Raw genomic sequence first — 144,179 nt, forward strand, 5'->3', positions numbered from 1 at the left:
TATCCTCCAGTGTATGCTTGATAAACTTCTCTTGGTTATAGGACAGGAAACACTATTCTTATCATTTTTTATGTTTTTTGTGATTCTCCTAGGGAATACAATAAGGACTACGTTTGATATCTGTATTCCTCGTGCGGAGTGCTTGGAATCTGTATTATGTGTGTGGTCAACGCTTACGGAAAGATCAGAATGCCCGCAGATGGCACGTGACTTTAGCGTGCGAAAGCATTGCAGAAGACATGCGCATTGCTCTATGGTTTTGATATCAGACGGGCACCGTACTCCAAGAATTGCACGTGCGCATCTCAGGCAACAAAATTTCAACAGGAATCATGTAAATGACGCTTAAAACATACTCGCCAAACCAGGAATGCACACCACTTCAAGATTCCAACAATTAAGGCAAATACTGCCAGGGAATGTGATGCGTGAAAGGCTGAATTAGTTTTTTTGTCGCATTATATCCAACATGCGTGGCTAGTGCCAAAGAACAACTGACAGTAGCTTTTTATTCGTGCCTGCTAAATATTTTGGTGCCCATTGAGGCAAAATATACACATTTTTGCATAGCGCAGTCTGTGCGTAAGATCCGAGTATTCAAAGCAGCTAACTTTGAGCGTAGTAATACTCAGTGTATTGGTTTGCCTTGTAGTGACTACAAGATGGCGAATGAAAGGAATAGCTGCTTTATCAATTCCCAAGTATAAGATGTTGTGCATCAAAAGAAGAAAGATATATATGAACCTGCGTGATCATGGCGAGAGTGATGAGCTATTTGCCTGTCATACTGAATAACAGGCTGGATCATATTTATTCCACATACCCTGCCAGCCATCTTCTTAAGGGATTATAGAATATCTATATTGCATAAAATTAGGGTTGTCATATGTAGAACGTGCGGTGAGGCTGGTCACTCAATCTTGAAGCAATAACGCAGGGAACGACCCGGAAGAGAGCAACGCGAATTAGGGGACCAGATTTTGAAAGCAGTCCAGGACATGATATAATTAGCACGTGGTGAAGGGTGTCAGCTCGCTTGCGAATTTGGAACTAATTGGTGTGCTTTAAAATAAATCTCCCGGATTCATGTAGTTTAAGAGAGATATATGCCCGCTATGGTAGGTGCTACTCGATCAATACTGAATGTGAAAGTCATGTAAATATCTCCCAATTCAATAACATGATCTAAATTCATGTGATCATGATCATTAACAGGAGTTATGCTCAGCCTTAAGTGAAATGTAGATTACATTGCAGAAGCACTGTGACTGCATTGTCTCTTCAAAGAAAAGCCAGGATTCATATGGTGTTGCTACTCGGCTGTAGTTCTGTTACCAGCAACCATAGCTAGCTGGAATAAGAAGATTGGAAAACTAACATATTACTTGAAACGATGTTATTCTTTTGCATACATTACTTTTCATACAACTTTTCCAAAGGAATCGCTTGCTTTAAAACAACCTATTGCGCCTCCTCATCCTTAGCGAAAACCGTTATAATCAAAAACGAACGTTGACTTCACTTACAGTAGCTCAACCACGCAAGCCTAAGCGGCTTGGACAGGCCATTCTTAATTCAGGCCCTCCGCGCGCCACTTGCCTACGCTGTCCGAAGAGTGCAGTTCAAGCGCACTAAGCCGAACACTCGGTAACAGCCGTTTCCCGCACTAGGCGATTCATGCCGAGGCCAGAATGTCGAGAGAGACTTAGTGGATTTACTCTAAAGGGCTCTCCTGCTACGCACGTGTTGTTTATGTCAAAGTTCGTCTGCGCAACTCATAATGAACACAGCAAACGTAGAAACTGACATTTCAGAACACATGAGAAGCTTTTACGGCAGCTAAAACGACGCTTTATAGCACAAGTGCTCCTTGATATATTAGCACATTTTATGGAGTTTTGTCGCTGGTGCTTTCACGACAAGACAGCATAAAGATGCATAAACAGTTGTTCGTTTTGAACAAAAACTCTCTTTCTCTTGCCTCTTGCGTCAGGGCGCGCAAGCGAATAAAGCGGGCTGACGTCCGATATTTCTGCTTTACGTCTGCGTGTATCTTCAATAAAATATAAAGGAATGTAAGTAGTTCCACTCAACATCGACTTTCGCCTAATTTCCTACGGCTGGAGCGCAGTGTTTTGATGCAGATGAAGCAGGTCGTGCTTCTTCTTTTTCCTGTACTTCATTTCCTATGCTTTCTTTTCTTATTAATCTTGGCATTAAACTGAAAATATGTCGCTGTTCTCTATATGGTTAAGCGCCGTGTCAAAGCAACACACTTGCCGTAATGTACTGGTTACGCTGAACTCAAATTGCTTTAGCATCTTGGCAGAAAAACGAACAATTGCTACGCAGCGTATCTCAGGGAGCACAAAGGTGAATCGCGAACTTCTGCACGACAGGCTGTGACTTTGCCGAAGCCTTTTCGCCTTTTGCTTTTTCTTATCGCTACCTTTTCTCCCGCACCTTTAGATCTCCTCATCCTTTTCGCCCAGTGCAGGGTAGCAAACTGGTTTCATCTACCGGTTAACCTCCCCGCCTTTCCTCGCACTCCTCCTCCTCCTCCTCTACGTTATTTGGTTTACAGCGCACAGACAGACGGAACCAGCGGAAAGACGACGCAGGACAAGAAAAAAAAAGCAAACACACCGCCACGAAATTTACAATTGGTGCATGACCTTGTGCATGTGAACATGCCATAGATGGCTCAAACAAAAGGAACAAAGAAAAGGCTTCCAAGAAACAAAAAGCGGATGCATGAAGTTGTCGTAGAAGTGCCTATGAAAAAATTAGAGGGCACACTTAAGCTCTGCCTTAAGGGTATGCCGCGATAGCGTAATGGGTTAATCCCATATATGCAGGTCATTGTCTACTTTACTTTCACAGATCCCTGGGAGTCGTGACAACACACACACACACACACACACACACACACACACACACACACACACACACACACACACACACACACACACACACACACACACACACACACACACACACACACACACACACACACACACACACACACACACACACACACACACACACACACACACACACACACACACACACACACACACACACACACACACACACACACACACACACACACACACACACACACACACACACACACACACACACACACACACACACACACACACACACACACACACACACACACACACACACACACACACACACACACACACGCACGCACGCACGCGCACCAAAAGAAAACATTGCAAAGACAGGCGCGACACCGCAGCCGCGACACGTCTTGCTGTTGCACAACACAGTTGTCGCAGCGGTGTACAATGGTGGAAGTCAAATACACCTCCAAAGCACTCGTCATGAAGAACAGGACAGCACGTCCTCAGCGTGTCGCTGCAGTCGCTCAGCTGTTACGCTGCTCGGCTGCAGACCCTAAAAGACGCGGGTGTGATCCCGACCGCAAGAGAACCATATAGTGAGTGCTCAATAAAGAACCCCAGGTGGTCGAAATAACTCGGAGCACTCCACTACGGCATACCTCATAGCCTAAGTCGGTTCGGGACTTCCACTCAGTATAAAAAAGTAAGTACTCAATGTCCAATAACAAAGCCGCATTAGCACTGGCAAAACCGCTGCTGAGGATGTCTACGAGGCTCATTGAGCTCCGCATAGCTAAAGGAACTGCTAGCACAAGGTCCTTCAAGGAGTTTTTCAAAAGGTCTGACATCACCTTCTGCCAAGGACGATCTTAGTAACTCCAGTCCTAAAAGGACATCTGGTCTCGTGCCTCTTCGCGGTTAAGGACACACGCAAGACGTCCTGTTGCCACCAGCAGACTTCGTTCTTTACTTCCTGCAAATTCAGTTGAGTCTGGAGCCCGAGGGCGAACGCGCAAGCCTTGGGTAGGTTTAAAACCGACTGCGCAAAGTTCTTTTTGATTGCTTCGGTCGCCGTTTTCGCGAACGCGGAAGAGGGAAGATCACGAACCGACCTTCCTTGTCAGCCTGGAGAAGGCTGAGGTTCTCCCGCTGGTAGTGAGTGATGGACCAAAGCGCGAAGGCCTTTCTTCTTCTTTCTATGGCTATCTCTTGTCTTCATTAGGTAGTCAACGCCTTCAGAGACGCAGAACTCCAGGTCGCGGAGTGAAATACGTGATAGGAAATACTTTTCATCTTCGTTTGTATTCCAGTCCTTTTTTGCCGCAGTGTGATGAGTGGCGGAAAAAAGCAAACCCTGAAGGCTTGGCGTGGTATACCGGGTGACAACTTGAGACCTATTGACTTTGCTCCAAACATTTCACGTGAGACCACTAGTCAGAGCAGATGAAAGGCAAGCCGCATTTTTTACTCGTGCCGATGGTTGGATGGATATCACGCAAACATTTTTTTATCTCTGTGATTATCTGTAAAACTGTTCGTGTGCATCTTTCGTATTGGTGACAATAGCATACTTCCTGGGTTTTCGGTTTATAGTTTGGTTTATAGGGGTTTAACGTCCCAAAGGAACTCAAACTATGAGAGACGCCGTAGTGAAGGGCTCCGGAAATTTCGACCACCTGGGGTTCTTTAACGTGCACTAACATCGCACAGCACACGGGCCCCTAGAAATTTGTCTCCGTCGAAATTCGACTGCCGCGGCCGGGTTCGAACCCGCGTTTTTCGGGCCGGCAGCCGAGCGCTATAACCACTCAGCCACCGCGGCGGCACTTCCTGGGTTTTCATACTTGCTAATGAAATACACCGAAAAAAATTACTGAGGCTGCCTACAATCAACATTAAAACCATTCACAATACCCAGTTTGTCGCTGCGCAGACGCAAGAAATACGGCGCGGCGCACTCATTGTTTAATACTTGTGTCAGATACAACAATTCAGGACTACGGCATTTTTGAAAGGGAAAGGGTTTATGAACTCAGTTTTTTCATATTTTATAAGATTTTACTTTAACAATCAATTTACCCGAAGGGTTCACTTCGGCAGGCTTGCATTTTTTAGCTTCTACCATTTGTGCATTTGCCAAAAGCATTCTTCATTGGTTTTCTATATATGGAAATCTTAACTGTTCTATAGGAGCGATGGAAAAGCTTTAAAAGAAAGATTTTGCTACACATCCAAAGAACGGATTGGTTTGGTTTAATATGGTTCAACATCTCAAAGCGAGTCAGGCCATGAGGGACGCCGTAGTGGAGGGCTCCAGAAATTTCGACCACCTGGAGATCTTTAACATGCACTGACATCGCACTGTACACGGGCCTCTAGAATTTCTCCTCCATCGAAATTCGGCCGCCGTGGCCGGGATCGAATCCGCGTCTTTCGTGTCAGCAGCCGAACGCAATAACCACTGAGCCACCACGGCGACACATCCAGAAAATGAATCATTACCTTCCACACTTCTGGTAAAATAAATTCAATTTGAATTGAATATTCCCTCAAGACTACCTTAAAATTTTTCAATATTTTCATTTTTTGTCTAAGAATGTTTGACATTGTTCCCAAGAAATATATTTCTCTGCAATTATCCTAAAAGCCGATCTGTTAAAAGCAGGTGCACAAAAACAAGGACCTTAGACGGACATGGTCAAAAGCGACAAAAAAATGAGTGAACAGAAAACCGAGTTCCAACTTCAGTTTCAAGGAATTAAACTGAAACCTGCGACGCGCAATTCAACAAACAAAGGGCGTGAAACGACCACGCAACGCTCGCTGCGATCACCTTCGCCCCATGCCAGAGGCAGCAAGGCTAGCATTGTTCAAAAGCACCATTACCGGGAGAACGAAGCAACGCTCAGTTGACTTTGCTCCAACCGCTAGGAGAGAACCGGCGCTGACGTCTTAATTGGTTGAAAAATGGTACATATACGAAGAATCCTATCCCAGCCTTAACCGCAAGTATTCTTGTTGCTGTTCGCTATTTGCAGGAATTTCCGCACTCGGGATGAATTAACTACGATAAACAGATAAATACCTGCTAAACATCCGGTCCCACGATTCCTATTAATAGCTGCCCCTCGAAAATCTGGCAGCTCAATAGGTTTGTACACTGTTCAGGGGAATCCCCCAAGGTGGAGCAGATTTGTAATAAAGTACTTATTATTGATTAGCATCCACCCAAGCTCAGCTGTGCAGCTAAAAAGAAATCTGTATAGCTTTTGAAGAAATTTTATAGTTTCAAAACTCTTCCCGGACTGGGGTTCGAATCCAGGGACCACTGCCTTACTGGGGCAGTCGGTCTACAAACAGCGCTAACCGGGACGGCTAGTACACATCTTAGAGCGAGAGTTTATTGATCAACAACTCAAAGTAGGAGCTGCGGTAACCCCTAAACATTCTTTTTCCTTTCTTCTTGGAGCACTGCTTTCGCTAAACATTCGCACAGAGCCCGTGGCACGTTTTTCGAATTCAGCAAACCCCAGACATTCGGTTTCTCCAACCAAACTCCTCTTTCGGAAATATGCTTTCTGCGTGGCACTTCTGCCGCAGATTATTCCAAGCAAACGCGCTCACAGAGTCTGGGACTTGTTGACGCACAGGTAGCATAAATTAATTTTTTTGTGAAGCGCGTTTATGCATTAACAAGCGCAGAAAGGCGCTCCTATCGTCTTCAAAGAGTCAATCGCGCATCCCACAACACAACACAACAAAACACCAGCCACCACAATCACTTAATGACTGAACGCACAAGCTACCAAAACTACAGCCTAACGAATGAAACATATTCGCTGCCGGGCCGCTGTCCCTTTGCTTAGTGCCAAGCTGCGCCAAACGTGACGTCATGTTGCTCTCCATGGGCTGGGAGTGAAAGTCACCTGTTTGACATCGCGAATTGAAGGTAGGGAGGCTATCACTGGGATTCTTTTGCGCGAAGTTAAATTGCTATCAGGTGCAGCATTTGTTGTACACAATCCTGACTTCGAGAACAACTTACAGTACGAATTTCATGAACAGCTCTTAACATAAAAAAAAATCATCGGAGTTTTCAATTAAAAGAACCTCTAAGTGCAGTTTTTGTGCCCAATAAAACCATTTCGTACCCTGCGCCTATCCTCGTTGTAAACTGTCTCTCCATGGCTATGTTGTTGGTGCCCCAGTTTATTTCTATTTGAGCTCGGAAAAAATCTAGAAATTGTTAAAAAATATCACATACTTCCGCTGCCTCGAAGCCCACTAAACGCTTTTTGAGGAATATGCGGGCACTCACAAAGTAAAAGAAAGTGAGAATAGGCGCTTAGCATGGCTTGCGTAGACTTGTAATTTGTTTTGCAGGTAAATACTTTCTGCCATACCTGAGCAGTTAATAGGAGGCAAAATATTTGAGAACACAAAAGCCTCGAACCAAAAATGCGCACTTTTTGTCAAAAGAAATGAGCTGCTGCCACTACACTTTCCTCGAATGACTCCATCAATTTTTCATCCGAAGAGAACGAGCTAATACAGGCAGGCGGAATCAGTTTTCCGGCTCAAATCTAAGCCACCGCCCAGCATTTATTTGTACCCTGTTTACGTGGTGTCAGAAGTGTTGCGAGATGCAGGCGTCCCCTGGAAGGCCATAGTTGATGACTTCTGCTCACACACACTGCCACAATGTCTAATGCAGAAACTCATTCGATTTTTGTTGGCGGAAGGCGCAACAGAAAAGGAGAAGATCTTGCGACACTAATGGGCTCGGCGATGCGCGCCAAGGTAAGCGGTAGCTTGGACGGGACTGTGATGCACGCTGAGAGGTACGCGCCCTGCACTTACCGACAAACTGCGTTATTTTAATAGCGTAAATAAGAAGGCGTCGCCGGGTAGAAATGGCAAGGCGTGTAAGATTACGCAGAAGAGAGGGGAACAACATTTCTTGTTCATAGGTGTCATGGCAAGCTCAGTCCCAGAAGCTGTTGTTTGAGGGAGGTGCACAAACACCGAGAGGTAGATGCGATAAGCGTTTACAGGTAGGAATGAAACACACCATCCTGGAACTACACCTTAAGCATCGTTGTTAGTTACTGACTGTAAAAGCACTTTGCTCTCAGCTTCCGCACATATATATATATATATATATATATATATATATATATATATATATATATATATATATATATATATATATATATATATATATATATATATATATATATATATATATATATATATATATATATATAATATCACCAAAAATTGAAAAATTTAGCAGGATTTAATTTACGACGTCTCGGCTGATATATATATATATATATATATATATATATATATATATATATATATATATATATATATATATATATATATATATGAACTGAGGGGTTCGTTTGACAAACATATGAAGGAAGGACTGTGGGCTTCCTTCGTATATATATATAGGTAGAATGAATTAGGCGCTTCTCAAAGATACATTAATGTCGACGTTTCGACCGGGTGCAGGTCTTCCTCAAGACTGCAGTTACATCGCTTGAGATTGACGTTTTAAAGGTGTGGGAGCTGCATGCAGAGGATGGGGCGAAAGGAAAACAAACACGAAAACAGCAGCAACAGCCGGAAAAAGAAAAAAGGGGGGAGGTGAGCGGACAGGGACAAGATGAGGTAGGGAAAAAACCACAGGAGAAAGGTTTAGGAAAGTGGGGCGGAGGACCGGAGTAGGGCGACCACTCCAAAAGTAGAAAAGAGTGAGAAAGAAAGAAACAAACAAAATGTAAACATATGCCACATCGTCACTGCGGGGCTAGAGAGGCGCAACTTGTTTTTTTTTTCTACTTTGCCGTTACCGCCCTGCTAAGAGGCGCCTCCTTGGCCCCCCAGCAAAGGTGGTAGATATGTTTCGATTTTGTTCGGTTGTTTGTGTCTACAAAATATTTCATCTTCAGAAAATACCCGTCGTAATGGCACATTTCCTTGGCGTCCGGTTGGCGATTTCAATGTGGCTGGCTCAAACTAGGCCGAGCTTGCATATTTGTATATTTGGATCGAGGAGAAATAAAACAGCACTCGTATGCTTTGAAATCTGAGCGCACGATAATAAAACAGGCAGTCGAAGTGAATCCGGAGCCCTCCACTGTGGCGCCCCTCGAAGCATATGCATCGCTTCTGGATATTAAACTTAAAAGATCGCATAGAATTCAGGTTCTCCGAAAACTGTTTTCGTCGAAAAAAATGTCACCCTTTGCTGCAAATGCAACTGAATAATAATAATAATTGGTTTTCGGGGAAAGGAAATGGCGCAGTATCTGTCTCATATATCGTTGGACACCTGAACCGCGCCGTTAGGGAAGGAATAAGGGAGGGAGTGAAAGAAAAAAGGAAGAAGGAGATGCCTTAGTGGAGGGCTCCGGAATAATTTCGACCACCTGGGGATCTTTAACGTGCACTGACATCGCACAGCATACGCGCCTTAGCGTTTTTCCTCCATAAAAACGCAGCCGCCGCGGTCGGGTTCGCATCGTGAAATATATTATATTGATCAGTTACTCGGGAAGCACATCGTATCTATCCTTCGCTCTATATACGAAGATGCGGAGGGATATGAGATGAGATTGGGAGCCGCTGTGTGGGGCTTCAGGGGGCAGCTGTAGGGCAGGTGGTGGGAAAATGGTGCCTGCGCTCCTAGATGGCGAAATTGAAGCGGGGATGTGGGTTGCCTTATGGTGGGCGTAGGCTTCACGTAACTACGCTTCAAACCAACAACGCTGACATTTTCGCCAAGTGCCGCTGGTACTGCTGCCACCGTAAAAACTTCCAAATTCTGAGCCATTAAGCAGCCCATGTTTCCGTACCTCCACCCCACAACAGGTGAAGGCGATGAGGTCTCACTGCGAGCATGCTTTCAGTGCGCGCCACAGACTCCATCGTGAACCATATCACAGAAAATAGCTCCGGGCCTCCTCCTGAGCAATCAGCAAACCAATACTGAACAGTTTTAATTACCGTATACACTCGACTAAGGGCCGCTCCCTCCATCTTGGAAGCAAATAAATTGCAAAATAGATACGCGTAAAGGAAGTGTCCTTCATATGTGTATGGAAATGACTACAGCTGCCTGTTGTTATCATTGTTATCATCTTCCAGCATGCACGGCCGTGAAGATGCGTCCCATTTAAAGAATTCAGACGCCTGTACTTTCAGTAGAAGGAAACCGTGGATGGGAGCGGCGCAGCTGGTGTCACGTCAGGACGTCATGCGGGGGGCAAGTGTAGGGTACGATGGGGATGTGAATCGAGGATGGGGATGAGTGGGTGGGCTGCTCCTAGTTAGGGGGTGCAGTAGGGAGCTGTCTATTGGTTTTCCTTCCATAGGGTGAAGGAATCACTCACATAGGTTTCACACAGACGACGCCGGGTATATTCCCAAAGTGCCGTTTTCACGCTATCGTCTTGAACACGACTGACCAATGGGGCTTTCGCGCAAGGGTCTCAAAATTACGAAAAAAAAGTGTGGCCTTTAGTGAAGCGTATAGGGTAGAAGCTTTAGATAGCTGAGTTTAGCGTGTATTTCGAGTTAAATTTGAAGGAACACCCCATGCACGAGATCGTTCGAAAATTCCTGCTCTCAATGTACAGCACTAGCCCAAACTCCGCGACACCGCGCAAGCAATTTTCAAGAACTGGAATTCACTAAAAGGTAGAGGTTTCCGAATAGTAATTTTTCGAAAGTGAATCTAATACGACTAATGGTAGCTTTGGTACCGAATCGAATACGAAATATGTAGATAAAAACAGAATCTAATAATGCAGGGACCTAATCGAATACGAATCCCATGCTTGGGAATATTCGCACAAAACAAATATTCGCGCGAAAAAAATGTCAGTGGCAGCACTATAAATCACGAAGGTAAATCTGAAGCTTTCGAAAGACGCAACAGGTGATCATCACTAGAAGACAGGCAGCATGAAGGCATAAGTTTGCCTATACGATCGTCATGTCATATGCATATGAAAATTTCCTTTCGCTACTGATGAGAGTGGATAAATTAGCGTCAAATCTCAAAAGATGAGGAGGATGAGAGATTGAACCATAACATTCGATATACCTGGCTGAACCCTCTTATGCTGCCCACTGTTGAAGGCCAAATGCTTGAGCATTACGAATTACAACACACGAATAGGCCGCGTCACGGTGCTGAACCCTCCTACTCGCAGACACTGAGACACCTATCGCGGCAGCGTACAATGCGGCGTCGTAGTGGACCTTGTTTTTGAAACAGTTGTCGAAAGAAACTATGGCACATCCTATCAAATGTTTGTGCACATTATTCGAAAGCTATTTTCAAACTTAAGAGCGAATTCGATTCGTCTCTGATAGCTTTGAATATGCACAATTTCAGTTCGTCCATCGAATCGTATAGAAGGTTATTCGATTCGATGTTTGAAAAATTTTGAATATTCGAACAACTAAAACAACAAAGTGTATTCACGTTGAAAACATTATATCTAAACGCTCGAAAAATTAGAATTTTGATGTTCTATTTTTAGTCCGTTTTCAGTGCTTTATATGGTAAAGAGCGGTACAGTATGTCTTGGTACAGTATCGTATGGTATGTATGGTACGCTACGGTGCAGTGTGGTACGGTATGGTAATGTATGGTAGGTATGGTAAGTACGGTATATTACGGTATGGTAAGATATGGTATGGTAAGGCATGGGAAGGTATGCTAGGTATGCTAGGTACGCTAGGTATGCTAGGTAGGGTAGATATGGTAGGTATGGTAGGTACGGTACGGTACGGTGAGGCGTGGTATGGTATGGCATCATACGGTACGGTACGGTACGGCATGGCGTCACCACTTTACCGCCGCGAAGAGGTATACGTAGGTGTTGTGAACAAGGAGCTCCACAACGAGCACTCATATTACCATGATCAGGCTCCATCTCCTTGGGCCGGGTAGCTGAATTCCATACGCACTGATCCATCGCAGCGGGTGCATTCCATATTTCTTTTTTTGAGTGCAATTTATACTTCATTGTCTCTCTGTTCTCTATACTCTTAATTGTTAGTGGCACGTTTGTAAACATGCAAATTAACAAGTTTTAGGTCATTGCTGTAAACAATGTTGTCAGTCGATGCACTGCAGAAAATGGTTGTAAATACTAATGCTGTTCTTGAGGTCCTTTCATGCGACTTTTGCTCTGATTAGTTGAAGCCTGTTTTTGGACGTGAATTTATTTAGTTAGATGTCTCTAGTGTCGAGAATTTCGGGAGGAAAAGTGCTGGTCTAAAGACGGCTTTTTCTGCTCTCATTCTTCACCGTGTACTGCGCTCCTGGTGCAAATAAACCATTTGCGTGGCATTCTGGAAAGTCCGGTTATTATGCAGTAAAAAATATTAATGCAGTGTTAAGCAACATTGGTTTCGGCTTTCGTCGCCTCGATTTCAAAGTACTCCAGCATAACTTCTCGTAACTGTAGGGATGCCGTTATCTGCCGTTAACTACTGCATATAAGCGAGGCAGTCTAACGTAGTGATTCATGAGCGGGGTTGGTTCTCCTTCTACTTCATCAAGATTTTTGAAAAAGTAGGCATGCTAAGCACGGAATACAGCTGAACGCTCAAAGGCGGATGCACATAGATCGACCAAAGGAATTATTTCCAGGCAGGTGGTTGGGGGCCAGCAATTCTTTCATTTTTAGTTCTTGTATGAAAAGAAAAAGCAAGATACGTGAACCTACGCCGAGAGAAAGCTAAACTATCTTTAACAATATTTCATGCATAGTGCAGCAATATGCTGTTGAAAGGTTCTGATAATATCACACAAATAAAACTTGACGTCCTCATTTGCACGGCAGCATCACGAGTGAAGGTTTAAGCCTTCGAATGGCGTTGGCATTAGTCGCGAGAAAGGCGGAAAACAGTTGGTTCCTAATGTAATTGAGGCCTTCTAATTTCTTTTTTTTTTGCCGAGATGTACGCGTGAAGTGCCCGCTTACAATATGTTTAAACGATGCCGGATATCTGACACATTTTTCAACGCTTTTTAGAGGCGACGTTTAAAAGGAAGTGACAACTTTTTCCAAGCAATTTTTCAGAACCCTCGTTGTCTTGTTCTCGCAGCATGCTTCATGCTACAGAAGAACGCTGTCAAGATTGTCCGCAAGTCTTGGATAGATTTTCACCGCCACTTTACAGCCGGGGCATTTACCTATACGTCTTTGCACGTCGTCGTACAAATTCAGGCTTGGTTATTCAGTCGCTGCGTGAAAGAACAATATAAAGCGAAGATGTTAAAACAAAAGCCTGAAGAGAAGGCAGGGTTCAAAAGTTTTTTACATAGTTTCGTCTTTTGTTTATCACTTGTGGGCAGGAATTGCGACGAAGTAAGAAATTTCTACCTAGTTTGCAGCCCTTAAACACAGGCCGCACCCTATGAAAAATTTCAGAGCAAGACAAGGAGGGAAGTGTTGTTTCCTCTCAGTAAAAACAAAGCTTCTTACCGCTGTTCGAGCTTTCATTTGGTAAACTGCCGTGGCGTGCCTAGCGGATGTCCGCCGTGCCATCTGAGCACGTGCTTTCGCACTGAGTACCACAGAAGACAAGGGGCTGTGGCGTAACTGCCATAACAAGAACAAAAGAGAATGACGACCATAATCATCTGCAGGCGACGAGCGCAGAAAAAGATACCTGTAGTTTAAGCGGTAGCTCCCACTTCTGCCCCTTCCGAAAGAGGAGACGGTAAACCGACTAAATGGAGGTTTGGAGGAGCAAAAATACGTTCTGTAGTTGAGATAAGTGGGAACGCAATAATGGGGAATTGCCTCGAGGACATGGTAAATTGCTAGGCGCGTCCGGAAAGTAAGCGTACACCACGCGCCATTCGGACAGTTACAAAGCTAGTCGACAGGTGGGAGCACTGTCACATACTCCGAACACCAGCGAATTGCCCAGTGGCGCACTTTACGAACATTTACGCTGATCCAGACTCCCGCCGAATTCGGGGTGCAATCCTTGATGACATTCCTCCATGCGCGCAAGACATGAACTGCCACCGGCCAATTACAGTCGGAATTGTGCTGTTTCCGATGACGTCAAGACCTGCGCTGTTTCCGATGACGTCAAGAATTGACAGAATGTGGAGAACTGGTGCAGTGAATTCTCGGAAGGCAGAGCCGCTGTTCATGATGAACAAGGAGCGGGAGCCAGTCTGTTGTCACTGATGACTTTCTTTGCGAAATCTAAGACAGAATTCGTTCGAACAGACGTGATTTACGTCAGAGGTGTACGCATCAAGCAACTGTTGGTGAAAGGTGACTTTATTAATGGCATACAATTTATTTTTAGAAATGACTCTTCCTATAATTACTAAAGTCAATTCTTAGCACAAAAGTTGATCACACGCATAATATTAGGTACAAAACAAAGAGGCTTCCAAAAATAGTGCTCATTATCACAATCAAGTTATCGAGATTTTTAATAAACATGAAAATTTACAAAGTTCAGTCAACTCATCTGGTAAGCTTAAAACATTTTTAGAGCTTTCATTCTATTAACAGCATGTTATCTTAAGGAATAGAATATAACTGTTCGTTAATGTTCGCCCTGTGAATAAGTATGAAGTTATTTGTTCACCATTTATGCTTCCCGGTGCTGAATTTTACGTGAACTGTGCGTTGCCACACAGCTGCTTATTTCAGTTCTGAGTTACATTTAGAATTTAGCCGCCGCAGTTGCCCAGTGTTTATGGTGCTCGGCTGCTGACTAGAAAGACGCCGTTTCGACCCCAGCAGCGGCTGTCACATTTCGATGATGGCTAAATGCTACATACCCGTGTACTGTGCGATGTCAGTGAGCGTTAAAGAATCACAGGTGGTAGAAATTATCCTGAGCTTTTCACTTCGGCGTCCCTCATAACCTGAGACCCTTTGGCACGGTTAACCCCAAACAACTTGACTAAATTCCGAAATTTAGAATTTCTGACTAGGTTTTGCAGTGCCATGTCATCCACATATGAATGAGATGTTAATTTGTGCATTGCTCCCTATGTTGTTGTTTTTTTGGCTGATGTATCCTAAGGGTCCTTTCTTTCGGCTGTGTGCTAAGAGATGGATCTCAGTTTGCATGCAAACTGGTTTATGGTATATGGGGGTTTAACGTCCCAAAGCAACTCAGGCTATGAGGGACGCCGTAGTGAAGGGCTCCGGAAATTTCGACCACCTGGGGTTTTTTAACGTGCACTGACATCGCACAGTACACGGGCCTCTAGAATTTGGCCTCCATCGAAATTCGACCGCCGCGGCCGGGATCGAACTCGCGTCTTTCGGGCCAGCAGCCGAGCGCCATAACCACTCAACCACCACGGCGGCGTTATTTTGCATGCATGCAAAGTGAATCGTATGATATTCATCTACTTTTTTTCGTGTACTGCAGCCTCGCCTGAGTCTATGGCAGACAGAGATAAGGAAGCAACACACAAACTCAATCCCAATGAGACGAATAAAATACACTGCGATAGAACAAAGAGAGAAGTGGAAAAAAGCTTAAATCATAAACATGGGAGTCTAATATTCTTTAAAACGTATAGACGGACTGTGGCTAGGAAGGCCGTTCCAGATGCCTCTAGTGCGCGCAGGAAAACTGTGAGAAAGTAATTACGAGGATTGAAATATTAAATGCCTATCTCGCGATAGCTCCGTTATGATAATGGTTTGGATAGTTTTAACCAGCTGCCACTTCAGTCAAATCGCGGGGCGTTAATTAACACATTCAGCAACTTTAAACACAACGTACGATGACACAAGGAAAGTGGAGTGAGCCCCAGATCAGGCAGAGGAGGAAAAAAGCAAAAAGTTGGTCGTAACGGGGAAATTTGAAATATGCAGGCCATTTTCTGAACACATCTTGATTCATTTATTATTCACAAGCTTTCTGAGGTTCCTTAAGACGCAGCCGTATTGTAGCATTCGTATCACTGTTTTGTGCGCAAGGAACTTGGTGCCTCGTGGAACAATACGCTGAGTGCAGAGTAAGGATCAGATTCTTTCAATAGACTACTTAAAAATCGGATCGGTGTTTTTTACCGCGACATAACTAAGGCCGAGGTATCTGGTAAATATCTTTAAACGATCGTAGGAACAAGGAATCATAAGCGGGCCTGGAAAACATCAAAAAATTTTCGAAAAAATACATGTTGATTTCCTATGTAGCAAGCCGCTTATAAAAGTTTCAGAAGGACTTGTAAATAAGTTAATGCTCGGCGGGTGTTATAAGTATTGTTATGTAGCTTGTAATGCAAGGAAATGTATTCATTCTTAACTAAGGGTAAATTGTCGAGTGAAGAGGTGCAGAAGCCTCCTATGGGTTTCTACATCAGCATCCGTCTGTTAAGGATAATAATAATAATAATAATAATAATAATAATAATAATAATAATAATAATAATAATAATAATAATAATTTATTTCCAAGCAAATGTAGATAATATAAAAAGGTTTCATTAGTTTATTCGATGAGAATAATATGTGATTGCCTATGAGGCGGCGATTACATTTTACTCTAAAAATACTTAACTTCCGAGCCTCGGTTAAAAGAGAAAAAGACCCATGTTTAAGCCCATCAGCCACATGCTAAGCTGCAGTAGCGCCACAGCGCGATGCAGCCATTTTGTGGTAAGTAGTTTAGAAGTAAACATTAAGACATTATTGCGCTACCTCAATGCTGACCTGGACAATAGGTAAAATTTATCCGTGTTCTTACATCACGCATATACAACAAATGACTTGGTTGCAAAATGCGCTTAATGCCTACAATAAATAAACCTAGGCCGCTGTCTTTCAGTTCGCGAACTACCGCCTGTGTGCCGGCTGGTTTTTCCGCATATTATATAGAGATTGAGAGCGCAGTGATTATGGCTTCATGGTGCCTGTAGACTCGGTGGTCTACGTTGCTAAACAAATAAACTGCGTGGCAGGAAAAGGGAATGCCCAAGGTCATGTATCAAGAAAATACTTTAGAGCGTGACAGAGATAGGCGGAAGAATAGCGGCAAGGTCTCGTTTGCACCATTCGCTGTGGCTGTCCTCGACGTGCACGGGAGTGATGCGACGAAGCGCCTCTCTCAACTGACTTCCCGTCGGTGGCAAGACGCTTTAGGCGGACCACTGCAGAGCGTTTGCGACTCGCGCCCAGGACGTCATCCTGCGTCTTCATCGCTTGTGTTTCGGTGTTCATTCGCTCTCGGTGCGAATGCGCATGTCAAAGTACAGCGGCAGTGAATTTCCTTACTCCTAGCAGAAACTCTTTAATCTCAGCGTCGTTTCTAGCGACTTGGAAGCACGCGAGTGACGGATAGTTTTCTTCCTCTCGTCGCCTGGTCTTGTATTTTTTTCTTGTCTAAACTTTTCGCCTTCAATGCGTCCACTGCTATCTACGAGATGTTGCCACACTTCATCTTTAGCCGTAAAAACTGCGCTGGTGGCAATGTGCCTGATGATGCTCCCAGTCGCCTTCACTCAGTGGTCGACAGCGGAGAATACATCAGTGGTCGGTTTCAGAGACGAGGCGGCCGCCCCACTAGTAGCGACGGAAATGACAGCGGTACCGGCTAAGCAAAGGGACAGCGTGGAGTACGCTCAAGCACTGCGGGATGTCGTGGCCTGCGGCATGTCCAGCATACCGGCGTCGATACGGAAGAAGCTACTCGCCGCGGAGATCGGCCCCGAGTGCAGTATCGCCCTACTCCGGACCATGCGTGCTTTCCAGAATCTCGAGCCTTGGGCGCTGAGGTGTGAGTGCTGAATTCATCTTTATTTTTCCCTTTTCCTTCCTTTCTGAAAGCGCAGACGCCTTTCAGCGGGGTATGAGCAGGGGGACACAATTAGTCTAGATAGCACAAGCAAAGTAGTATGAGTGGAAGACGTGACATTGCCCTGATTTCTTCAAAATGCACTTTACCAAGAAAGGAAGCCGGCATCGGTCTTAATTATAACACTGTCCATTGGCGGCAACTACAACTACAGTCTTCAATACGAAAAAGTCACGTGTTGTACCATATTATGCTACAATTATAATTTTTTTTTCAGAAAGTATCTACCTCCCGAGATACAAATGAGGCTTTCTGTAAGTGTAGTGCCGCATTTTCCGTCGTTTTTATGCGCGTTAGTTTCTTTGCAGTGAGGTAGACGTGAAAATTACCAATTCGCTCATAATAGCGCGCGTGGCATTCGCGTATAACGTCAAATAGCTAGTGTTATCCTGGCAGTCTGATCTTGGTCATGAGAAAACGCTACGCCCATTTCTTTTTATGCATCATGTTTTATTATGGATACCCTTGAGACGAGAACCATTAAAACTTCAAGCAGCTGCTTCTACTCATGTACCATAAATTCCGGTGAAAGTCAAAATTTCGGAACCCGCGCGCTATATATGGCGCGCACAGTACAGCACTTTTTTTTAATATCTCCAATATGTGAAATGCCGGACTCCATTATATGAACTGTTAGCGGACTGTGTGCCAGGTGGAGCAATGTAGCGGGTGTCGCTTATGTATTGGGTGCGGCCGGTGTACAGGGTGCGGTATGCACCAGGTGCAGCTATGTACCGGGTGCGACATATGTACCAGGAGCTGAGTGCAGGTATGTACCAGAGGAGGAGGAAAAGCTTTTATTAAGTACAGTGTGCTTGCCTTCCTGAGTGGCGTCCTAAGTCCAGGGTTCCATGCGCCACCGCAATCCTGCAGGCCCGCTAGAGCAGCTGTCGCTGATCTTGCGGGTCCGTGCTTGTCAAAGCGGACAGTCTAGTAAAAAAGGCGACAAACCTAATAACTCAACCACCCCCTGCCCTCGCACGATTGTCAGCCGGTGGCCTGAAAATCAGAGTTAGAGCTGATAAGTGACAGAAGCGAAAATAAGATTCAGGGAGGAACGGCAGGAATTACTCAAAGCACAGTAGCTTGGCGTTTAAGGTTGTTTAACGTCTTGGCTTATCCTTGACCAGCTGGATCACCAGGTGGCAAAAGAATCAGTCGCAAGAAAAGGCCACCTGCGAGAGGGCCAAAATGAGCACGAAAACGGCCTGGATGTCGGACTGGATGGTGGCCTGATGTACCACAGTCCTTAGTTTGTTTTACACCACGAAACTATGTGCCGGAGCGCACTCAGCGGATCCGGACAGTGGTGCCACCTATGTTGTGTTTCCAGGTTCTCGGGAGAGAGTGAGGCTGTTCCTGCAGCAACACATTGCCCAGCGATGAAAAACACTTTGCACATCACGCGCATAGCAGCTGGCAGTGGCCTTTAGTGCCCATTGTATTTCCGCGCCTATACAGAGTCGAAGAATCGCTATTCAACTTTCCTCGAATTTCATTTCTTCGCACACCAAACCTTCTTCAGCGTCCTTTTGAGGCTAGCGGTATCTAAATATATAAATAATGAGTTAATAATTAAGCAAAATTCTAACAATGAGACGGAATCCAAAGCGTGCTTATTCCTCATAGAACATTTGAGATACAGCTGCAGTAGTAGACGCTAAACAGACAATCGCGAATATTGCCTTTCAAGTGCCACACTGCATAAGTACGTTGATGTGATTCGCCGTCGTTTTTTCTTACATTTTCTTTTTTCTACATCGTAAATGAAGCAGTGTTGCTGTAATATAGAGTAAGTTGATTCATCTCTATTTTTAAAGCATTTTTTTCTTGACTACACTTATGAAACCGAAGCGGTTAATTTATTCACTTATTGCTTTTAGTTTTTCTTTATCCTATACTCAGGTTTCTTAGGCGCTTATCCGCCAGGCTCAGATTAACACTGCAAAGCCACGAGTGGCGCTGCTCCTGTAGTGGAGGATGTCTTACATTCACCGTGACCGCAATTTCCTTTCGGCACATGTGCAAAGCATCGGCACTGTATCACAATGTCAGGTCCCAAAACCTCGCCAGAGAGTGATGTGATAAATTAAGCAATGATGAACTTGATAAGGCGACATATGGCGAAGACTGGTAAAGGATCAAATAATTTCAGCTCACAGAGTTTACCGATGCGAACGATACATGAGCATCATAAATGTTGTACATTCCCGGTAAGTATTGTTTGAGAATCTTCTTTTTACGTACAATGCATTACCAATTTATCTGTTATTTTCAATTATAAAAAAAACACTCTTTCACGCTTTCTGGCTTTTTCGAGAACAAATCCTACCTGCTTTCGTAGGTTGCACGCATGAGAACATTTACGAGTGTGTGTTGAATGTAAATTTCACATCTTTCTCTCCACTTTCCGTGGTTTTGAACGTTGGAGCCTTTGTGCTCTGGTACTCACTAGGGCGGACGCCAACTCACAAATAGACGCACACATTGCACTCAGTCCGATGTGTGCTCGGGTCTGATAGGAAATGGATGAATGTCAATGGTACGCATATTTGCTTCGCGCTCTAAGCATACTAGATTCTCGTCTGTCTCGTTAAATAGTAATCAGTGTTTTATTTCAGCTTGCTCAAATTTGAGTTTGAGAGGGACTAAGGGCACGTGAAACAAATACCTGGTGTGATACATCGGGCTGCCACGACGCTTTTAACACATATACATACGTTTTTATCGTCTCTGTTTTAAATGCCTTATGGACTTTTTGTCCATTCGACACTCTGCACTGTTCGGTTACCGCCTCTCCTAGGCGATCATTAATGGCCTTTGCGAAGCCACAAACCGGAGACGTGGCGACAGCGACTCGTGACAAACTTCATCATTCACAGAGGTCCGCGGAATGCCAAGATGTCTCCTAAGGCTCTTTCGTGGCGAAATTTGTAGACTATATGACTGTGACACGGATGGCGAATTTAGACAATGTTCGCGCCATAAATTAAACGTGCACTGAAGACCACACACAGTGTGGGTTTTATTTATGCTGCGAATCTTTTTTGCACTATGGATAGCAACCATTTAGTCCAAACCACCGTGGTAGTAAATTTAGTGGTACGCTGTAAGTTATTTGGCTCACAATCCCCGCTTCATGGAGTACGACCATTAAGGAAGAATTATTCCCCAATTGTTCGCTTTGCGATTCAGAGGATCGCAATGAGGTCAGTAATATGCAGTATATGAGTGAGTTTTCAGACCGTCTTCATCGGAGGCAGGGGCCGAGAAGTATGCCAGGAAAACACTTATTACTAATTTGGCGAATCGACGAACTACGGCAGCGAAGTAATTAGGCAGGCTTAACGCCTCCTTTTACTTAGGAATGAAACGATGCCGTGATTGTCCGCCGATACAGTGAAGCCTACACTTAGAAGGTAATATTCTACGTTTATTAACGCCCTCTCAACCTGCGAATTCTTGTGCCAGCAGCCGTTAAACCAAACGGAAATGTAGTCTGCCCCCACTGAGATGCGGACTATCCAACCGGTTTGTTTCAAGGCCATTGCAAGACAAGCCATTGCAACGTTAATTGCTGTGGTGAATCTAAAACTTCTCTGAGGGACACTTAGCAATACACCTCGTTCCAAAATTAAAGGGCGGCCTCACCGTTCCATTACCGGCCGATGAAAGACAAACAGCATATTACTCGCATAAACGGGCCATTTACACCCATGCCTTGCAGACTACTCACAAGGTTAGCATGAGCAGAGTATCCGGAGGTCAGCAGATCAGATAAGTGCGCACTTTATCGCCCTTGAGAGTTTCTAAATATGAGAGTGCAGTTGTAGCCTGACTGGACCGATTAATCTGCGAATCAGTGCGTGCTAGTCTATCGCCGTGCCGCCAGTTTTATTATCTGCCAGGCGCCTAAAACCGAGAACAAATGAGAGCTTAGCGCATCCAACTACGCCACCGAGGAAACGTCACTCGGCACGGCATATGTCACGCGACTTTTTACCACCTCCAGCTGTTGCTCGCACTTGCAGGCATAAGAAATTGGACTGCTCTATTACATGCATACGCCAACTTTCCTCTGCTGTTCGTCTTAAGGGGCCTTCCACAACAGCCAATATATTCCTTCATTGCTATCTTCTTCGATATGATTTTCTTTTCTGTAACTTATATAGTCAAGCGCACCTAGGTAAAATTGATAAGTTCATTCGCAGCTTACGCTTCATATAGCAGCTGCTGCGCTGAGAGAGTCACCCGACCCTCCTCTCCTCGTTTTAGCGCGCTCCGCCGACCCCTGCATAAGCTGCGCAGCCGCGTCACGTGACCCTCTTCGTCTCAGCCAATTAGCGCGCGCGCTCTCCTCTCCTCCTCGCTCCGCACTTGTTTTTTTTTTTTTTATCATGCTTCAATTCAGAAACGGACGCCTTTTTCGCTAGGGAACGTTTAGTGCTATTGCACCAAGAGCAACAATACGTTGCCAGCGGAATCCGAACCCACGACCATCGACATTCGCGCACGGTGCTCTGCCAATTGAGCTACGGTGGTGGCTGCCCAATATCCTACTTTAGGGGGAATATATGTGTAGTGTAACCCAACCTTGAGAGTGTTCACCCGAGCCACCCTCGTCCGATGCGGTGGACGCAGTAGTCCCTGTATTACCCTCGACTGTTACGCGGACCGTGACGCTCGGTGTATTATAGTTAGCTGGCTTTTACTCATTATATTTGGTACAGGTGTTGTGTGCGCTTCCTTAGTTTCTACAAAATGTCATTAATTTTCTCGGGACTGCAAAATAGACATCGCTGTTACAACTTCTTGAAAACAAACCGCCCACGCACGGCTTTTCTAATCGCATAGTAATTAAAATCGCTGCTTCTAAACTTTATATGCTTAAACTCCAAGAGCAAGTCACTAATCAGAAGCAAAGAGACATGTCAGTGCGATAACGAGCGAAGAAGGATGCAGATAATCTTCGTGAATATTTTGTGCTGTAATCTTTGCAAATTACCTCTAGTACGCACAATAGAGCTGCATTCGTCACGAAAGTACCTCCAACAATAGATTCCGAGATTCTATTACCATAATCCGTTGTCAGTTATTTTAAGCTGGGCCCTGAATTTTTTTCAACTACTTTTTGTTTCGGGCTCCTTCCAACCGTTTAATCTGCCTCATTATGGGGCATAAAAATAGTTTCCACGCAGTCGCCAGCAGTGCCATGCTAAAACACACGGGTGTCACGTCCGCATTAGGTTCCACGCTCCCTCCTCTATGAGCAATAATAATTATTTTTTGAGGAAAGGAAATCACGCAGAAACTGACTCACATATCTCGGTGGACACCCGAACCCTGCCGTAAGGGAAGGGATAAAGGAGGGAGTGAAAAGAAGAAAGCAAGAAGAGGTGCCGTAGTGGAGGGCTCCGGAATAATTTCGACCACCTGGGGATCTTCAACGTGCACTGACATCGCACAGCACACGGGCGCCTTAGCGTATTGCTTTCATAAAAACGCAGCCGGTGCGGTCGGGTCCTTTTTGAGAAGTGAATAACAACTGGAGACCTGCTCATCTTTGCCATTAACGCGGAGTCAAGTCGGCCTGGGTTTGGAGGCATATTAAAACTGGCGCATGTCTCTTTCTTTTTAACGTGTACCTATTTTTATTGCTATTTCATAAATTTTATTGTATATATTTTGTGACTAAAAGAAAGATGGTCGATCGGTTTATGGGGTTTAAAGTCCCAAATCGGCTGAGGCTATCAGGGTGCCGTAGTGGAGGGCTCTGCATAATTTCAGCCAGCTAGAGTTCTTCAACATGCACTGACATCGCACTGTACACGGTCCTCTAGTATTTCGTCACCAACGACTGGGATCAAAAGCGCGTGTTTCGCGTCAGCAGCCGAGCACCACACCGATTGAGTGCCAGGGGAGGCTTGGAAAAGAAAGGAAAATGCACCTCTATCAATAATATTTATTTTATAAGACTATATGCCTCAGCTTTTATCCCCGTTCACCGGAGAGCGCCACGCGCCTCGCTGCCAGCAACCAAATCCAAGGCAAAGTACTTGCGTCAGAGTAGACAGAGCAGACGAGAGTACGTGACTCGTCGCAGTGCGCAAACGACTGGGACAAACCAGCTATGCAGCAACGGATGTATGTAAGGAGTGGTTACCTCTTGTGAAACCGAGGCCACTCAATGTCATTGCAATCAGCTTGCGACAGTCACGTTCGCGCGGCGTAGTGTCACAACAGATATTTCTTGCCAGGAAAGTCGTTACCTTTGACGGCTCGAAAAACGGGTCTCGAGTATGCATTTGTGCCAACCATTGCTTTGGTGTTTGCGAGAGCCGCGGGCGTCCGCTTGCCGCAAATAATAATTCAATAGAGCGCGTAAGCTTTTACTCGGAATTGCAAGTCTTAGTATCATGAACCCACTCTGACAACGAGATCTTCTATGTGCGCACAGCAGGAAGAGACGCCTCTCTATTTTTTTATTTACTGTGAGAGTTGGTTGTTAGATATTTAGCCACTGGAACAAGAGCTCTTACTTCTTACTAGTTGCGAAACTTTCCATAACAAAAATCGGTAATATGATTGGGCCAAACTTGAAGTGCATGAACTTTTCAGACGCTCTTCGCCAATAACCCAATTATTGTTGTCATTATTTCATCATTTACCGTCCCGTAAAGACCCCTGCGAGGCGCAATACATAAAGGGGGGGGGGGGGGCAGAAAATCGATAGGCTACAATCAGTATCACAGTCGCAGTCAGGCGGGATACAAACACTTGGACAGCGCGATTGTTGATAAACGCGAGACAGCATTACAACAAAAGATGTGAAACAGAAACAGTAACAAATATTCGTAGATATAACAGTCGCAGAGATAAAGGAAGAGGTAAAGCAAGCAAAAAAAATGTCTTGAGAAGATTTAGGCGACAATGGTCGGAAGCAAGCGGAACGAAAGGTAATTCTCAAGTCCCCGCAAGGCGGCCACTGGGACTAGTCACTTTTTTTTTTTTGACGCGGAATTTATGTAAACTGTCCGGAGACGAGGGCAGACACAGAAGAAGCGTTCATGGGAATAGTGGATGAATGAAATTACACATGTATCTCGAAATAACGGGGCTAGAAAAACGGTTTGCTGATCGCGTTTTTCTAGCATGCATTGCCAGCACTTATCTGTACTTCTCAACGCATGCAGTTCATTTTGTTTCTGTTTTACCCTTGATTATCGTATTCTTCGGCACTTTGAACTTAAGTTCTGGCCCGACATTTACTTTTTGTATTTTTTGGACATGAAGTGCGTCAAGCAAGTTTCCTTCGTTTGTTTGTTTTTTTCTTTTTGACGGCGCTTTCGCAGGACCTGAAGAAATGTCCTGTGATGACCTTTCGGCTCTCGAGAAACTCTCAGGTGCTGTTCTAAAGCTAATTGCCATGTCATATAGCTTTGTTAGGTAAAAGTTCACGTAATTCCTTTAAAGGAATTAGAAATGCGTGTATGCCTCATTAGGCTGGTTGTACAGGCTATTGCAGGTAACGTGTGTGAACCATTTGAAGACTAGAACGCGCTACACGAAGACTCAGCTCGTGCAGGGTTGCAGGGAGAAAATTTTTAGAACCGGTGTGATTTTTTACTGCCGAAAAAAATATCACCACACTTGCATAGCGTTAGCGCGAAAGTTTGAATTTAAAAGTTCTAGAACCCGTTAACAAATGAGCATTTTAGTTCTTCGAAACGTAACATTTAGCGCGGTTACTTTTCTTTTAGAGGTGGAATAAACCCCGCGAAGTTTAAAGCTCAAGGCAAAAAAATCTCGTGATACTAACAAGCAGTGGATGAACAGGCCACTGGTACCAAAGTTGGCTCCCGGCACAGCACGGGCAAGTGGTTTTGTTAGAAATCTGATGCTGCAGAGGGGGGCGACAGTGCCGTGTCTATATATGTTACGGGCGTGCAATGCAAAAAGCTGTCGGCTATTTCTCACAGGACAGTAGAAAATTTCGAGCCGTAGGTTGCAACAGTAAAAAACTCTAACGCTGTAACACCAGGACTCCTGAAATGAGCATTCGATGGATCAGGGGTTCATATCCTTTTAATTTAAAAAATACTCATGGGAATATACCCGGAGAAAGAAAATATTACTGGCACCAAAAAGTTTCCACTCGAGTATGCTAAAAACTAACTCTTTTGGATAATACTATTTTCTGCGTTCACTTTTCTACATAAATATCATTCCAGAGACGATATTAAAAATGCTTAATTCGTCTCAAACGCACAATGAACAGTAAACGGCAGCACAATTTCTTAAAAACCTTCGAACTTGGAATGCAGACGACCTTATAAAATTCGCGCCTGCATGGTTTGCGAATTATGCTAACGTTCTTTAGTTTCATTGCTCACAACTGCGTGCTAGTTTAATCTTCGCAGAGTGCGCTGTCATATGTTAAAACTTGATAATACTTAGGTGAATGAGCGACGTTTGTGAAGGGTAAAATAAGCTGGTAGTCAACGCCTGTATTCCTCGCATCGTATCTCGCGTTGTCTATGTTGTTAGCATGGCGGTTAGTCACTTTCAATCTCGAACAAGACCAAGATATTTTGAAAATAATACTTTTTTTTAACCCCGTAGCAAACAAACCGCCTTTAAAAAAACTTCAGACCCCTTACAAAGTAGCAGGGCTTACGAAACAGCACAAAACCACGGTATTATGTGCAATTCTCTTTTTTTTTTCCCTCGCAAATATTTCCTTGCCGTGTCGCAGGAATTCACGACAGGTAAAACCTTTGAGATATAAGCGGTTATAAAGCGAAAATTCCAAGTTTTCCGATGTGGTCACGGAGCCTTTCTCCACAGTGGTTTCTATAAACGACTTCGTATGTGTCTGCGTCAAAGATAACAAGTCAATATTGTTCACCGCAGTCTGCCTTTTGGAACGAATCCAAGGGTCTGCCAGTTTCTTTGTATCCTTCTTCGGAGTTCGCAGGGGTTTTCAGATGCAACGATACTCTCAGGGGGAGACAGCTGATGGCTTGTCTATGTACGTGCTGCTGTATCATAAAACGAAGAAACGGTTTGGATTGCCGACGCAAAACAGCCCGTAATGGTGGATGGTCTCGCGGCCGTAATGACTGTTGCGGCGTACGCCAAGGCAAATGGCTGCTCGCACGCGTATCCAATATACTATGATCAGCGTGCCCCCGCCGTTACCGACAAACTCGTGTAGGACTGTCCTGCACTCCGTTATTTTAACAGCGTAAAGGGTAGGGCGGAGCTGTCTGGAAATGATTAGTTATGGAGGAACGTTTAGAATGCAGGCGCGCATGTCATCTTTGTCACGATGAATGTAGAGTGTAGGGTTGGGGGATGTTTCTTATTATGCGGCGATAGGTGCTATCGGTCTTTGCACATCTTAACAAGATATATCACATCTTAATAAACGTTTTAACAAGCTCTGACCGAGTAAGGACATCCAGAAAGTAAAAAGCACTGCCATATGTTTCGGACATGTAATTAAACAGTATTGTTGGTCGTGAAGTTTAGTGAAAAAGAATATCTTAAGTTGGTTCTCACTCATATCATCTGTGAAAAATATTTATCGACTGCAGGTTGGCTGTGTTAAGCAAAAAGCTTCTATAGTAGTGTTATATAGCACTGATGGAAACAAACGACTTTAGATTCTAGGTTTTACAGAACGGAGTGTCTCCTGCACTCTACACAAAGTGCTCACTGTACTAAACATGTGTCGTACGACAGCGTAGTTGAAAACATCTTGCGCATTGCAGCGGTGCTAAGCGCGTGTTGAAATCTTATTCCCTTTCAGAAGGCGAGCCCAACATCTCTCCAGGGTGCTATTGCCATCAATGTGTTCAAACGACCGCAATATTTTTTGACATTGTTATGTTGTTTGTTCACTTCAGTTTGAGAAAATATATGACACACTGTAGTCGATTTTAAGAGAATTCTCAAATCTTCCGTGTGTGCCACACGACATGTGACAATGGCTAAAAAACACAAGTTCTTTTTTTCTTTATTTCCGTGCATTTACGGCCATTGGAGATCTTTTGCAACGAGTTACCGAGAAAATTTCATGTGATTTTTTTTTCTTCTAACCAAATCAAAATGCATGTAATTTAGGAATTGGTAGCAAATAAATCGTGATCTATCTGGTGTTGTTTCTGACTCAAATCAAGTAAAATCAATGTTTATTCATCTTTGTTTAGCACATGAGTTTTCCTGTCCGACCTAAGCACAGAGTGCTTGTTGGTTGTTAAGGTAGTACGGTGAATCACCGAATGTGTACAAAACAATTACACATAAAGCAATGACATTAGGCACACCAGCATATGCATATTAGGCAAAAAAGATAAGGAATATGTATACATATAGAGCAAATAGGAATACAACTAAAAAAAGGCAACCAAAAATGAAAAGAGTACCTCATAACAGCTCGAAATGTGCCATATCTAAACAAATCTAAAATGTGAAGAAAAACAGGGAAAGTGGAATACAGCATGCAAGAGGCCGTCAGTGATTTATCTGCAAGAATGAGCACCATTTTCTTATAGATTTAGTCAATTTACGTTTAGTTATGAAATGAAAAAACTCTTCGCCATGTTCATTGAAATATGTAAAAACAAACGATGTCAAACTACACTTCGGCTTCGCCGCAAAGTCATAATATTAAAGCAAAATAAAAGTAAGCTGTAGCATTCGGATGCCTTCTCAGTATAGAATCGCAGAGGACGCAGCAAGTTTAATCTCATAAAAGTTTGTTTACACGTATAAATAACTTCTGGAGCCTGGAAGGTAATTGCAATGCTGTATAGCGCTGAGTACATTCACTGCACTTCATCGCAGGCAAGATGAATGCTGGCTTCCTTACATGCGAGCACGCGGATCGCGCAATACACGGATATAAAGTTCTCTCTCTCGTTCAGAGCAAATAGCCGAGAAATCCTGGGGAGTTTAAGTACTTGCTTTTAGCAAAGAGATTATGACGTACATACTTGCAATGTAGATTTTCGCTGTCATTGGATTGCTTACAAGTATTAATTTATGTCAGCGTACCGTAAACATAAAAACAAACGATGTCAATGCGCTGTACTTCGTTTTCAAGATATTTCTTAGGCTGTATACGGGGAACGCCTTGGACGCACTCTGTGTAATTTAGGCACAATAAAATCAGCTAGGAGCTAAAAGGCTTTTCTGAAATGTATGTAGATCCTTACCATATTTCCTTTTTGCTAGTAGCTTCTAATGTGACTTCTTTTAGCCTTAGTAACAGCGTACTCTGTTCATCGGTGCCTTCTGACACCATGTTAAAATTCGAGAAATAAGGTGGTGGCATAAATAATCAGGTAACTCGAATGGGTATTATTTTTCGATCCCTTTCGAAGAAATCAGGAAAATGAAAATATGACGATACCTCCCGTACGTACGCCCTTTGTAAAAAGTTTGGAGCCCAGGGGGTTTGCTACTGGGCAACACCGTGTGGTTCATAATGCATCCCCAGCGTTCCACACTTCTTCAAGGTAAGAACATTTCTGGTCCGGCCTCCTCTAATGTGTAGGACTTCACAGAATGCTATAGAAGTCTGACTACCGGGCTTTGAAGTAAACCCCCTGAGATCTAAACCTTTGACAAAGACTGTACTTTAGTGCCCGTGTTTAAATATAGCTATCAGACGAATAACCTGCATTTGTAGGGGGCTAGTTGGTCGTACATAGACTGGGGAGCGCTACAATCAAGACAAGGAGACAACACCACATAAGAATACCACGAGACACGAGCGCTCGTGTCTCTTGTTGTGTTGTTATGTGGTGTTGTCCCCTTGTCTTTATTGTAGCGCTCCCCAGTCTCAACCTGCATTTCTTTAGGGAATGTGCCTGTAGGCAGAATATGGTTAAATACGTGAACTATGGCTGGACAGATTAGATCAAGAACTGCTTTACCGGGATCACCTGCATGTCATTTGCATCCCTAGCTTTATGTTTTTTTTTTACAGCGTTCATGGAATAAAAAAAAAAAACTCTTACCTATTCGGGGAAGTAACAAAAAGTAACTGACGGAACTGACTCTTGCGCTATTCGTAAAGATATCTTTAACAATTGCCCACATCACTAATAGTGAGATCTGTATAATATTTTCTCTTAAATGAAAGGGAAATTAGAGGTGTTCGCTAGGGCACTAGTAAGCATCTGCAATGCCTCATGTCGGAAAGTTTTAGAAGATATTTCTGGAACTTCAACAGAGGGCAATGATTTCAGTTTTCTCCAGACAATGGACTTGTCGCATTGTAGTGCCGTTCCAGAAAATATTAGGCAAGTATGAATTCTTGTTACAGTTGTGGTAGATTTATTACTATTTCTATATTTCTTAAGGACAGAAAAAACATTGGGTCCTTTAGTTCTTACGAATGCAGCATATAAAGCATTCGTTTACCATATCGCGCGTAACCGTTCAAATGTAAACCAAGACATGAGAATTGGGTGGTATTTTCAGACGGCAGAGTGGAAAGTGTGCATTGCGAACAAATTTGAAAACGCTCACGAAATAATAGTATGTAACATGGCTAGTGTTCGATTCATAAAAGACATTCATGTTTTTTTGATTACACGCATGACGGAAGCATTCAAGGCGATGATCGGAGTCGTGCCCTGAATAAATTTTTTCGCTTTCGTTATTTTTGTTAAGAATTGTTGAGTGTTTTGCGGTAACACAACTTTTCCTAAATGGTCACTGTTAGCGGTATAGACTGTGTTTGCGATTGCTCTCTCAGCATTTATTTTCTTAATCAACGCAACTTCTAGAAAAGTGCTCTTTAAGGCTGTCCGAGTGTTTAGATTTAACACTTCTCAAACACTGCGACTAGATTAAAAGCTGAAGTTCTTTCTTGAAATGTATAAGCGGGAGAACGTTGTTATTAAGATCTCCGTCCAAACAGCTCTCCCGACTGTCAGCTGAGCTGGGCTTAAGAAGTTTATTAAAGGCCAACTGCAGCGAATTTCCCGTGCTGACAGATCTCAATTAAATTTATATTGCAAGCTCCTCTCGAAGTATACATTGTACGTGCCAAACAATGCGCCTGAGAAGAATTTAGTTTTTCCGCAAAATAATTTAAGCATGGCCTCCCATCCTCCTGATTCGCGCTGTCAAAGGGGAGATTTTTGCGTCCAGACGTGTGCGTGATGACGTTACGCTTGTTACGTCACGCCTGCTACAGAGCAGATGGACGGCGGCCCTTCTAGCCGCGCACAGAATAGGCTTCGTGGGTTCGTCTTTAGTCTCCGCTCGCAGTTCTTGCACCCTTAAAGGGTCACAGAAAAGGGTGTTTGAGCCTGGCTTTAAAATGCTTGCACTATGTAGAGTACAGCCCACCGAGCGTCCATGCCGCGTACGAGACCTCAGAACCGCGCGGGAAATTTACAATACATTTTTAAAAATTCCCTTTTTCGCACCTCGCGGCGACGCGCGGTGGCAGGCTTTCGCGCGAAAACCTGGCAGACAACGTCACGTCTTGCTAATGACGCCAGCAACCGGGCGTAATCATTGGTTCACAGCGCCAAACTCTTTCAGACGTCACGCGCTACCGCGGCCGTGGCCACTCCGCGAGCGCCGCAGCCGGCGGAGGGGGGAGAGGGGCCGGTTGAGTGGGGCTGCCGGAGGAGCGCCGCCATTTTGGCGTGCGAGAGGAGAGAGAAAGGCGCGAAGACGCGGAAGTTCAAATTTTGTCTGCATATAACTCAGCTTCCACAAAACGGTTTAAATAATTCTTGCTGGGGGATAATTACGAACAGTCGTCTTCTAACATCCCAGACATATCGCACCTTTATTGAGACCCCCTTTCTGGGTCGCTTCATGCGATTGCGGTTACGGGTGTTGCGGGCCGCACGATTCACTCGGAGAAGACCATGGGAGCGTCTTACTAAGTATTTCCGGGGCGCTTTGCGAATGCGTGTATGCTGCCTCCGAGAGTCCGTTTGCTCGGAAGATGTCACACTAGAGTGTCAAGAAGAAAACTCATTTCTGAGGGAGTAGTTCGGCTTCGCGAAACTCAACATACGTTACCAACAATATTAAATCACTATTCGAATGCTTCACAAATAGACATTGAAAAACTATCCCTTAAACGTATTACCGAGCTGTTCATTAAAATTTTGTATACTGCTACCACTACATATTGCACTAATGTAATATGCCTTGTTTGTTGTTTGCTTTTTGCTGTTTTTGTTTTGTTTTTCAGTTCCAGTATTTTCTGATGTATGCTTCTCTTTATTTCTCTCTCTCTTTCTGCTGTGTATTTTTTCACATAAGAGCATTGTTCGTCGCTGCTAATGGGTGATGGGTGACTGGAGCTTAGTCAAGCCGCAACAATGCGGCTTTTTCTTCAGTCACCTTTTTTTGGCTGTATTTTTCCATGCGAAAAATATATTGATTGATTGTTTGATTGATTGATTGATTAAATAGCTGTAATAGAAGACACTGGTCAGGCTTTCCATTTCTCGAGGGGCCGCTATGAAGATGAAGAGGGAGGGTTGTGAAGAAGCGCGGCGATAGGTTTTATGTAGTTGTTCCTCAGGAGGTAAAAAACTGCAAGTAGCGAACAACAGCAAAAATAGTTGCGGCTATGGTACAAAAAATTGACTCGCGCTGAGGCCGTTGCGTATCTGCGTACCCCGTGCATGGCCGGGACGCCTCAGGCAACATGCAAATAAAATAATATTGCAGCTTTTTTATTAATTTTGATCATTATTAATTAACTATCCACTACGAAAAACGTTCCGTCGATAGCATATTCGCTGCGATGTTGTGAACTATGTCTCTTGCGCCAATGTCTCGACATGTAAGAACAACGCAAAAAAACTAAAATGCTGTGATGGCTTTCAAGAGCTCGTAGCACTGATGTGTTAGCTGCGCGCGGTCAATCTTCGTCACGTTGCCTTGCGCTCCACAACACTCGCTTCATTTTCCGTTTGTAAATCGTGAATGCCTAAAATTCGTACCCAAGCAGCACATATTATCGGCCCAGCATTGGAAATATATTGGCAAATGCCGTTCCTACAGGAGACCGGAGTGAGACCATTCATTGGCAGTATTGGACTGATTACCTGTGCTGCTTGGGCAGTAACATCGATGCGGTATGTGTCGTGCTTCGTGAAAATCACGCTGATGACGCTTTTCTTCTGGTGGCAGGTCATCGGCAAGATGCGAGTCAATAATACTGAAGCAGTGAGTCAATTATACTGAATACGCTTCCGTCGCTCTTTCGCAGAACATGCAGAAAGAACCGCGGATTGAGCTCGGTCTCTGCACGTGATGCAGCGTCGCCTATTAATTAGCTTTTAGCGCAGGGACGTCACCACTTACGTCACGCGGAGCAGCCAATGACTGCGCACAGAAGTTACGGTTTCGGTTCATACATCTGTGCTTCTTTAAAATAAATGATTGAGTATTTTAAGGAATAAAGTCGCGTACCCTGGTGAGAAAGCCATCTGGAACATAAATAAACATTTAACTTGATAAGGCTAAAATATCGCCGCAGTTACCCTCATTGAAAGACAAAACCTTATTAAAGTGTAAGGAAAGAAGCCAGTACAAAACCATAAAACCATTTTAGTTTTTGAGAGATGACACTTCTTACTCAAAACTACCTCAAGTTTTGTAAAAATCAACAAATGGAGGACCATAAAATTTGCTATCGTACAACTGATTTCACCACCACTTTTATCCTTACGATAACGGGAAAAGCAGTGATAGCCTGGTAGGCTGAACAGATATTATAGTTCTGGATACCGGGTGTTGGTCACCATTTTTATAGTGAATGATATAGAAATGTCTGTAACGAGAATGACAGTTCAAGCTCTTTAGTTACGTCTGAACCAAAGTTTTGAAGGAAAAACAACAGTGCTGATCTTTTGCTTTCAGCAAGGAATTTGTTTACAGAAGAATGAAGGCCTTCATTGTAAAAAAAGTCAGAAAATTGCCCAAAAATGTAAGCAAACAATTTTAGATTTATAGAGATGTCTAACTTGGAATGAAATTATTTGGTAATTGAAAAAGACCATTGCAGCTACAAAAAACAGCGCAGCGTCTGCCATCTCAGTTTGGCATCAGTTGCAGATGTTTGCTGCACAATACAATATTCCGGATGTTTTGCAGATATTGGGATGTTTTCATTTCTACTGCGCTAATGTTTACAGACGAATAAACACCTTTATTGTGAAAAAAAATGTCAGCAAATAACCCGACAATGCACTCAAACAATATTGGATTAATAGCATGCCTTACTTGGAATGAAACTTTTCGGTAAATGACGAAGACCACGGCCGCTACAAAAATAACGCAGCGTCTGCCACCTCATTTCGACATCAGAGCATTGAACACAACATGCTTCTCATGCGTATATCCATGCATGCTTGTATTCGTGTTCTTTCCACTCAGCCTTTCCCATACCGAACAACCGTTTCACTGAAGGGCAATGATGTTGTTTCACGGAAATCGTTACTTTGGCTCCACATCTATATCCTATGTCGTTGACTTCTCCTTTATCGCAGTCTGCAGCGTGAGTGAATTTTGCGCTGTAAATCAAACGCGCGACTGAACGTTCTGGTAGCAGTGCGAGAGCTGTTTCTGGACTCTTTCGCAAAAGAAGAGCACTCAGCGAAAAGCAGTAGAAGCCCGCATGACAAATAATCTTTGACATGTTTTTGCAACAATTACATTTTTTTATTTATACAACCGCGAAAATCTCGAACAACAAATTATTGTTTTATTTGGATTTGGCAGCTTGGGAACGCAGACACTCCTCATGCACATTGCCTTAGGAAGGCAAGCAGAGGAGTGTCGTTATTTGTCAGTGCGAACGAAGCTTGTTCCAGCTCTCGGCCGGAAAACTGTTTGGGAAGCTGCAGCCGATATCATGTAAGATCCAACAGAGGAATCCGAAGGGTGTTTTTCAAATACGCGCCACCGCAACGGGTACCATTAAAAAGAATGAGCTGGAGCCATGTCGCTGCGATCACATGAATAAACGATAGTAATAGCAATCACCTTTAATCGATATATAATGGGAAAAAAGAACACTGCGGTGATCACAGCGAAACAGAAACGGCGGTAGCATAGAACTATACTTGTTGATTTCATCGCAATAAGTTGTTTTTCCTTAAGGTTGATACCGGATCAGCATATAGATCCCGAGTTGACGTAGATTACTAAGTGCTCTCCTTTTCGTGACGGTGTTGGGGTGCGGATCTTCCTGGAATGTCAGGTACGGAAACGGCGTCGACCTAAAGTAGCACGGAGGACATGAGGGGATTTGCACTCACTGATGTCCAGCTCCGGAAAGCTGGGGAGTGGTCGCAGGCACGTGGCTATTGCGTCAATATGGAAAATCTTCCTGCGTCATGAAAAGCCTTTATCGGGTGCCATGACCTGCGGAAGGGAAGGGGGCCGGCGGGTGACAACAGCCCCACTGACAAAAGAAACGGGGGGCAGTTCTGGTTCCATTATTCCTCTGGCAGTTGTAGTTATCCAAAGGAGTCTATGATTACCAGTGGGCCGATGATTGCCTCGGGCTTTATGACTGCATCTCTGCTGGCCCTATATTTATAGAGAAGGGGAACCAGGTTCAAGGATGGCACGAGCCATACACTAAGTAAGAAAAACAGCAAATGCGTTATAGCGTGAGACAGACCTGTAGGGTATTCGACACGAAAAGGATTGATTGAAAACCTCTTCCCAGAGAGAAGTTAAACGCGTCCGTACTACTTACCAGACCTTTACTGTGTATTACTTGCGCACTGAGTAGTGTTTATAATGATAACAAAGCACGCATACTTGCAGGTATTCAGCTTATAAACTGTTTTTTTCCATAGGCGGATGTGGAGGCTCAGAGCACTGATTATGGAAAAAGAGGGTGCTCACTTGTCCTCCGAAGACAGTGCGTGACCAGGAAAGAAAGCGGAGGTCCGAGGTAAGGGAATGACAGACAGGCGCCTCGAAGAGCGGATGTCACTCGGCTCCTCGTCGGAGACACGACACTCGAGGTGCCTTCGGGCAGTGCGTCTGCGACTCGCCGAGTACCGAATTCCGGCAGCGATCTGCTTCCTCGTTGATTCAGTGGTTCGTGTGGAGTCGACGCGAGTGTGCGTTTGAAAGCGCAGCGACCGGACACCCTTGCATACCAGAGAGGAATTCCTTGCTCCCTCATTAACTTACCAGATAATCGTGCGTAGCTGACAAGAGATTATTGTGTTTGTTGTTTTCAATTCTGCCAGCTTGTCTTACCTTTCTCGTTGAAAGCCGCTTTCCGTAATGCGTTCACTGCTCGCGTCGCGAAGATGTTGCCTCAGCTTCCACTCAAAAACGGAGTTCGTGATAGTGGCAGTGCACCTCATGTTCCTGGTCATCTTCGGGCAGCAGTGTACAGCGGAGAACGTTACAACGACCGGCTTCGAAAACGAGGGATCTTCGGAATTAGCGCGGGCTGTGAGGGCAGCAGCCTCGGCGGAGGAATGGGACAGCGCGGGATACGCGCAAGCTCTGCGGGAGGTCGCGGCCTGCGGCATGGCCAGCATACCGAAGTCGATACGGAAGAAGCTGCTTGGTGCGGAGATACGCCTCGAGTGCAGCGTCGCACTTCTTCAGACCATGCGCGCTTTGCAGAACTTCGAGCTGTGGCCGCTGAGGCGTGAGTGGAGAAATCATTTGTTGCCTTGTCTTTCTCTTTGTGAACGTGTAGGTGCCGGCCAGAAGAGGTTGAAAAGGGGGGCGAAAATTTCCTGAATATATCGCGCATTATTAATGCGTGAGCATTATAGAGTGGTCAGGGCAAGCGGCAATGACGACCGCTTCTATCTATACGAAATATCTTAGTAGACTACGTATACGAACTTAATGTACCACCTCGGATATAACAAACCTTAGTATGCCGCCTGGGATATAACGAACTCTAGTTCGTTATATCCCAGTGTGCTCACCTAGGATATACCGAAATTTCTTGGGTTGCCTTCGATATAACGAACCTAATTATGCTCCTTCGGAAATGAACTTTGTTATCTGTCCTCGGATAATAATAATAATAATTGGTTTTTGGGGAAAGGAAATGGCGCAGTATCTGTCTCATATATCTTTAGACACCTGAACCGCGCCGTAAGGAAAGGGATAAAGGCGGGAGTGAAAGAAGAAAGGAAGAATAGGTGCCGTAGCGGAGGGCTCCGGAATAATTTCGACCACCTGGGGGGGAGTTAGTATTTTGACCTCGGATATAATGAACTTAAGTGTAACACCTCGGATATAAGAACATTTAGTGTGTCAGCTTCGGATATAATGATTGTTTGGCTGCTAACGCATTCAAACAATCCGCCGAGCATAGCCTAAGAGTGCGAAAGCACTAGTTCACTAGCAATCTTGAAAAAGCCGATGTTTGTCTGAAGCATTTCAGATACTCTGCAGAAATGAAATAAATATTGCCACGACTGGGTTTCGAACCCGCGGCCGCGCGAACAGCTCAACTTCGCTGGCCACTGCACGGCAGCACTACACTCTCACCGCAGCCGATCACGCCTAGTGTTAAACTGCCACTCTCCCGCTGTGCATTGCACCTCGTCCTCTTTATCAACTTCCACCTGTGCGCAAAAATCACGTAAGGAAAGCAAACGCGCATAACTGCTCCCTGTGTCAGTGGACACCTGAAACGCGCTTTGAGCTACAAAGCGGCAGTGAAACAGAGATGTGCACTGCTTGCGTACGCTTTGTCAATGCGTTGGCAGAAACGCGCACGGGAGCAATAGGCAGCGGGTGTTCGCTGGGCTCATTGTCGTTGGCGTAGAGAACGTTGTAGGCTCCGTTGGTTTTGATGAAAGGAAAGGTGCATAACCGGCTCCCTGGGTCAGCGGACACCTCAACTGCGCTTTCATATACGTGGAGGTGGTATCAACCTGCAAAAAACTGCTTTCGCACCCCGTGTGCTGTGCGATGTCGGCGCATTGCACCTCTTTCTTCCTTTCTTCTTTCACTTCCTCCTTTAGCCTTTCCTTATGGCACGGTACGGGTGCCCACCGAGATATATGAGACAGTTACTGCGTTATTTCTTTTTCTCAAGGCCAATTTTCAATTTTCAATGTTTCGTGATTAACAATGCTAATCCGCCAGAAATGTTTTGACGCGATAGCTGAAGGCTTTTGTTCTGCAGAAAATCCGGCGTCGTTGTGCCGTCGTTGTCGGCGTTGCGTGCAAAAAATTCCCAGAGAAGCAACCTTGGTGGGCCACCTAGGTCACGTGACCTCTTGTCCTCGCCGCAACGTGCCCACCGTATTGTGAGCAAACTCACCAGCGTAGCAGGGGGCAGTTAAATCAATGACTGGTTGAATTTAAATTAAAGTTAAATTAAGAGGATGCTCGGGATGAGCAAAGTGGTCGCACAAGCACCACAGGTGGCAGCACCTGGCATGGCATTGCAGTTACTCATCGCTTAACCGCTGCGCCAGGAGTGGTATGAGGCCTGCCTGGGATGTATGAATGTAAAGTAGAGAATGACCAATACCGCATATATCGACATTAAGCCTCTAACGCTATCGCGTCATACCCTTAAAGCGTATTTTGAGTGTCCGATCCTATTATATAATGATTACCTCACACTCTCCTGATGGTCTCCAAATCCCCAATACCAGGAAAAGAACGCTGAGGGTCCATTGCTTTTAGTTCTAATACGGCCTGTTTGGGGGCATCGCAGCTCCACTCTTTGAAATGGTAAACATCGCATTGCATTTTAAAGTAACACAAGCAGAATCACACCGGCGGAAGCCAGCTCAAAAGTTAACACTCTTTAGATTCGTAGATGCAGTTTTAAGCTCCCTGCGAGGAACTGGCGCTCCTGGTGACGCGGGTTCAATTTGTTCTTATTTTTTCTCCCATATTACTTTTTTCACAAGCTATACTCCGTTCCATACATCAGGTCCAATGCTGTGAAAGGTACGGAGGCAGTCCGCACGCAAAAATAAAGGGAGCCGTGTCACTCCGCGCTTGTTCTGTGGCGGAGTGAACTAAGCCACGAGAAAGCGACAGCGTGTCGTCAGCAATAAGAGTGCATTCAATCAAGCTCATGACAAATGTGTCATGTAGTAAGCCTGCAGGCAGAACATTTTGCTATGTTTCGCTCACTGCAATGAACGCACTCTTTTTTAGTCTCGGATGCAGGGAACGCAAACAAGAGCGCTAGCTTTGACAGCGTTGCACCTCATGGATGAAACACAGTACAGGCATCATTAGTACGTATACGCTCGTTATATTGAACATAACACTCGCGTACGAGGTAAACTCTCGAGCTTTATATTCATTGCTGGGTCTTAGCTGAAACAAAACTTCATCAGGCTTTATTTTGAATATCTTCTTAGCATGAGTGAGCTTTACAAAATATCCTGAAAAACTTCTAGTGGGCTCGACAGCACGACTGGTAGGTAAAAAGTTTGAATTATTGCGAATGCAACAAGTATCTTTCTGCTATATTAACGCTGCCAGTTTCGTCGCACTGTCGGCACTGATATTTGTTTACCGCTTTCCAGGTGATGTGTTGAAGTTTTTTCGCATGTATAATGCCCGCCTAAAAAGATACAAAATTATAGTGCCACAGGTGCTCCCAAAATAAATGAATAACTTCGAAATGTTACATAGAGCCATACTAATCTCCCTCCCTCCCACCGGTCGCTAATGTCAGAGTATATATGAGATAAAATATTCCCAAGCGGGTTTTTTAACTGCACCTTCCAATACTACTCAATAAAGTTGTAATATATCTGGGATGTTAAAGGACACCGCTTTACGCATATCCTCGAGTAAGAATTTACTTATTCCGTTTCTTGCAGTCCAAATTTGAATTTCATCGTCTTCGCACGTTTTTCGTTCTGCTGGTCACTTTTTCACGCTCAGTGGTCAGCGGTCCTCTGCCGTCCGTCGGCTCTGCCTGAGGGTCGCACGGGTGCAGCTTCGCCTCCTCGGAACCCCCTAAACGACGGCCACAATGGGGCTCTCACTAATGACTCCCACACGGCTGCAGGCACCAAAATCCGTTCACATAGCTTCTAGGGGGTGACCGCGCTCATTTCATTTACGCTTCCACTATCCATTGCCTTGTGACTGTAGGTCCGTTCGATTCACCTGCACTTCGTGAACTGGTTCTCGGGGTGCTGCACTTCGCCATTCGTTTCAGCGGTGCAAGGTGGCGCCGTCTGCACGACGCCATTCGTTTCAAAAAAGTGCAGACGTTGTGCAGGTCTAGTTAAGGATAGTGCAGGAAAACTGTGCACCTCTTCAATAGTCGGTGCCGAAATGGTGCAGCTGTAGCCGCCATGGAAGCAGACGACGGTTTGCGCGCCGAAGACTTGCGCTTTGCGATAAACGGCTGATATACTCAAATTATTCCACTCATCGATGATAACAGTGCCTCACACGGGCCCGCCGATTCTCATGGAACGTGAGTGGCCACCCGAGAAGGTGGGGACGGCGGCCCTCGCCGGCACCTTGCATCTCTCGACCATCGTGCTTTCGACAAACCCGTAGCCGGCGTCTTTCCTTTCTACTAATAAAGTTACATTATTACTCGAAACCGGTTATGTTAACTAAAAAGTAAACACGTGCATGCAGCGCATGATGCACGTTGTTGCAACAATCGCTTAGCATGCAAGTCGGCGCGCGCACACCTCAGTCGTGTTCAGTAAAAGAACACATGTGCGTTTTGCTTAGCTGCCGCAAGGTTGCATCGAGGCTGATTCATTCATAGCAACACTTCGTTGCAATGTGCTGTTTGAAAATTCTTCACGCGGTTCGGGATGTTGGCGGCCGTTGATTTGCGCGCCACTGTGCTGGCTGCAATTTGGTGGCGACGCCAAGGCTAGCAGACAACCAGGCCTGCACTCGACCATTAGTTTTGGAAGTAGGCAGCACTTGAACTGCTGGAACTGGCGCTGCACGCTCGCGGCACCGCCACGGCACCGCGGCGGAACTTTACAGAACTGGTGCAGGGAGTGCAGGCGAATTGAACGGACCTTGTCTGTTGTTCCTTGCTTCCGTAATAGCAGGCTCTCAACTTCCACTTGGTGTACGAGGCTCTGCACGACGATGTTCGATTCGAAGCCCCTGGATGTGTTCAGAAGGAGATGGTTAGAGAAGCGAGGCGGACCATTTACAACGTGAGTTGGCCCATCTAAAAAAACAGCTTGTTGCACTGCGTATCCGCAAGGAACCTGACGCTTCAGCGAAGCAGAACACCAGTGAAGAATAAATGGAGAAACTTAAACGGTGCGGTCCAAAAGCCTTTTACAAAGCATTTCACCTCAGAAAATTCGAGCACCAAGCCGAAGGAAATCTGGCACCGGGCAGAAAACCGCTAGCCGCCGCGGTGGCTCAGTGGTTAGGGCGCTCGGCTACTGATCCGGAGTTCCCGGGTTCGAACCCGACCGCGGCGGCTTCTTCCTGGCCTTGTTTCTTTTCGTAGTTTGACCCGCCGCGGAAGTTCAGTGGTTAGTCCGCTGTAATTAAGCATCGTAGTCAGTAACAAAAAAATGTCAGTCGATTTGGCTATTAGGCCAATTGCGGATATGTGCGCTAGCACTACGTCAATTCTCTAGGGCGGTGGTTTAGGGGCGGCGCCAGGTAATTATTGCCCACGTTCTCGCTTAGTTACAACTGGCTACACTTTGGCAAGTAAGCAACCCGATGGGCAGGTGAGCAGTGGCGCAGTGGCACAAGCCAGGCGCTATGGCAGGTGTTGCCATCAGTAGCACTTGGGTTGCTTGGGTTGGGTTATGACCTAGGTAACTATTCCCGAGCAGCCTGTCACGATTTAATGGGCTGCCGCCTGACACGATAGGCAGTTTGCCAACCCCCTGGTGGGCAGATGAGAAGCCTGTTAGACAGACAGACAGACAGACAGACAGACAGACAGACAGACAGACAGACAGACAGACAGACAGACAGACAGACAGACAGACAGACAGACAGACAGACAGACAGACAGACAGACAGACAGACAGACAGACAGACAGACAGACGGACGGACGGACGGACGGACGGACAGACCAACATACAGACAGACAGACAACGGCTAATTGCGGGGAAGGTTCCCACTAGTGATAGAGCGCTAAAAAAACTTGGTTAAGCATGCAATTGAATTCTTCACTCAAAATATTGCATGGGTGCATCCAACCGTTGACCTACAGCGAAAGACCAACTTCGGAGAATAGAAACTTTGGTTTTAGAAAACATTAGGAAAGAAATCCAGAGAAACACTGAAAAAGGAAAGAAGACGCATCAATATGAAATATTTGCAGATTTCCCGAAAGCCAGTGAAGACCACTGCTCGAAACGCTCCCATTGCCGTACACAGAGTGTGTTATGACGTGAAAGCTAGGTACCACAAATATAAAAGAAGAATAACGGAGCACGCTTTCGAAAGCAAGAAGATGTCAAAACATAAAAATGGCTCACTTTTGGTTCGTGTGCGTCGTGTTATAGCATTTATTACGTAAATTCTGATAGAAACATCTGACGGCTAGATTGGAGTTGTGTGAAGGAGCCGCTATGTCTTCGGAAATAGTATTCGAGCCTAAATCACACGTCGCGTATGAAATCGCACATGAACCCTTAACTGAGCCTATATATGTGAGATTCATTGGCTGCGGAGAAGCATTACATTCTGTGTAAAGAGCGTTGCTTATATCGGCATTGCGCAACCAAGTCTTGAAGGACGGAAGCGAAAACTTACAGCGTATCTACCCGCCGCGGTGGCTCAGTGGTTAGGGCGCTCGGCTACGGATCCGGAGTTCCCGGGCTCGAACCCGACCGCGGCGGCTGCGTTTTTATGGAGGCAAAACGCTAAGGCGCCCGTGTGCTGTGCGATGTCAGTGCCCGTTGAAGATCCCCAGGTGGTCGAAATTATTCCGGAGCCTTCGACTACGGCACCTCTTTCTTCCTTTCTTCTTCCACTCCCTCCTTTATTACTTCCCTCACGGCGCGGTTCAGGTGTCCGCCGGTATGCGAGACAGATACTGTGTCATTTCCTTCCCCCAAAACCAATTATTATTATTATTACAACGCATATACATGTTTTGCGCGGCAATCCTGATAGCACCGGAAGGATGCAGCAAAATGTCTAAGTAAAATGGTAGATAAGCAGCGCAACATATCTCTCGATGATTGTCCTCTGGATGGCTGCAAGAAGCACTTAAAATTCTAAGTGGAAGACAGGCACGCTATGCAGGGCGGCTCGAGTTTGGCGGTGCTTGAAAGCTCCCCGAGCTCTGGCGACGCCGTCAGGTGTATGAACTGAGTGCGAGAAAAAATTCATCCCTCGCCATGGCTTGTTTCATTGGCTTATATAGAGTCACTGTTAGTTTATAATCACTTGAGCGTCACCTCGAGAGCTTCACAGGCGGTCGAAAAAGTACGACTCGCGTAGTAAAACGTTAGCGTTTTATTTATTTAATTTGTTCGTCGTTCCAAGGAGTGCACCCTCTCGGAAATCAAGGTATAGAAACAATATTTGCAGTGCATTATTTTTGAGCGCTTTAAAATAGAGTACTTTATGAGCAGTTCATACTGGGCGAGATGCGCCCTGAATGCGCTTTAGAATAATTTATTTTTCATTACATTTTCCACTACGGTACCTCTTTCTTAGTTCTCATCTTAGTCCCTCCTTAATTTATCCCTTCCCTTACGGCCCGGTTCAGGTGTTCGCCGGTAGGCGAGGCAGATATTGCGCCATTCCCTTTCCCCAAAAACCAATTTTCAATTTTTCCATCGTAACCAGAGGTAACGCTTCAGTCGCGTCATCAATTAGGGTGGCTTTGACGCCACACAGCAATTCCTACGGGACAGAGCTACCTCTTGTCAGGGAACGCTACAGTCACGTCATCAATTACGGTGGTTATGACCTCACGCAGCAATTCCTGCAGGGCAGAGCTACCTCTTGTCAGAAAACGTCAAAGTGGCGTCATCAATTGGGGTGGCTTTGACGTCAAGCAACAATTCCTGCGGGGCAGAGCTACCTCTTGTCAGAAAACGCTACAGTCGCGTCATCAATTAGGGTGGCTTTTACGCCACATAGCAATTCCTGCGAGACAGAGCTACCTCTTGTCAGGGAACGCTACAGTCAAATTATAAATTAGGGTGGCTTTCACGTTACGCAGCAATTCCTGCATGGCAGAGCTACCTCTTTTAAGAAAACGCTACAGTCGCGTCATCAATTAGGGTGGCTTTGACGCCACACAGCAATTCCTACGGGACAGAGCTACCTCTTGTCAGGGAATGCTACAGTCGCGTCATCAGTCACGCAGCGACTCCTGAGGGGCAGAGCTACCTCTTGTCAGGGAACGCTACAGTCGCGTCATCAATTAGGGTGGCATTGATGTCAGGCAGCAATTCCTCCGGGGAAGAGTTACCTCTTGTCACGGGACCTGGCGGACGGCTTGCGTGACCTGAATGTAGCGGTGGTTGAGCAGGTTAGCTTTGCGCAATTGTATCTAAACAAAGGCGAAGCAGCGTCTACGGCGGATGCGGCGGAGAAGCGGCGCGGCGAAAAATTGCCTGCATTTGTGCACCGCGTTGCAGCTTCGGTCGTTTTATCAAAATCGACGCTCAAGCTTGCTGTTTTATCAACTACGGAAACTTCTGCACCTTGCATGGGTGCAAAAGAAATATATCGACGTAAATTCGGCGATCCAGCTTTGTGAATGCACGTATGTGTTGAGTTCACCAGTTAAGTTCCAAACGTCACTGTACGGCACTTAGCCTGTGATCATCTCGCTTACTGTCTTTCGCCGCTTCATTGAACTTCTGGTGAAAGATATGGATCTTTAGTATCTGGCATTTAAATATTTTTTTTGACTACGTAAAGAGAAGTACGGTTACTGAAGAATTACGGCATGACTAGAACGATTTTCTCGATGTGAGATTTGCGGTATTTACGCCGACGGACAAGCACGCTTCTGAACATTTTAACAGATTATGACATTAAAGCTGACTTACGTTTCAACAGTAGTGCGCGCTGCCAATGAAACAATGGGTCCAGTACTTGTCTGCTATGATAGAACTGAAAATGTTCACCAGGAATTTCGGGGTTAGTTGGTTTGGCGCGCTTTCATTCACTATCACCGTCCATCTGCACGGATAATAATCAGCTCTGGTCCTGCAGAAAGTCGTGCGGGTCACCATACGTAAAAAAGCAAAAAAGAAAGCTGAGGGCGCAACCGCCGCGGTGGCTCAGTGGTTAAGGCGCTTGGCTACTGATCCAGAGTACCCGGGTTAGAAAACGACCACGGCGGCTGCGTTTTTATAGAGGCAAAACGCTAAGGCGCCCGCGTGCTGTGCGATGTCAGTGCACGTTAAAGATCCCCAGGTGGTCGAAATTATTCCGGAGCCCTCCACTACGGCACCTCTTTCTTCCTTTCCTCTTTCACTCCCTCCTTTATCTCTTCTCTTACGGTGCGGTTTACGTGTCCAACGACATATGAGACAGATACTGGGCCATTTCCTTTCCCCCAAAACTAATTGATCTTGTTATTAAAGCTGAGGGCGCTATCACTCGCGGAGGAAACGTCAAGAAAGAAAAGCGGCTGATGTGGCACGCTCTCCCAAGACACGTGTACGGCGCTCAATATTTGTGAACTGTCCTGGAACACACTACGTTTTTTAGCAGGGAGTTTCATATTTACATGCATTGTCGACGATGAGATAGTTTGTGAATTTTTCTTCCTCCTCAGGCGCAGAAACGAGCCAGGGAATAAACATACAGGCCTCGACACCAAACAGGGACACCAAACAGGGACAACCATTTTCTAGAGAAGCAAAGTATTAACCAGGTTCAGAAGCCTGAAAGTAGGCTCCGAATCTTGAGAGATGTTCGGACTAATCTGAACATTAACTGATTCTGAAAAACTTGCTCCTGGGGAGACATGATGCGAGACGCCAAGCCAGAGCATCCGCAATTGAGACGGTTTTTGGGGAAACCCTGCAGTTCTTTATGTGGATGCCGAGAGACAAAGTCATGACCAATATATAGGAAGTGTAGTTATCGACAATATTATAATCATAAACATAAGTGAAATAAAGGTTATCTGCTCCTAGAGGCCTAAGAAGCTGCTAGGATCATAGTGAGCGACTCTAAAAGAGCCGTATCAAGCTACAATATTAGCCATAAGGAACGTATTAGAACAGATCAAGGTCCGTTGGGTTTTGGCACATACCGGAAACAAAAGAAATCAAGCAGCGGACAGGGTGGCCCAAAGTATAACCAAGCCTTAAATTCACAGAGATTCTCGAAATTAGAAGACACTGCAAGCTGATACCATGAAATCACACTGCTGTACAAGGAAAACAGATGAGTCTCCCTTCTCCCGATTAAGGACATATGCAAAAATTCTGAACAAAAGCATTTTTGAACGGGAACCAGTTAACCAACACAATTTTTTATATTTTACAAGATTTCTCTATAACAATCAATATGTACACAGATCTCTCGTCAGCAGGATTGCATTTTTTGCTATTAGCGTTTTTGCTATCATCGAAAGCATTGTATTGGTTTCCTATGACAATCTTAACTACTCGATGCGAGATATGGAAACAATTTAAAAGAAAGATTTTGCCAAACATCGAAAAAACTTACTTTTGCCTTCAAAACTTCCATAACAATACCTTACAGTTTTATAATGCTCAAAATTTTGGTCCAAGAATGTTGGACATGGCTAAGTAAAACACAGGCCACTACGCTGAGGAGGCTTCAAGCTTCATCAGCCTTGAGCCCTCACAGGCTTCCACTAACAACTAGAAGGGACTTCAGTCCCCTATGTCCAAGTTGTAGTGAGGATGCTACGCAAAATCACAGTATGTGGGGAAGTCGGGCAAAGCCACCCCCCCCCCCCCCCCCTCAAAAAAAATATAAATCTCATGCATGCCCCAGACCCGGATTGCTGGGAACGCCTGGTGGAATGGGCCATATAGGTCATCTCAGAAATGGGACTACCTGGTAGGCCGATTCCGGCTGAGCAGAGAAGACATCTTTTCTGTTAAATAATTGTTTGACATTTATCTATCTAGCGGTTTTTTCGTCCATTTCAGCCCGTGCCTTCCTTTTCGTGCGCTGAGACAAATTCAAGGAGCTGTAAAATTGTTCTTCATTTTCTGCGGGTGCCGTCTCCGTGGCAGTTTCATTCGTAGTTTTGCGAGCAACGTTCAATATTGGTTAGTTTCCAAGTAATTTTCCTTACACGTTTTGTCGTCTTCTATCAGGTGCCGCCAAACCGCAATTCCTGCAAAAGCTGTTGAGGTTTCTTGTATCGCGCATAGTGTGCCATTGTAATGGCGCCATGGACAACAGGCGAGCGTTCCAGTGCGGCACTGAAACAAAATAATTATTAGGCGAACTTTTGGCAACCAGAATACAACTCTGTGGCGACGAAAGCGGCGAAGGCGCTGAATGGTACTCTAAGATCAGAATGGCCACATCTCTTAATGTGCCCAATTTCTAGACGACTTGAAAGATTTGAGATACGAGACTCTAAATACCGAGCATAATTTAGAGCACCGTTGATGATGTGGCTTCTCACGATGACAATTAGAGCGCACTGTAGTTGCAAGCTGTTGCATAGTAAATAAACGGTTAAGGTCGCACGTAGGCGGCGATACAGAAAGAACACAGAAAAACAAAAAAAATAATTTTCAGCACTAGCTTAGATCCTGCCACTATTTGTGGCTGAATTGTTTTTTGTTCGTCGCTGGAGCTGTGAGGAACAAAGCCAATATTTTCGAAGCATTGGTAACAGGTGTACGACAGGTTGTTTTGCCCTTCTATCAAGAACGCGAACTTCCGGCAACGCCTCGATAGTTTATGTCTGTATCACATGGAAAATCCTGTGTGCGGGTATTTCTTGAAAATCCTTCTTTGTCCATCATTAGGAAAAGCACAGTGCTGGAAATGCATTTTGCCACTACCATTGGTCTGTGATTTCCTCTGTCCTAAAAAAAAATCTCTTCAATACGTTGCCAGTCTACATGCGATAATTCAGTGTTCTCGGCGCTGGTAATACTATCCTACCAAGCAGAAACAAAAAGATTGTCCTTGCGACCACTTTGAGATGCGGCCGGAACGATTGAAACGAGAACCGAATGAACCGCTTTTTCTTTTCTGAACTCCACGTTAGAAATATTTCTAATGTCGGCCCTCGTGCAGATGCCAAATCTTATATGCCGGTAGCTGCTTTCATTTTTCTGTCTAATACCTTCACACCTGTTATGCTTGCAGTACTGGACGCGACGGGGAAGTACCCGACGGGGCTGCTCCAAGGGTCCCGCTCTGATCCGGGAGCCTTCGACGAGTGCATTGAGACCGTCGTCCGGGACAGCTACGGCAACGACATGTCACGTGGCCAGTACTGCAACATGGTAATCTACATCAAGAACGCTACGGCCATTGAGGGAATTATGGAGTCCGCCCTGGACATCATGCATCCCACGGTGAGACTGCACGCTGTGAGGCAACGATGATAAGCCGCGGACTTGGGTGACTGAGGCCAGTTTCGAGCCATAGAATAGAGTCATAGTTTCGAGCTGTAGAATGAAGCATTTGCTGAAGTCTTACGGAGATCCGGCTGTGCTGGAGGATGAAACCACTTGCGGAGGGGAGGTTTTGTATATTTCATACCAGCGCAAATCACGAAGAACACTCTAAACCCCATCAAAGATAGTTCCTTCCACGGAAGTTTTGGAATAGGTCAGGGCCCAGAAACAAGCGCTTGTCGGGGAAGACGCTTCCACACACCACTCTAGAAAACTTGCACCTGTAAAGGCTTCGAGAGACACTGTACTGTAGGGCTTAGGATTAACTTGGAGCCCTCGCGATTCTTTAACATGCACTGACATCCGTGCATGTTAAATCAGTGACATTCGCTCCCAGTCATTTTCACGCGTCTGTTCTTCAAGACTGCAGTCACTGCGGCGGTCATGTCATGCCCTTCGTACAGTGTTCGCTGATGCCTTATGGAGATCCGGCAGTGCTGGATTGCGCACTGACATCAGTGCATGTTAAATCAGTGACATCCGCTGCCAGTGGTTTTCGCACGTCGGTTCTTCAAGACTTCAGTCGCCGCGGTGGTCATGTCATGCCCTTTTTTTAGTCTCCTTGCTAGAACACCATTTCCTTGGCTGGCGCCCGTCCACGGACGACCGCTCTTAGTTCTCCAAATGCTCTGCCCGCCTCAGCGTGTTCTGTGACGAAGCGGTGCTTCTTTTGTTCGCTCATGGCGCGAGCTGTATTCTCTCCCAAGTTGTTGGGAAACAACGTGTACTCCCCCACACGGCGCACGGAAGTTTTCCAGCCAGTCTTGAATGAGGGTCAAGAAAACATAAAGGGGAGGCAGAGCCGGGCATGGTTTTGGTGAGAGATTTACTGGTAGTGAAAGGAGCAAGAGTCAAGGTGGAATTTCGGGAAACTCAGTGCTGCTTGCATTGATCAGCACCTTATGACAATTTGCTGAAAAGAAACCTTTACACTCATATTTGCAGCACAGTAGAATATGTTGTTGTGGCATACACTCGCATGATGGCGAGAACGTAGCTTTTTTTTTTGTTTGTTCGAGGTGATGACGACGTGAGGGCAAGTGCTCGTGGGAGCTGTCTGTCGTATTCCTGTCTGCGGTTTGTCAAACTTTGCGCTGGAGATAACTGCACATAATAATATATCCATCCTGTATACCTTCATATCCTGGGTTCAGATGTTGAAGATGTCGTAATTGTAGTCCGCGTGGAGAAAAAATTACAGTCCATGAAATGGACACCGGTCTCGCAGCTAGGAACTTTCCCGAAAACTAGAGAACCTGCGTTAATATAGTGTACTAGAAAGACCCGGTACATATTAACGCACTCCACCCCGGTTTTTCTCTTTGACCAGACTGCCGAATGGCTCCCTCACTTAAAGCCTTTTGTCACTATTAGCTGTAATGGAGCTAGCAAGGTCACTGCGATGCCTGATACACAGCAGGAGCTCCTTAACATGTCTTGGTCTGGACAAACTGTCACTAAACACCAAACATGTCTGTCAGTAGGTCCAGGTCAAGTGAGGTTAACTTCTCCTTCAGTAGCCATAAGACCGAAACAGAATGTCGCAAGCCAAACCGAGGTTCGGACGGGAAAAACAAACACGGCTGAAAGCTTATGTGCGGACGAGTACTCCCTTGTGGAAGCTTTCCTAAATGAAGAAAACAGAGAGTACGGTGCTTAATGCATGGAGAAATGACAGATTTAGTTGTTCAGTGTTTCCGACTTGGCTCCATGCCAAGCAAGCAGGAGATTTTACAAAGTTTGACAAGACGATTAAGCAAAGTATTTTGCTGGGCGATTGTTTAACAACTATTTTGAGGACAGTGTTTGTTGCTTTTTTTGTGGGTGACGGTAATGCAATCATTGTGTATCTTTTTATTCTTGCCGTGTTTGAGCTTTGATCGATATTTGCGCGTGCATATCACACCCTTCGTTTTCCGTTGTATATCTAAGGTGCAGATCGGCTGCCGTCCAACATGGAATTGTTAGTTCAGCGCAGTTGTGTGTCCTCCTTATCCTCGTCCGTTTTATGCCAGCGCAGGTCTTCTAAGAAGGGTGGTTAACGCTGTGCAACCGAGGTTCGGCGAGAGCTGTTAGGTTTCAATGTTTCATGGCATGCTGATGCAGAGAATACTAGATGATTCGTACCTGTATAGTTATAGACCGCTTTTTGGTTTTCCACACACACACAGGTTTTTCGACTAGCTCTCCTCTCGAGCCAGACGTTCTGCTCTGGCGAAGCGTTTAGAAGCAATCGGCGCTTATGGACCATGCTACTCCTGCGCTCTCGCCATACTATTCTTCCGTTCTCCGGACAGTTCCCGTGGTAACCACCCTCCAGTTGCGCATTCCTTCACTTTTGCCATACCTGCCTGCTGCCATGGCTACCTTCCTCCTCCTCTAGGGTAACAGCCCTCCGGGTTGTTCCGTGGCAGCCACCGTTCGCTGGCGCCTTACGCTGTCGCCATACCCACTGCAGAAGGTGCGCTGTAGCAACCACAGCATGGGAAGGTCTCGAATTAGCCTTGACTTGAAGAGGGAATGGAAGAAACTGGCCGAGTGGAAGCCCAATAACGGTTTAAAGAAAAGAGGAACAGTAGAGGTATTCAGGATATCGCTGCAGAACAGATGTTCAGCTTTAACTGAGGTCGACGACCCTACTGTTAAGCTACGGAAGAAAATGTCGCAGCTATCATTATGGAGGCAGCCGGTAGGATGGTTAGACAGGACACCGACAACCTATCTCAGAAGACGAAATGACTTGTTAAGAAACGTCAAAGCATGAAAGCTTCAAAGCCCACAGAAAGATTAAAACTGGCATAGCTATGAAAGTTAATCAAAAAGCGCAAAGTCACTGATGCAGGGCAGTTTATTATGAATAGAATAGAACATGCTCTAAAGAACGGGGGCAGCCTAAGAGCGGTGAAGAGTAAACTATGCATAGGCAAAAAACAGATCTTTGTGTTAAGAGACCAAGAAGGCAGTGTCATTATCAACATGGATAAGACACTTACCTTTGTGCAAGGGCTCTACAAAAGTCTATACAGTAGCCAATGCAATCATGACTTAAATGAGATATGCAGTATCCATACCCATGAAATCTGGACAAGACTATTTTGTAACGAGAAAAAGTTCATTAATGCAATTTTTTCATGTATTGTGAGATTTCACTGCAGTAATCAATATATCTGCAGGTCTCCCGTCAACCGCTTTGCATTTTTTGCTATTAACATTTTTGCTATCGTCCAAAGCGCTCCCCGTTGTTTTTCTATCCTAGTCTTAACTGCTCGATTCGAGGTATGAAAAAACTTTATAAGAAAAATTTTGATGAACGTCAGAAAAATGGTCCCTTACCTTCAATGTTCTGATAACAGCGCCTTACACATTTTTGTAGAATTCAAAACTTTCAGCCAAGAATATTGGACATGCACGCAGCAAAGGGATGTCCCACCGGTAAAGAAAGAAGAAGCTAATAAAGTCTTAAGAGCAATGGAAAGGGGGAAAGCAGGTGGTCAGGATCGGGCAACAGGAGATCTCTGGAAGGACGCAGAGGAGATAGTGCTAGCAAAACTAGCCACCCTGTATACGGAATGCCTTATGACCTCGAGCGTACCAGAAGCTTGGACGACCGCTCAGATCTTTAATTCATAACAAAGGAGCTTCAATGACTTGAGAAATTACAGACCGAACACTTTACTGTACGCTGCCTATAAGATATTTATTAAGGTAATCGCTAACAGAGTCAGGACAACCTTAAAGTTCAATTAATCAAATGATCAGACAGGCTTCGTAAATGATACTCAACGATGGACTGTATTCATACTGTGAATCAGGTGACGATAAATGCGTAGAATATAGCCAACCCCAATATATAGCCTTCATTGATTACTAGAAAGCATTTGACTGAGTGCAAACCTCGGTTATCATGCAGGTATTGCGGAATCAGGGTGTAGAAGAGCTTTGTGTTAACATACTGAAAGATATTTATAAGGGGTGGACAGCTACCATTGTCCTCTATAAATTCAGCAATAAAATTTAAGTAGGAAGGCTGTCAGGCAAAGAGACACAATAACGCGAATGCTGTTCAACACAGGCTTGCAAAGGCCTGAATTGGGAACAGTTTGGGATAAGAGTTAATAGAGAATACCATCGTAATCAGCGATTGGCGGATGACATGGCCTTGCTAAGTTACTGAGGAGATGAAGTGCAAAGCATGATCAATGATTTGGGCAGAGCACAACGGTGAGCCTAAAAATTGATATGCACAAAACCAAAGTAATTTTCAAAAGTCTTGCTAGGGAAGAGCAGTTTAGATTGGCAGCCATGTGCTGGAAGTGGTAAGGGAATACGTCTACTTAGGGCAAGTAGTGACCGCAAATACTGATCACGAGAGCGAAATAACTAGAAGAATAAGAATGTGGTGGAGCCCATTTGGCAGGTTATTTGAGATCATGAATGGCAGTTTACCAGTATCTCTCAGGAGAAAAAGATATAACAGCTGTATCTTACCGGCACTTACCTACAGGGCTGAAACGCGGAGGATAACCAAATGGATTCAGAACTCAGTTAAGGACAACGCAGCAAGCCATGGAAAGAAAATAATAGGTGTCAAGTTAAGAGGCCGGAAGCGGGCAGAGTGGGTGAGGGAACAAACTCACGAAGAAATGGGCTTGGGCAGGGCATGTAATGCGAAGGCAAGATAATCGCCGTTCTTTAAGGGTAACGGAGTGGATCCTGTGAGAAGCAGGGGGCGGCAGAAATTTAGGTGGGTGGATGAGATTAAGAAGTTTGCGGCGATACGGCGGCCGCAGCTGGCAAAGCACATGGTTAAATGGAGAGGTATGGTAGAGGCTTCTGCCCTGCAGTGGGCGTACTCTGTGATGGTGATGATACCGTGCTCGTTCCATGGTAACCACCCTCCAGACAACTCTGGCGGTAATCACCTACCGGTGGCGCAATCCTCCGCTCCCGTCAAATCCTCCTTGTTCCACGATAGCCACCCTTAACCTAAGTTCATTGTACAACAGCAGCGGTAGACTATAGCGCTTTGAGCGGCCGCCCCATACGCGGTAGGTGCGGACTGTGATACCTAGTGCCGCGAGATCCCCCCTAGTTTACAATAGTGCAAGCTTATCGCTGGCCTGGTGCTTGCATTCTCTGAAATTAAGTGCTTAGCAAATGGGTACTTGACCCCACCTTGTGTAGACCAAAACCCCGTGTGTCTGGGCACTGTTTGGCAAAAGGAGGCTGTGCTATATTTAGTATTAGTGCGCAAAGCACCATTCTGATGAGTAAACCTCTAGCAAGATTCTGGGATGTTTGTGGTCTGCACCAAGCGAAATAAAGAAATAAAAATCAATGAAATCAATATCCGCATCTGGGATTGGAGCCCACGGCGGTGCGGACAGATCAGTCTCGCTGGCCACTACGCGAGAGAACTTCGCAGCCGAACACGCCTCGGGTTAAACTTCAACAGACTCCCACGTTCTGCATTGCACATCATGTTCTTCATCGAGTAATACTGCTATTAAACTAGTACTCACGTTTTGAGCTATTCGGCGGTAGTGACGGAGAGATGTGCGCTTCATGCGTTGGAGTGGACAACGTTGCGGCAGAAACACATCATTAGAGCAATACGCATTGTCGTTGATAACATTGTTGCAGAAACGTGACACTGGAGCATAGACCACTTGTGTAAATTGGGCAAGTTGACATTGGCGATGAACAGGTCGAAGACGCGCGTAACTAGCTCCCTGGGTCAGTGGAGATATCAATCGCGCTCTCAGGTACGTGGCTGTGGTGTCCACATGAAAAAAAAAACTGATATTTCGTGCCTAGCAATGCTAAACCGCCGGTCACTTTTCATTATCCTGATCAGTTCATGGTGAGCCAGTCTTACATCAAAAAGCGCCTTATTACATTCCGAGCTTCTCCCGCGCATTTTAACTGAATAACCACAATAAAAAAAAAGGCATAAATGTCTCAGGACCTCGCAGAACATATAGGGCACACGATGTTAGAATTTTTACTTGATTTGGTTGATGCAATAGATTAACTTTATTTGCATAGTTGAAATAATTGCTCAATCAGAATTCTCAAGGTGCATAATTTGGTGAACCGTGCTGCTGTGCCCTGGTGCGCAAAGATGAAATTTTCCATCAGATTTTAGATGTCAAGACATTTAAGCGTGAGGCGCTTTCAAGTACACTAAAACAATGTTCCAATTCGCCCTTCATGCCCGTACAATCATAACAATAAAGATGGCTTCTCCCTATAGTGACGAATTTTATCGTTTCATAATGTCACTTCTAACGAAGAAGGCATCTAAGGAGATTTAAAGCGAACAATATGAGTACTTCGTGCCGCTGGAGCTTTTTCACCTCTTGCATAATTCTTCGTCCGCTGCATTTTATTTTCTAGATGCGTTACTTCAAAAAGCACTTTACGTACATGGAAATCCCAATTCTCCGGCTTGGAATCTGCTTTCTAGATGACTGCAGCCAACAAGACCTGCAAAACATGGTGGATTCAGGTATGCCGCGTTCGCGTTTGTCAACGTAGGATACGGTAGGCACAGTATTGCTCACTGTATTTGAAACGAAACACACTATTCCAACATTACCAATCCTTACTCCGCTCGTAGAAGTTCAAAAATATTTAATTTGTGTGGCTGTAAGCCTTATGCGTAGAAACGAAAAACAGGAGAATGTTCTGAAGCACTTAGAGGTGGGGCAGGTGCGTTATTCAGGTGGACGACTTAAAGGGGCTGTGAAGGGGGCTCTGATAAAATTGCGGCATGCCTGGGATATTGAAGCACGCCGCTTCACGAATAGTGTCCAGCGAGGATTTTTTAAACGCGCTTTGTAGAAGCTGAGTTATCTGTAGCTAAAATTTGAATTTCAGCGTCTTCGCGCCTTTCCCTCTCCTCTCGTCACTTTTTGCACACTGCCAGGTAGGTGCTCCTTCGCCGACGCCCATCTGGGAGCGGAGCTTCCAGACCCGCCGGAGATTAGCGGCTTATTGGCCGCGGCCACGGTAGCTGCCCGACGTCTGAAACAATCTAACCAATGACCACCTCTCACCTTGTCTACGCAGAGAGAGGGTGCGAGCATAATATAGTCGGCGGTAAGGGCTCGCTAACTTTGACGCGCGATTGTGGGTCGTCTGCTGCGTGTAGAAGAGTATTATTTGGCTCCGTTTTCATGGCAACACAGTGCAGTGATTAAGTGAGTTAATGTACTCTCCTGGGAAGTCGTTTCAGAGCCCCTTTAAGTGCGGCGGTTTTCTCTCCGACAAGTTATCGCTGCATAAAACTTGTTCGGCGTAAACGACGACACGGAGTACTTGGTTGCTGAGCGCGGCCTAGTAGTTCCCCTTCATAATGAACTGCACCACAAATACAGTTCATATTAGTTCGGATGCAGCAAGAGCACGCATCTAAATGCGTAAACACGCAGCCTGGCGGCACTACCTCTGCTGGTGGAGACTGAGGTTTGGCATTTCCACCTTCGCTACAGTTCCCTCGCTGTCGCTTTTGCATAATGCCATTTTTTATCCAAGAGAACTCTCTGGATACCGAAATGCCGAAGGCGTAAGCAAAGCAGGTCCGCCAGGCACTTGAAGTTCTAATATATAACCGAAGTACATAAGGAAGAAGCGTTGATCGTGCTCAGTTGATTGCACCATGAGCCTAACTCGAAACTGGCAAAACATAGGACGGTAGTGTCCTTAAAGAGGCTCTGGAGCACTTTCCAAGGAGAGTTCAATCATTGCATTGAGTTGTCAAAAAAACTTCAGCAAAATAATACACTAATACACGCAACGAAGGACTCACAATAGCGCGCGAAAGTTGGCGAGCCCTTTCCGGCGACTTTTTCGTGCTCGCGCCCTCCTGCGTCGCTCAGGTGGCTATTGGTTAGATTCAGACGCCCATGTAGCTACCAGGGCCGCGGCCAATAAGCCGCGCAGCTGCGGCGGGTCAGAAAGCTCTGCTCCCGGATATAGGGCCGGCGGAGGCTACTTCCGGCGTGCAAAAAGTGACCAGAGATGTCAGAATGTTATTTTTAGACACTGGTAATCAAGAATGAGAATTTTCAGAGGGACATGAGCTATACCTGTATCCGGAACGAAAAATTTAAGTAATCAAAATTATTTTTGAGTGCAGTGATCGTTGTCTTCAAAAATGATTTTGAAAAATGTGAACGATGTGGAAAATGCGAAACAAGCTTAGATGAAAGGAAGATAGGTTGCGCAAAAAAGAGACGTTCACAAGTGAGGACAAGACGTGACGAGCGGGGACTTAAAACTCACTTTTATTCGATGAGCAAGCAAATTTGTGAGCGTTAACTGCAGGGTTGGTCAATAAGTTGTCACACATTATAAAACGATTTCAGCGTCAAGACTACACACAAGAAAGACGACAACAGGACCAAGTTTGCATAGCTTTGCAAGTACATGCTCAGAAGGGCAACGGAAACGCATATATAAAATGAGAGAGTCGCGACACCCTGCTTTCGAGGAAATGCACGCCACTATTATAAAGTCTGATCGAAGTGTCACTGATCCAGTCTGCAGCACGTCTCTTGAAAAAAAAATGCGCTTCGATAAGATCTCATGCTGTTTTAATTTTGTACTTGCGTAAAATCTTGATTTCTTTTGGTAATAGCTAGGATTTGTGTGCCAGGCGATGTTGTGAACTTGTTAGTATTTTTTCGGGGCAACTTATCTTTTCATCGTTACGAAACACGTGCCCTAACGACGCACCCGGCTGATTTTTTATCCTGGTCGCATTCTAACAACAGGGATGCTCTAACAACAGATGATAGACGTCAGCAGATGCTGGCGCGTATCTAGTGTCGATGTCTAGGGCCAAGCCCCATCACTCTCAGCGCTTGATAGAAGATGATTTAGTACTGCGACAGCTCGAGTGGTGGCACCGAAATTGCGACGGTCTCACACAGTAATCTTATAGTTTGCAGGCTTTCTTTGAGAGCCGTAGAAAAGAGGTATGCCTAAGGGGCACCTTCTTACGAACAGTCTGCCCGGCGGTTTTTCAAGGGCAATAACAGTCTAAGAGATTCCCTGTTTTAGAAGGCAAAATTTCCTAATTTACCCAATTAGTCTAAGCCATTAAACGGACCCTGAAATGATTTCGATGAGCACATTTCAGCGCAATATATCTGTAGAGGTGGTCGTTGTGGGTATCGCGAGTCAAATTTGGAAGCACTGCGTGGGCCGTATGAATTAGAAATAATTTTAAAAAATTGCTGCTGGCTCTAGCTCGCCGCCGATTAGAGCGACATACTTAACCGCGCGTCCCGTCTGTTGGCTCCAGGTTGGCTCATCTTTCCACTGACGTCATTGGGGGAGGGGACGCGTGGTGACGTGTGTCGTCTTAATAGGTTGTGAGCTACTGCTTGCAGCGATTTGTAAAAATTATTTTTTAATTATAGGGTCTACGTAGGGCTTTCAAATGTGATTCTAATACCCACAAAGACAACCTATACAGATCGGTTGCACTAGAATATGCCAATCAAAATCATTTCCGGGTCTCCTTAACTATCAAAAATAACAAAATAATTTACACTCGGCGTAACTTACTTGTCCAGTTCCATTGGACGCACCGCCTTCTTTAGAAGTGTTATTCATTTAAGCTGGACGCCCCACACATTACTTGCATGCATCACGAACGCCTTCAGAATGCATTGGACTCAATGAAATATTGCTAGGAGAACAGGATGCACGAAAGCAGCAGAGGCTATACCAGAAAGCGGATATCACGAATGGCCGAAGATTTGACACTGTCATGTTAAGCAGTGGAAATGTGACTTCAATTTATGCAACCAACCTAACGAATTTTGTCACTAAATGCCTACTTATTTCCTGCTGCAGTGACACCTTCAATAATAGACGTTCAAGTCTCGGACTGCGTCACGGCGGAGCCTGTACCGTGGACTACAACGCAGAAAGGAATTGTGTAAGATGGCTTTATTCCTGTCTTTATTTCTGCACTTCTGTGAAACAATTTGCTGTTAAGGCAGACTTGACATTCGGAGGATTTGTACCTGGATCGGAGTTTTTCAGAACTTGAATCAAACATCAAGTTTGAAAATGTTTGGCACGCAATATTTGTGATGCTAAAGACATGCGGTGCCGAAATGCTGTCTTACATACCCGTAGGCCATTACCCTATATTCAATTCCCGAGCCTACACTAAAACTAGAGCCTACACCTACCATTTCTTCATTTCGTAAGTTGTGAGCAAGATGTCAGAGCAACGTTTTGTCAGATGCTAAAAAAAAATCCGGATGCCATTCTGAAATAATCATTTTCACAGCAAATATTTAGGGTCGGAAATCCCGCTGTTAGGTCCATAATGGCATTTATTTTCAAGCGCTCCCGAAAGCGCCTTAATTACAAATTGCTTAGATTATTCAGTACATTCTCAGACCGTTTATGGCTAAAGCAAAATGAAACTATTCGGATACATACAGGCGGTGGAGATGTTCACGTCCAATTAAACTACTCGGGTAACATGCATCAAGCGCATTTTTTGTGCATTTAGGACTTCAAGCCCTTTTTTCCTTCTCTTGTGCGAGTGCAATGCAAGGCTCGCGCTTGGGCAGCTTTTCCTCAAGAGAAAGGCATCAAGCGATTGACCCCACTCCTTCAGTATCAAGTCGAAGCAGCTCATCTCTACTAAGCATTCATAAATGCATCACGAAACCATGATTTCGAACAGTTTCACAAAAATTACCAACCTCAAACAGCTATGTCCTTTCATTTTAGAGTGCATAACTGCATTAAAGGTCTTACGCAGACCTTTCATTCTAAGCGATCACTTAAATTAGAATACGATTTGTAGAAGAAATGCCCGTAAATCTGGAAGAAGAGAAGTTGTTCTTCCCGAGGGAACACTGGAACTTTCTCACTGAAATTGCGTGGTTCAATGTGCAGGATATTTTTAGGAATCCTAGCTGTTGCCATCGCAGCTGCCACCGGGATCGACCTCTTCATGCCTGTACAACCAAAAGGTAGACCAGAACGAAGTAAGTGCATGAACTTTTGGCTTCGTTTTTACTTCGAAAGACTGATTAAATGCGATGAAAGTGTAGCTTTTTGCATGCGTGATACCAGCTGTCTAAAACTTTGCCGTCTCCTAAATCGAATCATCAAAACAGTGGGATCCAAAAATGCAGCATAGCAGCGCAACATCCTCTCAGTTGATAAAGGTGTTCTGCTAAGCATGTCGAACGCAACATGAAAGAACCGCCATAGGACAAATGCCCCAACTACGAGAAAAGGTTACATAACAAAAGGAAATGGAGACTTTTTTTCTGAAGATGATTGCATTCCTATTCTCCAGGTACGTTGGTACAGTTTGTGAAGGGGTTCTCGGTGGCGTCAAACACACACCACCTGCTCAGGGTTGCCAGCCGAGCCGATGCCGACCGCTACGCTCTGCAGTTCGTCCACGGCCTGCGTATATTCAGTCTAGGCCACGTCGTCCTCGGACACTGCTTCATGACAGTGTCAGAAAGCGTGTGTAAGTACGTTCTCACTTTTTTCTTTTGTTCACATGCCCGTTCTCTGTCCCCAGTGCTGCACTTATACTCGAGCTGAAATGGCGTGGCTCAAGCCAAGCGTTGCGTAGGAAGCTAAGCTATTAGAAAGTATCGCACTCCGTAAGCTGCACTGGAACAAATTATATAAGGTAAATTGATGAGCTAGTTGGTGCATCATCACTTAAAACTGGCAGCGGAGAAGAACCAGAGACAAGGAACAAACACGCAGACGTGAACAAAGCTGCTACGTCTGTGTCTGTGTCCACGTCTGTGTGCTTCTGCCTTGTTTCTAGTTTTTCTCCGCTGACAGTTCTAAGTAACAAATATATAACTGCAGCAGGCGCGTTGCGAAAGCGACAACCAGGATTCAGGGTATTCTCCCTAAAGTGTAATTTCAGCTCTGTAATGAACAAACTGCGAACGAGTGAATGAAAAAAATAACAACTTCTTCATTGTGCTATTAATGCCCGACACTCAGAAGCCATGACCAAAAAATATTTCAGCGCTGCTGAAGTTTCAGAAAACGGTGTGTCGCGTATTCGCGACAGCCAGGAATCGATTCATTTTTGCAAATAGTGCGATTTTTATGGAAAACGAACTCGAACGCCTTTATTCTTCATGAATGTTCTGCAAATCCACCTTCTTGGTGAGACAGTGACACAAACTGCGTTTGTAGCAAAGAGAATCGATCTGAACGTACCAGTGCCGCAGTACATTCCTGTTACTCGGCAGCGCGACGTTTTCCGGACCATAAGTTCTCGTTTATTCCATATGTTTTGTTCTTCTATTGCTAATTACAAATTTAGACTGTCGTTGGATTTCCCACTGCCCTCTCCGTAATCATTGCTGCTCAGCTCCTCAACTCATCACTTTGTAAAACAGACATGGACTCTGAGTCGTCACTGCCAAAATCACTCGGACTGTAGCTCACGATACATAAGAGTGAAGATGTTTCTCGAAGCAGAGACTTCAACTCAAGAAACTACCATTGAAGCCTTAGTCAGGTGGCCTGTGTTTCGACAAAGCACTCGTTTTCATCTCGGTAACTGCCGTCATCCTTAACAAGAATCATAGGCCCCCTGCGTCCAAGGAATAAAAGTCAAACTGCAGTGAGGTAAAGGGGAGGGTGTGCTGTGGTGTGGTAAGTGAGAAAGGGTGTCCTATCCGGTCGTAAAAATGTTTGTTACTCTTGAAAAATGCGGGAATTCCCTGCGACCACTTTCTAGAGGCTGCCACCAGAAGGAGGCATTGATTATATTCTGGCAAGTGAATTGTTTCTCTCACCCAGGAGCTTTTCTTTCTTGGCAGTATCCATGTTTCTTCAGCTACCCTAAAATGTACATCTTGGCTCTCTCCAAGTGGTGCGCAGGAGAGCTAACCCCCTAGCTTTGCAGCAATCTGTGTGACTTATTTAAGAACATGCTTGCTTGTCCGGAGCAATTAGATTTGGTGGATGACAAAATGCTTTCAGTGTGTGAATACATTTTACGCCTCCTATCCACGTTACGTGCATACGCGCATGGTTACACTTCGAGCAGAAAAGAAAATGATACAAACGTGCTTTTGTTCTCACAGCCCGATTGCTGAATTTCCTCATCGACTCCACCCATTGGTCGTCCTTGGTCATAACAGCGGCGTTCAACAGCGTTGACACGTTTTTCTTTATCAGGCAAGTAGCATAGCTAAAAATGTAAATGGAAGCCGAGTAATCCTGAACAATATTAAACGTCGGTGAGTTGCTTTGCGTTTGAGGAATAATAATAAGACCATAACCACGGCACAGCTAAAATGCGTGGTGGAGAAAATATATTATAATTATAGTTTCCTTGCTTTATTATGCATTTGTAAAGCCAAATTTGATGATATTCACTATTAGAGAACACAATGAAAATTGTATCCACAGCCACAAAAGGAGGCGAACACTATCCACTTACACATTCGAAAAAACAGCGATGACTAAAATGGACAACCGGCTTTCACAGCACTTTTGACCTTTTGTAAGACGTGGTCTCACTTGCTTAAAGTGCCGGCAAACCGGACTGCATCTACGCTACATATTTCTGCATGCTGAATACTGCCGAACTATAAAAAAAACCATTTGGTGGGTTTTTATTTTTCGCTAATAGCTTCCTCGGTGTTCCCTTGTGATTTTGCAAGTGTGGATGTACAGTTCAACAAGGCCCATTAAGGCACAAAAAACGAATAACTTTTCGTTCTGTTGCGACTTTTCCAGCAGTGAAGTGTAGTGAAGCTATTTTAAATTTTAATGCAAGTTTTCTTATACGTCGAAAAGACTGAAATAGCACTACGTACCACATCTGTGGTTTTCTGCGTAGTCATGATACAGTTATGTAGAACTTTTTTTCCAAAAAACCAGTCGTCGAAACAGCTTAAAGGTGAAGTCATTGATTTCTTAGAGTCACTCTGAGAGCAATTTTACCAACTGTGTGCATCTGAGAGACGCATATAGCTTGCGCTTTCTAAAGGTAAGAAACCGCATCAGCTCTTCAGCAAAAGTTCCAGTTTAATGAGCTGAAGATTTTGGTAGCTAAAAGGTGGGATTATACTTTCGGTACTATCCCGCCCGTTCGCTCCACCAAAGCGACGTTTGAGTATTAAAATAAACGAGAGTTGGTGGCACAGTGCTTTCACCTACCACGACTTTGCCATCTCGCACACAAGAGCCCAGAAGATTCCCCACATGCAGCTGTGATGATATGCAGAATAGTTCAGTGTCTAGGTGTATTTTGAAACAAGGCTCCCTCCTAACTGTACTGCTTCAACGCGGGTAAACACTGTCTCATAGAGCTCACAGTGTATTCGTTCTTATGCCAAAAAATTACGTTTCCAAGAACCGTGTGGCAATAGAACTCTGAGCACCCTTACTAGTTGGTTGCTTTGTTGTCACCTGTGTCAAGCATATCAATAACATTTACGTCCCTGCTGAACGTAAAATTATTCGCAATTTTTGCTGAAATAATTATTTTGCCGAGTAGGTATTTAACAATAATATGCTCCATTAAGCCTTAGTGCATATTTGTGAAGGCCTAGACACACAGCCCACAGCCGAAGGTTTTGTTGGATCTGTAGATATAGGTGCGCAAGACCCGTCGCATAGTTTACTTCTAATGTGACGTCTGCTTCTTTCCCCGACTGCAATCCGACTCAAGGCATCATCTTTTTCGTTCTCTTCCAAGTCCAGGCGACAATATTTAAGCATACCTACGACTCTTAAATATTTTGCGCACAATCATGCAAATGCCGAGACTTCAGAAATGCGTTTTGATTCTTCAAAATTGCGTTTTGATTAACACACAGAAAAAAACTTTCTCAGTGGTGTGAGAACTGTGTACTCGTCAATAAGAATTAAAGGCAGCTAGAGCTCACAACTAGGGAAACGAACCCACGATGTACGCATACTGGTGTGGACGCGTCTCTCTCTACCTCCTATTTTCAAGTGTCGACATGTAACGTTTTGTCGAAAATATATATAGCCCATAGCGCCCGCTACAAAACCGCGCAAAAGGGTTTTGGTTGCACCACTGGTAGTAGTGAGTTTTCGAGGGCTGGGGAATAAATAGAGCTCATCTCATTTTCCAGACGTTTGGAAAGATGGCGACGCAAAACGTGTCACATTCCACGGAAAAAGAGCAAGCCAGGCGGGCTGTATATTTTTAGCAAAGAATGCTCATTCAGCGACAGCGTCATCAATTCACCCTGGTCCTCTTGTCATTTTGCAGCGGATTCTTGCTTTGCTTCATCCTAATGAAGCAGAGTAAAAACAGCCCCATCCTCTTCGTGATCGGCGTGGTTCGAAGGTTGATTAGGTAAGAATACCTAACACTCAGTTCGATCGGCAGTTTTAAGTTGATTACAAACTGAGTGGAAACGCACACAGTAGCAGAGGCTAGAGACAGGCCGGATAGTGCTAGGGGAGGGTGATGGATCTCGTGTAAAGGCTTTTCCGGTTAGGCCTAACACACTGGAATTCAGAACCAAGAATTAACTTTGTGAATCAGTGTGGACATCTTGCGCTTGACGACTTTGGGGTGGACGCCTTTAAGCGGCGGGGTTCCAAGGAAAAGAAGCTGCACATACACGATTAAGAGCCCAAACATTATCTGATCTTTAGTCTATGCATATCCACTTTGTCTGCGCCTCACATGTCTAAGTTCTAAAGGTTGCACTCTCACCTGTTTGATAAATAAAAGTAAACTAGATATTCTGCTATGTACACAAGATTACTGAGTAGTAGGCTCTAAATGATAAAATAATATATCATGTATATAGAATACGTTCAATGCTTCAAGCACCGCGTGTACGAGCCGCGGTTCCCTGTGTGCTATGGCCACTTATTAAAAATCTTGGCAACAAATGTCTACTACATGTTCAGCGACGATTATCTTCCTTCCTCGAACGGATTTATTTCTAGGCAAAGCTCTTTTCTATAACAATATATTTTGTGCAAATGGTTGTTAAGAATATACATCCACCATCAAGAAAAATATTACTCGTGCTGCGTCATCGCGCTCATTGCGAAGATTTTACCGGTCTGTCACAAACCACCCGTTTAAGTACTAGGTAAAAGCATTAAAATATTACCTTAAAACCAAAAAAGAAACTTATCTAAAACCCAACACTGTGTGTTGGGAACTCAGACTGGAGCTTTGTATTTTCTCTAACCTCCTGCATTCCACTGTCGCAGAACGTGTGTTCCCCTGTTCTTCATCATCATGTGCTTCTACATCGTTCCGCTGTTCATCAACGGGCCAGAAACGAAGACGTTCTTCCTCAGATTCCACGAAGAGGTGGCCTACCACTGGTGGCACTTTCTGCTCCACATCCAGAACTACTACGAGAAAGGTCCTCGGGTGAGCGGCAGACGCAATCTTCACTTTATTCAAACAGGTCACAGCAGAAGGGAGCAATCTCTCTTCATGCCGTTGAGTTATACACCACCCTGTGAGGGACAAGGGGGTTCTTCATTGTTCTGCACTTAAATGGTTTTCCTTTAGACATGCATACACTTTAATAACTGCACATGCAAAAAAAAATTAATTTTTTGGTGTGACCAATGACTTCTCTTTCATATAGATCGCGCCTATAATTTCAAACCGGAGAACGTTCCCACAGGACAGCCGTCGGCGAAGACGCACGAAAAGTTTACCTTAAGAAAAGGAAGATACCAATTACTTTTTATATACGATGATCTTTGATCCAACTACGACTATCAACGCTTTCCTCCGTAAGCATCCGCCGGAGGAAGCACCTCCGGCGGTGCACTTCCGGGCACCCACTGGTGAAAAGGCATCTATTACCTACGAGCTCCACCCAGAGCGCAAACTCCCACCTTCATGCTCCAGAAGCTCCGCCCACCCTGCACCTACCGCCATCCTCCAGAGGCCTCCTCTCTCCGGAAGCCCACGAAGCAGCGGAACAAAATAGTAACATTTCAATCAAGTTCAAAGATGAAGCGTGAAGCGATCATTTTAAAAGGAATAATGAAAAAAAGCTAATTGCAAAACCAGTACTGCTAATGCACATTTGTCGTTTCACATGGTATGATCGCCCGTCGATTATTAATGCGATGGCCCCCATTAATGTTGTCTCCATATTAAAACCACTCGGTTTCCCCTTAAAAGATCTCCTGATTGATCGAGAGGGTCGTGACGTCATCAACACCGCCAAATTTAAAAACCTCGGGACTAGAATGCTCGACCACCTTCTATTGGATTATTATATGGGATTATACTAACCTGACCCTCTGTTCCTTCTTAATGCGCCCACCAACCCCCAACAATCAACTTTAATCTATTTTCTGGGGCGGCCTACTTGCAAAATTTTGAGGTCCTTTGGAATATCGGGGGGTTGGCCAACTTCCACATGTGGTCGCATTTGCTTCTTTAAGAATGTGAATTTGTCTTGTTTTGAATTTCATGAAAATAGAAGGGGCGGTTGCGTCTGCGCTACAGTTCCATTATGCTACTCTCTAGATGCATGGCTACGCAACGAGTGATGCCGGCAGCGGGTTCGTTTTCTCTATGCGCACATTTGGCTACTTCTCGGAGAGGGTTCAGTCAGCGTTCAGCCGACGTACGAAACTTTTGCCTAATTTCTGTGTGTTTACTCAGCCACAGTAGACAGTACTGCACAGTAATGCAAAAGCAGGGGCTAGCACGCTAGACTAAGTGCATTTGTGTTTTGTTTTTATCAGTCGCCCAGCTTTGCTGGACACGAACGCAGATTTAATTCGCCGTTTTATAATAGCGCTGTGCACCGAACACTATCCGGCTCGGCATTTTTATCGACCTTTAAATGCAGTTCGTAGCGTTTCTGACGGCGACCGATAAACTCGTTAAGACGTCGTGCTTGCTTTGCGCTGCAGGTCATCATGCCCATATAGACTTTCCCAATTAGATTCAACAGTTAATCTTGCGAGGTTATAACCGATGCCGTTCGGCTGGGGTAGCTTCGCCAGGAGATGCTCAATTTACAAAAAGTAGAAACTTTTTTAGGGACCCCTAAAGGATTTATGGAGAAGATCAAAAGAGTAGTTAAGTAGTGGGAAGAAAATCGGCAGCTAATCCGAAGATATTGAGCACGCTTGAAATTAACGGCTAGGTGACACTTCATTCTTAGCACCCCAATACAAAGGGGCGGCTAATAATTATCTGTCGATCTAACTTACCCCATAAGGAGCTTTCCTCCTCGCCCAGCTGTCGCTCTCACGAGGTATGATGATGATGATGATTATGATGATGATGATGATGGTAGGCCACCTCGAGACGAAGGGGAACAGGCTTTACACAAATGCGATGAATAGGAAAGTTGATTATGGTATGCGAGTTATATAAAAATTTGAACTGCGCATAAAATGTCATGTTTTACCTTACTAACCTTTACTTCTATCTCCTCGCCAGAAACTTGAGGTTAATATGTGGAAATCTGTCTGCAGAGCAACAGAATCGTTACAGCTAGCCATCGGTCGGGAAACAACACATTCGCACGCAAAAATGAATTGTTGACTGAACGTTAACTGCTATGTCATTATGTACTATCGCGATCAAATTATTACGGGACACGTGCTCTCGGAACTAAACTTATTCTAGCTCTACCTCGAGACCCAGTCGCACGGTAATGTTGCCAGCGAATAGAGCACCCAAGTCCCCTCATACCTTGACATATTTCAGGCGACTGAATTACGTGACTGCATCGAAATAATTTTTTTTTCCGCACGCTCACGTCTCGTAAACTTTTGATCGCGATAGTACATCAAAACAGTAAAAGGGGTACCGAGAACGGACCTATATGGCACGCTTGATTGTACGGCTATCTTGCTGGAGAAAAAATTAATTTAGACTAAATGTTGCCTCTTTTTTAAAAATTATAGGATCCACCTTGTGGTATACGATCAAGGCGATGGTTGCGAAATTTTTTGATTATACGCTTCTGAAGAGCACTAACGAATGCTGTGGAAAGGTCCGTAAATATTTCATCAGTGTACACGAATCTCTAAACCACATCATGTAACTCTGTACCCAATTGTTATAGCAGAGCTACGCATTTTTTTCTTATATCTTGAACCATGTTCACTATCGATAAGTTGGTTTAATTTCATGTCATTACCGTCAAGCGCAGAAACATTACAGAGGGGAGTGTATATAATATATAGCGAGAATAAACAAAACTCATTAAGAAATAAGCGAACACAAAGGCCATTATAGAGCTCTAAATACAAGCGCAAAAAGAACATAAATGTATAAGAAGAACAAGCTGAATACGAGAATAAACGGCGAAAATATTGAGTTGGACAGTAACTGGAACAGCCACAAGCGGAGCAAGGATACACATAAAACACAATGAACTGGAAACGAGACAACCGGTTATTACAAGGGGAAAATGTGAGGGATCAGCTTCAAGTTATCTTTAGAGTGGGTAACGAATTAAGTCGTGATCTGTCATTAATCCGACGTCGGAAGGAAGGTGATTCCGCTCTGCCGATGTACGAGGAAGAAGCGAATGATAAAAGGCATTGGTTTTACATGATTAACCTCGTTGAGTCTCGTTATGAGGAAGTTGAAAGGACGCGGCGATTACCTCGTTATTGTGGTAGCTTCGTTGTAGCCCGTGTTGACCGAGCTTCCAAGGGGAATCTTCATTCCTACGTTGTATCCATTATTTCGCTATAACAGTTTCGTTATAACGAGGTTCGACTGTATTTGCGTTAAGATGGGCCGTAATGTTTGAGCGAAAGCTCTAATCCGGATGTTCAGAGCCAGCAAAGTCGTCTCTTGCGTGTACGTTGCTGTTGTTGTTGTTGTTGTTGTTGTTGTTGTTGCCTTAGTGACATAGTACATACCCACGACGGGGAATAGGCCAGCGCTCAGTGAGGAGGGCCAAGAGAGGAGGGCAAACTGGTGCCAAGCAAGTGGTTGTGCTTTCATTAATAGGTGAAATGTTACTTAACCAGGAAAAGCCGCCATGGTGGCTGAGTGGTTACGAAGCTCGACTGCTGGCCCTAAAGACGCGGGTTCGATCCCGGGCGTGGCGGTAGAATTTCCATGGAGGTGAAATTCTAGAGGCCCGTGTACTGTGAGATGTCAGTGCACGTCAAAGAACCCCAGGTGGTCAAAATTCCCGGAGCCCTTCACTACGGCGTCTCTCATAGCCTGAGTCGCTTTGGGACGTTAAACCCCCATAAACCATAAACCTATCCAGGAAAAAAAAGCAGGAGAGAAGAGAGAGAGGTAAAAAACGTTTAATGCATAGAATGTTCGAGTGGGCCATCATTCCAGGAGCCCATTTGCTTTTGCAGCCGCTCTTCCCCGGTTCACCAGCGAAAGCTGGCCGTCCGAATGTGATATGAACCGCAACACCTCCCAGTCTTCAGTTGTGGGGTTATTGACTCTTGGTATAGCTGGGTTTTTGTGGCATGCCCATGCCATATGGTATAAGTCAGCCACTTCACCGCTGAAGGCGCAATGCGGATCGTACGAATTTGTAAGCATATAGCTGAATTTCCCAGGATTTTTATAAGTATTCGACTGCAATTTCTTTAAAATGACCTCTTACTTCCTGTTTAGATCCTGGTGTGGTTAAGCGCATACTTTCCCATTTTTTCTGAAATATTTGAGTAAATCCCTGTTGCTTCATTGTGGTTCAAAATAATTATATCCCTTCGAATGTTGAGGGAGCCGGGGTAATAGCGTGCGGGCAGCGGTGTGAGCGTCTTCATTTCCAGCATCCCCAGAGTGTCGTGGAGCCCATATGACTCTGGATTTAAACTCTGTTTCTTCTATAGTTCTGAGTATTCAGTTTGCATGTTTACCAATCCTTCTTCTTGTATACTTACGACATGCAGTCTTGGAGTCCGTAATTGCACCCGAGACGTTCCTGGAAACCATTGCCAAAGTTATCGCCGCTTCCTCAGCCTGGCTGATTCCCTGGAATCGAATTGATGACCCATTAACTAATTTCTCTTGCGCATCCATGCAATGCTATCGTTTATATCCCGTTCACCGGTCCTGCCGCGTTCACGTAAATTGCCTCTTCCATCGCGCCCCATGTTCTCCTCGTGGCGTTCGCCCTAGCCTTCCTTCTTTTCTTATGCTATTCGGGGTGCATATTTTTCCGAATGGGCTGAACCTCCATCTTGCTCCTAAGTAGATCACCCAAGTCCTCTCTTTCCTCCGTAGACGAAATGCATGGGAACCCTAGTATATCGAGTACGTCCCTTCCTGTCCTGCTTCCTGACCGTCGTATCCTCTGCGATACCGAATGGCCTTGAGTAATTTCATCCACTATCGTGAATCCCCATGTGCAGTAATCTTTCTGTTGCTGCGTTGACCGGGATACCAAGTGCTATTTTATATACTTTGCGTATTATAACGTCCAGCTTGTTGTTCTCACTTTTCTTTCATTTAAGATAAGGTGCTTTGTAAGCTATCTTGCTCACCATAAAATCGTGTATTAACTTTATAGTTTCTCTTTCTTGTAGTTTGATATCACACTAATCATACTCGCCAGTTGCTCAATTGTTCCCTCCAAACACCTAAGCACTTCCGCGTTGTTGCCCTTGCCGTTTACTAAGAGACCTAAGGTTTCCGCAAGTGGCACCTCTTCAATTCGCGCTCCCCCCACAAATACTACAGCAGGGTCAGAGTCTCATTTCTTCCTAACGATTAGTAAGTGCGATTTATTGGGTGCACATTGAAGTCCACAGCTATTAGCGTATTCTTTCACAGTATCCTACGCACATTGTAGTCTTTCCAGCATGCTCCCAATTGACCCTCCGGAGGTCCAAATCGTAATGTCGTCAGCATACACTGCGTGCCTGACACCCTATATGCTGTCCAACCTACTCTCTAGTCCTAAAAGTGCAATGTAGAAGAGCAAAGGGGAAAGCACTGCCCCTAGTTCCCAGCCGCGCGAACTCCGACTTTACTTCTCCGACATTGAACTTAAGTCTTCGGTTCGAGCGAAAAGATTTGATATAATTATACGTCCTTACATCACAATTACAGTCATGTAAATTTTTGAGTATGATATCATGTTTGACATTGTCAAATGCACCTTTTAGGCCTAATGCTAGAAATTCTCTTGTCGGATAGCCTCAAAATTTGTTGATTATCTCTTCTTTTAACGGTAAAAGTACATCTTGAGTCGAAAGGTTTGGTCTGACCCCGAACATCGTGTTGGGTAAGATGCCACTTTTATCTAAATGTCTGTAAGTTCTTTTATATTGTCACGTGGTGGCAGGCCAGCCGAACAAAGTGACGCGATGATCGATGGCAATGAGGTGATTTAATGGCCGCTAGCTTAGCGCGAGCCATCCGCCCGCCCCACTGCGCAGTTCGTCGTCTTCTTCATCACGCTACCCGGGGCCATCGAGTGATCGTCCCGATCGGTGACAAAGAGACGTACGAAGTGGTCACGGGCTTAAGCGGATGGTTGGACAGGAACGAGAAAGTGGTGAGGTGCTGGCGGCCAAAATGAATGAGATGGCTGAATGATTCCTGGTCCACGAAGCTTCCGGGCAACAGGTCGCCAGGAGACGACGGTCGAGCCCCCAGGATGCGCTGAATGGCCTGGGCAGAGGAACGGTGTCTTCAGATGTAAGCGGCGTCTCGGGTCGGTGGGGTCGGTAGGTCAGGTCCTTGCGTCGGGTCCAGTTCGTCGTGTTGAGTGGTCTGGGCGGGGGACGGGGCGAGGGGGAACAACGGCGAGATCGGTTCGGGTCTGAAAGTCTGGGGCATGGCCGAGCGACGCAGGCCATGAACTGATGGCCGACGACCAAGGCTAACTAAGGACGCCGAAGCTCCAGGACCAGGATAGGGATGAACTCCGCACCTCACACAAAATAGGACGATCGCTCGGCAGTGCCGGGTAGTGTCACGAAGACGACGAAGTTGGCAATGGCGCGGGACGGAGCGCTCACGCTAGGCCAGCAGCCACTAAAATCATCTTACTGCCATTGTTCTTCTCGCCTCATTCTTCGGCTGGTCGCCACTAAACAAAATATAACTTTTCAATCCACTTGCCGGTGCACGACGTTAGCGATATTGGTCTCAAATTATTGATACCGATCTCTTTACCGGGTTTCGGAATAAACAGAACTTCTACCGTCTGCCAATCCTCAAGAATTTTTCCTCAGATCAGAGATTTCCTTAGCGCGAGCGCTCCTCATCGTCGTCTTCTGCGCAGCACAGCACAGCGCGAGCGCTCATCGGATTTCCGTTGTCCGCCAAAACTTGTAATACTTTTAATTCTAAAAGAAAAATTCAGCGTGAACCGAGGCAATGGACGAAGAAGAGGTGCACAGCACAAGTGGTAATACCACATTGGGATTATCTACTGAACCTTGGCCATCCCCCTGCGTGGGTATGTGCCATGGTTACTAAGAAGAAGAAGAAGAAGAAGGAGAAGAAGAAGAAGAAGAAGAAGACGACGACGAAGAAGAAGACGAAGGCGAAGACGAAGAAGAAGAAGAAGAAGAAGAAGAAGAAGAGAAAGAAAAAGAAAAAGAGAAAGAAAAAGAAAAAGAGGAAGAAGAAGAAAAAGAAAAAGAAGAAAAAGAAGAAGAAGAAGTAGAAGAAGAAGACTCAGCAGCAGCAGCAGCAATGTTTTACAACAAAAATTTTATTCAGGAGGACAACATATACATAAAAGCGACCAACAAAACGGCGAAATCAGCAATGACATAAGGCAATCAACACACGGAACAAACTCAATAACTCAAAAGATTGCGCGGGGCGGCGCCCTTTTCTATGACCCATGGCGCATCAGGTGTTGTCCAAGAACCGTATCTTCGCATCAAATAATGCGATAGAGGGTTGGCTGATGCAGGGGCTTATTTTTTTTCCTTTGTGAAAAACGCTTCTATAATCTCTCTGGTACGCTGGTCGCGGTGCCGGTACAGTACCTCTGTTTTTTCAAATATCACCTTACTATTGTTTTTATCTCCGCGCTGAGCGCAATGTTTAGATACATCGGACGATGCTTTTTCATGTTCTAAACATTGCGCTCAGTGCGCAGATAAAAAGAATTGTCAGACGATATTTGAGAGAACCGAAGTACTGTAACGGCACCTCGACCAGCGTACCGGAGAGATTATCGAAGCGTTTTTCACGAGGAAAAAAATAAGCGCGTGCATCAGCCAACCCTCTATCACACTATTTGATGCGGAGATACGGTTCTTGTACAAGACCTGATGTGCCATGGGTGATAGAAAAGGGCGCCCCGCGCAATCGTTTGAGTTCTTGAGTTTGTTCCTTTTGTTCATTGCCCCATGTGATTGCTGACTTCACCGTGTGCTGTGCTATGTCAGTGCCCGCTAAGATCCACAGGTGGTCGAAATTTTTCCGGAGGCTTCCACTATGGCACCTTTCTCTCTTTTCTCTTTCGCTCCCACCCTTCTCCCTTCCCTCATGGCGCGGCTTAGGGGCCGTTTCCTATAAGCTGTACATTTTCTGCTGTAGATTTCGCGACCATTCGGTCCTCTGTCAATGGTCGCTCAGATATACCCGCAGCTTTCAGGCGTCTGCGGAGAGCGACCAGGCCGTTGGGCGGGCGTCGACCGGACCTCACCATTGGCTGAAACTGTATGCAATGTGCAGCCAATGATGACGTGCACCGCAGCATGCAAAAATTTCTTTGCACAGTCTATAGACTCCATATACCTTTGCGCGTAAAGTCTATAGTCTTTCTACAGAGAAATCCTATAGAATAACCCATAGGCAATACAAATCCTATAGACAGTCACAAGCAATCTATTGATTTTTGCCCAAACACGTTTACAAGACTCTTTTCTATGGACAGTCTACAGACTAAGAATAAAGAAAAGCAAATATCTATGGGAAAGCAATAGAGTCTATAAGAAGTCAATAGACAGCCTATAGACCATTTTTATAAGGGTCTTGATAGTGAGCGCTCTGTCAATAGCAGGCTACGGAAATCGTCGCTGGCTGCCACTGGCTGCAATATGCAGCCAATGGTGAAGTCCGGTCGCCAATCACCCATTGGCTGGGTCGCTTGTCCCAGACGCTTGAAAACCGCGTGTATATTCGAGTGGTCACTGACAGAGGACCGGATTGACACAAAACGAAAAACGGAGATTGGACAGCTTATGGAATACAGCCCCTGGTGTCCACAAAGAAGTTAAGCAGCACCGTACCTTTCATTTCCTAATAAGTAATCTTTTTTTGAGTGTCTCATATACAGTTGATTGATGATGACCCGTGGCGCATATCAGAAGTGCGTTTTGCCTACCTAAATTAGCGCTCCACGCTTCCGAAACGCTTCCATTGCGCTCCACTCCGGTCATTAAGGCATGTCACTCCCCTCGCAGCACTCATCATGTCGGGCGCCAAGTACAGGAAAATGTATACCTCTTGCATAGCTTGTACCAAGCTCGTTACCACCTTCTGCCCCCCGCTCTCTCTCAATGCACATGCGGAAATCGCTATGAGGGCGCCAAGGGCCGGCCAGTTGCGGGCGCACTGCGAAAACAGAAAAACATGCTCATTGGCGGCGTCCCACGGTACGCGGTAAGCGGCAGTGGTGGTGGTACACGCTAAGCTGAAGATTCCTAACGGGCCACCCATCATCGATATGACAGGCGGACTAAGCGAAACAGGCAACGGCAGGGAAGGGCAGAAAACGGCGCGCAGCATGCACGGGCTTCAACACCGACGAAGATATAACACAACGTGCCACCAAAAGCTGCCACTGTAAACTGAAGATATTGCACAGTCACAGCATACCCCACAGTATACATGCCCACGGTGTAGGGCCTGCTTCGCGTTACCGGCGAAGTTTGAATACTGTGCTGTAATTCGTAGACTTATCCGCGTTCAGACAAAGGGGAGATAGATTAAAACTGGAAACGTTTTACAAGATTCACCAAAATGCTTTGCCCGTGGTTAGATAAATTTTGCGGCGTTTTCTGTGGCGAAAGAGTCGACCGTGTCACCCTCTGCGTCAGATATTGGCGCTGCTTGCGAGGTTACGTTTCCAGCGTCATTCGTGCATTTCTTCGCCGGTCGGAAAGTGCGTCCAAGTGTATTGTCTGCGTAATCTACTGCAATTCACTGCTCTCACCTCGCCTCGCACTTCTGAAAGGTTCTTCTTCGACCCGCTTTCATTGGCAGGAACGTTCTGATGTAGCGGTCAGCACACAATTTAGTGGCTATTGCAGTGCTCATTCTACCCTATCCTTGCCCACTCAATGTGTTTGCTTCACTACAATTGGGGGATCAATCGCCAATTTGGCCCTATTAAAATAATGTTCTCGACCGACAGCAGCGGAGGCTTATAGTGCTTAAGCGCCCGTCTCGCATGCGGGAGGTGGGGAGTTTCGATTCCCACTGCCGCCTGGTACCCACTGGTGTAAAAATGAGTACATGCCTCCCCTGGCCTGGTGCTCGGCTTAAACAGGGTGCAATGCTTGGTAAATAAGTCTTTGACCCCAACTTGTGCAAACGAAAATATCTTTTTCCACGGCGCTTTTTGGCCGCAGATACCCTACCATCAATAATGTTTACGAGAGAATGCGGAGAAATTGAAAGTGGGGTAAAACTCACGTTTTATTTAAAAAAAGGGACCATTTTTATATAAATACGAAGCAATAACATTTGATATAACCGAAAGAGGAGCGCTTCTTTAATAGTTTTCGTTCTCCATAATGCATGACTTGCTAGACATCTTTGGCGCAGAGGGACACCGGTGTGTTGGATACAAGGTCTGCTCACTATTTCGCCACATGGCACTGCAATGTCATCACCATCCCTCCTAATGATTAAGATGATAGTTTTAAAAATCCGAGTAATAAAACATGCGTAAATGTTTCTGCCAAGAAGCCTCTGCACTCTGTCGAGCGCTGGATTCGTTCCTGTGTTTTCAGGAAAAGAGCAGGAGGTTGGCAAAGATCGCATAATGAAGTTTGTGACTTCTGATTTAGCCGTGTTTAGAGCGCATACTCTCGACTGCTTGAGTGCCGGAGTAGCGTCAAGAACAGACTTTTTTTTTTCCAATGACAGGTCCTGCTTGGCCACATATGGTTTCTCTCGGCGGACTTTCAGCTCTTCGTAGTCGCCCTTCCTACTTTGCTGCTACTCAAGAGGTGAATTTTTATCTTGTAAATTCGAGTAATTAGGGGTATAAAATCATTAATACCTGAAAGTGTGTGTGCCGCTCACGCCTGTTGTTAACTAACCAAGCGACTCCAGAATTGCCGAATAAGCTGCCTGTCTTTGCACAAACGTTATGAATTCAAGCAACATGTAATATTAACCAAAACGAGCACTGTTATGTTACTGCCGGGTAAGTGAATGTCTGTGGCCTGCAGCTTCGAAGCCGAGGTCGTGGGATCGCGTCCCTGATGCGGCTGAAGCAAACACGGCCATTTCTGGGGTGCAGTTACATTTGCACTGCAGTCGGTCCGAGCGGGTCAAAATTAATCCGAAGTCCTCCGCTACGCTGGCCCTCATAGCATTGCGTATAGATTTAGGAAGTTCACCTCTGTGCAGTCATGCCCAACAATTCTGGACAAAAGCATTTTTGAGCGGGAAACCGTTTATGAACGCAATTTTCCCATATAATGTAAGATTTCACTACAACAATCACTATATCAGCACACCTCCCGTAGGCTTTTCATTATATTGCTATTAACGGTTCTGCTATCGTCTAAAGCGTCCCCCATTGGTTTTTATGGCAGTCTTAACTGTTCTGTGAGGTCGATGGAAACACTGTAAAAGGAAAAATTGGCTGCATATCAGAATAAGGGACTCTCACCTTCAATCTATCCGTACCAGTGTCTTACAATTTTAAAATTTTCAAAATTTTTGCCCAAGGAAACTGGACTTGAGGCGACTTATTGATTGATATCCTTGTACTCGCCATTGATTTAAGGTATTCCTAGCGAAGAAAGAACATTGCAGGAAGTGTCTCTCAGAATTGTCGCTCCTTTTTTCGGCGTAATCTCTGAAGAACACATTGGTGAGTACCTAGAAGCGATTCTTTGTTTAATTTTATTTTTGTAACATCGTTTTCACCGACGTTTCAGATCAAGTCCTAATATCGAGCACTGCACTGTCTTGCAATTCGAAAAGGAACTCTGTAGTCGCTCGGACGATAGTAGATCAGGCCAAATACAATATATACGTTTGGAACGCTTTTCTGCGTAACAATTTTGGTACGATTAGCACAGAAAGCATTTTTGAACGAAGAGTGAATTATAACGTGGCCTTATTGAAGTGTGGTCGCAATCGAGAGGCCTAGTCTACTCCAACAGATCGTAAAAATTTAGGCTATTCCTGAAGGAATGGCTAAGGAAAAGAAAAGCAACTAGTGAAAGAATTTTGCATTCATACTTGAAAACGACTAAATTTCATTTAGAAGACCTAGACAAGAGAAAAAATTAGTCATGCAGTATAAATGTTCTCTGAGCGCCCAAATCAAGTATGTAATAAAAAATCAATTACAGTAATCCGGGCCTAAATAATGTACGAATAGTTAGAGAGCATCAGGAACCCATAAAAAAGCTCCTGATTTGAACTTAGTAAAGATAAAAAGAAACGCTACAATGCTATGAAAACGGAAATATTAAGTAGAGACTTTACAAAGCAAGCAAAAAGTACCCCAACATAAAACATTTCACATTACTGGTTTTGACGGCAGCAAAGCTGCTGATGGCGTCATCAAAATCTGTGATTGTGCCAGCCCACTTTCAAGGCGCAATATTGCGAGATGTGAAAAACTGCTAACTTTTCATTTAACTTGCAGCTCATCGTTCGAGACCGCCTTAATCTCGCGCGCAAGTAGAACGGCTTTCATGTCCATTTTTTGTAGCAGTATGACTGTCGGATCAGCTATAATGTACTCAGTGAGACGCATCCCGTTCCTTCTCACCTCTTCACTAAATAATTTCTCACCATTATGCCCTCTTACACTGCTGCTCGTTTCCATCGCTGCCTGAAACAAAAAGGCTCGATGAAAAGCGCAGCATCTTCAGTAAAACAAGCACTTGGGTGCATTGCTTACTTGTCATGGCATAGTAGCAGCGCAACAAAAAAAAACACGCACAAGAAGAAGAACTAGACACCGAGAGACACGCACAGCGTCTGTGTCTCGGTGTCTAGTTCTTTTTCTTTTGTGTGCGTGTGTGTTTTTGCGGTGCTACTGTGCCTAACACAGCATCTTCGGCGCGGCTAAACCGCGGCCTGCAGCTGCACCCTCTCTCAACGGTGCGCCCAGTACGGTCAGCACCGCCCCACCCACTTTGTGTCGCCTCTACTCCCATGGAAATGGATTTTGTTGCTATGGTGTATGACTCAGGGCAGAGGGCGCGTCACAAACCCGTTAAGTATGTGGATGACAGGGCGTACCGACACGCTTAAAATTTGCTGCTGTACACATAGACCTGTGTAAGTTTACTGCATATTCGATCAGATATTTCGATTGGCAATTCCAGTTTTTTACAAAATGATATAACTGGCACTACTTTCATAGCGTGGTGGTTTTTGTAAACAAAAAGGTGCGGGTTGCAAGCGGTTAAAAGCTCTCTGATATTAAAAAAAAATAAAAGTGTGTGCGTCCCCGCAGCACCCGTATCTTTCTTGTGCACACATCGCGTCCCCCTGTTACTGTCACGAAATGTGCACATTTGATTGAAAAACAGAAGATAGCCCCATTTATTACTTTTCTCATCATTCTGAAATGTCCAAGGAGAAATGTAACTAAACTGGTTCGCTGTCCCGTGCTCGGAGACGGAGGCAAGGGAAGACGAAGCGGACGACACACATAAAAAAGAACAGCGCACTTTCTGAACTGTAACTCTTATTAGCGCTGCAGCGCTAATGAGCCTCAATACGAGCAACAGTAGTGAGTGATGGAAAGACACTGATTCCTTAGCAATAGTAACGCTAGTGGCAGTGCTTTAGAAAAGAAAACGAAATGTACGCTGTAATGAGACGTGAATGATGTCAATCCTTAAACGACTAGGTCTGAAAGTTCTCCTACATTTTTATGCATCGCGCAATACTTTTGCTCAGCCGGAGAACGCTGGCGTTGGGAGCGTGCGTCCTGCTGGCACTGCTCAGCTATGCAGTCGCTGCGTGGACACTGGCCAGCCGTCCGGAGATCCAGCCATTCGTGATCATTCCTGGGGCCACACCACAGTAAGTGTCTTTTGGAATGTCCATCGGTATCGCTGACATTGCATGGAAAGATACAGGTCCTATATGACAATCATAACAAGAACTATTTTTTTGAAGCGATGTTTATTGCCTCAGGGCATAAAAACTATGAAATTAGAGATGAGTACGATGCTTAAATAAATAAAAAAGGTTGGCTGATCTGATGAAATCAAGAAGTGAACGATGATATGGACCCTGTGTCCAGGCAATATAGGAATCCGGATTGTCCGGTAAGAGTCCCACTGCCGCCAGGTCCCGAATTTTCGTCGGCTTCAGCGCCAGGCAGTCTCACAACACAGAAATGAAATGTGGTAAGAATATCTTAAACACATGGTGGTACTAAGGTCTAGAGATAGAAAGGAAAACAATCCGAGCATTGCGAAAGAGACGCAAAAAGGCCAATGCCGAAGATAGGCAAAAATACAAAGAGGTACATTATAAAGAACACACAACCTACAACAAGATGATAACAGAGACGAAAAAGAAAATCGAACAAAATGGGTTGTAATGCGATAAAAGACTCTTTTACGTGACCCTATTATTAGCGTGTTCAAAACTTAAGACAATGCAGATAATTGGAAGCATGATTAAAAACAACGGGCAACAAACAGTGTCTTTAGAGGAGACAATGCACTACATGCCTGACTCCTTTTATCCAACGGAAACATTGGAAGAAGTTACAGTATAAAAACAGAAAGAAGGCCGAAGGGCAACAGAAGACGAGGCAACGAGAGAACGGTGTGAGGAAGTGAGCACAGAAAGACCGGCACATTGCGAGGCCGAGGCTAACGACGTACCTTTTACCGATGGAGACCTGGGCGAAATAGAGAAACATATGAGAACCAAAGTGACGCTTGGTCCTGATAATATTTGTACGAAATTCATGTAAACGCTGTGTAACGCGCACTAGTCTTTCTTTATAACAGTAATCAGTGGATGCCTTAGAGTTGGATAATTTCGTAAACACTGGAGAAAATCAAGAGTAATATTCATAATGAAAGCGAACGCTAGCAGGAAAGAAGGCATCAAAATAAAGACCTCTTGCAATCAATTCTATACTAGGCAAGATACTTGGAAAGTTAATTTTAAAAAATCTGATTTACTATTATCTTCGAAAAGAAGACGTACAATCAGTGGGCTAGGGTACACCACGGCGCTTTTACCCAACAACTACGAGGGCTATAAAATTGGCGTTATACATGCTATATACCTATCATAGTATATAGTCGGGAGTAAAATACGATTAGCACAATGTCGCCACCGGAGCGGTGAAAATCGCGTTGCGCAGCTGGCAAAGGAAGATATAACGACACAGCGCTGTGTCGTTATATCTTCCTTTGTCCTTGTCTTAAGGTGCGCTGTTTTTTTTTTTTCAAATTTGAACTACCGACTAGCCCGTTTGACCACCCTTACAAGTTACATCTGGCACACTTGTTATCGGCGTGTTCGTAACCGCAGAGCCGAGCGTTGATATCTGCCCCTCCTGTGGCACGTCACTAGTGCTAATCTTTTTCACTGGCGGCTGTACAGGGCGAGAATTTGCAGCAGCGCTTTTTATTGTTTTCAGGTATCGAGAAACTGCTCTACTGGCACTGGCGTTGGTTTCGAATTTTGTTGTGGAAGCTTTTTTTTTTCTGCTGGAATCCTTTCAAACTATAACGTTGCCATATTTTTTTTGGATGGGGGGGGGGGGGGGGGGAGGGGTGCTATTGATTATGGAGTCAACTTCACCGCTATTTCGAAATAATCGACTAAGTTCTCTGGGAATGAGGAGGAATGACATATCTGTCGCTAACAGTGTTGCAAATGCTTCAAAATATTCTCAAACGGAATCGTGTTGCCCATTTAATATGGCAGGTCTTCTGCCACTGCGGGAGGCAGGGCGACAGCAGTAGCTGCCTTCTTCATGCATGGCAAAGTAGTGCGCTCTAAACGCGACCTTCTACTGAAAATTGGCTGTACTGCACTGGGAATGCGGTTCGCGGAACGTCTCTTTCGTGAATCTGCCAGGTGTTTCGGGAAAGGTAATCACTAATTTTTAAAAAGAGGTTTTCTAAAGAAAAGAGATGTTTTTTGCGGCTTAATAATACCACTGTTGGCGGACGTCAAAAAACAGGCGATTCATGTTAACTAGTCAGGTGATTAACTAAATACTCGTACTTACCTTTTTAAATATTACCTGATTGCAATTAGATTGAGTGCAGTTAGGCACCTGATTGCAATTGGAGATTTATAGCCGGCCGTTAGTACTAGCCATACCAGTTCTTAGAATTTCGAAAACGCGATTACACTCACCGCTGTCGCACGACAAAATCTGGCTTCATCGTGCAAGAATACCTGCGCTATCAAATAGCATGAAGGCAAAGCATCCCCTCCAGTGCACGTAACTAGTCGAAATAGCCAAATTTTGTCGAGCAACAAACAGCACCGAGGGTAATCGCGTTTTCAAAATTCTAAAAACTGATATGGCTATCACGAACGGTCAGCTACAAAGCTCTAATTCATATCAGGTGCTTGCCAGTAATGCCTAAAAAGTTAATTATTAGAATTTAGATGATCAATTTTTTGGTTAACATGATTCGCCCGTTTTTGACGCCAGTCGGCGGTGGTATTACTAAGCCGCAAAAAGCTTCGCTTTATCTCAAAAACTCTAATTTTAAAAATTAGTGATCACCTTCGCTGACACACCTGGTATAGCACTCTTACTCTGAAACAATATGATTTGACTATTGTTGGGAGTATTTAAGATGGCCCACCAGAATCCTTATGTCTCTCAATCAGCTAGCGCTCTGACGGGGTAGAAGTTACGTTATTTTTTTTATTTCCGCATTAATAAATATAAAAATTAACAAAATTTCTAGCATATAGGAGTGCAGTTGATTGAGCGACGTTCAGATCCTCTTCTGACCACTCTTGCGGAAATTCAGTGCACAAGCGCGCAAGACGTAGAAAAAGTACTGTGAAGCTGTAGATGAGGATTTCAGGTGATAGCAAAACTATCCATATTTTTTTAGGTATCATAAATGCACATACTGTTCTTTTTTTTCTGTTTTGCAGAGGAACATTAAATACCATCAATAAATATTACCAATGGCCCTTCTGTCATGGCATGTGCTACTTCAGCGGATGTATCACCTGCCTCATCATGGAGAACTTCAGGGAGCGCAAGTTGACCAAGGTGGGCTGCAGCCGAACGAGGAGGCCGTCTTTAATTAAATTCCAAATGTACATGTTTTCATACATGTCTTTATTTTGTATGCCACATCTATCGTTGGCACTGGTTGTTTGCTAAGATTCATGATACGTAATTCCGCTGGTCTGCCCAGTTACGCACTCAGGCTGCCTAAAGCTTATGCGAGCTGGATGGAACGTTATGTGAACTGAAGTGTTACTATTGTTATTGATAAAAACAATTACTATTGTTATTGATACTATTACAATTATCAATAACAATAACAATTAACAATTATCAATAACAATTACTATTGTTATTGATAAAAACAAAACCAAAAGAATGTTAAAACATTTAGCCCTATATCGGCGCACTGTGTAAAACAACAGCTGCGTTTGTTCTATTTCTAATAATGAGTACTCTTGCTTTTTAGATATTTTGTAATTTTTCATAATTTTGTTATCCGCAACGGAGCATTTAGGTTTTCTTGCTATTCTTTGTTGGACCCGTGTGCTGATTTTTTGCGGTGCATTTTCTGCACTCTTCGCTTTTTGTGCGCTTTAATTTCCTGGCCTTTTGCATTCGTTATGGTCCCTTCTCCAGCTATAGCCTGAGTTGGGGCAACAGTAATTGTAAATTAATAAACAATTTACGAACCAAATTTACAGCAGCAATCTATGGGGCTTTCTATGATGTTTAATAATAATAACAATAATTGATTTTGGGGGAAAGGAAATGGCGCAGTATCTGTCCATATATCGTTGGACACCTGAACCACGCCGTAAGGGAAGGGATAAAGGAGAGAATGAAAGGAGAAAGGAAGAAAGAGGTGCCGTAGTGGAGGGCTCCGGAATAATTTCGACCACCTGGGGATCTTTAGAGTGCACTGACATCACACAGCACACGGGAGCCTTAGCGTTTTACCTCCATAAAAACGCAGCCGCCGCGGTCGGGTTCAAACCCGGGAACTCCGGATCAGTAGCGCTACCCACTGAGCCACTGCGGCGGGTATTCTATGACGTTTACGTTCACTTTGAGTTCTCCGTTTTATCTGTATAAAACACAAAGGATACCTTACTGATCTCCAAATGGCATACAGCTCTCTACATGTGACCTTACGTTTGTGTACCCTCTAGTGTAGCGCTTTTATTGTTTTCCTGAAAGAGCTACTGCAGAAGTCTTTCCTGCCTAGACTTCAGTGCTACTAGTAGCCATGAGTCACTTTTGCACAGGTTCACATGTCGGCATGTTAACACCAGTAAGGCCGCGGCAGGTGGCCATAGGCACCGCTGCAAAGCACTCAAATTATTTCGGCGTTTTTGGAGTTGACGAGCCAACACTAATCACATAATGTTCAGTTGCTGTGTTACGTTCAGTTCTGTTAATTATTCTTTTCGGCGTCCATTTCTTTTCATCAGGTCGTACAGATAGTGGGCTGGAGCGTGACCGCGGGCGGCATGTTGTGCTGCGTCTTCATGAAGCTAGCCTGGTACACGAGCTCACAACCCACCACCGTTGTCGGAAGTTTGCTGGCTGCATTTTGCAGCCAGTTTCTATGGTCGATCTCTCTAGTGTGGATCACGCTGACCTGTTCCACGGGCCGAGGAGGTAAGACTGCTTGAACACTGCCGCATTGAGGCGCACGTTTAAGTTTGATAAAAGTTTAGTTTACAAAGTGTAAATGGTACAACCGGTTAACACCAGGTTTTCGGTAGGCTTATTAATATTTTTGTCGACAGTTTGAAGGGCAGTCGACGTGTGTGTGTTTTATGTTTCAGGCTTTGTGGCTAGGTTCCTCTCCTGCGACGTTTTTGTGCCGTTGAGCAAGCTGTCGTTCGGCATCTACATTATCCATCTACCGTTCATCGAGCTCATGCTGTTCGCATCTAGGGAGCGAGTGTTCTGGTCACACTTCAATCAGGTAAATTCTAGAGATTTTCATTGTGAACGCTCTAGCGAGGACACCTGGAACCGAGTCAGGGAGAGAGTAATCTTCACATAAACGTGCATACGTCGCAGCGTGCAACGCTGACCCCTCATCAGACAGCACAGCCATATTACGAGTTAGAGTCTAGACATCTGGTAGTTAGCATTATATTGAAAGCCATAGAAAATTGCGGAGGCAGTCACCATTTTCCTCACGAGCTTATATCTACTTTATTTGGTGAGGTGGATTACACGCAGTGAGAATGGTTGATTGTGGTGATGGATTCCTATGGCTCGAAGGCAACCATGGGGCGTGCGAAACTGTGACGACCATCCAGTGCCCTTTTGCGGCCTTGTCCTTTACTTGCAGTCCTCAACGCTTCTTCTACGCCTTGATGCACCGCATAGCGCTTTTGAGGGTGTTTTCGTGAAAGTGAAAATTAGCGCGCTGACGCTGCGAAATGCCAATGCTGCGACAAACAATTTTCACTAAGAGTGTCAAATAGATATTTCCTGCATTCTCGGCATTAAAGTGGCTCACCTTCCGCCAGAACTAAGACTGCGGTACATACGTATTAGCCTTTCACATCTCCGGGATGCGTCATCAAGTGGTAAAGGCCTCCAGCCATTCAGCTTTCGACGTCATTAAGAGGCGTTGGCGCTGATGTCAGTAGCGACTTCCGCATGGTATACTAAACGGCTTCCGTCTGCCAGCACCTACCGCACGTGGTGCCGCAGCTGCAGAAGAAGCATACGCGTATCGCCAGCGCTACCGTTAACCAGACTTCACGCTGTCTCTACGTCATACAGTGGCATTATAAGCGTCGAGGTGAAGCACGGATTTATACAAGATCCAGCACTGAACATCACTCCCTTCTAGTCCCTCCCCCTAGTTCCTATTTCAAACGTCTCAATTGTCAGCACACTACAACAGGTTTAGCGTTCCCTGATCCCATAACTCCCGAAATTCTACCCAACAACGTTTATTATCTTTGGGAACCTATACATCTCTGGATTCCGTCTGGGCGACTCCCGCTGCCACTGCCCATCCCTGTACGCGAGCTTCAGGCTTTGCCTGTAGCTTCGTCACCACTTTACTAACCTCTATTAATGGATTGCAGCGTGCATAGCTGGCGTCCACCCAACGGTCCTGGACGTCTAATACGCAGCAAAATGAGATTTTTTTCTGCTTTCTTCAAAGAAGCCGTTTTCATCCGGCTAGAGGCTAAAAATTTAATGCGGAACAGAACTGAAAAGCTCTCGTTTTACAGCCTGTTTTTCTGGGGTCTTTGTGCAGTAACATCCCAGTCTTTTGTAGCACATGTGGCAAGAGCGACTTTTGACAAAACTTCTACAATAGTATTAGCCCCCGCGTGTCCGCATAACACCGTCTTGTGCATCTCTTTTCAGGTCTCCCTGTTTTTCTCGGTGTTTATTTGGAGCGTCGTGCTTTCGTACTTCTCGTACGTGGCCTGCGAAGCGCCGACCAGTGCGCTCGACAGGCTCGCCTTTAGCAGGCTTCGAGGCAGTGGAAGAGAACCGAAGGACCAGCATACCCTGCAGAACGGTGTTGACGTTGAGTCGTACAAGAGGAAAGAAGACATCACATTTTCCCGTTGCTAAATGTAAAGAAGAAGCAAGTTTACCAGCCTGCATGTGCATGGATCTCTGTGGTCCGTGATCTTGCCCTGGGTCGCCAGAGCTGCAGTGTTGGCCGCAATTCCGCTAAAGCGGCCCACTGCTGCGAACTTCTCAGCCTGCCCTCAGAAAAGCTGTGCCGTGTTGTGCTTTTTTGTGGGACAACGATTGTTTGATGGGTGCACACGTCTAAGGTCACGCATAATCTCGATGAGGAGAAAACGATTAGAAAAATTTTGTGATGATTTTGCTGGGAAAGTAAGCCGTAATGCACAGGCGGTCTCGAACTTCATTCGTCTTTAACAATGATCGCCTTTTACCTGGTCTTTTAGAGTTGCAGCTGAAAAGTCTGGCTTTGGCTAGTCTGCAAATGTTGTAAGAAATTTCATACTGGAGTCACACAGTCAGCACCATCACTGCCTTTCGCTTGGTAACGGGAGGTGTAGAAATATTCCTAATGAAGTGAAACAGAGTTGATTTCTTGCTTTTACGAGCACCGTCCTGCAAGTTTTCGTTTATGGTTCCAAAATTAAATGCTATGTATGGCACGGTTGTGAAAATAATTTTTCTGCGATAAATCGTCTGCGATTGTGCGACGCCAAAGAATTGTGTTGAGATGTCGATATTAGCCATGTACTTTTAAAAGAAAGCCGCAAGATTAATACACTCAAACTCAAATGATTGACATATGTATTGGCAAAATAGGTTGATTAATAATAAAGCTGTGTGAAATAAATGGGTTTTGTCTGTGCTTCGTGCATTATATTCATAAACATAACTGAGTTGTACAAAATGGTCAGGATATAAGTTACAGTTGCGTATGTCGACTGTAGCAGCTTAGATTACGAATAGATAAAACACACAATCTGTAAAAAAGGAATACTGCCTCTGTTGAATCTATATGTAGGAATAAATTCACACAAAATTTTATCTGGGGCTAAAAAATAATGTTTTTTGGCTGTACTTCAAGGCAGGATACAGTAATTTGCACATGAGTATTACCATGAAACAATCATGTAGGTAATGGTTAAGAAAGGCAGAACTAGGCATGTGAACCAGTCCACAGCGCAGAGCGAGCGGTTCGCAAAATCATACATCTTCACAGATACAAACCTAAAAATGAACTCTCAGAATTACGCGCGAGCGAAACATTAAAGTGCTGAGGTCACCTTGATGCTTGAAAGTGGCTGTTCGCCATTCTGCGCATTCCTAATATCGATGAAGACAAACCACTTAAAATGAGAATGTGACACAATTTGAACTCATCAAAGATTCAATGCATGTGTTTGAGCTATCCACAAAATCCTCTTTCATGCTATATCGAACATCACACTGCATATTCGCAAGTAAAGAAGATATGCGCTAAATCTATCTCACTTCTCTAGTAAAGAACAACAGCAAAAAACAACCACTGCGTGAGATCACTGTGCGAACTGCATCTCGCTGTTGGTTAGTACGCGGCTGGAAGACAAGAGATATGTCAGTGCAGTCCAAGGAAAGTACGTATATGGAACGCAGATACATACGCGCAACGTCCTGCTTGCAAAATCATGCGATGCTCCTGCTATGCCTGCTGTCTGTGACATTCATAAGTCAGGTATATGGGACGGGGTATATTATGAGTAGAAAACTTTGTCAGTCATTATTTTCCCACAACTTTCTATTAAATGAAACCTGAAATCTAATGAAAACTAGTATTACTCGAATTTTTCTAAAGAAAAATTGACGCCTTTTCTAAAACTCTCCCTAAGTAAACTGCAAGAATAATTAAATTCGAGGTGTGTAAACAAGGTTTGTACGCCTGGTACAGGTACGAAAGTGAGGCCACGACAGTTATCCTGAATGTTTACTGATGATGAATAGGCCTCTAGATTTTTAAGATAGGCAATGACGGATGTACTAGACACTCTACATTCCAAAAGATCTTTCGTCCTTTCGGAAGCAGTGACGACCGCTATTCCCTGGAGACTCAGTATGGACAGCATAAATACAATATGCGGAACGTGCAGATGTGTTCAGATCTCAAGGAACAAGTTTCAAGGGTGATTGTGGCGTAACAACACAACGGCACAAGGCCAAAGAGGACAGCCTTGTGCCATTGCGCTGTTATGCCACCATCATAAAAAATCAACTCGCCCATTAGCGCGCGGGTTTAAGTTTTAAGCCCCCAGTAGCAAATAGATAAACGGTGGGAGGAGCAACATCCTTCACAGTCCCCGCTCTCTTCCGTCTCCTCCGCTGTAAGGCACCAACTTTAACGGCATGTTTTCGCTTATGAACATGTGTCACTCTACAGCCGAAGTCCGCGATTAAACAAGAAAAAAAAACAATGAGAGAAGGTTGTCCGTGAACAAGAACTCCGTTGCTACTCATGCGCAGGTTAAGTCTGCTGTTTTAAAAAACCTCTTTCTCGTCGGAGTGATCAGCCGCTCCTTTTCGAAAACGTGTATGGAGGTGAGTTGCGGGGTGAGTGTAACGGATATAAGAAATTTAATTTCTCTGATACAAGTGAATGGTTTTAAACTATCTGGCAGCAGAGCGTTGCTCTGAAGTGGGAAACGGCCAGTCGTCGTCCCGGCATCGTGCGTTCGACGCTGCCTGGCGCATTAAGTGAGTAATTCGATCACCGTGCTTCGCCGAAAGACTAAAAGATGCGCCCGAGGTGGAAGTGAGAAAAGAAGACTACGCCGATACGACGACAGGAAGAGTCCAGTTTGAGAGCGTTGTCTCAGTCACGGCAGAGCCGGGCACCGAGCCCTGCGTGTCGAACACACAAGGCTTGATCACATTTTTTGCACGAGGAACGCCGTTATGAAAGCGTGGGCTATGTTTTAACGCCTAAAAATGACCTACTCCGGAAGCTTATTACAATAAGACAGCCACACATTTCACGAATAATAGCAGTAGTTTCGGTAAATCGCAATTGGGGTACGCTTAGTTCCTTCGCGTTTCATATGTGATCCGCGTATTCTGTAGATTGTAACAGTTCTCGCATTGATATATTTTGAAACTTCATGAACATTGACCACTGAGATCATGTCCTGCCTATATTATAACATGTTTGCCTACAGAGGCAATTTCTAAGGTTCCATGTGATGTTTGTGAGCTTATGCGTCCGTTTAATCTATGGAAGAGCCACATGATAGATCGTCGCGCAGAGCCGCCACGTTAATTGAAGTCTGCGTCCGGAGAGTAGTGTGCTTTGCTGAGGGGGGGGGGGGGGGGGGAGGGGGGGGTTATGGGGTATATGCTGCACGTCTCCTGTCTAGCTAGCTTTACTCGATGGATCTATGCGTCTCCCGAAGTTTTTAAGTTTCTGCAGTGGTAGCAGGATGCTGGTGTGACTATGTATTGCGGACTCACGGGATGCGGCCTGGTTCAGTAAGGGTATATAGATGCCTGTGAGTGTTGCTGTACTTCCATCCAATAAAGAAAGAAAATTCTAGACTTTGGTTTAGCTTGTACGGCTTCCAACCGAAGAGACATCCGTTCGGTTCTCGCCGCGGGCACACAGTTTTTCATATCCACAACAGCGCAGGAAACACGGACAAAAGAAGAGAATAGACAACGCTAGCGCTGGCTTCAACTGAAATTTATTACGGGAAGGGAAGACTATATACATATTCCAATCTTACAAAAAACAAACATAAACGAAATTGCCATACAAGGCATGAACTAATGCACACGTGTCCAAAAACAAAAACAAAAACCCTCCAGCGAGAGGAAGATAACACTTGGACGCGTCCTTAATGGCGCTATCAATCAAGATGGGCACCCTTGGGGAAATCTAGTTCATTTTAAGACCACTAATGAAGGCCGACTGGTGCAAGCGTCTCCAGAATTATGCATGTGATAGGCTTCCATTATTTCCCTAGCCAATTGGTTCTTATGTCCAAGAAGAATGGTTGTAGCAGAAAATACCGGGGGCAACCGCATGCACGACGGTGCAGTTCGAGGTCAATGGATGACTTTGACGAGTCGTTATCGCAGGAATTAGATTGTTCCTGAAGCCTTTTATTACCGCATTGTTGGGTCTGGCCAATATACACGGCCCCGCGAGAAAGCGGAAACCTATAAACAACTCCAACACTGCATGAAATGAACTTTGGTCGACGCTTGACCTGACACCCACTTGTGTGTTGTATCTCTTGTATGGCGATTCCGTTTATGTTTGTTTTTTGTAAGATTAGAATATGTACATATTCTTCCCTTCCCGTAATAAATTTCAATTGAAGTCAGCGCTTGTGTTGTCTATTCTCTCCCTTTGTCCGTGTTTCCTGCGCTGTTGTGAATAATGAATACGTGCCAACTGGCCCAACTTTTTTCACTTGCACTATTTGTTTTCCGCTTTCAGCTGCCTCTGTCTATGGCGGAGCTGTTGCACACCTATGTTGCTCGCTTCGGACGAATACTTGCTCCAAATTGTATTATGATTCGTAGCAGACTAACGGTTACTCTCATCTATATACTTTCCTTTTGCTTTTTGCACAGCACTGTTACATTATGTTTTCATATGTACATTTTGACACAGTACAATATTCAGGATAGTGTTGCTTGTTCTTGTATAACTGTTGTGGTGGAGAGCGACTGCTGACGCGCCACTGTTGCTGCATCGTCGGTGCTCTCTGAGGCCAGGGCCTAGTCAGGAGGATGTGTTCCCTCCTTTTGCCCTGCCTCAACGGCAAGAACTATGTACTATCTCAATAAACAATAAACAATATTCACTCTCAAAAGAACTAATGGTTGTGGCAACGCAGTTACTCTAAAAAATGACCAACTTGTCGTCGAAAAGAACGAAAAACCGCTTATATTGAACGATCAGTGGTCGCTTGATGACCATGGAGGGAGGATGCGTAAACCATGCCCGAACATGTTTGCGCATAAAGCACAAAAGAGTGGAGCGACTTCACTTGGTTCACCGACAGCTCCATCACACACCCAGGACGCCTAGTCATTCAAACTATGATAACCCACCAGCACACACAAATAGCCGCACCGTCAACACTAAACACTGAACCTTTTCCTCTACTTGAAACACAGCAACTAAGTTGAAGGCTGTGCCAGATTCCATTGTCTCGCAGCTGTGAGCGCAAAACATTTCGCAACACGTTGAACGACCTTTGTTCGAAAAGACACTCCTTAACGGCTGGATTTCTATCCCGCAATCCGATGGCGGTTTTCGCTATTTTGTGTTCTAATATTTTACTTTCTTCGTTCAAGTATACTATTGTCACCCACTGCTTTGTAATATTTATAAATGCACTCTTACTACCTATTGTTATTATATATAATATTTCGTCAACCTCTCCATTTTTTTCAATTATTTATTCTTTTTACTTACTTGTGCCCTTGGTAGTTCATAAACTCTACTCTACCCCGTACCCACTCATCTAATTCTTAGGAGAGTAGGAGGGGACAATAAATGAATACAAAAGGTCGTCGGTGAATCAATTTAAAAATGTGGTCCACATTTTTCCTGCAATTCGCCTATGTCAAAACGAAAGGGTGCTTGCGTGCCGCTATGGCGCCCATCAAAACTATGGAATCAAAATGATATGCGCCTGATGATATCTTTTTTTCATTCGAGATGTTTGCCATTAAGTATAATGAGAAAGGGCACCTATGATAGCTCAAGTACTCGCGCTCTGGGCTCAAGGTGACATTTTTTTTTTGCACTTAGCACCTCATCAGGCGCTTTTCACTCTTAGGTACAATATGAGGCACTGTGCGATAAATTGCAAAGAGCGGTGATTTCAACGCAATCGATGCTAATGAAGAAACAAAACAGGTTGGTAAGAAGGCGTTATGAAAGTGCCTGTAAGGCTGTGGCTCTCGCTTTCAAGAGCCTGTAGAGCTGGCAAGAAAATGCAACCAGCTGTAACAAGTAATTATAAATATATGAATGCAAGAACTTGATCTAGCCTTCACCTTGCAGTGGAACTCGGGACAGCATTTTTTACGTCTGACTGCTTACAGTGACATTGCAACGGAAATTGTTTCCTCCTGTGCGGTTCCTATCCATCGCTGTTACTACTCTAGGCATGCTTCAGGGATCCACTCAAATATAACACACTCAAACTGTCGCACCCACACCGCCCTAAGAAAAAAAACAGTGGATAACTTCTGGAAGCTTAAAAAATCCTATACTTCAAAACATCACTGAGAGTTAGAAAAGACGCAGCTCTTTTTTCTGCTCCTGACACCTCATATGTTTCGAGTGGAGATGTACTTTTGAGGGCGCGGGACAGGCACGTATGGGCACCTGTTCTAACTGAAAACGAAACGGGTCCATTTGACAGAATAGCGCGGGAGTCTTTAAGGAATTCGTAAGCTGGGTGCCAAGAGGAGAGAGAGGTTCTTCCACTAGTCCAAAAACGGAATCCCATGCCACGCTGTCAGCTTTTCGACATCGGAGTCCACTTCTGTCAACTGCTGCTGCGTAAATGTGGCGGGCCTTAGCCATGAGGCGCTCCCATGATAATTTGATGTTCGCTATCAGTGAACACCAGCCAATAGCTGCTATTGTATTGTACTGGGTTTTATGGCGCATAAGTGACTCAGGCTATCATGCGCCGAACACATGATATAATTTATTTCAAGAAGTGGGTGTCCTCAGCGAAAGTCCTTGTCCGGACAAGGACTCCGAGGAGCCCATCAAATCGAATGCAGACCTCAGCCTTCTTCTCAGGCCTGAGAAAATGGATCAGGTGTATCATAAAATGCGTCAAAGCGCAGGGTAAGAATTTTAAGAATTAATAGTTATGCGATATTATATTTTTTTAAGATCGCCGTGTCTTTCAGAAAACTAAGAACAGATGAAGTTCTTATATTCTAAAAGTAAATTAGGGTGCATGGGAATGCATTCATTGCAAAATGCATTAAAATAATTTTTATTAGCTATTCGAGTTGTGTGCACGAGAATAAGATGTGATTTACTGTGAGCTAACAACCACAACCACATTTCTCACACAAGGATTTTTCTATTTTGTCATTAGAAAGTTATGTGTTGTGTATGCGTGTCCAATGCGCCGGCGGCATAAAATTACCTCTATAAAACGTTCCTGATGCTTGCAGGATCTCCATTCTCCCATTATAGGTTTTGCTAAAGGCAGTTTGTTATTGTCTTCACTGTTCTATGTAGACTGCCATTTTTCTTTAAGTTTATTTTTACCCACTTTATGCAATCTGCATTGGATATATTTAAAGTTCTGACTTCCTTATGGCGAGCTTGAGCAGCGCATGCGTCAGTTCTCTCGTTGCCACTAATTCCAAGATGGTTTGGTATCCAACAGAGCTTAATTTCATCTCCTTGTGTTTCGGCAGTTATTATGTTACGTATTATATTTCCTACTAAAGGTTCTCTTACATTTCTGGTGTTGAGCGCTGTGATTTGACTCAGCGAGTCCGTGTAGATAATGCTGTTTTGAATGTCCTTTTGGACTATTTTTGATACAACAACCGAACTGGCTTAAGTTGCCGCGTAACATTCTCCAGAGAAAACTGACGCGCACTAAGGCAACCTGACTACGTTTTCCCATTTATCTTGCACTACAGCACTTCCGACGTAAAGTTCTGCTTTTAGACCCGTCTGCATAAAATGCTGTGTATTCTTTGTACTTTTCGTCTAGCGCGAAAAGTTCCTGTAATATGTGTTGACGTGGAGTTTATTTTTTTTTTTGAAATTGTTTCAGTGTGTAGTCGCCTACAGCCGGAAAGGTGTACCAAGGTGGCACTGGTTCGGGTCTTTGGGCAACATCCGGTAGTGTGTCCAGAAAACCTAATTCCTGGAAAATGTCTTTAAAACGAAGAAAAAGGGCTCTCGTTGCATTTGGTTTGTTACTGAAAAGCTTCTTGGACGGGCACATCGTAACTATGGAGTAGCAGCGATTTTTTAGCAGTGAACGGGTTTTTAGGACGCATGCACATGTGAGCATGGCTCTTCTCTCTGCGAGGGCTGGTTCGTTAGTTTCTACATGCAGACTGTTTATGGGTGACATCCTGTATGCACCAGTGGACAGACGCCAACCTCAATTATGTATTGAATCCAGTCCTTTGAAATACGATGGTCTCGCTGACCTATAAACTATACAACAGCTTATCACATGCTTATTTTTTTTATTTCTCCTTTGGGCAACATACAGGTATTGCCCATGAGGCAAGACAAAAGGAGGTGCTAAACCTCCTGACTGGGTTTTGTCCTCGCTTGGGTACAGCAGCAGGAGCGGTATTGCATTACACAACAAAAAAAGGCTGTCCTTGCCATCACTTACACAACAGACGCATCATAAACAGTTCTTGTAAATATGTACAGATAATAAAATAATAATACACACTAAATCATATACAAAAATGGTACAGAAATGCAATACATTAGGGTTGTTCGAACCGACATAATATTACATCAAACGGAACCAGAAGTAAGCATTTGGTCGTCTAGAACACAACGTTAAACAAAAAGAAAGACGAACAGATGCGTTTAAAACCCCTGGGCGTGGAACTATTTTTAGCTGCATCTATTACAAACGGATGAGAATTACACATCAACATGATTTGGTGCTCAATTGATTGTGTTCCGTAGTTAGTACGAGGCCTATTTACCACAACAGAAGTCTGACGCAAGCTGTAACCAGTAGATCTATTTAGGTACGTGTTAAAAAATTAATGTAATTCGATTTTATTTCGTTTTAAATAAACACACATATTTTGAGTTCATACATGGTTTTCCCAGGGATCATTCGAGACTGTGTATTTGCCGAGCAACTATTTGTGTTGTTTCCTGCAGGCAAAAGAAACCGAGCTGCACGCGTCTGCAGGGCTCATATTTTTTCTAAGTTAGTTTTGTTACAAGTACCCCAGATAAGAAGACAATAACTGATGCGAGAATGGATAAGAGAGAAATACAACTGTCTTTTCAGCGAGCAAGGTATAAGATCTCGAAGCCTGGAAAGCATACCAATAGCTCTCGCTATCTTGACACGGGTGTGGTCTATGTGGTCGCTCCAGCCTAGGCTGTGATGGAATTTAACTCCTAGAAAGGAATGGGAGCTGACACGCTCAAGGTAGCAAGAGCCGTAACGAAGCTTAAAATTGTAATCAATTGGCTTGTTTTTTGCACAAAAAGCATAAATTTAGTTTTTTTCTCATTGAGTTCAAGACTATTTAAGTTTAGCCATACACTAAGATTTAATAGCCACGTGTTAGCAGTGTTTTCAAGTTCTTTAAGATTTGTTCCAGAGAAGAATACATTCGTATCGTCTGCATATAATACTATATCATCAGTTTAAGGAATGTTAACTATATCGTTTATATAGATCAAGAAGAGCAAAGGGCCTAATATAGATCCTTGCGGTACACCATATATTACAGTCTTTGGGTTTGATTTATAGCCATGTAGGCATACGAACTGAAAACGCGACTCAAGGTAACTGCGCATGAGTTGAAGTGCTATGCCCCTAATTCCACATATTTCCAGTTTTCTTAGCAAAATATGATGTTTGATGGAATCGAAGGCCTTGCGAAAATCTAGAAATATTCCAACGGTGTAGAGCTTATCCTCAATATTTTTAATTATTTTATTTTTTATTTGTACGAGGGCCATTTCAGTTGATCTTCCTTTCTGGAACCCGTACTGCTTTGTTGATATGATGTTTTTTGCAACAAAAAAGTTGTCGAGGCGTTTGTGTATGACACGTTCAATCACTTTCGAAAAAAGAGGCAAAACTGAAATCGGCCTATAGTTATTCAGGTCACTGTATGTTCCTCCCTTGTGAATGACGACGACACGAGCTATCTTCATTTTCGCAGGAAAGATTCCCGAAGCAAGTATGCGGTTGCAGATGTAAGCGAGTGGTTTTGAGATTAAGTGGGCAATTCCTTTTATAGGTGCGGCTTTAATGTCGTCGTGGCCAGCTGCCGATCGGTTATCGAACGAGTTTATGATAAGGTTTATCTCAACCTCAGAAGTGGGCGTTAAAAATGCACTTTCAAGCAGCATCTGCCCTATATATCTCTCCAGACTGCTGTGAGGCAATGAAAGATGCGTATTTAGTTACGCATTCAAGACGTAAAGCTACCGTGCTCCCAGTATTGATCCCTTTACTTATAGAAAGTGGCTCAACCACCAGGACGATCATATTTTCATCACGACTCATTAAAACAGGGAAAGTTGCTGAAGAAAATATTAAAAGTGCATATGCCGCAAGAAAAAAGAAAGAAAAAGCATTTAGTGTCTTTTGCCAGGTTTTATTTACACCACTCAACTTTAAGTGATCTAATCAATACAGGGAAGTCTACAGTCTAATTTGCGCAACCGCATATTACACACTGGAGAAACCCAAACTACGAGGGCGTAAGCGGCACGTCGGGTTTCTCTGATTTTCCCGCGTGAAACCGCGGAAAGAAGGGTTTTAAGTTTCAGCCGAGATCTGCAGCCAACAGCTCAACCCCGAGAATCCTGGCCTCTCGTACCTTAGGTTTAGAGCGCAAGCGAACTTTGCAATACGTGGACAAGCTCGACTTGAAGCAGCCGCACCCAGCGCACAGGATGCGAGGTGCGAGCCAGCGTAGACCAGTTATGGAGCGAACTTTCCACGTGACCAAGCGCAGCCAATGGGCGTAGCGGCGCCGAAGATAACACCAAGAAAACTAACGTGGTACTGCCAAAATCCTAGAGATGGCGCTCGCGTCTCCTTGAGATAAAAGCGGCAACGGAAGTGGGGCCGATTCCAGGGGGGCAAGTTTTCCAACTGTCCTTATCTAAAAACGTTGCCCAGGGTATCTGTTAGGCATTTCGATACAAGGAATGGGGATATAATTCTGGCTTGTTTACCAGCTGATTCGCTTTGGAGGACATATAATTTGGTGAATGTTGGTTTTTTTTTTTCAGAAAAAACTGTTACCTCGTTCCGCAGTCTCTTCAAAGTGCGATCGTGTTAGGTAGGAATCTAGCCATAATGACTATATATTTTTTTGCCACGGTGCCAGCCACCCACCATGGAGCCCTACAAGAGGACCGGACAGGAACTTGTAAGCAAGCCTTGCCCACGCCAGCTGTACACCAGAATTATAACCCAATGTGACGCAACTCAGGGTGGTTGGCCACAGAAGGTTAACTCTCGCCGCCAGGAAAAGAGGAAGAAAAAAGAAGTGAGTAGGAGACAGGAGAGTTGTGAGAAGGGGGTAGGAAAGTGAAAGATAGATTGGAGGACAGGAAAAGACAACTGATGGTGGGTTAACAGTTCAACGAACGCGGGACAAAGGCAAGACATGCGCTGTACAGAGGCGGGACACCCACCCGGGCGCTGTTCATCCACCATGAATGCTTACCAACTCGCCCTAATCTCAGCTTTACTCAAAAGGTGACTGCCGATTTGTCCCGGTCGGGTCAGGCCGGAGGAGCAGTCTACAGGAAACTGGGACCAAAGTGGTGTGTTGCCTCCGCCAAGGGGCCTTAAGGGTCCAAGCGCTTCGCATCGGCTCAACCACCAGGAGCCCCTTTTCTCCGGACACGGCAATGCCACGCGCGGCTAGGCGCGGATGCTCGGGTCCGTGGTGATGCACTGTTCACCATCATCTCCTTGCGGTTGTGTCACTGCGGAGGCTCGGGAACCCGTGGTGTCGCCACTCATCAAGGTCTGTAAGCTGCAGACGCCCCCCTGCGGGGTCCAATAGCTGCTAACTGTGCGTATCATGTAAAGGCGCCGGAAACGATTTTCGCCCAAATTGGTACCCGGGAGCCAGAGGAGAGATATCCCGCAGCCAAAATGGTGAGAAGGCTTCCTTATTGGGTTTCCTATAAACATTTTTTCACTTAGACCGGATTGACGTAAACGCCACCCACATGTCATTTGCATAGATTGCTAGAATGGCACGAGATTAATGAACGTCATGTTGCGAAAGCAGTGGGAACAGGAGACTCAAAAAGAGGTTCGCCAAAGTATTGGTTCACAAGTGTTTGCTGAAAATGATCCCGTGAGAACAAGGTAAACTCTGAGCTGCCATCAGTGACTGCCGTCAATGAGACTGCTGTTTAAGCTTTCTGGAAAGCGGGCACTCTCATGAATTACCCTTAATGTAATTGCTCTCGAGGTTTTAGTTGTACGATAAGTGATGATGGAGACAAAGCCAAACGCTATTCCTATAAAGATGCTATAGTAGACAGTCCTGCGGGGTGGAGGGGTGGAGGGGTGTCGGGTACAAATATCCGTATCTGTCGTTTGACGCGTTTTTTTACAAGGTCAACAGTCTTGCACATGCGTCGTTCTGAAGTCTCACATTGCATGCATTGGTAGATATAATTCGATGCAAGCCTCTTTAGTTAACATTAAATTTCGGAATAATACTTAATCCAAAAATTAATATATTCAGTAAGAGCAGTTCATTATACTTGGAACGTTTCGCTTAAACACAGTACCGACCGACTAAAAGAAGACTGCAACCTTATTACGGACAATAAAATGCCCGGCCAGTTCGTGTCATCAGTCGGCTAGCATACTCTCCCAATCACTCGGCTATACAAAGGACTGACCGGGCCACGTGACTTCAGCCGTATGAGAGGGTTAACATCGTATACTGCGCATAACTTGTGACCAACGATGGAGTTTTCACAAGCTTTTGGTAGAGCTCGGCGTCCAGCTTAATTGCACCAGCATTGACCTTCCGGCTGTGTTGACGAAGCTGTGCGAAGCGGAAAGTAGCCAATAACACTTCTTTGATCGGAACCTTGCTTAGTCACTCGGTTGCCTGATATGGGCACAGGCCTTTTCACTGTTTAGAGCTTGACTGAGCGCCCCAGGCTGTTGGACTGTGACGCTCATGGGCAGTAAGATGCATGTATGACATCGGCCAATTGAAACGCTGCTGTGACAGCCCCGTGGAAATTTGGCTGCGCCGAGAAGGCTGAATTTAAAAACATCTAAAGGAGCAGTGGGGACTTTCTCTGTCTCGGTTTATCACCTAGACTGCAATACTGCATGGTAGCTTATGATGATACATAGCGCAAAAGGAACACGAGGGACGGAAAGGAAACGACGCAGACAAACGCTAATTCGCAACGGGGGTTTATTGCTACAACACGCAATTTATACACGTCACTTTGAAAAAAAAAGCACAAAACAAGCAGCCGCCTCTCCTCGGAGACCAAAGTCAAAGGGAAAAAAGAGTAGCCATAGGAGACACGTGCCACTCATCGGTAGGGAAGAAACAATTTAGCAAAGATACTCTTTGTCGAAAAGGATATCGATGCAATATGCAGACTGAAAAAACCAATTTCACAGTAGCCATGGTAATAGAGGGCTCGCTGACGCACATATTTTGACATTTCCTTATGTGGTATGCCTCCATAATCGCACGTACGCGCTGATCGTGATGTCTGAAAAGTACGGTGGTTCCAGAAAAAAACCGGTGGACACTTGTCATCAGTTTGCTCGTGTTATCACTTTCTGTGCTCATTTAGGATGTCCGTAACGTCTAGGCTGACGACGTTCCCTCGTGCCTTGCTGTCATTTTTCTCCTTGGGAATTTTTGGAATTGCTTAATTCCACACCAACTCCGTGTTGTCGGATGAAGTTGCGCACCAGCTCCAGAAGACCCTGTGCTGCTTAGTTTGGCCGCATGCGACTCGAAGCTGATCTATGAAGCACCGGGCCTGCCGCAACCCCTCAGACCGCAAGAGTCTGCATAACCTTCTGCGGTGACCCGCTTATGGCTGCAGAAAACCAAAGACAGCCTGATCGTCGGGTGGACCGAGTCCGTATCGGAGGTGTCAGGAAAACATCCCAAATGAGCACAGAGATCCGCCCAGACTTGGGTCGAAATTCGGCTTTGAGAGCGTCCTTACGCCTGCCGAAAAGCTGGCAGCGGCCTACTCGGTGTACCGTCTCTCCCGCGTCGACGTTCTTCCTAGGTGCGTTGAAGAATGCGTCGGCGTCCTCAAAGAGACACTAGGCCGGCAAAGAAAGGTAAAGAGCACCAGCCCTCTCTCGTTTACTTCCTTGTCTCGAAAAATTTGAGAGTAGTATGCGCTGATAAGGAAGGATGTTTTGCGGTGATGCCGGTAGCACCTTTGCAGAAAAGGCTGCCGTAGACATCAAGAAGAAATTTGAAAACAATGCTTTCAAGGGCTAGAAGGTTCAAGAAGACGCTGTTTTCTTGCTACTATGTTACAATTTGGAGAACCTGGCTAGCTCCGTGATGAAGTTAGACGGTGGGCAGTTCAGTTAGCAGTATTTTTCACCTGGAAGTTCTCAGTAGCCCTTCGCCTGCAGAAACACCTCATGTCCTTGGATGTCCAGGATTATTTCGTCATATCGAATTCGGACGCTGTGTTCGATCTTCTGAGGACCATATATGAACCATGAAGACTTGTACTATTGTAAGCCTCATGAAGAGCTAATGAAAAGTGTTAATGGCTGTGTCACGAATGATAATGATGAAGTTGACTTTGTGGGCAGATGTGTGTCGGTAGAATCCTTCACTGAAATGGACGGCCATCTACGTAGTCTGCATGAAGGAATCAATCTATCACAGCGTTTTCAACTAAGTAACTCAGTGTCTATTACTTTTTGCATCGAAATACCATACTTCAAGAACAAGGACATCAGCTCTTGAAATGATCAGTTAGGATGAAGGAATGTTTGTGAAAGTATAACGACCACCTCGTCAGTATACAGCTGCTATGACAATGGCGCAGAGAGAGGGATTCTGAAGTAAGCAGGGAAAGAACGGGACCGTAGTGGAAGAAATGTAGTCAGGTGAGGCGCTTTAGTGGGCTTTTTAGCCAAAGCTTTCAAGAACCAGCAAAGAATAAGCCTCGCAGAAGACCAGAACGGAGAAAAGAAAAAGCGGGAGATCAACTACGACGACAGTGAGAGTTGACTAGTGCTTGCAGTGAAAGAAAAAAATGGTGCAAACGCGAAACTAAGTACGACGACGCAGATGCTGACGAAAAGCGTTTATTGACATGAGTGGGGCTATTTATAGGCTGGGTGGAGAAAAGTATGATCGGGAATAGAGATGTCGTGAAAACTGTGAAATAAAAGCGGCAATTCATAAAAAAAACACAGAAGAGAAAACATATGAAGGACATCCAACAAAGGCCGAAAGACATGGGGGGGGGGGGGAAGAGGTTTTGAAAACACGTGTATATAGCCAAGAAGACCGGCACAAAATACATAAAAAATACTTTATTTCAGGTCACCTGCCGTTTAAAACTTGCCGTAGTTTTCCACCCTGTTAAATTTTTCAATATATTTTTCTCTGGTTGTTGCTGGAAATATCCAGGGCTTTTTCAAATTTTTATAATAGCTCCCCATGTGCATGTAGTGCTTCCTGCGTCAATAAACTTCGCATCCTTGTCAACGGATGTATAGTGATGTTAACCGAAGTTTTGCGCGGTTTTCCTTTTAATATACGATTACGGTCCAACTTGTCGTCAAAACCACTTCTTGTAGTCAAGGAATAATGCTCTCAGCTATTTATACTTTTGTCAAAGTTTTTATGAGCTTCTGGAATTCCTGCCGATGCACTTGCTGAAAAAAAAGTCTTGGTAACGAAATCTCACTGGATGTGTTCTGAAATTTTAGAAGTAGTGACGGGTCCATTAGAATGTGTATTCCATCTCTACCAGCAAAGAATAAACATTAGATGCACCACCGCACGTTGCTTTCGTGTATTAACTTTTATAGTCTAGGATCGACGATCCCAGCCAGAGCGAATATCCAGTGGCAGAGGCTAGAGAAGACAGTGGCGTCATAGGCTCGAAGATTTGTTTGTCGTGGGCAAAAAGTGTGCATTCAAAGAAAAGAACAAAACAGAATGCCCTTCACGCAATGCTTGCATTTTGCTCGGAACTGAGCAGAACTGAATGGCCATGGGTTCGGTGTTACATTCTAGCATTTTGAACTAGGAAAATTGAAGGTGCTTTCAAGCATCCAAATGACATGAAAAAGCATGCGGTCAGTTTCCAATAGGAAGGTTATTTAAATGTCTGTTCTTCTCGTGAGCAATATCACACATCCCATTCTTTGTTCAATGTTGTTTTTAAAACTTGTAACGGACTATTTTATTTTGTGATTACTAAGAACGAATTTTCTTCCCTTTGCATAAACACCAACTACTTACGAACGCTCCTTGCGGAAGGCTACGAAGATTGTAAACTGAATTGAAAATGAACGGAACGGAAGAAAAGAAACTGCGATACTCGTGACAAGAACCATCACGACCAACTAATCAATATTTCAAGTCCTCCTTTTTTTTTAGTCATAGGTGTGTGGCATTTTATGCTTCTCTGTTCTTTTATGTCTCCGATCGCGTGCTTTGTTTGATGATATACACTGGATGTCCTAAAATTTAAAACATTGGCTAAGAACTTGGCGTTCATATTTGTTTTTGCCCTTGCTAGTCTTTCTAGCCTCCGCCGCAGTGCAGACAAAGCATCGAAACGAAAAAGCGGCATGTAGAAAGCACGTGGTAAGAAATGCTCTACCAGCGCTACATGTGTGCTCTGTTGGATGACGTGTTGCTGCGGACAAGCACACATACATAGGAAGAGCGGGAAGTAGTTTCCGCCATCGCCAACGAAAACACCGAGGTAGAGCACTGGCGGTAGAGCGGATGTAGCGGCGCACTGCAGGAATTCTTACTCCTTCTTGCTGTCTGCTATGAAGAGAGCCACCAGGAGAGTAAAACATCAACTAGACAGGGATATGTCTCAGGCGACTGCGATTTGCGGGACTAAAAAAAAATGATGTTCTCTCAGCCCAGCATGTAAACCGCTTTCAGCAGAGAATTACATTTTATTCCGTTTACTTCCTAGTTTATATTTGTAGCCTGTCTCGAGTCTTCGCTGAGAGCAACTGTAAGCTTGAAACAGATTGCATGAAAAGCATAGCGCATCCTAAGGACAGCTCAAGGATGGTTGCAGTCGCACACCCGTACAGGTTGGGGCCCATTGGCTGCTGATCTTGTACCTGCCTCCGCTATCATCTCTTCTTTGAAGTATGGGAAGCACGCATAGCATCCTGGCTGCTTCAGTGCCATGAGTTGCTTTCTTGAGCTGAACAGCCCGCTCGGCTTTCTCTGCCGCTTTCGACTCTTTACTTTGCACCGGCATTAGTCGCTTCTGCCATTCGTTATGGGTAACGCACTGAGCGTTTTTCGCCGTAGCGCTTGACCAATGTTGATTAGAAACTTATCCAGTGTCTCTACTGTTGATCACATTTAGCGACCCGTTTGGCGGCCTTGGCAACCCTCCACCCTCCGTGCTCGGCTTCACAAAATATTCATCGCGAATCGTTGCGCATTTCTATGTTTTCACTCGACGTACTCAATTCCACTGGCCTGATGTATTCAGAAGTGCAGAAAAAAAGCAATAAAAGATGGCGAATACGATAATATGCGACATGCAGCGCGAGAGGCTCATTCTAAAGGTAGGAATTACTTGGATTGGTTTTTAAAAAATTGTTGAAGCTAAGGTAGTGAAGTCTTATTTTTCACCTTACGTAGCTCTGCAGTTGGGAAGATCTGTTTGATGTATGTGTTTGATGCCAGTGAGGAAACCTCCCCCTTTAGGGGGGTTCACGAGCCAGGGTATCACTCAGTGAGTAGCACGTCACATTCAGCAGACAACACCATATATTGGGGGGCTAAAAACGGAGCAACGCTAAACTGTACGAATAAACAAGCGCACTGCACCGCGAACAGAGCGAAGTGCAGCGCTGCCACTAGCGCGACAACACAGTAGCGTCCTTGCGCCACGGCTATACGCTCACATAAAATAACAACACGCTGTCTGCTTCAACAAAAAAACAGCCTCTCTAACTGATGATCAAAACTTGCTTGCATTTTATAGACACGCGATTTCCGAAGTGCAGATTCCAAGAAGAATGTTGCTGTGCCTCTCTTTACTCTTTGGGAATAGGCTGAGTCGTATAGTAAGGGGTCTTTTTTTTAACAAAGCAATACGCCCAGCACGCGTGCCTTTCGTTGAACTGCAACGGTAAATCTAAAACTTCAAGTTTTTCTTGCTCAGGAAGGTCATAAGTAAAAACCCTTTGCGGAGTTGTTTAAAAGCTCCTAGTAAACTATTTAGCGCATCCTCGCCACATTTATTGCGGCGGTAAACTACATCTTTCAACAATCCCCTCAAAAATGGGCTGTTTTCTGTGATTCTAAAGCTGCCCTACAATGTCTTCAATCTGCCTTTATCCGTAGCGACCATGAGCACCTTGTAGCGGAGGTACGACATCTGGATCACCAGGCAATAAAAGAGGGTCACGAAAAAATCTTACAGTAGGTGCCAGGACATATAGGCATTGTTGGCAACGCCTTAACTGACGATGCTGCTCGATTGGCTCACAATGTAACCAAAAGTGTCTGCATAACACTAACAAGAGCTGACGCAGCAATGCACCTTCAACCACAGCACCACTGCCCCATGTTATTTGTTAGTTTTTATGCCTGACTCATTACATCGTTTTCGTTCCTTAACTCAAACACTTCAATGACACTCATGATGTTATCTAGAGAAAAACATACGTAAAAGTAACAACAAAAACATATCTCATGTCTTTTAAGCACTTAAATGAAAAGTGCACGAGACGTTCAGCAAGGCACAGCTCAATGCTTCAGTCTTATTGTCTTAGTACATGCATTGCATGGGGTGAATTTGAAAATAGCTTCCTTGCTGCCTAATTGTCAATGATATGTTTGATGCATGGGGTGATTACAGAAGATAATTGTGCTTTTAAAAGCAAATAAAACACACGCCTGATACAGAGAAAACATTTGTATCTTCTCTATGAACATTCTGGCTATGCAGCCTTTTTTCTTCGTGCCTTGGAGCTGCATTTTTCTCTTTGTAAATGTCACTGGACCCCAGTACGGAGTACCATTATTCGGAGTCTTGGACAGAAAGCAAAGGCAACAGTAAGTAAGCTTGCGTTGTGATTTACAAGTATATAATCTATCCTGCTCCGGTTAAACATTCCAGGTAGAACTGCTGTATGCAATAATGCACATTTCATTCTGAATAAAGAAAAGCCTGAATATGGACACTGCTATCCAGAATTTTATGTTGATCTGATGCGGTCAAAGACACTCCAGTAGAGATTTCACTACTTGTACAGTTCGCAAATAATGGATGCTTGGCCAAAACCATGGCACTGTTTTATCAAGTTGCCCTTGTTCAGTTAAAGTAAAATCACCATCATCACCCCAAGTGGACTCATATAGAAATATTTCTTTTATTAGTTGGTCTGCTGTAGACACGGTGGCGCGGTTTTCAATACACGTGTGCTTCGGTTTATTTGTCAGGAATCCTGAACGGGCAGTTAAGCTCAGCTGACAGGATGCATCCCTTCTGTTTGGCGCTATCGAGCAGTCTTGCCAACACCGCTGCAAACGCTGCTGTAAAAAGTTTTGTATTATTTGCATGCACATACACAAGCCTCAAAATGTTAGGCTCTTCTTTCATAAATGTCAGAACAGCTTCCTCTCAGTATAGCATGCCATACTAAACGGAAACAAAAAAGATTTCAGATGTAGCTTTGGTGCTTTTTTTAAGCGGAATAGGGGAACGCATTTCCAGAGGCAACGACACTTGTTTATGTCAAGCGCTAGAGAAGTTAAACTATTTGTCGTTTTACAACTCCTATATTTACGGTGAAGAGAGGCTTTAGTCGGAGTAATAATGAAAATGTTCTGAACAGTAATATATTCAAGGCTGAATTATAGAAACGTGCTTCAAATAGCTCATCGAAGAAGTTTGTACATATTGTCTACCGTTTGAAACAAAAATTCCTTTATTATACTTATTTTCGACATATTTGCCCCCTTTTTCAGAAATGGCTATTTACAGAGCGATGAAATTAGCAGTGCCGAAAGGAACATACACGTTACTGAAGTGTAACTAGAAATATTTCACTACAAAGAACAGAATTATTTTCCTTTTAATTGACGCGTGAATTGGCTCAATGAAGATGAAGAAAAAATTTTAGGAAATGTAGTTTTTGTTTCAGACATGTCTTTGTTTTTCGCTTCTTTAACATAACACATCCTTTCTTCACTGATATTTTCAGCGCCGTGTGACGGGCCATTTTTGAGAAAAATAGGCAAACATTCAAACCTTCAATAAAGTAAGTTTGTGTAACCTTCATGCAAATATACATTTTGTATCTACAGCTTAAGGGTATTATATGGGCCAAATTTCTTTAACGCACCTTTGATTATACCATTGCTACAGAATATATTACATTATTTTGTTCTAATGACTTGTCCCACTTTGATTTATCTGTTTATTTAGTTTTATATTATAGAACTATAAATGTATTCCGTCCTTTTGTAATCATGCAGTCCTATTTTAGAAATATACGTGATTCAAACTGAGAGAGCTCTGTGCCCTGCTGTACAGCTTTCTCTTTCACGTTCCAGGCCATATCTACGCGCGGTAGCAATTCAAGTGCACAAATTATTGTTCACGAACGATAGAAGCGAAACACTGATGAATGCTTACTTTTCTTAACTTCAATGTGGAACGACACTTCTGCTTGAAAGGACACATTTAAACTCTCAAGGCCGAGCACCAATTCCTTGAGGATATCGCCGCTTTCAGATACACATATACTGCTTACCCACTTTCTTCACTTCTTTTCTGATGATCACCTCAGGCTTAATGGGACATCGCTTCTTTTAAAAACTTGCGCAATACTTATTCTTTCTCGCGCAATTCGTCTTAGCATAATTGATATGCAGAGAACAACCAGACCAAAGCTGTATTGGCATTAGACCTCAAGATGGCATTTCACAGCGTTAAGAGTAAGTCCATACTAAACAACCTACAGAACGCGAACATCGGTGAAAGAACACACCGAAACGTCAAAGACACACCGAGTATCCATAACACTCCATAAAATGTCCATAACCTATAAAATATCCATAACCCTGTCAACTCGGTGAATCAGTCATTCCGTGCGTGTTAGGCACGAGGTATGTAAGGTCAAGGAATTGCGTTTGTGCGTGGTCTTAGTGTGAACCTGTCGCCAAAGTTTCACAGCCTGTACCATTGTTTCGTTGTCCTCAATAAATTACCCTTTTGTGATGGCAGCAGATGCACATCGCACCTTGGTCTGGTGGCTTCTTTCAAGGTGAAAGCCTGATATGGCCCATTAGCAAAGAAACCCGGCTACTCTGTGGGCGTCCGGGGAAAGTGGTCCAGAAAACCTCCAATGACTTATCAGCTAAGAAAAACATTCTTCCGAAGGTGCGCAGAATTGAACCAAAGACCTTCAGATTGCGATGCGAGCACGCAATTTCATTACCTTAATTTTACAACACAAAATACATACTGGGCGAATCGAAAAGGTTTACAGACAACTGGTTACAATCAAACGATTCAAGTTTGTCACTTTCTCTAGTACACTTAATCCACTCAGGTACACATGGCTAATGTATCAAAAGCGCATGGCGTACAAAATGTACAGTACTAAGCTAATTGTGAACGAAGTACTTATAGTGACAGAATTCCGGCTCAACGCTAAGAGCGGCAAGGGCATAAACTGTCGCCGTTGCTTTTCGACATATACACCGAATTCTTATGCAGGAGTGTTCTCACAAACAATTCAATTTGTGGGTTTGTGTTGAAGTCATGTGAAGTGCCAGTGTTACGCCGACGATATAGCCATATTGTGTTTAGACAAGGAAAGCGTTAGTCACGCAGTAAATTCGCTCAGGAAATTTTGTAGGGTCAGTGGAAGTTCTGTCAACTGGCGATAATGTGTAGGCTTGTGGCATGGAGACTATGAAACGAAGCCTCAGATAACTGAGAATGTGGCTTGCTTATCGACAACAATAAAGTATCTGGGAGGCCTCTAGAAATCCCACGTTGGAGACAGCAGACAGAGGAGCTGAGGAACGAAGCAGAAAAATTGGGGGAAAATCCGACATCCTTGTCTGCTCTCGCAGCTGCATGTATTTTGTTTTTATTTCTTCTGTAAAGTGTGGTATAATCTGCAGGTTTTCTACTATTCGAAGATCAGTATACTGTTAGAGATGACCCTTAGGATTAAATTAATGTTAGCAAATACGCGCTGAAGAAATGAGACGATTAAGCACTCATGTGAAGGAAATGCACAAGGATATATTTACAAAAACTTATTTACATGCCAAAATAGTTGCTCGCGAATTCGCACCCGCTCGCGCACCCGCACCGTCGAGCATCGCACACACACACTCTCTGAGGCACACTCGTTCCTTGTCGTCCGTCTCTTCACTGTGTCTCCTCCCAGCGCCGCAGGCTACCGCGCACTTACAATGCACCGGAAGCGCACACACACGCACACACTCACGCGCACATGTGCACGGGCCCACTTGAAAGCAGACGCCGCGCGGCTCTCCAGTTCGTACTTCGGGTGGCGGGGGCATTGCCCGCGGCTCTAACGACCACACTAATTGGTAACGAAGCGGGCGACCATCGGTCCGTTCGCAGAACGGTGGGTGGCGCCAAGGACGCTCCCCGTACAGAAAGCACACGTGTGGGCACAAAAGCACGCTCGCTGCACAGAACGACACTTGCGGAAAAAAGAAACATGTGTATAATAAATGGCCCTTTCTTACAATACAAAAGCTGCACAGGATCTTAGCATTGCATATCTGGTCGAATGAATATTTTGCGCGGCGTAAGCACTGGTGGCCTTTTCTGTTGCATTTATTCTTGTGTGAAGCTGTTAGCCGGTTAACCTTCCTGCAAGATGTGGAGGATTGGTTTCTACGCACTCTTTGTCACGTTCACATTACCTTTAGCGATGTTTGTTATATCAACTGTTCGTCATATCACTGGTGGAATGTATGGTTATTTCCGTGAAATCATTCGAACAACCCGTTTCTACTGTACGGGATTGTCACTACCGGATAACTACTGTTATCAAAGAGCAGCTTTATAGTGATCATGTTGAAGTAGCCCTGCCTGTTTCTGTGTATTGGTCATTGCACCATTTTTCACCGCAGCACAATGTATTGAAATGCGTAAACAGGTTTATGGGGTTCACGTTCCAAAGCAACTCAGGCTATGAGGGACGCCGTAGTGAAGGGCTCCGGAAATTTCGACCACCTGGGGTTCATTAACGCGCACTGACATCGCACAGTACACGGGCTTCTAGAATTTTACCTCCATCAAAATTCGACCGCCGCGGCCGGCATCGAACCTGCGTCTTTCGGGCCAGCAGCCGAGCGCCGTAACCACTTAGCCACCGCGGCGGCTATGAAACGCGTAAAAAGAAATCCATTACAGCCTACTGTAAAAACGTTCTTTTTTAAAGCGCATGTCAACAGAGTTCTGCCCGAAATGGCAAGGATTGCGTAAAAGGGAATTCTTCAATCATCTGGTGTCGATTGTCTTTTGTGCAGAGAGCCGGCGACTTTTGAACATATATTTATTGCTTGCTGGGATGGGGCTATATTTTGGGACGTTTTTTTAGAGCACAGTTTGAATAAAGATTTATCTTTAAATCCCCATGAAAGTCGGTTTTTGAAGCCGAGAATGATGATGTGCCGTGTGATAAGAATATGCTATCGGGTTTACACAGCACGGGGAAACGCCGAATGGCGGTTCGGCATGCTCATGTTCACGTCAGAGATACTCGTCAGTATTCTGGTGATTCTGTTCGTGAAAACGTGCAGCTTTTGAAAACTCATAGGCCGCAAAATTGTGTTGCTAAATGGCTAATAAAGGTTAACTCGATGTATGCGTTGCATTCCGATTTTATGCTAATGAGTAGTTGTCTCATTAGAAAGGAAGCACAAATAGCAGTTAAAAAATTAATGCTTTCGTCTTCAAAGCAAGCAAGTAGTTCCAAGTGCCCTATGTAATTTTTTCGCAGACCACCCCGTCACGCGTTGAAATTACTCAGAGCATTCGCAGGCCTTGTTGCTTGAAAAAAAATTGGCAGTGGTTTAGCTTTGGTTAAACCTGGAGTGACGCGATAGCTACAGCTGGCCGAGTGGAAATTGGTCACGTGACCAACCACGTGATCAGCCACGGAGCCGCGCCGCCGGCAGCTGCTACGCACCACCTGACCAACCACGTGAGAGCATGGCGGCGCCGCCACCATCAAGGCGCAGCTACGCTGAAGGCTCGAAATGGTACCGTAATGTAGCTATAGCTACAAAAACCATAAAAAAAGGCTGTAGAGCGGCTTGCGCAACCCTTGGCCGGTTGTGCGGTCCTCTCCCGCATTTGCTGCCCCCTGTGAGAATGCTTTGCAGCGTGCAGGTTACAGATCCCCGGGTGGTTGAAATTATTTCCTAAATAATTGTATTTATTGCCTGCATAAATATTATTTCTTGGCTAGGATGCTCGGCTGTTGACTCGGAACAAGCGGGTTCGATCCCGGCCTCGGCGGTCGCATTCTTGTGAATTGTGCGATGGCAGTGCCCGTTAAGAACCCCGGGTGGCCGAAATAAGCCGGAGGTCTCCACTATATTGCGTCCCTCATAACCTGAGCCGCTTTGGTACGGTAAACCGCATTAACTAATTAATATGCTGCTTGCTGTCAGTCTTGCTTCGAACATATTGAATTATCTGTAAAGAAGGCGTCTTATCTATTGTCGCTATGACGGAGAATTTTCGACCTCGTGTAATCTTAGCGCATTGTCTCTAACTCCGCTTTCAACACGCAGGTACATCGAGTACCTCAAATATATTTACACGATCATTAACTCACCGCACCTTATGGAAACGAACACCCATGTTACCTTTTCTGCTGCATTATCTACTAGGCGCCACCACTGTTTAAACATTTCTCCACTTTACGCGCGGACTGACATGTACAAATTCAGCTTCTTCCCACGTACCATCGAGTGCTGGAATTCCCTGCCTGGTGAAATTCGTTCACTTCACTTTCCGACATTTTTGGCTGCCGTTGAATATCATTGACACCTTGCTTCGTTCATACTACATTGTAATTTGCTAGTACTTTATTGTATACACGCTTGCATTTATGAACATATTTACTCATCTCATGTATTCTATATTCCCACTCCTGCAATAGCCCCGGGGGCTGCAGTGTGCATAAATAAAATAAATAAATAAAAAGTCTGACTGCTTGATAAGCCCTTCCGTTTGGTACTAGTGGACTCGGCAACCAGGCCAGCTGCTTCGAGGACGGATGTCAAGTTTCGCCGGCAGATGTTTCGGAGAGAACGCGCGTCCCGCATAACTATTTATTTTTACTTTGACCTTGGCGCCGAGCTATGCCAGCCGCCATGTGTACTCGCAGCCGTGCTTAGGGCAGGCCATGCATGCAGGTTCATTTCAAAAAGTTCAATGTTCCCAACATCCCGTCCGTAAAACTTCACGATGCACAATAAAATACGCCACAATCGTGGTGATAAACACGTTCCCGAGATCACTCGCCGCGGTTGAGGATATATAAGCGTTGAGGGGCACGTTCTTGTTCACAGCCTCCGCAGGTGTCTCTGTTGCTCACTGGTGGTGCGGGTAAGGCTTTTCATATATTCAATGGTTACTAGTCACTGATAACACCGGCGGTCGGGGACCACCATGGTTGATGATGATATTTTTTTTTTACTTCAAAGGTGAGGTTCAAGCGTAGATTAGCCGACGGGCGCCTTTGCTAGCATATTTAGACGACGCACGCAGGCTTCAGATACCCATTATTTTTAGTAACTAACATTGTAGAAAGCGATAGAGAGGCAAGGAGAACAGAGTTGTAACGACTGCAAATTTGGTGACAATGCAACGCTGAGGATCGAACCTCACATCTTTTGCCTGCAAAAAGGATGCCGAAATTGCTCGGTCAACCCTAACGCGTGGCCTTCCGAATGTTCTGAAACTCAGTAAGACTTCATGAGTGATTGAAAGCCTGTTTTGGCTTTCGGTTGAGAGCTACTTTCGCATCTGCTACCTGATCGTGATGCTTATCTTATGCTCGTCGAAGAGGCTGCTTTGAGAAAGGCTTGCCGAATATTACTGCAGGCGGAAAGAAAAGCTACTCGTTTAATTGATCTTGCTCACCAAGTTATGTGTGCAAAATAGGTTTTATGAGTAACAGTTTTTTGGTGAAATTTAGAGCTGCCGAATATGGCTGCATAGGCTGTGTGGGTATCAGAGCTGAGCGCGCAGGCGAACGTTTCGCAGTTTTTGGTCGCATGCTACTTTGACAGCGGTCTGGCTAAAATATTTGCTTCAGAAGAAATGTATTGGCTCTGGAGCTTGCCGACACATCATTACCAATTCTTTACTCAGTCGACCCATATCTCAGATCAAGTCTCCCACCCATAATTCCTCGCCGTCTGGAACCACTTTATCACCGACTTCGCCTGTACGCTGCATTTACAAACGGCTTGCGATACCGTTTCAAACGAACAGTCCGCTTTGTGAGAACTGCGGCTCGATCGAAACTCTGAAACATATGTTGCTTGAGTTCCCTGCATATGCTGCCGAGCGGGCGTACTATGAACAATGCTTGGAGAAGCTGTCCCCAGTGCTTCTTACAATTCACAGTGTATTATGTCCCTTAGCCTGCCCTAGCCAACAGAGACATGCAATGAACTTTTTATTTGCATATATAAAGGGCATTGGACATCTTGGCAAGCTTTAATTTCACCTTGCATGTCATCCTCATACATTCTTCTCGCAGTGAACTTCGTTAGCCCATTTGTGGGACTATGTACTTCATCATTTCTCGCCGATGCATCTTACGCCAATGCACCTTAGTACGTATTTATTAGCCGCATGTTATGGTCTCCCTTTTTTTTATTTTACCTTTTCCGCAGCACTCTCCTTCCATCATTGCCTCCAAAATTTCCTTCTCCACGCTGAGTATTGCATACCAGCGATTTTTAAACGCCCGCTAAATTCTCTGCGTTTTCATTAAAGGCTTTCTCTCTCTTTCGCTTTCTGGTCTGAAGGTAGCTCTATACCGACGATGCAGCTATGCCGGCGCACAAGAAAAATCACTGGCGCTAATCTGAGTCTAAGAACACTGAGGACTTAAGACGTGGAGAAAGAGGTACAGTGTTGAAATAGAAGATCGTTTTTAGTGGCGTCACCAGTGTTTTTTTTTAAGTGCACAAAAATTACGTAATGTGCAACCCTTTGTAGAGTTTTGCAGCCGCCTTCGTCATAAAGAGCAGATGTATCCATGACGTGCTGTGCTGTACCTGGCGTACCTTTGTAGAATTAACCTAAGCTAACCTAACCTGACCTTGCAGGCAAAATATCTATACCTCTGTAGGATATATTAGGTGGGATGTTGGATAGGCAAGATATATATGGGATATGTATCCCAATTGTATAGGATCAGCTATAGGCAGTATCTGTAGGATTAGTTATAGATTGCGCTGACCGCATTGCCGAAGTGTGTCTCGTCCTCGAAATGGCAGACGAAACCATAGGTCACTTCTGGCACCGAGTACGTTGAAGACCAGAACATGTCCAGTCCAAGTCAGGTATGCGCGCACTAAAATACCTAACTCAAAGGCCTAAAGCAGAGCGTAGATATTATATCCGAGGCAGAATACCGGCCCGACAGTGCACGCTTTCCTCACGTCCCCCTTTCTGCTGCAGACACTTCTTTATTTTATTTTTGTACGTGAGGACGCCCACGTGTTTTATCGCTAGAGAATCATGAGTAAAGCTAAGCTGACCAGATTGGACCCCTATAGCGCTATAGACCGCTATAGATTGGACTGCTATAGACACCTATAGCGTACCGCGTACCGTATTACCGTTAACATTACCGGAGTACCGGGAGCCCGCCCACTACCAGTGAGCATGCGCTGATTGGTCCCGATGCTGGAGTCACATGTGCAGCTAACGGGTACGTGGCGCCATCTGGCGCCGCCGAGCCGATCTGCGCATTCTCAATGGCGGCGAGCGGGCTCCCGGTACTCCGGTAACGCTAACGGTAACACGGTACGCGGTATGCTAAAGGTGTCTATTATAGCGCTGCCGCCGGCAATGTGATCATGGGCTTAGGAGAAGATAAAGCCTGTACTGCGCGCTTTCGCTCCAAATACGCTGATAACAGCCGAGACAAAATTTGTTGCAGTTCACTTCAGGCCATGCTTCACCTTTTCTCTACAGTTTTTCGTGGTTCCTAGACGTTGTTCGCCTGAGTTTGCACTGAAAGGGAGCTTAAAGCATTTACTGCTTGAAACTGTCCTTCGTCTCCCGCTAACTGTCCGTTAAGCGTCCGTTTCATTTATTTTTAATGGAGTGAAATGACATTAATAGCCACCCATTTAGTGCTATGGAGTTGCGCATATATGTTTGATAAAATTTACTGCAGTAAGATGGAAAGCTCGGGTTGTCGGTAATAGTGCAATGTGAATGTAACAGCACGGGAACAGGATGAACGACACATATAAGTCATTAATAAGAAAATGCATCCTCAGTGCGGGACACGCACCAGCGGTACCTCATTTATAAATTAAAACCAATAAAAAACCACGCATCCAGATTTACATTTGGGCAGATTTATGTTTGCGCAGTAACTGAGGGAAAGAAACTGATAGACGGCAGAGCCAAAGGCTCTTACTTCCGCCCTTAGTATAGACCGAGTGGACATGCGTCCATAAGCAATATAAATACAAAGCACCCCCTATACTTCAAGCCAGAGAGTCCACGGTTTTAAAATAAATTATATTACATGTGAAATGAACTACCTGAGGTATACTCATTTTTTTGTAATAAGATACAGCTGTAAGTTGTAGTTATCGACATGGATTTGTAACGCTAATCAATATATGGTGAGTGTGCTGTTCTTTCAAACCATTCATCGTAGACCTAGTGACCCGTTGTTCCGTGTCTTGCTTTTCATTTTAATTTCGCTGGTATTTTACTGCCAATAACCTAACTGTTACGCCCACTATACCCAGCCATAAATAATGCTTCGACGGTGCCGGGTACACCGGAAATAAATAAATAAATAAATAAATAAATAAATAAATAAATAAATAAATAAAAAGACGGCTAGACGAGCACTGCGGTAGAAACTAGGGCTTATTGGATCTGACCTATAACCATCGCTGTAGCGCAACAGACGACAGTCTTGTTCTGTGTCCCTGTCATGTGTTGCGCTACAACGCTGGTTATAGACGAGGATTGTTCTGTGTGGCTTCTTTCGTCATTCGTCCTGCTTCCGCGCCGTTGCGTTAGCACCAAGAAAACTCGGATCTTACTCTTATTCGAAGACAGCGCAGAAAAAAGAAATGGCGTTGCGCCGATTTGCCCCGCCGCGGTGGCTCAGTGGTTAGGGCGCTCGACTACTGATCCGGAGTTCCCGGGTTCGAACCCGACCGCGGCGGCTGAGTTTTTATGGAGAAAAAACGCTCAGGCGCCCGTGTGCTGTGCGATGTCAGTGCACATTAATGATCCCCAGGTGGTCGAAATTATTCCGGACCCCTCCACTACGGCACCTCTTCTTCATTTCTTCTTTCACTCCCTCCTTTATCCCTTCCCTTACGGCATGGTTCAGGTGTCCAACGATATATGAGACAGATACTGCGCCATTTCCTTCCCCAAAAGCCAATTATTATTATTATTATTGCGCCGACTTTGTTTAACATATTGAGCTACCTATGCCACTACCCAAGCGTATTTCTTCTCCTCGGCAAGGGTGGTGGTTTACAAAGGAAAGGTTCAGTTCTTTCGTGACGGAAATGCGTACTGGAAGGGAATTCGCATTGTCATCTTTTTAATAGTCATTTGGGTGTCACTGAGGTGTTAAAGAGTCATGTGGACAAAAAAGTCGAAATTAATTTACTGCCTCAGAGGGCAATCACGTAAAACATAACCTTCAAACAATTTTAATTTCATTTAATGCACTGCAGAGGAAATATTTTCCCCTCTAGTATTATTCTACTTTTGAGTCACATAATTAGCTTAAAAACTGAAATCCCCATCCTGAGACTGGCTATTCACGCCAAAGGTTCAGTGCCGAAACGTTTTGCATCCTTTCAGTTGCAACTGATAAGGCATGGCTTGCGCTGAAATGAAGAAAACTGAAGACTCCCTGCAAGGCTACTGGGCGCAGCGGTGGGCCCAGGGCGATGTACCATGGCACGGCAATTTGCGCATCAACAGGTACGTGCGCACGTGTCTAGATTCGACTTATATGCACAGGTATACACAACTACGGGAATAAAATACTGAACACGTGGTCGTCAGTGCAGTTCAGCAATGTTGTTGGCCATCGCCTTGAACGAACAGTGTAAGCTTGCAATACTGTGAAACATTTGATCCTCAAAATCATTTGGATAATTGCCTACCTCAAACACGCCGGACAAAAAGCGAGAAGCACGCATGACAGTCGCTAACTCTCAGCTGTATATTTGTTGCAGTCTACACCCGTATCATGAAACGTTCATGCTCCACCACTTATATTCCGACCACGCCAGTGGGTAATGTAGAAGCAGAAGTTGCTTACTTTCCAAACGACATCAAGCGCGTGAGACTTGGCATGAGCATTTTCAAGGAAACTGCAGATGTACTTATAGAGATCAAAGTACGCCGCGCACAATACGATGCGAATAACACTGGAAAAGTAAACAAGTACAACAAATTGACGCCTCCATGCTGTCTTTATTAACAAATAAAAATTCACTTAAACCCCCTCAACGACGCCATAGTATTTGATATCTCTGGATCGACGTGCTCCATTTGAGCCCCATGTTGAATCTCCTCTTCAAACTTTCTTCACAAATGTGTCACCAACCGGCCCAGCGTTGCACGCTTCTGTGGGTTTTTTTTGTTTATTAACTTTTGGGCTTTGCTAGTGCGCAACAATTTTGTATTTGAAGCGACAGTTTAGATGAAGCTCTTGCTGGGCGAGTTTGTGCGTACTTGGACGAACATAGGAAAACGATGCAGACTGCGCTCTTTACGCCTTCATCGTTTTCTTGAGTACGTCTTTTATGTGTGCAGAAATCGTTTCATAATAACTGAAACGTGGAGAGTCATAAAATCCCGACTAATGCGTGCCTTCCGATGTTTCGCGTAGAAAGCGCGTGCGGTTGCTAGGAAAAAAGCCCGCGAAAAGAGGTAGAGTCGAAACAAGCATGCGCGTTTTAAGCAGCTCACGAACTTTTGACATGGAGTTATGAGGGCTTGCCCACATTGTGGCACCTGCAGCAGCGGGGCGACCTAGCATCGAAAGCTTGAGAAAGCGCAACTATCTGCGATTACGTTCCCTTTGAACCTCACTCATTTTGGGAATGGCACGAGATATAGCAGTGCGTTTAAGCCCTTAGGTATCGGTTTATGAACGTAATCAAGTTTCCGCTGTTCACTGTTTGTTATTTATCGCAATTGCAACAGCAAGAGCCATTTCGGACGCAGTGATTTTGCAAGCACCTGGCAGACTAGAGAGAGATGGCAGTAAGCGAGAAAGCTAGCCGGGCAGTTATCCTCTGCAAAAGATTGTTGGCAGTAAAGCTACAAAATAGCCCAAATCGGCCCCACTTTGGGCAAGGTTTTATGGAATCATGTGCTCATTCGCTTGGTCGTAGCCCACTTCTGTGATTTGAGCATTGAGTCAATAGGTCTCCTGAGTTTGTTAAAAGCCATTGAAGGAAAGAGACCACGAGACTATAAGGAGAGAATGAAATCTACAAACGCATTGTACTGATCCTAAAAGTGGTTTACTACGTTTAAAGTAATGACACGCAATGCTTGGACGCCGAGGTGTTTGGCGGCCTTTGGAATGGAATTTTTGCCCAGGCAGCAATTAGGCGCGCCGAAGTATGCGGTTAGGCACTATTTCGCCTTGTCATTCCAGATGAAGATGAAAAAGTAACTGACCATCAGAAAACGTAGTTGTCACGAAAAGCGTGAAAAGACTTAGTTGAGTTTCCACTTCACGTGGTGATGAGAGGAAACACCTTGTTGATGATGAAATCGGAGTTTCTTGGTGACTTGGTGGTTCTAACTCGCAAACATTCATGTCACTCGAGGAAAGGAGAAGATTCGCTATTTATTTACAACGTAGATAAAACAAGAAGGAACGATCAAGGGGAAACTATTTATAATATGACTAAACCGTTGATCAGACGAACTCAGCTCCGGTTCACCCCTGAGCACTGACTTTTAACCCCTCTGTTTCCGCACTTAGCGGGGACAGCAACCAACAAGCTAACGAGCGACCCTCCTCACCATCAATGGTTAGGGAAAGGAAAATAAGGTTTTCGCCAACAAATCACAGATTGGGGAAAGAATATCGACTAAACCGTGGTCGGCGAAAGGGAAGCCAAAAGTGCGATTCTCTCGAACAGCCAAGCATTTGGGAAAGGAGAGGTTGCATTCAAACACACAAGCAGCAAAAACAACATTACCATTTACCACGGCACAGAAGTTACTACATTCCTAACCTTGACATCTGTCTTCTCTTTCGCACACGTGCATGCGAGACAAACGGTTGCTGAAGGAACGATCATCCCAGACGGTCGGTTCTCTACAGAAAAAAAAAATAACAGTCGTCAAGAGAATAAGGACTTCTTGGTCCCTTGATTGTGCGAAGTGCCTCTCCCGCATGCCCGAAGCTCAGCAACCCCTTGGCTCCACACACATGTCGACCTCTGTACCGGTCTAAGCATCTTCAAGATGGGTTACGCCCTTGACGGCGCGAACACAAAGACATCCCCTACAACATCAGGAGACGGGGACGGGACGGGTCCCGCCCCCGCCGCCACAAATTCCCCGTCGGGAGTCCCTCTGTGGCTAGGTGGCGCCACAAACGCGGTATTCCTCGCGATCAAGAGACTGAATGGTGCTGAGGAAAGTACAGCGAACTTCACAGACTCTATTCCATCCGAGTGAGAAAGTTAAAAGAGAAATATAAACCTGAGGGAAGTGTAGGCGCATCCCACATCTAAATCGTCTGTATTTTGAAGAAGCGTAGTCAACTCTTCAGCATCTTGTTAAACGTATTCAACTTTCGATCCCATCTAGGTGGGAAAGAATATTAATGAAAATTTTGTATTATTTCAGTATACCTGTCCTGTTCACGTTTTGAATATTTCGAGCTTTTTAAATAGTCATACGTCATTAGGGTACTGAAACAAATTCGGTTTCTATTTTACTATATTCCAAGAAATAACATGATAAGCCTTCGTTGGCTTCCAGTGTTTGTCGGAAAAAATGAAGGGATTATCTTCGCTTCAATCTGAGAAATATCATTCCTTAAGTGCAGAACAATATAGCTCCGTTTCTTTTAGTAGTCTACACTACACTATGGGCTACAACGTACACCACAGTTGATACATTTAAAATTATCACATTCCTTTAATTAGCGCAGAAATATCCCTTCACAGTAATTCTCCGCCCCGCCGGGGTGGCTCAGTGGTTAGGGCGCTCGACTACTGATCCGGAGTTCCCGGGTTCGAACCCGACCGCGGCGGCTGCGTTTTTATGGAGGAAAAACGCTAAGGCGCCCGTGTGCTGTGCGATGTCAGTGCACGTTAAAGATCCCCAGGTGGTCGAAATTATTCCGGAGCCCTCCACTACGGCACCTCTTCTTCCTTTCTTCTTTCACTCCCTCCCTTATCCCTTCCCATACGGCGCGGTTCAGGTGTCCAACGATATATGAGACAGATACTGCGCCATTTCCTTTCCCCCAAAAACCAATTATTATTATTATTATTATTATTCTCCTATTTCACTATACCGGCAGAATACAGACACATTCCTCTACTGAATGACGAAACTACGAAAAGGAGAGGCCACGCTAGAATAGCAGCTAAATATAACCACACACGAAACATATTACATATAGCCTGTGGCATTCTTGACGTCAAGCATATGGCAGTTTCCGTCTTGGCTCTGGAAACAGTAATTTTTTCTTCTATATACGCACCCACAATTTGTTCCGCTTTTCCGTAAGCGTGTGAAACCAGATCACTGACCATTCTAGTAAAAGGACCACAGAGAGTGGCAGTACAGTATCACGCGCCACGGATCTGCATTTTACAATCCCTAACATCGTAACATCGCACCGGTGCAGGTTCCTCGACCGTCACCAGGAACTGATCTTGGATGGCAAAAAATCCGCCACAGTCTTCGTACCAATGTGCGGCAAGGGCCGAGAGCTGCACTGGTGAGCGGATCGCTGTCGCATTTCTCCTGTTCCCAAGTTACTCGTGCCGAAGAAAACACATCAACTAATTGTTGTTTTTTTAATTATTATTCTGTGTTGGACACTCGTAAACAATTAAAATGTGGTTAGGTTTCAAGGAGGAGCGGCAGCAGATTAATGTTGAGTGGTTGCTGTTGGACATTATGGGATCATCAGAGCCTTGCCTTGCGATTTACTGCCCGCAGTTCTTCACCGAAGTAGCGCTTGGAAAAATAATTACGAAAAAATCCACGATTCGTCTCATGGTTCCGTATTCTCTATACGTCGTGTAAAAACCGAGAGGTAGAAGTGTATCATGCCAGACTAAAGGACACATTAGTTGTGTCTTTCTTGTCCTATCAAAGTTGTTCGCCTTCTCATCACTGAACTTTCTTTTAGTCATTGGTGGTCAGAGATTGGCCACATGGCTCCTGATAATCACAAAGCGAACAAGGGAGGGGAAACGTTCAGGGTGCTTGCCAACGTTTAGGCAAGAGGTCTTTTTCTAGGCGAAGACAAGTCCTCTTGCCGGAACGTTGGCAAACACCCTGAGGTTTTCCCTCCCTTGTTCCGTAAGGGAAGGGATGAGGGAGTGAAAGAAGAAAGGAAGAAGGAGGTGCCGTAGTGGAGGGCTCCGGAATAATTTCGACCACCTGGGGATCTTTAACGTGCACTGACATCGCACAGCACACGGGCGCCTTAGCGTATTTTTTTTTATGGAGGAAAAACGCTAAGGCGCCCGTGTGCTGTGCGATGACAGTGCACGTTAAAGATCCCCAGGTGGTCGAAATTATTCCGGAGCCCTTCACTACGGCACCTCCTTCTTCCTTTTTTCTTTCACTCCCTCATCCCTTCACTTACGGCGCGGTTCAGGTGTCCAACGATATATGAGACAGATACTGCGCCATTTCCTCCCCCCCCCCCCAAAAAAAAACCAATAAATGTTCACTTTCTGGTGTACTTTGATTTAGTTAAGGGCCGCTGGTGAGAGTCCCTCCGCTTGATTCTTTTAAAAATTTGATGCAGGTTAATTATGTTATCTAGCATATCTACGAGTAAGAAGGAGAGAGAGCATGAGAAAGCGTGGTATTCTAGTAGTTAAAGCATTTAGTTGTTCGTAGCGATGGATGTGACAGCATACCATTTAAAGGGTTTGTTATGTTCAGCACGTGCGGTTTTAATAGTATTCTTGGATAGACTAGAATTTGCAGATGAAACAATCACCTTCATTAGTCCCCAACTGGCTTTCCTCGCATTATAAGCTTAATATCCAGACCCCAGAATGGTCACTATTCGCATAATTAGTTCTTATAGTTAGATCATTGGTCATACTTCCCCTTATAGTTTAATTTTCCCGATGCGATAATCGTTAACCTTGTCATGCGTTCGTGGTTTCATAAAATAAATCCAGTGAGGGAATAAACATTGCCGTTGCGATTCCATTGGTACATTAGATTTATCCAGCCTGACACCACTGATATCAGCTATGTTCGCGACCTGACAGCGCAGCTTCCAAGCTGTCGTGCAGGAAGTTACTGTATAACCACGCTTATATTTACTTGGAATCTCTTGTTCTTTATGTAGACTGTAACTGCGAGTCATCAGTTTGCACACGCAATACCCAGGTTCTACGCGATGGGACACGTCGTCTACGGCGTCGAATACGTCGAAGACGTTGGGCGGCAGTTTTTTGTCGAGAACGACCTCGCTATGTCCGAGACCGTATGTCCTGTTCTTGGCTGCAGAGTGCTAAAGGTGGGTAGTTGCAAGGATATTCTTCACTCACATTGTTAGTACTGACCTTTTGAAACAGGCGACATGGATAGAACTATGAGAGGATGCATGAGATTCAAGGAACGCATTTTGGGAGCGGCATGTAAAAATGGGCATTAACACGTCACTAGAATACACGAGACAAGGGACAGACTTTAACCTAGAGTTTGCTATCCATCGATGGAAAGTGTTGCTTCGGAACATGCGATATCGGTTCGTGATTGCAGTAACAGAAAAGGTCGAAAGTTTTACACACGATGAGCTGACTTTCTCAGAGCATTCCATGAGATCGCGGTCGTGTGTCATGCAAGCGCACGAAACTCGCTTCCACAATCACAGTAAAAGAGCTATGAGCTCTCCCACGCGCCAGTCGAAAAGCTGTGTCTGCAATGTGAGCACCAACAACGCCACCGAGTGAAAGTAGAGAATGAAGCGTAGTAATCGCAAATTCGGCACATCTTTGAGGCGCCCGACAAACAGGGAGCTGTGAGAAGGTTGACAACCTCGCATTTACTACGAATTTTTTGGACTATATGTTGAAGGTTATGACCAATATCGCCGGCATGACTACAGCTTCTGTGAAGCTGCCAGCTGGAACAGAACAACCGTACACAATCTGCTCACTCCGCAGGTACAAATGCATCTAGGCATGGCCTAGAGGAAAACGTATTTTTGGATTTAGAGGGCTGACTGAGCAGAGAGGACCATGCAATTTCACATGCAGAGTAACAGCTGAACGACTATGTGCAACCATGCCCCCTTCTGCATCCTTTGAGCCAGTCTCGGAGCGACCCTGTGCCAGCTGAAATCCAGTTCCCCTGAAGAGACGAAATCGTTGGACAGTGGCACTTTCATCCTTAAGGGTGCGCGCGAGAATAGGAGGTAAATTTTTGTAGCGTGAGCTACACTGGCCGAGGTTGAGCAGTTTCGCGGGGCTCCTGGACAGCCGTGCTGCGCATGCGCGAGGAGCAGTGACGTCACATGGCGCACAGCTAGCGCGCCGGAACCGCCGCCGACACGCGCGCCTCGCCGGTGTGCATTTCAGAGGAGCGACATCGTAGCCGCGGCAGACGCACTGGCGCCGGCGCGTGCCCAGCTGTGCGCCTCCGTTGCGCAGTAGCCAAGTCTGACGCTGCGCCGGAGCCGCTTGATAGCGCCTCTCATTTTGTGCGCATGTGCAGAGGTATCATTGGGGGTATGCATATAGCAAGCCGTTTGCCAGTTTGGTATAGCCATAGAGAAGGAGAGCAAAATTGCTGCTCAGCGGCAATTGATGCTCATTGGCTCAGCGTAGCTCACGCTACGTATATCCTGGCATAGCCGAGCTAGGCCACTGCTATTTTTTTTTATTTTGTGGCGCACAGCAGAGAAATTTGGCATGCGTATTGGGAGTCTATCGAAAGCTTAAAAACAGAATTTCACTGAGGTATTTGTAGAAGTATGGACAATAAAAAATGTTATGTTTCATTGCTATAAGAAATTTGCAAAGATCCTGGCGTGACACCAAAATATGGTAGGAGCCTGCAGTCACTGTTTTACTCAAAACGCTTGGTTGATGAAGTGACTTCTCGAAATATTTTTAGCAGTCTTATTTTTTCTACACCGAATTTTATAACCACGCTTGCATAATGCGCTTATTATCACCATGTAAAGATATTCACAGATTGAAAGAATGGGAAAGTAATTCAGAAAAGTAGGAAAACACTGCATGCAGAATTTATCTAGGAGAACAATGTAACCAATCACATAAATATTAGCGAAGCCATTGAGATGTCAGTCATTCTCAAAAGTCTCTCGAAAGGCACTTTTGAGAAAAATGGCATTTACACCGAAATTTCCAGCACTTTCTTGCTGCCTACGGTCCCAAAAATATTTTTTAAATAACTTCAAGGCCGCCTTCGAGGAAAATATTGCTGGAAATAATTAAAAAGACCTTATAAATACTATACCTGTCGTTTCCGACACTGCGTTATTTTTTTAGATTTCCCCTATGTGACCCCCAGTCCCGCCTAATGAAGTCTTAAGAGGTGCTACTGCTTTTGAATGCTACAGGTCTGAGGACATATATATAGAAGTGTCTAAATCGTGGCTAGATGGTTACCATACATGGACACGACAGGGGCAGCTTTGCTTTCCTTCCTAACTAGGGCGTAGGACTCTTAAGCTCATTGCTCTTTCTTTTACATTTCTTCCTTTCTTACTATACTCAGTAAGCATTGAAAACCCACCACACAATTATGTGGCACAGCGCGATAAAATAAACATAAAAACTAAGCATACACGTTCAAAAGTATGGTTGGCGCTTAAACTTAAGTTCTTGTTATTCATGCAACCGGCCCTGACTCCGCGGCACACTACAACAAGTATTAAAACCGGTCATTAGGACTTTCCATATATTTACACAGACTGCGACATTGCACCCAGGTACTAAACGATGGTTTCATAGGCCAAAAATAGGCTCAGGCTTCATGTGAACCACTGAAATTCTTTAAATAGTGGTTGTGCCTTGTCACGCTACTTCAAGTGAGAAATATGGTTTGTAAGCCCGGTTTGGCGAAGCTGCTCTTAAAGTGCGTGAATGATTATTCACTAAATTTACTGTGCAGCGAACAATGAAAAACAATTTGGAGTCTCCATTTTAGCTGACGGTTACAGGTCGTAATCTTAGCGACGCAAATAGCACTTTCCAATTGGAGTACTCAGACAAGTGCTGAAAGCTGCAACATAGTCTTGAAGCGATGATTTTGGCCATGAACGTTAAAAAAAAGCTTAAATACGCCGAATTTTTAACTGCGGCACTTTTTAACCGTTGTGAAGTTTAAAATGCCCACGGAGCCATACGCCGTCATAATTTTGCTCGCTGTTTGAGAATCAGCAATTGGACAAATACAATTCAGGGCGCTACATGCAGGTAGCAAATATATTTAAATAAATCTTAACACTATCTTATTTACAAACTATCAAGCCAAGGGAAACGAGCTTTGTTCTACGATCTATCGTTGCCGTAACATGGCTGTACAAATCAAATGACTAACTGGTTCCTGCTAATTATATTATGCTGACACGATGCGTAGCAAAAATTCTTCCGCTTGATGAAGGCAAAATGTCGTTCGAAGGACAAAGATTGTCGAGCAATAAATTTTAACGAAAACAAAGAATTACAGAGTGACTGCACAATGCGCGCGACTCCTTGAGGGCACTGTTTAGAGAGGCTATATCAGTTTTCGCAATTTTTGTGTTGTCTGATTACCGAACATTTTAAATCACTCGTAAATTTCCTAATGCCCGGTATGTCATCATTCTCCAGACACGTGACGGGAGGCTCACAATCTTCATCTGCAGCATCTTCGACTTTTCCAAGTAAGTGGCGATGCAGCAATGTTGTAACTAACTTTTGTCTGGCGTTGCGCATGTAATGACGAGGTTCTGCTTGGATTCGTCGGCAACGTTATGTAGAGTATTCCGTCCAGCGTCCTCGGAGGTTGCTGTGCCTTGCAGGAACAAAATTGGCGTCATTTCCATTCTTTTCCGCAACTAAGCGTTATTTGCAAAAACCACAAAAATCAGCAAAGTCAGCTCGTTGTGCTCGATCCACAGGTACGCTTTGATCATCACATCGGTATCGTTTTGTAGCAACAGCTACATTGCGGTAGCATTTCGAGCCTTCAGGGTGGCGACGCCGTGGCGGTGGCGGCGCTGCCACCCTGCGGCTGCGCCGGCACGCCGGCGCCTTGCCTTATCACGTGGTGCGTCACGTGGTTGGTCATGTGACCAAGTTCCCCTTGGCCAGCTGTAGCTATCGCGTCACTCCAGGTTTAACCAAAGCTAAACCACCGTCATTTTTTATCTAACGACAAACATGGGTTGTAGGTACAATTGTTCGCCTGAGTATAGTTTGACATTCTGGAGCAAAATCTGCAGAAAACACTGTTCTCCTGTCGTGAAGACAGATTCGTGGGTGCCGTGGAGGGCAAGAAAGTTTTGTGTGAAAAATTTTGCGACTTTATCAGCTGCACCTGTGCCACTCAGTCACGTACATGCAATGATTCCAGGCGGCGCGAAGAGCGAGAGCTGCGAGTTAGGAAAATACGAATGTGGCGGGTTACCTGGGCCCACTTGTTAGCCACTCTTTCCCGGAAGCCCACTAAGACACAGTATTAAATTCGTCGATACTGGCCTGCTGGTAGGTATAGACATATTTATTATAATTCGGCGCTTAAACCTTATTGCACGTGTTGGCGACGTTTTTTTGTCATAGAGATTCTCTGACTACCTAATTTGATCCGCGGTTAACTAACTTCGACATATGTTTGATCATCGGCCAAACAGGGCCATCGCAAGGGCCATCGGCCCTTGCGTCCTTTGAGGCAAAATTACTGAGAACAAAACGAATAGGCGTATTGAATAACCTTTCCCGAATGGTGATTTTTATTTATTTATTTATTTAATGCCACGTGCTCACAAAAAGCACATCACCTTTTAGAGAGGTGCACGCAGAGCAGTGAAAGTAACAATACAGCAGAAAGTAACAATAAAAAGTAACAATACAGCAGTTAAAACGGGGAAGACCATGACATTGACATATGACAGGAAGGTCAACAGTGTCGGAAAAATATCCATCGCAAGACAGACACCAAAAATTTTGCCGAACGGATGCAGCTGTAGCGTGAGCGCAAAACACCCGCGTTGCAGTTGTGGCGCTATCTCGATGTAAAGTTTAGAGACCTGCAACTTCCTCTGAGCACGGAGCTATTGTTTATCCCATGCACCCACAAGGCCAATGAAATGAGGCATGGGAAGCCTGGTAGGATGCTATGGTACTTACTATTTTTTGTTTTATGGTGTTGAAAATCCGAAAGCGACTAAGGCTCTGAGGGATGCCTTAGCGGAGGGCTGCGGATAATTTCGACCACGTGCGGTTCTTTAACGTGCACTGACGTCGCACATTACTCACCCCTCAAGCGTTTCGCCTCCATTGAAGTCCCACCTTCACGGCCGGGATCGAACCCGCGTCCTTCGGGGCAGCAGCCGAGCATCCTAATCTCCGAGCCACTGCGGCGGCAAGGGTATTTGTTACTTTTCGCAGATCCACAAATGCTGGCTTCCATAAAATATTTCATGATGACATTTATTTACCGCTGCCAGTTCATAGAATTATTGCACTCACTCCTGCATACTTTTCAAGACAGCCTTATGGCACGCATTTGCGGTTCATGAACATACGTACAAGTTCGACCCCCAGGACACCTTTTTTTTCCATTTCTGTTTTGGTGGTTTCGCTTTCCTCTTCAGGACCGATTAGCTCTCTGCAGAATGAGGCTTTGAAACTCGGCTCTCCAGTTTATCTGGAGAGCCCGAATAGGTTTTTTCTTATCTGGCGTGCCGCAGCAAGGTGTCTCAGCCGGTGTATATTTTTTCTTTTCCTCGTTGGTTGCTTCGTATATTTGTTAAGAAAATAATCAACGTCTTGAATAAGCACTGTACGAATATGCCGCAAGCAGCAGTTAGTGCCCACGACTAGCAAACTGGTTCGTTTCCTTATGAAAAAGGTCCTCTTCAGACAGTCATTGGATCAAGCATACAAGTAAGAGGTTTTTTGCCAAATAAATTACACTTTCCAACGCCGAGGGGCACATAATGCTTGGGGCTTCATATTTATAGGCAGCGAATTCTCTAGCCGTGCATTGTGAGTGACAGTAACATGGAAGTTTTGGAAATCATCAAAATACGGACTGGCTTCTGCGTAGGTCATATTCCTCGCCCTTGCATTGTGTACATTTGGCGTCATTCGTAGTGTATGGCAACAAAGACTTCACTGTTGTACGTCGTGGCAGAAGATCAACGCGGTTTCTTGCTGAACGATGAGATCGGCTTCAAGCGACCACAGACAGCGTGATTCGGAGGACAGGGGCTCTAGAAATTGTCCCATGAGCGGTCAGGTGACCCTATCATTCGTGGGAACTCATGATCTCATAGGAGTAGTGGTTGGATTCGTTTGTCATGAGAATGATTGGCTTAATTCCAACGCCAAAACCGAAGGGTTTTGGTGCCGATTGACTCTCAACGGCGCTTGCAATGGGGGCTGATTTTCTGCATTCGTCTTCTGTATGCGCCTTTGTTCGCGCAGCCATCGGCAGATTGGAAGACACTTGGATAATTGGGACATGGCGTTAGCACTAATTATCACTGATTTAAGTAATAAAATTTTTGCGCGCGATTGTTGGAATCCGCAAAAGATAGGATCAGATTTTCACAACGAGCTCATAATAGGCAAGGCATATGTTGGACAGTACCTGGGTGATCAAGTTGAGATATCTGCGCCTAGCAAAGCAATGGTCAATATAGAAGCCGATACGCTCGATCTTGGAGTGCTAATAATTTTAGCGCCGGTGTCTAAAAGAAGTGAGCACTCAAACGCATGAAGGCAGCGGGAAAATCAAAGATTGGGAATTTTGAGGGCACATTGTAATTTTTAAGCCCTTCCCTTTTCCTTATCTTCCGTTTTGTTTCGAATGTGGCCTAGCCCTTTGGAAAGAATGAGGAAACTGAATGTGGTGGGGGATAGAGATAATAAATTTAAATCAGAAATAGTCGTTGAGAGCTGCTTGACGGTCAGATGGGCGGGGTCCGCATTCCAGAACTCCAGTAGGCCGAGGTGCTTCACTAACCTCGTACGTGAGCTTTAGCTTGTTATCTAAGGATGCGCTAGCTATAATAGCCTCCCGCTGCTAGTAATGTGGAAATTGAGGGCATCGCCATTAGCATGACAGCACCCCAGAGTTGGATTGTGCTTTATTAAGGGGTCACACCACCAGCGCCTTTTTTACTGCTGAATAAGGCAGTATTCAAAAATAAGTGCTAAGGAGCCGCCTATTTATGAAAAAATAAAACGGTACACCAGAAAAGAAAAAAACGGCCTGGCTTAGCTATGGTTAAGCCTAGGATGCGAAGCATAATAGATTTGTGAAAGGGATTCGGTATCGCCTGCCCGTAAGTCAGGCTAGTCTCTTCGTTGTTTAGCAATCTCCTGGAGGAGCGGGAGTTAGCATTGGTGGTCGCGGCCGCGCGGCGACCGCGCGAGCTGAGCCCCGTTTCTCCACAGCTGGCGTGACGTCAGACCACGTGCTCGGCTGCAGCGCCCCTAGCGGGAGTTAGCCTTGGTGGTCGCGGCCGCGCGGCGACCGCGCGAGTTGAGCCCCGTCTTTCCTCAGCTGGCGTGACGTCAGACCACGTGCTCGGCTGCAGCGCCCCTAGCGGGAGGAGCGGGAGTTCGTCTTGGTGGTCGCGGCCGCGCGGCGACCGCGCGAGTTGAGCCCCGTCTCTCCTCAGCTGTCGTGACGTCAGACCACGTGCTCGGCTGCAGCGCCCCTAGCGGGAGGAGCAGGAGTTAGCCTTGGTGGTCGCGGCCGCGCCAGGCTGGGCTATGGTTGAGCTAAGTAGTGTCCCTATTATGCTTCGCGTAAAAACTGGCGGTCGTTTAGCTTAGGTCAAACCTGGAGTTACGCGATAGCTACAGCTGGCCGAGTGGAACTTGGTCACGTGACCAACCAGGTGACGAACCACGTGACTAGGCACGGCGTCGCGCCGCCGGCAGCTTCTCCGCACCACGTGACCAAGCAGGCACAGGGTGGCGGCGCCGCCACCGCCACGGCGCCGCCACGCTGAAGGCTCGAAATGCTACCGTAATGTAGCTATCGCTACAAAACAAATGAACGCGTTCTTGACTGCTATTTTTATGAAGATGTGCAGTTGGTTTACATGTACTGGTGCACTAGATGTTTGAGGAGGTAACGTGGCGCAGCTGGCACAGGAAAGGGTTGGGAGTGACCTTTGTCCTGAGTGGATGTAGTTTGGCTGATAATGATGATGATGGTTGTGATGATGACTAGATGTACATCGGAAGTCGTACAGAGATGTACAGATTTACAGGCGTAGATGTACAGGAGGAGCGCAGAGTGGGTCGGTGAACTTACGCTGGCTAATGACATCCTAGTCGAAATCAAAAGAAAAGAAGTGGGCTTGAGCAAGGCATGTAATGCTAAGGCAAGATAACTGATGATTGTTAAGGCTAACGGACTTAATCACGAGAGGTGCAAGCGTAGCATGGGGGCGGCAGAAGGTTAGGTGGGCGGATGAGATTAAGAAGGTTGCGGGGATACGGTGGCCGCTGATGGCCAAGGACAGGGTTAATTAATGAAGCTGGGGAGAGCTAGATTCAAGACAAGGGGACAACACCGCATAGGAACACCACGAGACACGAGCGCTCGTGTCTCGTGGTGTTCCTATGTGGTGTTGTCCCCTTGTCTTGAATCTGCCGCTCCCCAGTCTCAGTAGAGTTCTACCTTGAACGATTAATAAATGGACGCCCCACTCCAGTTGTAGCCAACACAGTGCTGTGCGCGTGTGTGGTTTAATTCCTCTAAAATGAACCAAACACGCGCACAACCTGGACACATTTCTTAATGTGTAAATAGTTTGTACATATTACTCTCCCCCTATCCTCTCTTTCTGTCCCCTCACCCCTTTTCATTTGATTTCTCCATTCTGCCTGCTATCCTTTATTTCTGCTGCCCCACTCAGGTGCTTCAGTATCGATGGCAGATGCCGGGGCTAGCAAAAATTTTTTGCTTCCTTTTTACTATTATTTTAACAAACAACAACTACCACCACAACCAGTCTCAGTATGCAGGACCAACTAGCCCCCTACAAAGCTCTAATTAGGGCAATACAGAAGAGGTCTTTCCCTTCTAGTGGGTGCAGTCAGGCTGATGATGAGAATGACAAGCTGTTTCATGCTTAGAGGGAAACAGAGAGCGGGACCATCGGGTTCCACGGAGCGCCGCCGCCGACAGTCGGCGAGAATGGGCGGCACACGGCACTAGTGCGGCAAGAGCAGCCACCCATGCTTCTTGCGGACGTGCCTTAGCCGCCGATTCTCCAGAGCTGCCAGCGGGAGAGTTTCTCGAATCGAAGCGCGGTGGTTACGCTCTCCCAGTTCCCCAGTTACTGTGAAACAGCCTGTACAGGTAGACCCAAATTTTGTAGCGGTAGCTACATTACGGTAGCATTTCAAGCCTTCAAGCCCGGGAGGAGACAACTTAAGCGACGCCGCCATAATGAATCACAACTTGCCTCTCCCATGTACCGCGAAATGTTCGACTGGTAGCCCAGTGTAGCCCTCGCTGCAAAAGGCCTTTCAAGTTAAAGCACTTTGAAGCGCGCCGAGAGCATGAACGGCGCCGTTACAAACGCTAGCGCCGCTGATCCCGTGTGATTCAATATGGCGGCGCCGCTGAAGTCTCCACCGCGGCGCCGCTGGCATTGAGGCACCCTAGAGCCTTCAGCGTGGCGGCACCGCCACTCGGCCAGCTGTAGCTATCGCTGCACTCCAGGTTTAACCAGAGCTGAACCACCGCAAATTTTTTTCCACTGATGCAAGCTCCCCGTGCTAGAACGTTGTAAATATTCGAAAAATCTTGCAGTGATAGCTACATAGTCGTAGTAAGCGCTTGCAGTAGTGCCCGGTTGGTTCAGGCAGGCGACAGCAGGAAATTCTAAAAGGAATCTGTTGCGTCAGCAATATGGGACGGTGGTGCTGTTTCCTGCTGGGGGTAAAAGCTAGGGTACATCCTATAAAAATGATTCGACAGAAGTTCTCAAAGTATGGTTTGGTTTGGTTTTTTGGGGTTTAACATACCAAAGCGACTCAGGCTATGAGAGACGCCGTAGTGAAGGACTCTGGAAATTTCGACCACCTGGGGTTCTTTAACGTGCACTGACATCGCACAGTACACGGGCCTCTAGAATTTCGCCTCCATCGAAATTCGACCGTCGCGGCCGGGATCGAACCCGCATCTTTCGGGCCAGCAGCCGAGCGCCGTAACCACTCAGCCACCGTGGTGGCTCAGTTCTCAAAATATATTCTTTTTTATTTTTCACAGCACCTCTGAGGTCATTTCTTCGTTAACAAAAAACTGTTACATCCGTGAAGAAAAAAATGGAAGCAGGAAACGTGATTTAAAAGCCGATTTTTTTTGGAAGAGCGCATCCCATAGAAGCGCATATAAAAAAAATGTTCCGAGATAATTTCTTATTTCAAAGCGCGCCTATGAAGCAGGCCGTGTGCAAAGGGCCAGCCAGTAGTTTTAAGAACAAAATGAAAACATATACTACGTAATTGAAACGGTGGTACATTTTTGAGCGTTGCACTAATAGCGTGTTGTCATGTGTGTTGTCATAAGCATCCCCCACCCCACCCTCCTTCCCCTCTCCTTCTCATCTAACACGTAGGACGCTCAATCAGCTTGACGGTTTTCTTAACTGAAGAAGGCACTCAAATACTTTAGTGTGATGCCGCGTGAGCTATAGTTGCTTTCAAATACAGTAGTTCGAACAGCACACTAGACAGCTATGCACCGGAGGCAGTTCCAAGCGACATGGTAACCTAACCGTGCACCCTCCGGCGCGCGTTTTGGTCAGCATGGCGTTGCTGTCTAGACTTTAATTATGACAACTATTCAGGCAGGTGGATTTTTTGCATAAACAACGCCTCTCGTTCCCGAAATGGTTGTTTGCGGAGAACGGAATGCAGCGTACCAGGGCTATTCATCTAGAATAGTACGTATAACTCCAAATTAGAACCGATGAGAGGCTAAGGTAACGTGACGCAGGATTGCCTCCTTATTTTTGCTTTTTTCAGGGAGTGCGTTCCGCCTATTGAGATCGTTTGGGACCGCTCAGGCATTACGGCTGTTCGAGAGGAGGACAGAGGACGGTAAGCCTAACTTTACTTTCTTTGGGTTGCGCACTTTTACCACGTGACAGAAATCACTTAGCTCGCTTTAGTCTATTCCTGAATTAAAGCTTTATTTCATTTTTGCGGATATTTTTACAATGTATGTAGCTTTAGGCGAAGATTGGAACCATAATATAGTGAAATTATGACGCACAAATGAAAAGTACTGCCAGATTTTCTGCCTTTCCCGTTGCAAAGAAATCGCAGTGACTGCTGCACAGTGCTTCCTCTTCACATATGAAACCGCCAACACCATGGACCATGGAGTCAAAGCTTACCAGAAGTACCTAATCATGCATACTAATATGAAGCATATGAGTATGCTTCGTGCATATGGATCATGAAGGAAAAGATGTAGGAAGGCCCTGTTGTTTCTCTTCATACCTTCCTCTATTCTTGACTTTTACGCAAGTTATTTTACTGGCGCACATGTCGTTCGAACCATAGACGTAAGATACTGGGAAAAATTCTGAGTCCGTCGTGAACGCCGGTATTTGCTGATGCGGTATATTACGACACCGACCTCGCATAGCACTGAAAATCTTCTCAAGCAGCTATTGCTCTAAAACGCCTATCTTAAACGTCCTGTACTACTGTTACTGTTTGAGTCAAATTGTTCAGCACACACATTTTACTGCAGAAGCAGTGCTACTGTCAGTCTACGAAAATGCCGGCCTGGGTGGCCGACGCGCCTGCGCGGCGGCATCACACCCCCGCCATATCCCCACAGTTCCCACCTTGCAAGGCAGCTGCACACCTAACTACCCACCCACCCTAAGCCTACCTAGCAGCGGAACGAAAAAGCAACGGCGAAATCAAATTCAAAGGCGCCGTAGGATAACCAGGTGCCTTTAAGAAGCACCAGCGACAGGCCACTCTTCCCCCCACCCCCAAGTACGGGGCTTCCTACCCACCAACTGTCCCGCTCCACAAACATTGCCCACCACCTACCCACCTACTCAACCCTCCACAAAAGTTCTGTTGTGTGTATTAAGACTCAGCTTAGAAGAAAAGCATTAACTAGAGTTAAAGCGCCAAATAAATTATTCTGAGTAAACTAAATTGCTTTTCGCAGAATGGTCGCATCAGATATCTGATCGTCCTGCATTTTTATTTTATCACTACGCAAGAAGGGAGTTTTAATATGGCTCCTATGAAAATTCTTTAACCGGTTCCTAACTTGTCCCTTCTAGAATAAAATGTTTACGCAAGAAGGGAGTTTGAATATGGCTCCTATGAAAATTCTTTAACCGGTTCCTAACTTGTTCCTTAAAGAATAAAATGTTTAAGTGCACATTGGTGCAGTTATACTTCCTTGAGAGTATTTCATCATATCGTCTTTCTAGATGGTGAACAAGATTCTCGCATGGGAGCATAAACATCTTATCATCTTTCTTTCGGTCGGTGCCTTTTATTTTTCCTTGATCTACAAAATGCTATCTGAGCTCGGTCTGGCTCCCTACTAGAAGAAAAAGAAACATATACCGAAGCCAGAGGTTCTGAATCGAATCTCATTCAACCCGAAGACACTTCATGTGCTCGGCCCTTCAAAGTAACGAAGAAGCATATGCCGGACATTCCCAGGGCAAGGCCACGCGGCCCTTTTTGGAGGGACGGTGGCCTCATGCCCAACAAAAACTAGAAAACAACACGAACGGCCCGGTCTTCTTTCCTTGTACTGCTGCTTAAAGCAGACTGTCTCGAATCATTCACGCCGTTCGCGTGATATGTACGGTCTTAAATTCCACCTAAGAAGAGCCCGTTGTATTGCTCAATGAGGAGGAGCACGACAAGGTCAAAAGTAAAGCACGGGAGTAAAGCACGTCATCAAGTAAAGCACGGATGCGCGCTTAACTTACTGTCAAATATTTCTTTTTTTTTTATTGCAGGTACGGCGGTGTGAATTGTGTTGCCTTTTTATGCCCTCTTGTACTGTAGTATGCTCGATGAGGCTTGTTCAATCTTTTGTATATATGCATTTTATTTTTTCTTCATTTTCTCTCCCTGCAATGACCCTCAAGAAAGGGTTGACAGTATTCATAAATACAGATATAAATAAATCTTTACCATCTTGTTGCTGATGTAATGGGCGAGGTAGAGAGCTAGGTGATGGCAGTTTATCTAATAAACCCGATCGATCGTATCATCATTGTGCGCACAGCTCTAATTTCGGCATGTACTTAAAAGGATTTGGATAAGGACTGTTCGTTTGTTTGTTTGCTTATGGAAGTTTAACGTCCTAAAGCGACTCAGGCTATGAGAGACGCCATAGTGAAGGGCTCCGGAAATTTCGACCACCTGGGGTTCTTTAACGTGCACTGACATCGTACAGCACATGGGCCTCTATTATTTCGCCTCCATCGAAATTCGACCGCCGCGGCCGGGATCGAACCCGCGTCTTTCGGGCCAGCAGCCGAGCACCATAACCACTCAGCCACCGTGGCGGCTGATTTGGATAAGGATGGACGCCAGAAGTTCCTACTCCTGCACCTGGTTCTCATCGGCAGAGATTTCTTTGCCACGAGCATGTGAGGACACGCGCTATTTAGTTGGGCTGACGAAACAGTTGCCGACCTTCTCTGGGCGTGCCTCAAAAACATTGCAACCAGACGCTCAGTTGGCGCATATCACCAGTAGTCTGCAGACGGAGGTTTGCTGAAGCAGATCCCATTAGTCTGCGTTGAAGTTGATTGATGATCTATTCAAAGGAGCGTGTAGCGTATTCCGCCCCTTTTTCATATGTCCGCATTTTTTTGTTGCTCATTTGAGGACAAGGCCTGCGGTTGGTAGGAGGAAAAGAGCAGTCGAATGATAAAATTAGCACTAAGGCCCAATCGCAATGAACTATTTCTGTTCAGTTTGTGAAAGCGAGCATACTAAGGATGGTTGTAATCTTTAGACTTCGATGGTGGACTTAATATGACTGGTGCAAAACCTTTGGAAATATTTAATACTGTAACTAATGCGTCCGGCACGCATGAATTCAGGTATCCTGCGAGAAAAATGTTTGTACCAGTAAATTAACCAGTGAAATGTGCCGTAAGGAATCTCTTTGACATCTCCCCAAGCGCAGCCATACGGCTACAATGGAAAGCTAGGTAGGTTTCTCAGAAACTTCCCCGTTAAAAAACTGCGAATTTTCTGAGAAAGCTGTATAGCGTACATTTCTAGCCGTATGGCTGCGCTTGGGTGGCTGTCATTGAGTAATTGCTTCCTTATTTCAAATCTACTACACCTTGGGGGAATTCCCGAGAAACATTTGACCAAGAAATATCTTTATTCACAAAATGGTATTTTGAATGGTTCAAACACTCGCTCTGTTCAGAATGCATTGTGCACAGTCAAGATATTTGCTTCAGTTCTGCGCGCCAGACAAGACGCGGGAAATTTGGATCATGGCATTTGGATGCTCTCGCATATCTTTCACGAACTTATTCTAGACTACCGAGCTTCAAACATGAACACTCCATTGCACTTCAGATACGTTATCAGGCATACAGTAATCGTCATAATGCTGCCGTGGTACTTCTGGCCGTCTTTGTACGCAGATACGTGAGCGTCATGAAGTCGCTTCTGGCTCCGGGCTTTTCGTACGGCCTGTGGACGACATCCTACGACAACCCAGACTACAAAGGTTCGTTTTAATAGCCACATATCTGCTCTGTAAAGGTCTGAATTAAATGGCATGCCCAATTCGATTAATATTTTAAGGCGACATGGGTTTTCTGGCGAAGAATGCATCTGTAACAGGCAAAATATTCATGTTTCCTTGTTGACGGTTCGACGTTTTTGACGTGCACATGACAGCGACTAAATAAGGTTTAACCGCTGAAGGTTCTTAGGCAAACAACCTCTAACCAAAAGTCGGGAGTAGCCATTCATCTTGGGCTAAGACCATTGGCGATTGATTAAGTACATGCTTTGCGATTCACGTAGTCAAGCAGGGGTATAGTGCCGACGTACAGTTGAGCACCTAGCTAGGCATCTGAATAGCTGCGGTTAAATAAATTTAATCTAAAGAACCGGGGGACGATAGTAAGCTTCGCTTTTTGAATAAGAAAATTTAAGAATAAGAGCTGAAGTGGAAAATATTTTTTTTCTTTTTGAACCGTACTTGTGCATTGATTGCATAAGCATGGTTGCTGAAAAGAAATGTAGCTAAAAGTGATGTGCTCATGAAAGAAAATATATTTGACCGCTTCATTTACTACTGAGGCAAACTTCCTTGCAGCGAAGCCGTCATTGATCTCCTGCAGCCCAAGTTAAAAATTGCCCAAGTTAAAAAGTGAGCGTATGTTAAAAATTTTCTTGTAGAAACACAAGATAGCGAGCGGAAAATATCAAAAGCAAAGTTACACCTGAGTTGTGGTTGTAGACGTTTATTAGAGATAATAACAGCATTTAACAAAACAAAGATACCAAATGGTTGGCGGTTGCGGAAACGGCCTCTTATTTTTCGGACACCTTTTTTGGAGTGCACATAAATAAATCTTATAGCGTGGTTAGTAGGTAGACCCATATACGTTCTTGTACTAAAGAATATAAGAGCAAAAAATTTAGAGAATTAATAAATTTGTGTAGAAGACTCGAAATATCCTGAAATGAAGTCCAGTAATTACTTTGTTATCAGATAGTTCGTACTTCAGCGTAGGATACTGGGAAATGTTGCAAACACTGTTTGAAATCCTGGGTGTCGCGAAAATTATCGGAAAAGATATAGGGCAGACGCAGGTACCGCAGAAGGATAATTGTAATGTACCAGGACACAGGGAGAAGTAAAAAAAAGGAACGCATGCAAAAAAAAAATCAATTCTTGAATGGAACTGATTTAATAGCCACGCCGCCGGCAGTAGACACGTACTCATGAGAAGCCTCGGAACCGTCTTCAGTGTACGAGGTCTTAGCGGTAATTAAAGGGGTAATAGCTCCTTCACTGACGAGAAATCTGATGGGAAAGTAATAAGACCAGCATTGTGATGAAACCTGGATGTAGAGATACAGTGCCGAGCTGCTTTCATAAAACATCGAAGACAAAAACAAAGTGGACATACTGTAAGTTGGCACTGAACAGAAGTAGGAATAATATATGGAGCATAATCATAGTATGCAAACAGCAGTTCACATAAACATTAGATTTAAAAGTGCTCGGCGGGTGGTACATGCTCCTATGAAGAAGTATGGACGCTTCTAAAATTTAGAGAGTCATCCAGGAACGATTGATGCAATATGAGAAGAAAGAGGTAAGAGTATACATGTGGACGAAGAAAACTACAAAACAGTGGCTACTGTGTTGTTTATTTGATAACACCTAGGAAGGACCTGTAGAGTTTAGAGACAAAAGTGGCGGACAATTTAAGACATGCATTAAAGCACGGTACAATTTCGACGTTAACACAGACCAATTATGTTAGAAAAGGCGACGAAAATATCCATAATGTAGCCGAAGTTTCCGATAGGTCACGAATGAGTCTAATTTTTGATTCGTCAGAAAACGATGAAGACTTCACACACCGCCTTAAATGACAGGTTTAAATATAGGAACCTTGAAGATGTGTAAATGAATTATACGGAATTACGTACGACCAGGTCCCAGATATCTTCAGCGGGAGCATCAGTGCTGTATAGAATAATGTGCGGAAATGAAGGGCGGACTGCTCAATTTTGATGTACTGTTTGAGTCGGAACAAGAAGCTCGTAATGGTTTCAAGGAAGGAGTATAACGAATATCTGCTGTTAGCCGATGCTATTACGTAGCAACAGTTTGACACCAAACAGTCTCTATTGCATTTCTAGATGGTAAGAGACGTATGACGCCCCAGGTCACTCCCTTCGAAGAAAAATCTTTGGATTTCAATTAATGGAAGGGAAGAGATAACTAAAACAAAAAGAGAACTGAAAAGCTAGGAACGCTGGAGGCTTTTGACGTGCATCATCGGCACACGTGCATGTCGCCACTCTTTCTTAAACATGCACAAAGCGGAATGATTTTTTTTTCCTTGCCGCGCGAACGCTGCAGCAAGCGTCTGGTGGTCTCGTAGAATACATGCCGAAATAAAAGCATTCTCTTTAACAGAAGTATAGCTTCCCAAAGGGCGCAGAGATATCTACATGCGGCCACAATTAACGCGCATGTTGAAGACACTGCGTAGTAAACTACAAGCTATTTTCCTTCCCCGCAGACTTTCCTCGCAGTATAACAGACGCCACTGTGCTGAAACTCTATGGTAAGTTCCCAAATTCAGCGAGAACTTTTCTTACATACCCGGTGGTTTTTAGAACCGCTTCATGGTTTGTCTTTTTATTTCAAACCTTTCTCCCTCTTCTTTGTACCGTGTAAGAATATTCTTAGGAATAAACTACTCTTTCTGGCTTAATTCAAAATGTGTAATCATTGGGACGAATGTAGACGACATATGAAGATGTGGCGGCATTAGCAAGAGTTGGCTTTTGATCTTTATTTTCTCTTTTATCTGCTTCCTTCATTTTCTTCGATTATCAGAGAACGGCAGCAGCGCATCCTAATCACCCGTGGCGGCCCAAAATATTATAGTCTAAATCATAGGCCTTTGTAACGCGTCTATATAGCTGGAATAAACTTTGAGAGCTTTATCACTGTCTTGAGGCACGGGCACCAATTTATATCATTTCTTTTCAGCTGCTAAGAAATTAAATGGTGGCCACAGTTACCGACATTGTCACTGAGATCAAAATTAACCGTTCGTGTACCACGCTGCGTTCCACGCCATTTTTTGGTGGGCAGAAGGAGATCTTGGTAGCTGCAAAGAATGAGCAGTAATTTTTGCTGTAAACGATGCAAAGAAACTATTTTTATGTCGTTTTACTCTAAAGAAGGCTCAAATATTCTGCATGCAATATCTTTTCTTTGTGTCAACATGCCTAAAACATTCAGTCATGTGAAGTGCCAAATATATTCCGTACTGCCAACGACTTTAGCTCTTTTATTCCTGCCATCGAGCCTATATATTCTGGACTGGAAAACCTTCTTCCTACGACTGTCACCACATTCTGCGTGTCACTGGGCGTCAGAAATAACCGCGAGAATTTAGATTATTTGTTACGTCACATTGATTTCATATGGCCGTGAAAACTATTCGGCCTGAGCGAAAGGAGCATTTTATAATTGAGATTTTTCTGCGCGAGGGAAAAATAAGTCATTAATTTCATAATTTTCGTGCACGATTCATGCAAGACTTGAGTTCTCCTAACTACAATTAAAAATTTTCGTACACAGTTCGACAGATCGGGCCAGTTAGTAATGGCCAGAAAAGCTTAGAATCTTTAAAACTTAGCACATACGAAATAATTTCATTTAGCAGCATCGGGAGGTATCTGGCGATGGAAATGAGCCGATTCACAACCTTATAGACGCATATTTGGCGGCGCTACAGGTAATTTTCCTCACTACTTGCACCTGGAGAACACAACTTCAGCAATGATCTCTTCGAGAAAATAAACTTTACAGTCAGGGCAGGACAATTCTTTTATTAACATTTTGTGCAGCAGGTAGGTGATTTTAAACAGCCACGTCATCGCATGAAAGAAACTTCTCTCGCAACATTTGGTGTACCTATGCAATACGGGGAAAGGCGCTCGATGTTGATCTGGACGGTGCACGCCCATGATAGGCTCATCATATTCATGCACAAACTTAGGTTTTCGGACTGCTTCGGAACTTTTTCTTCTCTTTCCCGCATCTGTAATGTTCGCCATAACGTGGGCTAATAAGAGCACTAAGATTCTTATGATCCCGTGACGTCAGGTGTCCCCAGGAGGGTTGTAACACCTCATAATCTTTTTTGTGTTAACATTACGGATTGGTATATTGTCTCATTTGAGTAGAGCCATTGCATCCACCTCGAATAAAGCAAAACGCATAAAAGTCTTATTCTTTTAAAGGCGGTATTCAGCTGAGGATGTTCATTTTTCCCAAAAGTATTGATCTTTCACTGTCATTTTTCGTCTTTTCATTCTTTTAGGAAATGACTTCGACGTGCGGAAAGTGGAAGAGATAGAGAAGGACATCGGGTTTCCAACCAAGGTGGCACTCTGGCACATAAGAAGCATTCAAAAGAAGTAATTCGTTGTCAAAAAAGCATCATAGAACCGTGCTGTACGAGCGAGAGTTTCGATTGCAAAGCCGCATACTGGGAAACGTGCCCCTAGAAACCCTACCTTTCCAGAAGCAGGTCGTTTTTTTAATCGAGAAAACTTTTTTTAAAGAGTAAATAAATATTGCACTTTAAATATTTCGTTCTTTCCAAGAGAAATCGTCATCAATTATTTATTTATTTATTTTATAAATACTGCTAGCATTGTTTAGAGCCTTTTCGCAGGAGTTGCATTTCAAACACATAAACACAGTGAATAAGATACCAGATAATGAACAAGGGCTCAAGAGTGCAAAACACACAAACAAAACTATTGCCATCCTAATGATTGGACAGGGGGCGCAGGATTGGGGAGATATAGTTCCCGCTAAAATGCGCAGAGGAAGGCTGAATTATACCCTTAGAGGCCCATAGGGTTTACATAATGCAAGTGTAAAACACTGCAGATAAGTATATTTATGTCCATTGTTTCTTTTGCAACGACAGTGACAAGTGAGGCCAAGATTTTTTCTGATAACAGAGGAGATTTCGAAATTTGGGGCTCTGATAAGTGGCCAGAAAGCCCGAGCCTCATGGTCAAGAACTGGTCATGTAGAACGTTGTCTGGTAGCATTTATTCGTTCGAAGTGGTGATGACGCACACGGTTTGGCTCCATGACTACAGCGCGACAAACGGGATATCGAAGAAGGACACGCAGGGAGAAAGCAGAGCGCTGTGCGTGTGTGAGGGAGCACGTCAAGCTTCGGGTCCAACTTTCTTCGGCACCTGTCCACCCGTGGAAACAATGGCATCAGGCGTCATGGTGCATAGACAAGACCACAGAGTTCTATGGCAGCAAACTGTTTGTAGACTTCGTGCGCTTCTGCCAAAGAAGAGCCCACCGACAACAGATCTACACTGCTGAGAAAATTCCTTTACTTGGGAACGTCAAACAGAACCCGAGGCTAGGGCCCAAGTGTGCGGTTGGGCGAAATAAATCCAGAGCGGAGCTCTTGGCCATGGTGAGGCAAGTCTCTAGGCAGGTGTACAAATCTGAGGCGGAACGGTGCATATCTGAAGGTGTAGACGTGTTAACTACGTACAGGCATTCTGGAAAGAAGCTACTTTTGCAGACGACGGTTAGGTGGCTGAAAAATAACTCGTTTTCATTGTTACCTGCTGATGAAGATGGTGGCTTTGTTGTTTCAGACAAGGATGCCCATGTGTCGGAAGCATCAGATGCTGTTAATGCCGGGTTGGATAAACGCAACAATGTGTTAATGTCTGCGGTGGAGACTAAGGCGAAAAGACTTCTAAATAGGCTGAATTTGGCTAGGCTATCCATAGTGTGATGGACAGAAGCCACAAGGTTTGCCTGCAGATATTTTTTTTCAGCGAAAGCCCACAAGCCGGAGTGGCCGTTTCTGGCGATAATTTCTGAAAGTGGAACAATGCAGAATCATGTCGCGAAATTTTTTCATGAAAAATTGAATGTTCTAACATCTGGCGGCCCGTTCAGAGTGAAAAGTTCAGACGAATTAACAGCGCTTCTAAAATGGAATTAGAAGAAACTTCGGGGATTTTCAATTTATCTCAAATACCTTTTCCACACAAGAATATTAATATAATAATTGGTGTTGGGGGAAAGGAAACGGCGCAGTATCTGTTGGACACCTGAACCGCGCCGTAAGGGAAAAGTAAAGGAGGGAGTGAAAGAAGAAAGGAAGAAAGAGGTGCCGTAGTAGAGGACTCCGGAATAATTTCGACCACCTGGCGATCTTTAACTAGCACTGACATCGCAAAGCACACGGACGCCTTAGCGTTTTGCCTCCATAAAAACGCAGCCGCCTCGGTCGGCTACACAATAATAATAATACACAATTCCTCAGGCTGAAATTGTCTTCTGTCAGCTCATTTACCAGCATGGTGCAGCTGCATTCCGGAATGAGTGCAGGATTTCTACAGGCAGTCCCCTCGAATTGCTATCTTGTTATCTATAGTCTACTTTTGCTGAAAGGAATGGTGATGTATCCGTTAAAAATGATGGAACCTGTCTTAGTTCATGCCTTGCACCCATCCTTGGTTACATGTTCCTTGCTTTGCGCGACCAAATATTGAATAAGCGCTCGTATTTGTCCCGCTTGTACTCGTTGTTCCGCGCCAACTTCTTCAGTATTGAATAAGCGGTTCGAAGGTTCCCGCGTATGCGGGATTTTTAGGTTTGGGCACGAATGTGTTTAGATTAGGACAGCCTCTAATTCGAGCAGCAGTTCCTTCATGTTTCTTCAGTGTTCTTGGAGTGCCTGAAACCGATGATTCTAACACACGAAGTACCACATAATGATTTTATCAGGTTTTTTAGATCTCTCACTACAATTCACTTCATGCCATGTATATTGATTGGGCTTTTGAGCCCCGTGGTCAAAAGCCCCGAAAAAAGCAGTGTGTGCTGTGTTGCATCTCTGCGTGCGTCTTTCTTCTGCGTCCCGTTTGTCGCGCTGTAGTCATGGAATATCGTAACCAACTCGCCCAACAACTCACCTTGTCGAGCGATTTGGCTTCTGATGAATAAAAAAGGCGAGGTTGAAAATTTAGCATGCTATCCTAAAGAACGCGGTGGCGGTTTAGAAACTGCACTCGGACGCTTTCTCTGGGATATATTCGCAGACTGAAGGACATGGTGCGCGGCAGCGCCTGCTTTCGATCACCGGGAAAAAGTTTTGACGCAGATATTTCACAGAGCACAAGGAAGTTCAGTCTAAAGACGTCACTAAGAAGAGGTCTAAGTGCAGTCCAGACCCAACTGCCATTAAATTCATCCTGGAAACGCTTCCAATGGCTCTCGCATAGAAATGGATGAAAGAGAGGGGGTTTAAAACACTCATGTTTAAATGTATTAAAGGCACATTTGCTTCTAACCATTAATAACCTGAAATCAAGAAACGTTATACATTCAGAAACAAAGATAGAGATAACTGTTATGGGGTCGAAAACTTGTTTTTGCGTTCGCATGAATTGGTCGAGGGCACTTCAAATTTGGAGTAGTTTTAAACAAAATATGCTTTCTTTTTTAACAGAACGTTCTTACCTGAAATGTTTGTGAAAACGTATGACTCGCTCTGGACTACCAAGAAGCACTTTAATCTATGTACAATTCAATTAAATTTATTTCCAACATAAACAATACGCATTACATCCACGAACTGACACAAAATGAGATACCTACATCTCCTGACGAGGCTTTTAAAACGAGCTTACGCATCTGACAGCCTGCTCGTAATTATACGCATGTACACACAAGAACCATAAAAAATCCGAGCATTGGAGCAAGATAACTTCACATGGGCACTTGATGTACCATCTTTTGTAAAACTTTACAATCCACCCCTGCGTTCATTTCAGTGGCGCGGAGGATAACTTTAGTGACAGGCGGTACGTAGTATAGATACTTAATTACACCCCCGTATACGCAACCAACAGAACTAGGAGCATTGGAGCAAGATTGTTTCACAAAAGGTTTAGACAGTGTTTAACTATTCAGTATTAACACAATTACGCAATATTAAACACAGTAATAATACACGACTTGAAGAGTGCAGTAAGAAACGAAGGCAATATTAAAGGTATTTACATAGCAGCCGCTAAGAGATATGTCAAGTTTCAAGAGAGCAGGAAGAATAGTCTTAAATGTTCTTTTTAAAGCTAGAAACGGTTACATTTAATTTAACCCGCTTTCATTGATTGGTATGTATTACAAAGCGCACTTATAGCATTATCTGTGCTTAGCGTGTCATAGTTCATGGCCTTGGTCTCGCTAAAGAAATTGTGCGTAGATAAAGTGCTATGTGTTTACATGTATGTTGAAGATCAGTTTGGTATAGAAAAAACGATGCAGCAGCGAAAATTTTATGCATTGTGATCTCAAAGGTAAAGCTTTTTAAAAGGAAGGTGTGAAGATACCAGGTTGGTACCCAAGGACAGACTATGGAAAAATAGGTAATTTTTGTAGCAGTACTCGTGTTTCACAGGAACCACTCAGCCCCGCAGTTATCTT

General features: G+C 44.7%; 2 protein-coding genes across 3 annotated transcripts; both read left to right on the forward strand.

Annotated features, from left to right (window-relative positions):
* Positions 1-16,956: 16,956 nt before the first annotated feature.
* On the forward strand, positions 16,957-86,567 carry LOC144107806 (nose resistant to fluoxetine protein 6-like). 2 transcript variants are annotated; one of them, XM_077641000.1, is made up of 15 exons: positions 16,957-17,678; positions 48,040-48,251; positions 54,753-54,864; positions 58,224-58,308; positions 59,289-59,380; positions 59,698-59,877; positions 61,472-61,565; positions 63,637-63,723; positions 64,602-64,767; positions 75,433-75,515; positions 78,445-78,570; positions 81,646-81,766; positions 83,179-83,368; positions 83,539-83,681; positions 85,097-86,560. In XM_077641000.1, the coding sequence occupies exons 1-15, from the start codon at positions 17,303-17,305 to the stop codon at positions 85,307-85,309; spliced, it is 2,280 nt and encodes a 759-aa protein (XP_077497126.1). In that variant the 5' UTR covers positions 16,957-17,302; the 3' UTR covers positions 85,310-86,560. The 2 variants fall into 2 exon arrangements, with proteins under 2 accessions (XP_077497126.1, XP_077497125.1); XM_077640999.1 differs by lacking the exon at positions 16,957-17,678 and adding an exon at positions 35,832-36,438 and having other exon boundaries at positions 85,097-86,567.
* A 28,733-nt stretch (positions 86,568-115,300) lies between these two features.
* Positions 115,301-140,114, forward strand: LOC144108327 (thiopurine S-methyltransferase-like). The gene is made up of 8 exons (XM_077641587.1): positions 115,301-115,424; positions 119,338-119,430; positions 121,074-121,203; positions 124,529-124,581; positions 131,921-131,995; positions 135,565-135,650; positions 138,196-138,240; positions 140,014-140,114. Exons 1-8 carry the CDS (start codon positions 115,318-115,320, stop codon positions 140,112-140,114), a joined length of 690 nt encoding a protein of 229 aa, XP_077497713.1. The 5' UTR covers positions 115,301-115,317.
* The last annotated feature ends 4,065 nt before the right edge of the window (positions 140,115-144,179 follow it).

The sequence above is a fragment of the Amblyomma americanum genome, chromosome 10 (genome assembly GCF_052857255.1).
Source record: "Amblyomma americanum isolate KBUSLIRL-KWMA chromosome 10, ASM5285725v1, whole genome shotgun sequence".
Lineage (NCBI taxonomy): Eukaryota > Metazoa > Arthropoda > Arachnida > Ixodida > Ixodidae > Amblyomma > Amblyomma americanum.

Coding starts and splice junctions, on each gene's coding strand:
- LOC144107806 (XM_077641000.1), top strand. CDS start 17,303: ATGCGTCCACTGCTATCTACGAGATGTTGCCACACTTCATCTTTAGCC. Junction 48,252..54,752: donor TGGACATCATGCATCCCACG/GTGAGACTGCAC, acceptor TTTATTTTCTAG/ATGCGTTACTTCAAAAAGCA. Junction 58,309..59,288: donor ACAACGCAGAAAGGAATTGT/GTAAGATGGCTT, acceptor TTCAATGTGCAG/GATATTTTTAGGAATCCTAG.
- LOC144108327 (XM_077641587.1), top strand. CDS start 115,318: ATGGCTTGCGCTGAAATGAAGAAAACTGAAGACTCCCTGCAAGGCTAC. Junction 135,651..138,195: donor CGACAACCCAGACTACAAAG/GTTCGTTTTAAT, acceptor CCTTCCCCGCAG/ACTTTCCTCGCAGTATAACA. Junction 138,241..140,013: donor CACTGTGCTGAAACTCTATG/GTAAGTTCCCAA, acceptor TCATTCTTTTAG/GAAATGACTTCGACGTGCGG.